The 127,105-nt window shown below is 33.0% G+C and overlaps 9 protein-coding genes, 1 non-coding gene and 1 pseudogene across 13 annotated transcripts in view; 4 read left to right on the forward strand and 7 right to left on the reverse strand.

Moving 5' to 3' along the window:
• The window catches only part of LOC110644175 (protein SEEDLING PLASTID DEVELOPMENT 1), a 15,692-nt gene extending 9,966 nt beyond the window's left edge, over positions 1-5,726 (reverse strand). For 2 of the 4 annotated variants that reach the window (XM_021796840.2, XM_021796839.2), the window contains exons 1-6: positions 5,152-5,721; positions 4,508-4,722; positions 3,221-3,371; positions 2,773-2,964; positions 1,782-1,944; positions 1,410-1,642 (exon numbers count right to left, since the gene is read on the reverse strand). In XM_021796840.2, coding sequence (XP_021652532.2) covers positions 1,410-1,642; positions 1,782-1,944; positions 2,773-2,964; positions 3,221-3,371; positions 4,508-4,722; positions 5,152-5,685 — 1,488 coding nt within the window. In that variant the 5' untranslated portion in view covers positions 5,686-5,721. Of the gene's footprint in view, positions 1-1,409; positions 1,643-1,781; positions 1,945-2,772; positions 2,965-3,220; positions 3,372-4,507; positions 4,723-5,151 lie in introns of all 4 variants that reach the window. The other 2 variants (XM_021796842.2, XM_021796841.2) reach the window with 2 other exon arrangements.
• Positions 5,727-24,657: 18,931 nt separating this feature from the next.
• On the forward strand, positions 24,658-27,825 carry LOC110644181 (transcription factor TCP4). Its single transcript, XM_058135980.1, has 2 exons — positions 24,658-27,340; positions 27,449-27,825. Exon 1 carries the CDS (start codon positions 26,037-26,039, stop codon positions 27,303-27,305), a length of 1,269 nt encoding a protein of 422 aa, XP_057991963.1. The 5' UTR covers positions 24,658-26,036; the 3' UTR covers positions 27,306-27,340; positions 27,449-27,825.
• A 1,877-nt stretch (positions 27,826-29,702) lies between these two features.
• LOC110644168 (protein IQ-DOMAIN 10) lies at positions 29,703-34,398 on the reverse strand. The gene is given in 7 exon segments (XM_058135981.1): positions 29,703-30,244; positions 30,333-30,446; positions 31,543-31,770; positions 32,842-33,015; positions 33,115-33,179; positions 34,128-34,163; positions 34,166-34,398. Coding segments are annotated over 7 exon segments (1,053 nt in total). The 5' UTR covers positions 34,275-34,398; the 3' UTR covers positions 29,703-29,917.
• Positions 34,399-34,449: 51 nt separating this feature from the next.
• Positions 34,450-34,523, reverse strand: TRNAI-UAU (transfer RNA isoleucine (anticodon UAU)). Its single transcript has one exon. It is a non-coding gene; the product is annotated as a tRNA-Ile (tRNA).
• A 1,163-nt stretch (positions 34,524-35,686) lies between these two features.
• LOC131174147 (uncharacterized) lies at positions 35,687-37,522 on the forward strand. The gene is made up of 2 exons (XM_058137247.1): positions 35,687-37,117; positions 37,221-37,522. The coding sequence occupies exons 1-2, from the start codon at positions 36,707-36,709 to the stop codon at positions 37,341-37,343; spliced, it is 534 nt and encodes a 177-aa protein (XP_057993230.1). The 5' UTR covers positions 35,687-36,706; the 3' UTR covers positions 37,344-37,522.
• Positions 37,523-40,258: 2,736 nt separating this feature from the next.
• Positions 40,259-46,918, reverse strand: LOC110644174 (sodium/calcium exchanger NCL). Its single transcript, XM_021796838.2, has 7 exons — positions 46,253-46,918; positions 45,128-45,319; positions 43,808-43,989; positions 42,283-42,428; positions 41,912-42,188; positions 41,510-41,830; positions 40,259-40,749 (listed from the first exon to the last, which is right to left on the reverse strand). The coding sequence occupies exons 1-7, from the start codon at positions 46,644-46,646 to the stop codon at positions 40,501-40,503; spliced, it is 1,761 nt and encodes a 586-aa protein (XP_021652530.1). The 5' UTR covers positions 46,647-46,918; the 3' UTR covers positions 40,259-40,500.
• Positions 46,919-56,231: 9,313 nt separating this feature from the next.
• Positions 56,232-60,874, forward strand: LOC110644178 (glutamate receptor 2.8). The gene is made up of 5 exons (XM_021796844.2): positions 56,232-56,471; positions 57,866-59,124; positions 59,243-59,555; positions 59,679-60,076; positions 60,284-60,874. The coding sequence occupies exons 1-5, from the start codon at positions 56,267-56,269 to the stop codon at positions 60,740-60,742; spliced, it is 2,634 nt and encodes an 877-aa protein (XP_021652536.2). The 5' UTR covers positions 56,232-56,266; the 3' UTR covers positions 60,743-60,874.
• Positions 60,875-62,760: 1,886 nt separating this feature from the next.
• Positions 62,761-65,757, reverse strand: LOC110644179 (basic leucine zipper 34-like). Its single transcript, XM_058136889.1, has 4 exons — positions 64,600-65,757; positions 64,299-64,389; positions 63,980-64,106; positions 62,761-63,546 (listed from the first exon to the last, which is right to left on the reverse strand). Exons 1-4 carry the CDS (start codon positions 65,244-65,246, stop codon positions 63,389-63,391), a joined length of 1,023 nt encoding a protein of 340 aa, XP_057992872.1. The 5' UTR covers positions 65,247-65,757; the 3' UTR covers positions 62,761-63,388.
• Positions 65,758-70,053: 4,296 nt separating this feature from the next.
• On the forward strand, positions 70,054-89,025 carry LOC131173855 (uncharacterized). The gene is made up of 10 exons (XM_058136450.1): positions 70,054-70,170; positions 74,209-74,638; positions 75,484-75,621; positions 75,760-75,842; positions 77,441-77,922; positions 79,575-79,729; positions 84,974-85,059; positions 86,982-87,115; positions 88,009-88,314; positions 88,547-89,025. The coding sequence occupies exons 2-10, from the start codon at positions 74,264-74,266 to the stop codon at positions 88,732-88,734; spliced, it is 1,947 nt and encodes a 648-aa protein (XP_057992433.1). The 5' UTR covers positions 70,054-70,170; positions 74,209-74,263; the 3' UTR covers positions 88,735-89,025.
• A 1,685-nt stretch (positions 89,026-90,710) lies between these two features.
• Positions 90,711-95,941, reverse strand: LOC131173885 (probable E3 ubiquitin-protein ligase ZFP1). Its single transcript, XM_058136533.1, has 7 exons — positions 95,790-95,941; positions 95,564-95,626; positions 92,527-93,387; positions 91,943-92,337; positions 91,670-91,768; positions 91,303-91,470; positions 90,711-91,136 (listed from the first exon to the last, which is right to left on the reverse strand). The coding sequence occupies exons 3-7, from the start codon at positions 93,371-93,373 to the stop codon at positions 90,990-90,992; spliced, it is 1,656 nt and encodes a 551-aa protein (XP_057992516.1). The 5' UTR covers positions 93,374-93,387; positions 95,564-95,626; positions 95,790-95,941; the 3' UTR covers positions 90,711-90,989.
• Positions 95,942-102,873: 6,932 nt separating this feature from the next.
• On the reverse strand, positions 102,874-104,383 carry LOC110644171 (UDP-glycosyltransferase 79B3-like; annotated as a pseudogene).
• Between the last annotated feature and the right edge of the window lie 22,722 nt (positions 104,384-127,105).

The following is a 127,105-nucleotide window of genomic DNA, read 5'->3' on the forward strand; positions in this document are numbered from 1 at the left end:
CATTGTCCAACACTCACTACCATATAACATGGCCGGTCGTATGGCTGTACGGTAAAATTTTCCTTTCAACTTATTAGGAATCTTGTGATCACATAAAACTCCAGTGGCACGTCTCCACTTCAACCATCCGGCTTTAATCCTATGACTAATGTCCTCCTTACATTCCCCATCTACTTGAAGGATTGAGCCGAGATATTTAAAGTGATTCTTTGTTAATAAAAGATTCTCAAATCAACTAAGCTTGAGTTAACACTATGGTTTAATTCAATGAATTAAAAGTGTAGAATTCATTTATAAATGAAATTCTACGTAAAATTCATTGGTAAAAGAATTTTCATGTTTGAAAAGTACAACCTAATATATGGAATTCAATTGAATTCCACATAACATTTATTTGGAACAAATCTAGAATTAAATTTAATATAAAATTATATCCTAAAATACCCTTAACATAATGAGTTTATTTAGAAAAAAGATGCATTTCTAAGACATCAAAAAATAAATGAAGTGCAAGTCACTGTTATTACGTGTCCATCTTCAAAGTATAGCAAACAAAAGAGCCAAAACTTTACAGGAAAAAATTTGACAAAACTAAATAGGGAAGAGAAAGAAGAGGAAGAGAAGGAGGGTGAGAGAGACGCGCACACACACACAGATGAGATGGTGTGGCATTTTGGACTAAAAATTTTGGTTTTAATTTTGTAGAATTCATTTGGAAATTCCACCTATTTTGATAGAAATTGATTTAGTCATGTTGAATTCCACAACTGAAATCGTGGAATTGAAAGAAATAATTTTTCCGATTCCAAACATGAAAAATGAGGAATCCCAAATGAATTTCCCAAAATTTTGTGAAATTTATTTATTCCAAATAGGGTGTTAAACTAATTGGGATGTTAATAAAATCAAACTTAAAAAAAAAAAATCTTTTTGAGATTCAGCTGGCTATGCAGCCTCATTTAATTCTTGTGTTATAAAATTGCCTCAATAATATGGAACAATGAGGTAAATATCATACCTTTACATGCATCACCCAGCATTATTTGAAATCCTTGACCGTATTACATCTCTGATTGAAGGTTAAAGCAAAAAGATGATGACATTTATGTGTATGTCTGTAATGTTTTTCCTTTCACAAGACATCTCAGTTGAATGCTACTTTGTTAAGAGCTTTCTAAATCAAGAAAATATCTTAGATAATGCCAACAAGTACAAGAATTGCACTAAATTACCGTTTTTATTATTGTATGCTGGATATGCTACATTTTTATATGAGGTACTAATGAAATCTCATTCATTATTGAAAATATAACAGAAAAACAAGCAGAGCAGAGTAGCAGTTAGACTTCAGCATCAAATCCATAACTACAATAATAAATCAGTCAAATTCGAAGGTAATCATGTCTTACCCCATAAACATACAAGCGAATTGTTGTTTCATCTTCTAAAGAATTCTCGCCCTCATTTAGAGGAGATGCAGAAATGAACTCATTACTTGCAATCCTTTCATCTTTCATCTGGAGTTCTTCAAACAAAATCTCATCTTTCTTCTCAACAGATGTGTCAATAGAAGGTTCCATTTGTACCATATCCTTCAACCCCTGAGAATTCATCTTGCGAACTTCAACATTTGGTAAACGACCTTCAATAAAAAGGGGGACAGCAAACCAAGCAAAAGGAAAGATTAGAAAAACAAGACACCTCAACTCCTTCAAACAATATCTTGCAGTGAAACATGAAAAACAATGATTTTGTTTTACTAAATGAGAAGGTTAAGATACCTGAGAGAATGGCATCCACTGTTGCCTCTAGGCTACAATGAACTCGCAACTCATTCTTTGAAATTATCTCCACTGCACAACTAAATGTTGAAGGTCCTTTCCTCTCTAGCACTGTCTTCTGGACTCCTCTCCTATTTGCTTCTTCATCCCCCAGTGTCACACTCTAAAAGATGGTTGTAATGTATAAATGAAAAGAAGTGATTGCTTGCATGTCATATGATTCAAAATTTTAGAAATTATAGATGATCCCTGTGTTGGTAATTTTATGTTTGGAACACAAACTAGCTCATTTCTATTCCACAATTTCACTTCTATGGAATTCAGCATAATTAGGCCAATTTTCACTGGAAATGGAATTAGTAAAATTTCCAAATGAACTCCACAAACCTAAGGCAACTGAATTTTTTTTTGGACTAATTTTCCTTTGGCATCTCACATTCTTCCAAAGCAACAATACCTTTTTGGATCACTGAAGTAACTCCAGTGAGTTTATGGAAGTTGACAAGGATCACAACTCTTGTGGCCATAGACTCCAGATTTTATGATAAGGGGGTTCATCTGAGGATTGAGGACAGACTTTGGCTACTTATATCAGAGATTGATTTTGTCAAGATAGCCCATTTTGGATGCCCAAAATAGGTTTACAGGCACCCATACCACCATAGGTTTCTGGACACCATAAGTTGCATTATTGGCCAAAAATTTAGACAGAAAAGCTTATTATGTTAAGGTATCCAAAAACTATGGACTTCATGAATTCAATTCTAAAACTTGTTCCAAACATAAGCTACAAGGAATTAATTCAAATTCTATACTTTAGGTTGTAATGCTATCATTTCAAACATGACTATTTGTAAATGATAGTTTGTAAAGTTTGTTCTAGAAATAGTGTTAAGGTGAAGAAACTATAGGATATATATGTGATAAAATGGGGATGGCTAGGCTATCACAACAGCTATTTTATCAGTTAAAAAAAAAAATGGAACTTCACCTGTATTCCTCCGACAAGCATTTCTAGAGAAGGATTCACTATCAAATTTTCTATCGTAACTCCATGAGCAGTGGCTACTAATTGAATCCCACGTTGTGCAATTGTACTTGCAGCCATTGCTTCAAGTTTTGTCCCAATTTCATCTATGATTATCACTTGAGGCATGTGATTTTCAACTGCTTCTATTAATACCTGAATATAGAAAACTGTAAACATAAGCATTATGGAAAAATGTTTGAATAACAGATAGCATATAAATACAATCTTCAATTCTTCATATGATTAGTGTGTTTTATTGATCAACAACATATTATGAGGAAGAATAGTTTTGCTTCATAAACCATCAACAGTCTCAATTAATCAATTTTAGTTAATCAAACCTCATGTTATGAACATGGTCAAAATGGCTATTAGCAAAGAGAACATCAGAATACCTCCAGATCATTACCTTATGTTGCATATCTGAATTGGGCACTTGCATTCTGCGAGCATTACCTATACCTGAATGAGGTATATCACCATCCCCACCTATCTCATTGGAAGTGTCAACAATCATTACTCGTTTCTTGTAATCATTTGCAAGCATTCGAGCTATTTCCCTGCATCTTAGAATTTTAGGTCACCCTCAAGTTGGAAGGATGAGCCTAGGAGTAGCCAAGAACTACATTTAAAAAAAAAAAAATGGAAAAGAAATCAACAATCATCAAGCCCGAGTTGGACTGACTCTGGGTCTGTGCCATAGTTGGAGCCTTGGAGGGGTCTTATTTTCCCTGGGTTTTTTCATGCTCTTAGAAAGAGAAAACCATAAAACATTTTGCACTCCAGGCTGGGGCTATATAACGGTCACAAATGCAAAGATAGTCTAAGAAATCTTGGTAATATTGAAAAGGATGTAATTGAAAAATTAGTACTTGCTAGAACCATGAACAAGGTAGCAAGTAGAAAGTTCAAATCAAAACAGCAAAAAATCCAGCGAAACAAAAGATCCGGCTACAAAAAGGATTAAAGTCAAATTGCTCCAAAAGTAGTGCAATTTTATTTTAAATACAGTACAATCTTAACAAGATTTTACCCAAATTCATGAGATATGATTTTTTGTAAGACATGTCTATCCATAGTGAAGTTTCCCATTCCACAAATCCCTTTTTTTTTTTTTTTTTTTTTGGGGGGGGGGGGGGAATCGGAGGGTAAGAGAGGGGGAGGGGATAATTGACATTTCCTATGCACTCCCACTTTTCTTGAGACATTAAAAATCAGATGAGCACAAATAGAGTTGAGTTGCCCTCAAATATATCTGACCTGAAATGGCAAAGTTTGGGCGATCTACTGCACTAGGGCAGGCAAGTAGGTTCAAGCCAAATGCCTCTTCTAACAGAAAAAAGGTCTCATAAAGTGATGACTTTTTTTCTCAAGAAGAAAATTTTTTTTCCTTTATTTTACTGAAACTTCTCTTCTATCATTACAATTTCTTCTTTTATTAAAAAAATAATAAAAGGTGTCTAATATAATCCATATAGGATTCGAAATCCACTGGGAAACAATGGGCTGAAAACAGCTCTTTTCAACCAAACAATTAGATGCCCTAACAGGGTTATGAAACACTGACCTGATACCATAGCTAATTCTGTGCTCTTTTATTGTGCACCAATTCAATGCATAAAGAAACATCAAAAACCTTTAAAAGGTATAGTTCATGAAAGCCATATCATCTGTAATAAAACTATGAATGACTTGCCTGATAATTGTGGTCTTCCCCACCCCTGGAGGCCCAATAAGCAAAATAGAAGCCCCATCCTGAACCAAATCCCTCAGCAAACTAGCACTACCTGGTATTGCCCTACCAACACGACAAGTTAAACCAATAATTTGATGCTTCCGATTTCTGATGGCACTGATGCGGTGCAATGTCCGACTGATGCCTGCTCGATTGTCAATGGCAAAGTCACCAACCTGTAATATGACATTCTGGTAAGCATAAAATATAAAAATATAAAAATTCACCATTAACCAAAAATTCTATTTGACATGTTTGCGCATAAAAGAAGATAATGAGCTCAATTAAATCTCAAAATTTACACATATGAATATAAGCTCTATACTCCTACAATCTTTTACCGAAAAAGCATTAGATTGATTAGATGAACAGTATCACACACAATTTCAATGCTGTCCATCCAATATATATTTAAGGTTTTGCAAATTTCAAGTAGTATAGAAAAGGAAAGAGGTAAGCAGGGGGCAAAATCATTTTCTTGATAAACTTTTTAAGTTTTGTTGAATTTATCATTACACTACAGAATAGCCCTTTCTATACGCTAAATGATAAAGTTAAAACGCTTTCTAAAAAAGGCTTGGCAAGCAAGAACCAAAAATAAAAACCTGTGCAGTAGCGTGCTCAAGATCCTGTAGTGTAATCGGACAATCGGATAAAACAAAGTCCCCAGATGGGAACCTCGCGAGTGGCCTCCGACCCAAGTCCATAACCACCTCAACCAAGTCATGGAGCTCCGGGTGCTCGCTTACTCTACTTCTCATCTCTTCGGGCAACAGGGCCAGAAGTCGGCCCAATTCGACATCAAAATCATCATCAGGAGATGTAAAAGCAGAAGAATTAGAAAATGAAAAACACCCACAAAGTTTCTTGGTGACGACTTTTTGAAGAGAGGATTTTTGAGAGAAATGGAGTGCTTTAAACGGAAATTTAGACAGTGGAACTTGAAGTGGGAACTGGGTTAAGAGAGGTATCTGTGGAATTTGAAGCAGAGAAAAGCAGAGCATTTGAGTTTGGCGGGAAAGTAGCGTAGAAGTCGTTCTTTCTGTGACGAGACTCAGTTTCTGTACTTTCTCCCTGGCTGCTACGAGTTGAAAGAGGAGATCCCCACCCCCAAACATAAACAGAAAAATAAATAGCATCAAAGGGAAATTTTTTAGAAAATGGGATTTTTTGATTTTTTTTTTCAGCTTCTTTTATTTTTTTTTTTTAAAGCAATTTTGGTTGTGGCTATATTTTTTATATATATTTTTTATTGATAATTCATAAGATGTAAAGATCCTAATATTTTAATTAATAATCTACAAAATATATAGATTGAATAATGTTTTAATTATTCAGCATATTTGATTTAATTAATTAATATTTAGTGGGCGCTAAACAATTTAGTTAATATATAAATACTTACTCTAAATAGAAATATTCGCTCTTGGAATATTTTATTAGTCTATTATAATTTTAATGTGAACAATTTATTCATAATAAAACTAAAACAAATAATTTTAATATAATATATTAAATTACATAATAATAAGAGTTTATTGCAATATTATATATTTATATATATATATATATATATATATATATATATATATATATATATATATATATATATATAATTTGTGGATTCAACCGAGATGATCTTTAATTGGTTAATATATATATATATATATATATATATATATATATATATATATATATATATATATATATATAATTTGTGGATTCAACCTAGATGATCTTTAATTGGTTAAGGTGAGGAAGTCCATATTGTCAGTATGAAAGCCCAGATAGAAAATGGTCCAAACACGAAATTTAAATTGCGAAGAAGGCCTTTATCTTTAATGGACTTCAGGTTTTTTTTTTTTTTTTAAAAAAAGATTAAAGCTTGTGAGCATGTAAGCCTAAAAGAAAAAAAGCCCAACTCCACATCAAACAAGACAAACAACTGGATTTAATATTCTTTTTAATTTTTTTTATCATTTTTAATTTAATTATTATTAGAAAAAAAAAGCAAAAAACATATTTGCTTATTTATAGTTGACAACTTAAATAAACCAAACTAGGAAGAGGCTTAAACAACAAATATTTTATTTTTGGATGATTTATTAGAGATTTTTGTTTCATGCATTCTTGATGCATATTTTAGATAATAAAAATATTAAATTTTGATATTTTTAGAAATAAAAATTCTATAGAATCCCATGGCGATTGACTATAAAAATCTTAAAATTAATACTTCAAATTTACATTATATATTAATTTAATAGAAGCTCTATCATTTTAATTTTTTTAAGTTTTGGTTTTAAGTGTCATTCTTAATTCAGTTTTTGTTTCCATTCGATTTTAATTCAGTTTCGATTTTAATTAAATAAAATATATTTTTTATTTTTTATTTATAAAAATTTGATTAAATTTAAAATTAAATTATTTGACTTTAATTTAATTTAATATTAATTTTAATTAATTTCAATTCGATTTTATTTTATTGTAATTTGTAAATGATACACGACGAGATTTAAGTGGATGCTTTAAATAAAAAGGAAAAAAAAAATCTTAGACCACAATTATTTCTAGTCGGTGAGATGGACAAGCAGAAAATGAGAGATGTGCAATTGATGTTGCTTAATAAATCTTTTTTTTTTTATTTTTCTCTTGAAAAATATAGAATTTTAAAATTTGAATGTGGGGGGGGGGGGGGGGGGGGGGGGGTGTTAATTAATGGAAAGCAACTCAGAGAGGGTTAGGTAAGCACTGACCTCATTGGTTATAAAGTCTTGTAAAAGGGTTTCTCTTCCCACTATCAATTAATAATATGCCTTTCTTCTTAATTATCATTTATTACTTAAATGGTTTGCAAATTCTGCTATGTGCAATCAACTTTTTTTTTTTATTCATAAATTCATGATAATTACATATGAATAAAATAAGGACCAACAAAAGAATATAGTTAAATGGAAAATTAATAAATTATATAACACATAATAAAGAAGTATTATTATTTTAGATATTTTGTAAATTACACTTCAATCATTTTAAAACTAAAAATTGACATATATTAAAATTAAAGAAAAAATTATTATAAATTTCGCTTGATTGGGAATTCGTCTTCTTAGGCAAAATAAATGAATTAATGTTTATTTTTAACATTAATTATGTTGTCATGGACCCAAGTAAAATCATTGGAATTTAGTATGTCATGATATGACATGAAGGTATACCCTCTGACCTATATATATATAACATTAATGTTGCCCCTTATAATTATTTAAAGTATAGATAAAATGGGATTTCACCTTTTTTCTCACTTGAAAAATTATGTAAACTTGTGGATTCCAGGTTGTTAGGGTTTGGACAGACTCGTTGAGTTACAGAGATAGAAGAAAGGAAAAAATATCATAAGGCTGATGCTAAAAGAGAAGAGGTTATGCACAGGCAGCACATGACAATGACCAAGCACAAGACATTACTTGCATTTGCATATGCGCGTGTTTTGATTAATTTGTCACCCTTTCACTTCGAAAGATAGTTTGTGTAGTCATTTGAACAAGTGGGAACTTAGTGGTCAATTAATATGGACATTTGACAAGAAAATTCTTGAAGCTTTACACTTTCAAAGAAGAAGTTAAAATTACTCAGATTACACGCTACGCTACATAAATGAATTTGAGGAACGCCCCAGTCAACATCATGCAGACAACTTGAGTTTTCTGATTGTCAATTGCAGGATGCCCAGAAAGCTGGATATCATTCTAATTCATAATCACAAGAAAATAAGTCTTTCATGATTATTCACTATTTACTTTTCTAAAGTCCTTGTTTATCATGATAAACCATTATTATCAGAGTCAAATCGAATCACTAGTTCTATTGATGGATTCAACCATATATGACCTGTTACTGATACCAGCAAAAAGTGCAAAATAATAATATTAATAAAATCGTATTATCACATGTTGGACCCAGCAAGTTTCTTTTACTCTCACAAAGGAATTAGGTTACTCTCTCATTTTATATATATATATATACACAGGCAGCACATGACAATGACCAGGCACAAGACATCACTTGCATTTGCATATGTGCGTCTTTTGATTAATTTGCCACTCTTTCACTTGGAAAGATAGTTTGTGTGGTCATTTGAACAAGTGGGAACTTAGTGGTCAATTAATATGGAAAATTGACAAGAAAATTCTTGAAACTTTACACTGAGTTTTGGCAATTCAAAGAAGAAGTTAAAATCACTCAGATTACATGCTACGCTACATAAATGGATTCGAGGAATGCCCCAATCAACATCATGCAGACAACTTAAGTTTTCTGATTGTCAATTGCAAGATGCCCAGAGAGCTATCATTCTAATTTGTAATCACAAGAAAATAAGCCTTCACTGATTAATCAATATTTACTTTTCTAAGTCCTTGTTTATCATAATAAACCATTACTATCACAGTCAAATAGAATCACTAGTTCTACTGATGGATTCAACTATATATGACCTGTTACTGATATCAGCAAAAAGTGCAAAATAATAATAATAATAATAAAATCGTATTTTCACATGTTGGACCCAGCAAGTTTCTTTTACTCTCACAAAGGAATTAGGTTACTCTCTCATCATTTATATATATAGCTAGTTTACATGAACCTTGTAGAACTTGTTCATATCGATAATTTCAATGATTATTATCATCTACAACTATAAGATGGTTATAAATTTGTATACATATAATTTTTGCTTTTTTTGAAGGAATTGATAATATGATAGTAAATTATTAATTATATCCTAAACCCTTAATTTTTAAAATCAATAATTTAGATTATATGAATACAAATGCAAATTTCTTGGCTTTACTGATGCATCACGACCTCTACTGCTAAGATAGGACGATCAACTCCTCAGCTTTATTGTCTTTTTTTTTTATCCTTAATTTCCTTTTGTTTTTTCACGCTAAGAAAGAGGGATGTTATTTAGATAAAGATGCTATGATTTTTTCCTTCTTTCTTTATTGAAAAGGTGCTGATAGAGAGTTTCTGCTACATGTGTTTTCGTATGCTAAAAGGCCTACGTTGTTTTTGATTCAGTTGGGTTTGCTCTACCTTGTTGAGAGGGCGTCATTTGCTCTTGATGTTTTGCGCCACTGAGATCTCCTCTACATTGTGGCTAAAAGGATCATTTTGTTTAGTTTATGAGTGCTAAAGAGCTCTGTAGCAACACCTTCTTGAAGATGTAAAATTGAGCGTTGTCTCTAATAAGAAATTTAGAAGATCAACTTTGTTTTGTTGATTTGTTGCGTAGTGATGGGTGTCTATGTTAGCACCTTATATTTTTAATGATGGCATTGGTTTCGATCTCTGCTCAACATTTTTTATGGTTGGCAACCTTGGATGGTGCACGGCAATGTGGTTACTCTACTTCTCTCTTATCTGTAATCCTATAATTTAGGATTGGGGATGGGTTTATATTGTAGGTCGAATTTTAATTGGATTTTGATTGTTTGGAGTTGGGTTTGTTGCTAACCTCAATACGGGCGCCCCTTTCTCTCAGTTGTTCATCTAAGATGTAATTTAAAACAATATTGCATGTTGACAAAAAAAAAGTAGTAATCAATGTATTTATTAATTATGTATCTGTTATCAACCTTAGAATTGATTTCAAATGATATTATAAATTTTGTTTTGTAATGTAAATCATCTAATTAATCAGCTTTAATTTGCATTTTATGATTAAAATTGAAAAATATTATGGTCTATAAGAGCATGTAGAATCGGATTATTAGAGAAATTTTAATTAGCTTCAATTCATCAAAATATAATTTTTAGGGAATTGCGTATACAGCGTCGTGCTTCTCTTCTCTGTAGTTTTATTCTCCATTAGTTATTAAGCCAACCCCTTTTAATTTATGAAAGATACCCATTTTTATTCTTAAATATATATGTATTATTATAGAGTTGACTCAACATACATACAGTAACCTGAAATGGGTGAGATCCTGGGGAGAATGAAGGGTCTCCAAAAAGGCAAATTAACCAATCAATTGGAGTGGGTCATCGTTCACATGCTCTTCCTTAAAAATCTTACCATTCACCATGTGCCCAATTCATTTCTAATGACCCCACTTAATCAATCTCCACGTGGCATCAACCTATCACGTGTTGTCCATCTCCGTCATATATCCTTTTTGAATATGGCTATATTCAATTATTTTTATTTTTAAAAAATAATTTTTTAATTAAAAAGGTGATAAGAATTTTTAATTTGTTTAATTAATTTAAAAAAAAAAATAAAAAGTAACTATAATTATATAAAATTCAATTAAAATTTTTTATTATAAATTATTTACTCCAAATGAATTAATATAGTTTTATGAAAACTCTTTTAAATTAAATTTAATTCATTATCAATCACATTAAATATTTAAATTAATAATTTTAGTTTAATGATAAATTTTAATTGAATAATTTTAAAATTATAAAGTTTTAAGTTTAAATTCTTATTAAATTCAGTTATATGAAATAAAACATATATTTTAAGTTTTATTAAATTTAAATTTATTTAGGATTTATGAAACTTTTATTTATTATATATTTATATTCATTTAAATTTGTTGTTAAATGAATTTTAAATTTATTAGTATTTTTACTTTATTAAATTTGCCAAATATCGAAAGAAGTGCAGTTATATATATATATATATATATATATATATATATATATATATATATATATATATATATATAACTTGAAATGGGTAAAGAAGACATTACAAAATTAAATTGTATCAAAAGATTTACATTGAACGAATCATCTGACAAGCACCCTCTAGTTAGACAGACAATGTGTAGCAGAATTTCTCATCCTATCGACGTATAAAAACCGAGAAAATTGAAAATCTTGGCACAAATGAATAGAATTTGAGTGACAGGATCTCTCCGGCAATGTTTAACTAAATGTTAGAGAGTCATGTTCAAATAAAACTCTTGGCAATCTCATGCATTACGGGATTGAAAAAGATTGACGCATCCATCAAATATTGGAAAGAGACTCAACCAAACACACTCGCACGATACACCTGCCTTTTTTTTGTCAGATGGGATATCATACAGAAGGTAATTTTCAATTTTATTTAAAAAAAAAATTAATTATTATTATAATTTTAAACTTCAAACATCGGATATTAAAATATTATTTTAATCTTAATAATGACATTGACATATTTAGATATCTCATAGTAATTTTTTATAGAATTAAAATTTTATACTGTTTAAATTATCGGATTAAATTTGACGTCTATTTTCATACTTCAATTCTTTATTTAAACTATTTCAAATTTGAAAAGTTCAATGAATGTAAATAATAAAATAAATTTTAATCAGTAACATAATTTTGTCATTATAGGAATTAACATTAGCATTTTGTCATTATTAATAAGAAATTAATAATAAAAGAAAAAGTGTTTTCTTTAAAAACAACATAATCAACATCATGTCATTAGTATTTAATTAATTAAACTCCAATTATTGATATACAATGTGTATATTATTTGAATGATGTGCAATGTCATTTTCCGATTCAAACCTTCTGCCAGCATGTTGTGCGCATTATTCAGGTGGCAAATTCTACCTTTTCTTACAATTCAACCAAATACACGATCCTACTCCTCCACTTCTTCTTCTTCCCTATCTTTTGTTACAAAACTCTAAACAACAAACCTCATCTTGTTCTTTCTATCAAATTGGTATTTGTTTTGTCCCTGTCTTTGTCTATTTCCTTGAAATTATATATATATATATATATATATATATGTTAATACGAGTCTGATTGGTCAGGTATCCATGTGTTAATTTAATTTTCTTCATGATCCATCGACATGCCATTCGTGTATTAGTAGCTTTTTCAAGTTGGTTTTCAATAAGTGATGATCTTTTATTAATTATTCTGTTAGTTAATTTCTTCTTATTTGGACGTGTAACATCCAACTACTGCTATAAAATAACAAATAAAATAATAGATTATTAATTAAGGAATAATTGAACTCTTTTTTATTTTGTTACTCCTTAGGTTTCAATTTGTTTCTAGTTATCAATTCGTCGTTATTGCTAATTAGTTGACAAAGCACTGAAAGATTGAAATATCGTGAAAACTTATAAATAGAGCAAATACGACAAACATTTATTAATTGAATAAAAAAAATACAATATAAAACTCTAAACACTCATAAACCCTCGCGTTAAACCGTCACTCTAGCAATTTCTCCATCATTTAAAACTATAGCAAGAAATAATTCGATCAAGAATAAACACTCTAAATAAAAGTATGAAAATAAAAAAATTATGAACATAATTATCAAAACTAAAAATTTTTTAATAATCAAAATAAAACACAAGGAGGGAGGGAATATAGTACTTATTTTAATTGCAATAAAGTATATGTCTGTGTTTTTTTTTTTTAATAAAAAATGTAAATATCATTTATGAAATAGGATATCCATATGATATATCCTTTAGAATGATAGTAGCTAATTGATAAGGTGGATTAGCAATCTAACCCGGACACAACATTCGTTGCTTAATTGTCTTAAAAATCCAATTAGCACATTCATCAACACATCATGGAACATGAATTGTAGACCAAAAAGGATAGGACGTCTAGAAACTTTTAATATCATGGATAATAGTCTCAATCTCTCATGGGATTTGAGAACATGAGGAAATCAACATATTGTCAAGAACTAGAGAATCAATTTCAAAATTCACAAGATGGTAGCTTTTGGAGATAGCAAAGGGAAACGCTACTTGAAAGAAAATAACCCTAAGCTGCAAGAGGGGAACCATAGGCAAAAGAAGCTGCACACCTGTAACAACCCAAGCCAAGGAATCATTACTGCCGTTAGGGATCGGGTCAGCTTATATACGTGAAATCACTAAAGTATAATTAGATCATACACACATATTTACATGAGGAGTTAGCTTAAATTCAAAACATACATAATTACATTACCTATGCTTAATAACAACATCTATTAAACTTGAACACCAGCATAGTAATTATTCCTTTATATATTACATGTCCACTAATTATACAATATATACTTAAACACTCCACAGCTATCCTGGCTGCTCAAGCTCCTAAGAACCTTCTATTCCTATACGCCTGCACCTAGAGTTAGGGAAAATGAGTGAGCTTACATAAGCTCAGTGAGTAAACTAACCATATTTAATTATCACAGTCATTTCATACACATGCAATGCATTATCCATATGTGATTCATATCATAAACATTTCACATAAGATGGATATATCACTAGTAATTTCCCAAATTCAATGTGCTCAGCTCATTTAGAGGCTCCTCAGGACTTTCGCTTAACATATATATATATCCAATGTGCCCGGCTCATACAGAGGCTCCTTAAGACTTTCGCTTATAACATGACATGTGTCATACACCAAGAGGCATTGTAAAAGTCTCCTCTTGGATTTCATGGATCTATAACATACATAACATAACCTAATTATAGACATGTGGGGAGTCAGTGGGTTATCCATAATCCATCATGCACTAATAATAACTATGCAATTATGCAACATATTCTTGTTATAGATGTATACATCCTAAATAAATATGACATAATGCATGAGAGTGATCATATATTAAATTTAAACAGTTTTCATTATATTAATGTCAGAGTTACTTACTTTTTGAAGCTTGTCAACCACCTAACATGAACTGTAGCTAACCTTGGATCCTTAGCTTCTTAAATCCCTCAAGTTTGATCTCATAACTTTCGGAACCTAATGAGTTATTTGAAGCTCTAGAACTTTATACACATATGAAACATCTTATTCTAGGCCTTAGGAACCATAAAATCATATTTTGGAATCTTAAAATTAAAGAAGAAATAAAGTTGCCAAAACTATGTTTGGCTACCGGAGTCTTAGACTTCGGCTGTCAAACCTTTGATTATCGGGTCTCATTTTGGGCAATAGCCATTGCGGTTGCTAAACCTTTGATCATTGAGTGCCCATTTTGGGCAGTAGCTACTGCGGCTGCCAAAGACTTAGACTTCGACTACCAAACCTGGAATTTCTCTAGATTTTCTAGAGAAACTACATGTTTCAGCAATTGAAATAATGGTATTCGGCAGTTAAACCTAGGAATTTTCAGAATTCCCAAGTTGAAAAAAGCATAATTCTTCTTCCCAAAACCTCCAAAACATATCCCAAAGCTCCAAATCACAATTCAAACACATAAACACATTCCCAAGGCCTAAAATAACTTGAATCCATGCTTATAGCTCACATACAACAATTAAAAGCTAGGATTCAGGATTCCAACAAACTTTCATCAACATTAAAATAAGAAATCCTTAGGTTTAACTAAGGAAACTAACCATTCTAGGTCCATAAACACTTGGACTAGACATAAACAAGAATAATACTTCATTTAACAATCAAATAGCCAAAACACATCAAAGAAACATACTTTCTTTAAAAAAAACTCAACATGCAACCCTTTTCCCAAGATTAAAACTTAAAACTATGTAACAATCTCATGCAATTCAAAATCCAACAAACTCATATGCTTAAGTGTACTTGAATTCCTCTAAAGGACCAAAAGAAAGAGGAAATACCTCTTTTCTTTGAAATGGAGAAGAAAGTGAATTGACGACTCTAACTTCAATCCATGTTCACCAAGCTTCCTCGAAGAAGAAATCAAGTTTCAACACATGCAATAGCTAAGAAAATGTCATTGGACAACCTTTTTCATGTGCACCAAGTTGAGAGAGAAAGAGGAGTGAGAAAATAAGTCACTTTTGGGTCAAAAAACAAATTGTGGGCCTTTTATACCATCATTTGTCGAGGGATTTTCGGCTGTTGAAAGTCATAGTTCTATCAACATAATATTTCACACCAACCATTTGAGCTGCAATTAGAGAAGGCAGTGGGACTTGAAGAGATGGTATCTCCATTGGAAAAATTTGACAATCTAATAGTGAACACTGAGCTATCACTTTACAAAGAGGAATTAAACGAACAAGGTTGGGAAAATGAAGAAGCTTCATAGGAATTTGAACCTATAGAAGAAGTTAAACTTCAAGAACAAAATTCCTATGAAGATGACTTACGAGTAGAGTTCCCACAAGAGCAGGAGTTACTTGAAGAAGAAATTGAACCTAATGTTGAAGAAAATAAATAACTCCTTTATTGTTGGTGGGTCATTGGAAGAGTACTTACATGAAGACAAATTAGAGATGAAGGTGGTAGATGAAGAAATTAATGAGACTATCAATCTAAGTTCATTAATGATGTTTACACATATACCACTCGAAGACCCTTTTCTATCATGGACACCTCCTACATCAATATATATCCTCCATGAGCTAAAGCAGCCCTCTTCCCAAGCAGATCACTCTAAGCCATGTATTGTTCATTCTACGTTCAATCTTGTTTCAGATCTTGCCAATCTTGAGGGTACCGCAAATCAAGACCCATATGTGGTGTTACATGATAACTACTATGGGTGAAAATCACTTTTTGATTAGCAATTCTAAAATGGGTCAAGCTAATGACCTTAAATTAATGCTTCTTGCAAGGCAATCCAATTTTAAATTTAATCTTTGCATTTATCTATTTCTTTTGTTTTATCATCCTTCCAAACTTGATTTCGATGTTTGTTCACTTTGTAGGTTCAATAAGCACTTAAAATAAGCAATGGGGATCAAACTTACAAATCTTCAAGGGAAGGCACGCTTCAAGGGGGAGTATTCTACATCCATAACTTTTCCTTGTTATTACATTTATGATGTTGCTCTTGACCTGATTATGATATCTTGATGACATTGAGGACAATGTCAAATTTGAGTTCTGGGGCGCATTTCATGCATTGCATTTCATTACCTTATTACATCTACATTATATTTGTGTATCAAAAATCCGCAAAAATTTTATAACTTTTGAAAATTCTGGACTTTTTCAAAGGCTTTTAACTTAGAATTGTAACTAAAACTTTGATAAGCTAATAATTGGACTCTCTGAAAGAGGAATAAATGTAACTGGATAGGCAAAAAAGCTTCAATATGTTGTTTGTGAAAAGCTAAATTACCTAAGTGAAGTTAAACTAGTTAAACCCCTTCATAGCCATTAATCTGTCATATTGAACTTGCAAAGTTATGAGAAAATTTTTGAAATATAAGCAAACTTAAAAATGTCTTAGTAGCTCTAGAATATATCTCTTGGACCTATCAAGGCAAAATCATAGCATATGCTTGATGAAGAGATGATTAAGGCATTCTTTGATATAGCCTCACTAAGCCTTAGCCACCCTTAATTAAAATATATATCCCTTGTAGCCAATTTGAAACCTATATCTATCCCTTAGAATTTATTGCTTACCCATATTATTTACCTAGCCCCTAGCCTAAACACCTATCCTACCCTTTTGAGGAGGCTAAATGCATAAGTAAAAAGAATATTAAGCACAACAAAAAAAAAATGGAGAGAGGATGTAGAACTCAAGAAAGAGTGCATGTGTGCAATTGAAATCAAAGAAAAATCTGCTTTTCCAACCCAGCAAAAGTAATGAGTTTGGGGGAGAGGACAAAAGGGACATAAATAAAAAAAAAGAAGAAAAAAAAAAAAGAAGTCCCAAGATAAGTATCATGAAAGCATGCTTGGCACTATAAAAAACCAAAAGCCCTTCCTCTTCATACAAAATCAGTAGAATAAACTTAGTATACTTAATATTTTATGCAAACATGATATCCTCATATTTGCATTCCCTAAAAAACTTTCATTGGCAACTAAGTCATTATCCCTTTAGCCCCATTAAAACACTTTTAAAGACCTTTTGATCTTTTGAAAAGTGTATGCTACATTAGTGGAGATAGAAAATTAAGATATGCCTATGGAGTTGAAATTGATTCACTTCACCGCAGTTAATCACAATAAAGGCAAATTTGGAGGAGTAAGTATTTCTCAAATCTATCCTGATAAAACAGGTTATTTGTGACTTATTAATGGCCTTGTATAGAGGAATAATTAGTTGAAGTACCATGAAGGGGGTGAGGTTCTAACGGGCAACTATTGAGGTCCCTATGCCTTGAAAGTGGGAATTGGTATGAAGGTTGAAGAGTGTCTAATTATGTACAAGTTAGATTTTTTTGTTATGTTTCTAAGTACCTCAATGAGTTTTTATAAAGTTTTAATTTACTTGAGGACAAGCAAAGGTTTGAGTTTGGGGGTATTTGATTACATCAAATTATATAGACATTTAAGGTTAACATTCATTGCATTTTATTAGCATTTCGTCTCATTTTATGTTTATTTTTATGTGTTTCTATTGTTATTTTAGAAAATATATTAATCCAACTCAATTCATTGATTTTTATATTTTATCATGTGTTTTTATGTGATTCTAGAATCAAAGATGAGTTTGGAAGAGATCTGAAGATCAAAACGTAAATAATACAGGGCCAGAAGCAGTACACGGGTCGTGTAACCCACACCGTGTAACTTTCTGGACCTCGTGCAACCTTCTGGACAAAGAAAACTCAAAAAACAAAAGGGGCAGAAAATTACAAGGGGCGTGTATCACTACACGGCCCGTGTAAAGTCCCCTGACAATAATTCTAATATAACTTTTCTTACTTCCAACTCGACCCGGATGGACTCATAATGCTTCTAGGACTTTGAAATTAGGGTTTTTACACCAGATATAAATATAACAAGTCAGGAATTGAGAGAGAGAAAATTTACTTTGAGCCAATTTTTACACTCAATGAGGCACATCAACTTTAAGGGAGGCAAGGAGAAAACAAGATCTACAAGATTTCTCTAAGGGATTTTCAGCTGAAGTTCCAAAAGTTCAAGGCTGCAACTCTCTTTTTGGGTTATTTCACTCTATTTTCTTTTTATGTATTCTCTTTATCTTTTTATAAACTTGATTGTAAAACTCACAATGGGTGAGTAGGTTATTTATTCCAGGGTTAGGGTATAGCACTCAATTTAATTATAGATCTGATTTGATTTTATTTAATACATTGGGTATTTTATTCTTTAATTCAATCTCTTGTGATCTTAATACATATTATGTATTGGTACTCACTTAGTATTGATTACAGATATTAGTTGAAGGACTGAAAAGTGAAGATTAATATTAGAAAATCGAAATTTTGAATCTAAAAAATCTGACCTAGAGATAAGCTGATGACCTTTGTGAAGTTTCAAAATCAATCAAAGATCTTAAAGGGTTTTAATTAACTTAATCACAACGAAAGTAGGGTTTATGTTAATTAAAATACACCTTGAGTGCCTTGAGAGAGGACTTAAGATAACTTAGGATTAATTTCCATCAAAGTAATAATCTCCCATTTATTAAATGAATTAGATTGATTTTATAATTAATTGAAGTGTGAACCCCTAGTTCTAGAATGCATTTATCCATTAATATTCAAGTTTAGTTACTTATTTAGATTTTATTTCTTTTAATTTAGATATAATTATTATTTTCATACAATTCGATCGTCTAGATAATTAAAATTATTATAATTTGGTACTCAACACGGTCATCATGGGAACGATACTCTACTCATCACTTTATTACTTGTTAGCGATCCGTGTACTTACAGTGGTGGTTGAAAAAATTATTGAATTAATTACTTTGCATTAAGGACGAAGCCTTTCAAATTAATATGTTAAATTCTTCTGATATCACTAATCAAATTTAATTAGCACCTATATTGTAAGACTGTCAACTTATGAGTTGAACATAATCACAACTAGAGTGCAAATTTTGTCGATAAATTACCAGAACTTCATTTAATTTGTCTTATTTTTATTATATTTATGTTACCATAAAAAGCAACCAAGCTCAAACTTCAAGTTGTACGCGTTTGACCACTAACCTCCATATTCTATAGTTGTTCTCTATGCGCACCAATTTCAAAAATTAAAAAAATGGCGATTAATGTCTATTTTAATATTAAATAAAGTGATGTTACGTTTCAATTTTTACAAATTGTATTAATTTTTTTTCTTAAAATTCAATTACATTCATATATTTATTCATATATTTATTGAGTATAATTTCATTTATTTTAATTTGCTTATCTAATTTAACTTAAAAATTATAAATTTAATTTAATTTAGTCAAAAATCAAAATAATTAAGAAATTGAATTTTTAATTTTTGAACTTAAATTAAAAAAAGTAAAAATTTTAATTTCAAAATTAAAAAAATAAACTTTTTAATTTTTAATGTAAATAAAAAATAAGAAATTTAACTTATAAATTTTAATTTTTAGACTAAATTAAATTTAAATTGAAAATTTTAAATTAAGTTAAAAAAATTTAAAATAAACTGAATTGAATATTTTATTTTTTTTCAAATATAATTAAAGGTGTACCATGTGTGCTGAAAATAGAAAATTTATAAAAGAATAAATACTTTAATATTGAGATTAGGGTGTTCCAAAGAAAGAGATAGAAATACATTCTTGTGATATAGTTTCATAGTTCAAACCTTGAAAGGTAAACCTATTCATCAATTAAACTAATCTCTATATATATATTATATAATTTTTAAATAAAACTAAACTTTTCACATGTCTTTTTTTTTCCCCTAATTTAAAGAGAAAAAATAACTAGTAAAAAATATCACCCTTTTTATTTTCCTCTATATCTCCAACAAAAGAAAATGACAATGCTTCTTTAGGTTCCTCTTGTTGTTTTCTTTCCTCTTTATTTTCCACACGTCCAAACACGTATAATAGATTGATAGATTCTTTCGTTACGTTAATGAAGCCACATGGATTTTTTCTTGCCGCATACCATCTAAATCGTTTGCAATTTTGATAAATATCTGGCACACGCGGTATTTTTCTTTTACTTTTATATTATCTTGTTGTTATGGTAAATAATAGGCTGTTCGGCCTACTCTTCTGCTGGGCTATCCTAATAGTTAAAGATTGTAATTTTTCTTTTTTCCTAAATAAGTTTATTAAATTGACATATGGTTTCGGTGACTAAGTTAGTAGTTAATATTCCAAATTTTCAATTGTTAGATGGTGTAATATGGTATTTTAAAATTTATATTTTTACGGGTATTAAATTGGAGAAATTATATATAATCTTTGCTATTGTATATAAAATAATTTAAATGAAATTTTAAATTAATAAAATATAAATACATTTATAAAAGTAGCTCATAAAATAATGATTATTTAGTAGTGAATTTCAACAAAAATTAATTAATTAACAATTTTCTCTTTTTTAATTGAATTTTTTTACTTCTCACTTAATTTTTAACTTATCATTTTATGTCAAGTGCTAACATAAAATGATTGATCTACAATAAAATTACAAGTCAAACTGTTAATATGTGAACTAAAATTATTAAATTTAAGCCTTTTTGGTTGGAGTAACTTTTTCTTTTTTTTTTTTTTGGTTCTGATAATTAGGATAACTTGACTAAAGTACTTTATGTTTAAGAAAATATGAAAATCTAATATATTTTGTTAGTACTTTATTTCAATTAACTAAGAAGTTAAAAAAATTATTTCTCAATAAATAAATTACTTAAATTACTTACTCTCATGAGAGTAAATTATTGTAGAGAAGTAAACGTTGCAGGAAGTAACGAATTTGAATTAAATAAGACTTTAAAATTATATATTGATATTAAGATAAAATTTTAGTGAATTTTAATTATTTATATTTTTTAAAGCTAAATGATATAAATAAATAAAAGATAAAGACATAATAGTTAACAATTATTGTCCTTTTTCTCGCTAATTAGTTGACCAAATTACTCGGGCATAAACAGCTATACATCATTTGGTCTCCATTGCTAAATAAAATGCTCACTGATAAAATCAATTATTGATATTTTAATATATATATATATATATATATATATATATATATATATATATATATATATATATATAATAATTCTTTAATTATTATATTATAAGAAAAATTTAACATTTGAAAAATTTTAATTTTATAGATGGTAATATTAGTCGAAGGTATAATAGATTTATATTTGAATCTTCACCAGTTCAATATTTCTACTTAATATCACGACCCGATTTTATGAGCTGAACCAGCACTAAGACTTTGACTGGTATAAAACTCTCGAGACTTATAGTAAGCCTTATTGTTATCAAATTCATGACCAAGGCCAAAAACTAAGGCCCATCATGTAAATAAAATAAAATAAGATATTACATTTTTATTCTGTTCAACCCAACTCAATAATTATCAAAAACTAAAATTAGAGAAATCCAGTTCAACTCTAATACCACCATTTATAAATATTTTAAATATCATAAAAAAAATACATTTATTAAAACACAAAAACTTAAATTTACATAATACCTGATAAAATTATTACTACTGCTAATACTTGTGGAGTTCCAGACTATAATTTTAGAAAATAATAGTACAAATAAACAACTGCTAATAAACTTGCGAGGAAAGAAGCAGGTTATTCTGAAAAAAAACTCATTCTGTAGCCTGAAAAAATAGGATAAACATGAGTGAGCGTTCGACTCATAGAGTAGGATATTGATTTTAAATACATTTTCTATAACTATCTATAACTAATGCATCCATAAGGATGAAATGCAACACATATCATCATATTCAGTCAAATTCAAACAACACTCATACAAAGAATAATTTGGAGCACTCACACATCCATATATCACATCAGATATATATACATATGGGAGTTGATCCCTTATATAGTTCTCTTAATCTAATGCCTGCCAGCGAGATCAACTAGAGACGGATTTTCGCTTAATAATCCAAATACGGGGGTCAGTGAAATCAATTCAAAGCCGTACTCAGCTTAACTTTCACAAAAAGGATCGGGTCCCAAGCGAGACTTGCTCAAGCTTATTTACCCGTCCTACCCATATCTATTACACCACACCACACACACGCCGTCATATACACACAGCTCCAAATTACCCTAAGACGACATTGACAACCAATTTTGTAAATAAGAAAATGTGACATAAAGCGTGTCTAATATTTATATGTGATACACGAGCATGCCTTGAATATATAATAATATTGAAATTGTAAATAAAAATAATATCTACTCACTGATCACCGGAGACTATTGTGGCAGCTGGGTGAAGAAAGATGGCTGACCTTGATCACTTAAACAATTATATTATAAATTTTATTAGTACTAATTCAAAATAAAACTTTAAAGAGATAAAAGATGCTTTAATTTATGTTGAAAATCTGACAGAGTTTTCCCTGCACTTAGGATCTACCTATACTGCAAAATAGTTTAAATAACACTTCTAAAATCACACATCTCAATTCATATCTCACCAATATCATATGACCATTCCTGGGCCCTCCAAACCAGGCAATAATCACAAAATTGAAAAATTATATATTAGCCCCTAAAACTAATATTCTGCAAAAGTCACTCAAACGAGCTTTAAAAATTCTAAAATTTTGTCCTGCTGTCCTTAACAAGATTATAAGATTATTGCATAAAGAATTATAATTTTCTAATCATCCATGAATATTTTATGAATTTTTATTCTAAAATCGATACTAAGTAATTAAGGAAACTTATGGTTCGGGTTTACTTATGCCGATTTCGATGCTTAGAACATGTCCGGGGTGTTTGAAATGGTAGAGAGGACTAAGATTTCTACCCTATTCCGAAACTACTCTGGTAGCCTATTTGCCAGACCCAAAAATGCAGATCTGGGCACCAGTTAAATTTCTATGAAACGAAAATACCTACGAGAAATCCACAATACTAGGGGTTAGAATAAAATTTTTACAAAACTAAATAAACTCATTTAAGGCTTGAGAAAACACTGCGAAATCCATGAGACCCATCGAAATTTTGGTGTCAGAAAATTTTGAAATTTATATTGCAACGAAACTCTCCCTGAGTGGAGCATGCCGATACTCTCGGAATCTCCATGAGGTTCTTAGTTTGGAAGAAATTTAGCCCAAAAGTCAAAATGTATTAAAACTTCCTGGGCTAAAATTGAACAAACTGCTCGATAAAAATTTGTGATCTAGTCTATGGAAAGCTTTCAAGGCTTAGATAAGGTTTTGGACAAGACCCGATTCAATTGGTAGCCAGATCGACTGAATTTTGGCTGGAAAAATTAAGAGTCGCGCTGTGTAAGGGAGGAGATTTGGGGCAGTTTTTCGGCCAGCTTGGGCGTTGGTCGGCGGCGAGGAAAGCTGCTAGTGGCGCACCAGGGATTAGGGAAGGGAGTGGTAGCGATCGGCTGGCTAGGGGAGAAGAGAGGAGAGAGAAGACGAGAGAGGAAGAAAAAGAATGTGGACCGGTTTGATTCGATCGGTCCTATTTGATCCGATTCTATTCGATCAATTTGATTCAAAATATCTAAAATTGAATTTTTACTCTGTCATTGGACGTAAAACGAGGCCCAAAAATTTTAAAAAAGTTTTAAAAACTGAGAAAAATTTTTAAAGTTCAAATATAATTTTAATTTTACCACGTGTTCTTTAAATTAATTTTTAAAAATCGACAAAATTTATTATTTTTGAAAAATCAAACTTGATTTTAAAAATTCAAAAAATTTTAAATAAATTTTCAAAATATTTAATAAAATAAAATATTAATATTTATATATAAAATAATTATTTAAAAATTTAAAGTGTTATGAATTAATTTAATAATTTTATATTTAAAATTAAAAATAATGCTAAAACTTTATTTTTTAAAACAATTTATTTATAATACAATTCTATATTCGATTAAACGTATGAGGTGAGATTTTTCTTTTTTTTGTCAATAAAGTATGAGGTGAGATTATATACATGAAGAGATGATCCATTCATTTTGGCCATGTGATACTAAAGTAAAATACAGAGGCAAGGGAAGGGAGCTCAATAACAGATATGCAGGAATGCCTGAGTTTTAAAGAACATTGATATCATATACATATATACTGCCTCAGAAAAATAAAAGAAAATGGGAAAAGGGACACCCGTTAAGATGCCAATGCCACGTACAAAAATCCAAGAAACCAGAAAAACGATGGATTGGGAGAAAGAAATAGAGGGAAGGGAAGAAAGTTGGTATTGTTTCTTTTAAGTGAAGCGAGAGAGAGGCAGAGAGCTGTAAGGGAGGGTCGCTTTCATGCGTTGTGGTTGTGGATGGTGGTGGCCTATAAAGGATCTAATCTATCAAGGCAATCCAGAGACAGACTACCTCCCTGGAACCATAACCAAGTATTCTAACTGCTGGCTAAGTAGTAAAAATCTTAAAAGAACCGAATGAGAGAGAGATAGTAAAGATAAAGTGAAAAGACTTGACCATGTGAAAGAAATGGTTAAAGAGAGAGTTGAAACCTAGAGCTGCCTAGCCCTTGATTGAAGGAGGAGGGTATTTTTTTTTTTTTGGGTTTGGGTAGTACGAAGAACAGCAGCAGAAGCAGAAGTAGCAGATGCAGTGATGAGATCACAGAAATCTTTAATCTCTTTTCTGACCAAACACTGTTTCCTTATTACTGGCACCATCATCCATAGCTCTTCTTGTAGGTCAAGGAAAGAATAGAGAATTCACCTCTTTCCCTATAGTACCTTATATATTTACTGTTCTGTTCTATTGCACAATCCCCACCCTCCCCCTCCTTCCGGACCACCTTCTTTTTCCCTCTCCCTCCCTCTAGAAAATATGGAAGAGGTGCAAAAGATTTCCCAAGAAGACCTCCTTTGAGAAATTGGGTGTGTAAAGTGGTTTCTGGGTTTTCTAGGTCTAGGGGGTATTGCCTATAGAACCATTTCTATTAGCGCATAGTACATAAAGAGAGGCCCAATTACCAAAAGCTGGGCACAGAGAGAGAGAGAGAGAGAGAGAGAGAGAGAAGGAAAGAGATGGGTTAGGCTGCAAATAGAGCTGGAGGGTTCTGGGTTAGTTTTCAGTTTTGGGTGGTGGCGTTGAGTGTGATGGAAGTGGAAATATTGAATGGCAGGGCCTTTTGGGAGAGGCAGCAGCAGAAGCAGGTATCAGAGTGGTGGCAGCAGTTGCACAAGCAACAAGAAGAGATTAGTAAGCAGAAGCAAAGACAGAGCAGTAAAGAAACAACCACCACTCACTAAAGAAAAGTGCCCTCCATTAAAAGCTGGAACATAAAAAGCGCAAGGGCCTGAGTCTGGATCCTCAACGGAACGATCGTCACCTTCACCATTATCATCAACATCAAGACATCATAACCCTAAATTCAAGACATGTAGAAGGAGGAGAAGGAGAGAGAGAGCAACAAGAACAAGATCACCACCAAGCACAGAAACACCATTACTACCATCATCAATTACCCTTTCTTCTCCAACAAGATCAAAACCAGCATTTCTATCAAAGATTGGATTTACAACAATTACAAAACCCTCTTAACCCACCAAAGAAACGATCTTACTTATCATCTTCTTCTTCTTATTCAACCTTCCCGGAGCAGAGCATCGAATATGCAAGAAAAATGGGAGAGAGTCACCGCCAAGCAGCTACATCGTCAAGACTGGGGACAAGGAACACGGGAGGCGAGATAGTGGAGGTCCAAGGAGGCCACATTGTTCGCTCCACCGGAAGAAAAGACCGCCACAGCAAGGTTTGCACAGCAAAAGGCCCCAGAGACCGCCGCGTCCGGCTTTCAGCACATACTGCAATCCAGTTCTACGACGTGCAGGACCGCCTTGGCTATGACCGTCCCAGCAAGGCCGTAGATTGGCTAATCAAGAAAGCCAAGGCTGCCATAGACGAGCTCGCCGAGCTACCTGCATGGCATCCTACTACTGCAACCACCACCGCCACCACTCAAACGAGCGCCCAACAGGATCAGTCAAATGATGAGAGAGATTATCACCTTCCCATGGAAAATTTTGCTGTTCTTGGCGGTTCTGGCAGCGACTGTACTAGAACAGTAGCAGCAGCAACTACAACAACAGCAACAATGGGAACTGATATTCAAAATATGGAGGAGCAGCAACGTCTAGCAGAAAATCCTAACCTTAGCTCCAGTTTTCTGCCACCATCACTAGACTCGGATGCCATTGCAGATACAATCAAGTCTTTTTTCCCAATGGCTGCATCGGCGGAGACATCTTCCGCGCCAATACAGTTTCAGAGCTATCCACCAGATTTGCTGTCAAGAACCAGTAGCCAGAGCCAAGATCTGCGGCTGTCGCTGCAATCATTTCAAGAGCCAATTCTTTTGCAGCAGCCACATCATGGTCATGCTCAAAATGAACAGCAAGTCTTGTTGTCTGGAACTGCCCATCATCTTGGCTTTGATGTGTCTTCTGCTGGGTGGTCCGAGCACCACCAGCACCGTCCAGCAGAAATCGGCAGATTGCAGCGAATGGTGGCCTGGAATGCTGGTGGTGCAGCCGATACTGGTAGTGGTGGATTTATCTTCAACCCAACACTGTCACAAACTGTGTTGTCGCCGCCACTGTTGCAGCCGTTTTTCGGCCAAAACCAGTTTTGTTCTCAGAGGGGACCCCTTCAGTCCAGTAACACGCCTTCAGTTCGTGCTTGGATAGATCCAGGAATCACTTCCGATCACCATCACCACAATCAAATCCCACAAATCCATCAGCAACAATCTTTGATGTCAGGCGGAGGATTTGCCGCGTCCGTTGATGGATTCTCTGGGTTCCGCGTTCCAGCACGAATTCAGGGCGAAGAAGAGGAGCACGACGGCATCCACAACAAGCCGTCCTCTGCTTCCTCTGATTCTCGCCATTGATTGAGCGAAAAACCCAAAAATCTTATCTTTAATAGGTCATACCCTTAAACCCACTTCTCAAATTCAATACTTTCTAAAAATCTCATTATCCAATTCGGGATTGTTCTTTCATCCAATCCATTTTGTTCATTTTTATCATGCAGGTCTGCTACAAGACAGCGAGGAACATGGATTCAAGACTAGTTTGGAGGATATATTTTGGCCCATTTGAAATGGTTCAATGGCAAAAACCATGGGAAGAAAAAGATCTGAGTGGATTTTTCAGGTTTTTCGATTCTGGGTTTGTTCTAGCTCTCTATGGTATTATTCAGTTCTAGTGTTTGTTTCACGTTCAATTTTGAGTGGGCTTTCAAAGCTCAACTACGTTTGATCTCTGTGTTGGATTGGGTGTATGTGTTTATGTTGCTAATAGTGTTGTGTATGTGATGGATGCTTTATTGTTTTCCATTCCATTTCTAGAGTGAACTGATAGAAGCAGAACTGCTTTGCTTTAATGAAAGATAGTCCTATTTTTCCCTTATTAGAGGAGACCTGGTAGGCATAATAATGACATTATTTCAAAAAATTTATCACAAAACAAAGCAAACCCAGATCATCAAATATAGAAAGTTTGCAGCAATTTGATTAGAGCTGGTTGTTGCTTTCTTTTTTATCAAACAAAGTTTTGGGTCTTTTCCTCTGTTTAGAAATGGTCTATTTATATTATTTATTTTTATTTGTTTCATGCCGATGAAAGAGGGATTCCTGAAAATGTGATTGTTTTTGTTTGTTGCTTTACTGATTTTTCATGCCTCAAACTACTTCCTAAATTCTGCAAAAAGAATTGAAAGAATAACCGATGTTTAACATCTCTATCATTGCTTACATTTCTGGGAGCATTGAACAAGAAGTCATTGTCTATCTACAGTGGAAGCTGTTGGCAATGGATTAGAATGGGAGCTGGAAAAGAAATTGGAGATTTGAATTTATAATTCCGCGGATATTTATGTTTTTAAGTGTCATTTAGTCCATATTTTGTTCCGTTTTGCTATAGCTTTTATTAGGCTTTTATGTGAAAGAACTAGGGTGAGTTCAACTATAGAAGGGGAAGCAAGACGAAAGATTGATCAATTTTTATAACAAAATTTCAAGCTGCAGTAGTGCCATGTTAGAAAACACATTTTACCGGAAATGGTAAAGTTTGAATTCTTTTATAGAGCCTTCATGAGATGGAGCTTAGATGTAATTTTAGAACCTATACTTGCGATAGGGTGTGTTTGGATGAGTAGCTGGGAGCAAAAGGTTACTGGTTCAATCGGCGGCCGTCAGTAGCTAATGGCAACGAGCAATGCAAAATCTTTTAGAACTGTGGAGGATGCGACTTGAAAAACAAGTGCCCGCAGGTTGCATTTGCATTAAGATCAGGTGGTAAAGGAATCTGAAGGTCATGGTATGTGACTTAGGTAAGTCTAGATAAATTTAGCAGCAGGTAGATCAAGTGGGGCTGAATGGAATACTTCTGCAGGGGGAACCATGAGAGGGGAATGGGATGAACACAACAAAGCTCAATTATGGAAGAATACACAGATGGATACCACCAAATTTGTGCTACTTTGCCACATGTCTTTTGGTCCCCCCTCCCTATACCCTGTTAATCTTAGTCCCTCATAAAAATCCTTCTCCAGCCTAGCTGGAATTTTTCGTCCAGGGAAAACCACACAAATGTGAAAGTGTAATACTTGGCTTCAATTGGGATGCTGACATTTGCCTTTGTACTGATCTGCTACTTCTTTATGCCTGATTGATAAATGCTGCAGTAGGAGTATCATAGTTTATATAATACACAGGTTAATTATTTTATGAAAATTTTAGCATGATCGTTAGGGAACTAGAGGACATTAGTTCAGCAACTCGTCAAATTCTTTGTTTTTTCATTAGCGAGTTTTGACTTGATAATATTGAAATCATTTCCACGAGAAGAATATGCCAATTAATGGATATTTAAAATAGTGATTCTGAAGAAAAATGCAGAGTTCAATGGGTTCAGGGATATGCAAGATTTTGTTGGGATGTAGCTGTTGTTTGCCTAGCTATATGGGCACGAATTAGGATGATAAGTAATTCATGATAGGACAAAAATGGTAAGGTGACAGTTAAAACGTTTCCCTGCTCTAGTTTGGTGCTCCATACCTCGATTTCTGACCCTCTGATCCCATGCGTGTTCAGTTGTTGAGGCTGCAAATTAAGCGATTTGTCGTGATCGAATTTCTTTACTTTTTTTTTTTTTGGCATAATATGAAAGCACTGTAGTAGTTTTGATTCATGGTGCAATATGAAATCTGATAGAATATAATAATTATTTCATATTAAAACCTCTTCTCCTAACCACTTGAAGTAAACCCATATTACAATTCCAAATTTGAAAAGGTAGGAACATTCTGCAAAGTATTTGAGATAATTTACAGTAAATGATAGCCAAATCAAGGTGCATGTTCAACGGTCTGTTGCCTTATTTTACACAGTAGACTAATTTCACACCAACCTCAAACGGCCAAAACCAGAATAACACAGGATAAAAATAAAAATTTTAAAAGAGCCTATGAGTTCATAGAAATTTGCTAAGCTATAATCTGTCAATTTGGAATCAATGAACCAGAGGAGCTAACAGCTGTAGTATAAGCTTCTTGGGCAGCTTGATTATCAACAGATATGTTGGACAGTTTTTTAGCTTTAGTATTGACCTTTCCATTTGACAAAGCAGGCTTGGTTGAGAGTGTTATTTTCATCTCTGATTTGCTCACTTGCATGCTCTGGCCTTTCTTTGGGTTGTTAGGTAGAGAATGAACCCGAATCTCCCATGGGCGAGCTGCGATCCAACGCTCTTTCCAGCTCCAACCCCAATTTTCCTTGCCAATGCTGTAATAAGCCTGGCCTAGATACTGGGTAGGATTGGCTCTCCACTGCAAATCAAAATGACTAACACTTACCTTCAATGGAACTGTTGGTTACAATAATCAAGGATGCAAATATTTCTCACAATTTGTTGACCTGATGAGAGAAGGCATATGCCATTGCTCGCTCACGCTTAACTGCCGCTTCTTCTCTCTGTTGCACCCTAGAAAGGATTTCTTCCATAGTTTCAGAGCCGCTACACCAATCCATCTATGAAACAAGTTAAAACCATAATTATTACAATGGTTCCTAAAATGTACTGATAATAGTTCAGAAGCACTTTCATTGCCTTTCAAAGGATGCATCTGAGAGACCTTCACTTTCCAAAGCAAGAAACAAATATTCTTGTTATTGTAGTTTGGTCCTAAAAGCTTGTGTGCTATTCAAGATCAAGAATCCTTGCTGGACTTAGTGCTCCAATAACATGTTAGTTTGCTATTAATCCCAACAACTTATTAATCGAAATGAGCTTAACAATATATATTGAGAATCCATACTCATACACTCCCTATCAAGTTTAGCCCCACTACCAAGTGTAGCTTAACAATTTATGTGCTTTAATAATCAGTTCAACACCTGCCAAGCTGAGATGATAAAAGTTTAAAATAGCATTGATCTTGCAGCCACCATCCTCCATTTCAATTTTGCAACCCCGCCAATTTGATTTCTGCTGGCGGCAGTGATGGATACCAAGCGAGACAGATTACAACAAAGCAGAATTGAATTTTCTGCCGAAGAGAAATAAAAGCATCTCGAGTTCAGTAGAGGACATGCCCACTTGTATGGGGATTAATCCAGCAACTACTAGTCTACTCAATATGGGCCAGGCTCATTGATTACTCGTATAGACTCCTTCCTTGCCTGCTTTTGATAAACACAGCTTTACCTTGCAGTTCAAAAAAAATGAACAAACTAAAGGAGCCTGCAGAAGCAATTAGATGACAGCTGCAAATTTTCCTACAACTCTGAGGTTCATATGATCTATAGGACTAACTATATCAATGAAATAAGTCAACTTACGAGTTTTGAAGCAACTTAAAACCTGTAGGCAAAATGGTTTCAGCCAAAAAAAAAAGGGAAAGAAAGTATATACACCCACTTTAATGCCCTAGAGAATTTATAAAAAATGTTGTTTTCATATGGCCTACAAAACAGTAACAAGCCATCAACAAAACGATGATGATGTTTAATCAACTAAATGGGCTCCAAAGAGATAATAAAGACTGGCCTAGTTTGGCAGCATGGTACTATTTAATAAATTATGCAATGAAAGCTATAAGACCCGGTAGGTAACAGTCATTAGTACCTCCAGCTCATGGAGCTTGGCCTCAAGCTTTTGCTGATTTTCTATGTTCTTTTGCTTAATCCGGCCTTCTGTGACCATATGGTGCCGGCGAGCTCTAATCTGAGCCTGTATATTGCTCCACGCATGTATATAGCTCAATGTGCTCGAAGCTTGCTTTTGAGTATCATTGGCGTGAATCAATACATTAAATCTCACAGCTCCTTTCAGACGTCGCATTGTTCTTTTTGCCTGAAAATGATCCAACCAGATCATTACAGTTTACAGATGATATAAAATTCCGCCATGACTGAATTATGGAAAAATAAAATGGTCATTTAAATGATAATATGCAAAAATGATTTAAAAGGCTTATAGTGGGGCTTCGGGGACAGCAGACAATCAATGCTGGTGTTACAAGGAGAGTAAATGATTTAAAAAGGACAAGTCAATGAAGTGTTCTTGACATCAACGTTCATACATATATAAAAGAGAACAATATCAATCTACTAATTCTCAAGTGCTTAAGTGTTATTGCCATTTTAGTGAAACATTTTGTCCCAGAACACCTGACATAAAGAGAAAAGTAATATTAGAACAAAATTGTAATATGAAAATAGGGAAATGGATATTGGGTTCTATGGGGAAAATAGACACTAACAAAACCTAGAGACAACAAATAAAAAGAATATACTCATGCATATAAAAACTTAAAATCAGCTTGATGTAAATTGGACTACAAAACATTACAGGGATCATAGACCCTCCTCCTCCTAGATCAACATTATGAATCTTCAACATGAATTGCAGTATTTTAAAATGCATTGAGCCATTCAATATCGACTTGTGCACAAATAGAAGCTAATTGAACTCAGGCATTTGTGTTCTGAAATTTTAAATTCTCGATTCTTTCATCTGGACTGATAACATGTAGAATTTACTGACACTGAATCAGTGTCACGAGTTTCACCCAAATTAGTCTGCAAGCAATTACCATCCTAAAACACCTGACTTACGCAATTGGTACTTTAGTATCACATCTGAAGCAAGAGATAGTATTCATGTTTTTTTAATCCCAATATAGTTTGGATCATGCTAGCCACAATTGAGGGTAAAATGACAAATATTATTCCAAATATTACCTCGCCACTCAAGTGTCAGCATGTCCTATGTATTTCTGGGAACATATATATTCAACACACAATTTAACATTCAATTATTCATGTATGCAACAAAAAGTAATCATTCATTAGGTGCAAATGGCGCAAATATACCATTAGAATACTAGTTTAATGTTCATATGCACACACTGATGAATTATACCATATATGCTCGAAAAGCAGTTTGAATTCGAATAGCAGCTTTGTGTTCTACTGACATTCCAGGAACACCGTTACTTCTCTGTGGGCTGCCATTGGCACAAGCAGGACTACTTGACTCTCTCTGAGTATTGGAATTTTTCTTGGACCCATTTGTTTTTCCATTACCCGAGTGCACCTGTCTCAAATAGGTGCTGCAGCAAAATTAGATTAAAAAAAAAAGCAATAATATTAGACGGCTATGGCTTAATTAGAAATAAAATTCTGAATAGCATACCTTCACATTTTTGGACCTATCTTCCTTCGCTTTCCTCAGGCAAATTATCGACCTAAACCAGTCTCCTGGACCCATTTGTATAGATAAGGGATGCTGATGTTTAGTGTAGTGACCAATGTAAACATGCCACAAGGAAATGTCCACATTGATCAGAATGCTCTTTATGTTTAATACAAAATTATAGAAATGCTTGGATGAACAAACATGCAAGCAACTAATAGCTAAGGCTCAGCCGCTCATTCCCCATTTCTGGAATCGCTGCTCAAGCAACGGTGAGACTTGTCAAGAAAAAAGTTCAACTGAATTCTCATACAATTTCTTTGGAAATGAATTTTTTTAAGTTAAAAAGAATTTTATTTTTTATTCCAAACATGATAATTGACAAAAAGAAAGTCAATTGAATTCTTGTAAAATTCTAGATTTCAAATAGAGGGAAAATGAAGCTTATTCACATGTCCTACTGCAGGTGGCGATTGCCAAAGTGACGCTTCATCAATATGAGAAGACAAAACCAAACTTGCTGCTACAATACTAATCTTGACAATGATGCACATGCTATATATGCACAATAATTGGATAACAACTAAGGCAAGAGATGCATTGCTAAAAATGGATACTTTATTATAGCAGGAAAACTAAAAGCTTTCATTTCTAAACCTTTGGTGCTCTGAACCAAATAATCATCATGTAACAGAGATTAATTAGTTTTCTTCCCTGTGATTTATTATGTTTTAGCATTGCAAAGATTTCCCTTAAAAAAAAAAAGACACTAAATCAATCAAATTGTAGCACCATAATGAGAACAGTTAGCTCCATTGATAACAAAAATTCAACATTACAAACCAACAATATTCTTACATTATTAAATACTGATTCTACAATAACCCAAATCAACAATGCAAATTTGATAATTACTACAAAATTAAGCAATTAACACATAATTAAATTCCCACATAATTACCAAAACGAGAAACGGCACACAAATCTGAGAAAGAGGATGAGAAGAAAAATACCAGAGGAGAAGCAACAGAGACACATGCTGTTGACAGTGGTGGTGGGTTTGAGAAGATGGGTGACCACCAGTAAAAATAACGAGAAGAAGTGCAATATAAGGAATGGCAGGCAGAGAGAGGGCATGTACACGCCCCATAAACTTCCATAACTGACAACTCAACTAAACTGAGGCTGGTGTTTGATCTTATGGAAGGTCAACAATCAACTACAACAAGGCCCGTCATCAGGTGTTTCCCACTCCCCACCCAATCACCTGGTGCTCTGCCATTATGCGGTGGCTGAAATTTTTTTTTTAAAAAAAAAAATTAAAAAGAAAAAAGGTGGTCCCGGCGGGGCTCGAACCCGCGACCTTCGGCTCATAAGACCAACGCTCTAACCAACTGAGCTACGGGACCATATTATTCTTTTGGTAACCATGACTATATTTAATTAACTCGTTAGAGTAAAAAAAAAAATTAACAGTCACAATTTGGAAGGCAAAGGGTGAGAAATACTTCATTACAAAAAATGAATCCATAAAATCCAATGGCATTGCTAGTTAAGATACATACTCATGATGAAATTTAAAAATAATAATAATAATATAAGTTAATTTTTTTTTTTAATTTAATGAAGGTTGAAGGGATTGATGTAGAGAAATAGCTTTCTTCTTTTATTATTATAAAAGTGATTAATTTTAAAATAAATAAATAGAGAAAATTGAACTCCAGACTTATTGACTCTTTACACTTTAATTAAAAAAAAAAAAAATAAACTACACTAATGACATTTTTTTACTAAGCAATAAAAGTTGAATTTGGACGACACTGAAAATTTTGAGCTGTGTAGTGGTAGGAGGGATAACAATTATAACAATGTTTATGTTTTTGTCTCTTTAACCAAATGGCCTGATTTTTGTAAAGACATATTAGTTAATTATATGAAATTTGACTTAAATCTATTTCCACATGAAAACCCAAATTAACCGAAGATTTCAGGTTAATTATGGCACTGTCTTGAGTTGAGATTGAGAGTTTAAAAGTTATTTTTTTAATAATATGTTATTTTAAATATTAAAAAATTAAAAAAAATATATAAATTTAATTATTTTAAAGTTTTAATCAAAATATATCAATTTCAATTTTAAATTAATTTGAATACCCTTTAATATATTTAATTGAAGTAATACTCAATACTAAAAGGGCTAAATGAATAAAGAATTGATTCGACTTTGAGATTTTTGTTCTAATTTAGAGATGCACTATTCAGTAGCCATTAGATTTCATCGAATTTATCTAATGAATTTTTTCTCTTTCATTTGGGTGATTTAATTTTGCAACATTTACATCTGTGCACATATAAAGCACAGTACTGGTGAATAACTTGCATGCAAATATATTTGCATGGGACGATGAAAGGGACCCACAATGAGGCTGAAAGCTGCAAATCCAAAAAATGAAACAAACGAGCAAAGGTGATATCAGCTTGCCACACAACACTGAGTGAAAAGAAAATCTCACTTGGTTTTCTCGTAGAGATATCATGGGGGTGGTTCTAGCATTCAAAACAGGAGAGTGGAGCGAGGATTTGGCCGACAAATGAGACACACAAATATATTCATAGTTTATACTTTAGATTTGTTGCCATGGCTTTGAAATTTTTTTATATCTATCATCATTTTTGTTATTATTGATAACCAAGAAAAAAAAAGGATCAAGAATTGCTTTTTATTTCCACTTAATTTGTATTATCTTCATTCTCTCTCAGGCACACAAACGAGAGTAGTTTGAGAAAAATCCGAAGCATTTTCAGATTCTCTCCCTCTCTTCTATCTTTTTGCTGAAAGGTTGGCTAGGCTTGTGGGTTTGCTCCTCTCCTCTCATAAAGATCATATACCGATCTTGACTCTATCGCCTGAGAGATTTTTGGTATCTTTTTCCCTTTTGCTCTTTTAACTTGGTTCTTGAAATACTTCTCTATATTTTGGTATTGTAATCTGTCAGATTTTGATTTCTATCGCTGCTTTCTTGAAATTCAAGATTTGTGTGTGTATATCACTCTTCTCTCTCTCTCTCTCTCTCTCTCTCTCTCCAAATCTTTGCATTTTTTATGGCTTCCTTTAAGTTTTCTTTTGATGTTGTTCTTCAAAAGAGAAATGCCCCAAATACAATAGAACCAATGGTATATCTTGAATCTAGTCTAAATTTCTTTTGTCTAGTTTAAGTTTGCTTTGAATTTTCTTTGAGTCTTGATGTTCTTAACAAGAAAGGTCCAAGAGGATCCAAGAAATTAGTATAATGCATATTTAGTATGCCAATCAAGATTGGATCGTTGTTTTACCTCTTTTGCATATGAATTTGGATTCTTGAAAAATTCTTGCATTTACATAATTAGATGGAAGATTACAAGAATGTCTCAAGAAGAAGAAACCCAAAAGTGTAGCAATAGTAATAATAGTGGTGGTGGTTGTGTTAATATTGGAAATATAGGTAGATCATCCAAAAAGCAAAAGCAAAAGAATGTCCCACAAAGGGGACTTAGTGTGGCACAACTAGAAAAGGTCAGACTAGGATAGCAACAAAAGAAAGATGGGTCTACAATGTTGACAATGACATCATCACCACCTGCAATGTCATCACCACCCAAACCTTCAAATCAATCTTCATCAGTGCCGATTCCAGAAAATCAGTCTCACTCCACTTCATCAATTCCCTACCCTTCTGATATTTCATCTCCAAATTCAATACTTCGGCCTCAAAATATTGATATTTTTAACGCAAACACTATTCCATTTGTCAATTCTTTGGGTTGGCGATCAGTTTCTGTTCAAGGACATGGAAATATGCCCAAGATTTGGAATTCTTGTGACTTCAATCTTGAAAAGGAGACTAGTTGTGGGGTTGATCCTGGATTGGCCTTCAGGTCCAGGTTAAATTTGCCCTTTGAATCCAATTCCACTTGGCCTCTCCCTAGCTTGATGCAAGGGGCACAGTATCCTCCTCCTCCAATGGTATGTTGGATTAATTCTTCTCCCAGAAAATTACTGTATTTTTCAGTTTCTTTTTTTTTTTTCATGTTAAGTTGTGATCAATTGGTTTATGGAAATCATTTAGGTGAATGTGTCATCAACAAGTTCATCATCATCTCTACAAAATTTGCATATGGAGCTCCCTTCAAACCAAAGCTGTTATGGGAACTATACACCTGTTTGGCCAGAGGAAGAAAAGTTGAGTTAAAGTTGCTTGTAATTAATCTTTCAGCTTATAATCAATTAATTCAATACTAAATTTTAACCTGAAAATTTTCTTCTTTGACTTTAATGGTAATCTTTTTTAATATAATCAATTCATGACCAGAAAATATGAATAATTTTTGTTAATGATGTATAATAGCTGGTTTGAAATTTTTGTTCCAATTATCTGAAAAGAAGGATCTAATCTAACAAATGATTTTTTTTTTTAATTGGTGAATTTGGTTAAAAATGTAGAGTAGATGGTTGGCAAGAAGAGGCCATATCCATTTGCTCTAGATAATCCTCCAGGGCCTTCTTTCCACTGCAAGTTCCCTCCTACTGTTCGCCCCATTGGCATATCAGATGAATCATTTTCATTTGGCAATGGGTGCACATTCAATTTCACTCATGCCAACCCTAATTTCAGGTTACCTTTTTTTGATATTTTTGCCATATTTCGTTCTAAGTTGGCTTAGAAGGTGAAAATGAGGAACGAAGTACTCCCAATGTGTAGCTCAATTCTCTGTATATATAAAAGAATAATCATAATGGGGTCTTGTTTGTCAGTGTTTGCTAATTATTAAAGTTTTTGTGTGTTTTCAGAGAAGACCCTTCATGTTCTGATTCAATTTCAGGGGCCAAGCATAATTCCTAGAAAATCATGAAAGCAAAATGGGGTTTCAGGTGGAGATTTTCTTACATTAGGCCCACCTACAACTATTTTTGACCTGCCCAAATTCCAAGATGAAGCCACCTTCAGCTTATCTTGCCTTCCATAATTATGAAACCTTTGATTTTGATTCACTACCTTATCAAGCGAGGGTGAACAACAAATATATATTTCCCATTTCGCTAATCTTTTTTTCTTAAAAGTAATAAATCTTTTTTTTTTTTTTATGATTTGTTAAAAGGGTAAGATGGAAGATCCAATAGTTGAGCCTGGACCAAGTGTACCAAATCCGCTGCAGCCTAACCCCAACTTCCTGCCACCAGCAATTATGCAAATTGGCCAACCAAAAAAGACCATTAGCAATTATATTGATGGTGATGTAGTAGAAAATGTTGATCTCAATTTGAAGTTGTATTGTCCATTGCCAGGAACTTTTTTTTTTTGTCTCCACAAGATAAACTAACCAAGAAGAAAAATGCAAACAAACCAGCAAATAACTGTAAATGATCAGAATATATAATAATTAAAATAGAGTGAAAATAGAACTGTGACTTCTTAGTTTTCAAATTAAAATCTCAATGTATTTTTGTTTCACTTTATTTTTCAAATAGATTAATAAGTTAATAATTATACAAATTTTAGATTAATAAGTGTTAGTCTTTTAAGGAAAGAACTCTAGATCTATTCTTGGAGAGGGTTGTTGAGAGAGAACTTTATCACCGTCTTTTAAGGAAAAAATTCAGGGTCGATTATTGAAGAAAGTTGTTGGGAGAGGCAATCTTACCACTGCTCTTTCAAGGGGAGAACTCAATTCCTAGAGAAAGTCCTTGAGAGAGACAAGGGGAGAACTACATCCTTGGAGAAAGTCGTTGGGAGAGACAATCACAAATCTCAAAGTGATTAATCTTTTAAAAATTATAAAATGAGCATAAAAGATACCTTAATCTGAAAAAAATGTGAAAGAGATATCAACTAAATGCAGAATTTGGATAAAGTGAGAAAGAGATCGGTTGTAAGGGGAAGAAAGAAAGGGTTTATGTTTCGGGTGTCATTAAAAACATTTCCCCTGGATTTCAAAAGAAAGACAAAATTTTCACTAATAATTATGTGAATTAATTTTTTTTTTTTTTGTGAAAAATTAAAATATTTATATGAGTGAAAAAGTATTACACGGAAAGGATTCTAAAATTTCTTAGCGAACTTGTCCATCTGCGACCTTTGGGATTGGGATTTGATTATGCTTCGTCTTTTTCGGACCTTCATACGAATAAATTGTATAATATATAGGATGTTTAATTTATTTGTATTATTATTAAAATTATTGTTAAGAAAAATATTTTTTAAAATATATTAATTAATTAATTAATATTAGAAATTTATTTAAAATTAAATTAATAAATTTTAATCACAACAAACTAAACTACACTATACCCATTTGCCGATCTAAGTTTTGTACCGCGAGATTCTGCCCATCACATTTTTTACTGATTAAATAAATTAAATTATTTATATTTATTTGTAATTTTATAAATCTCAAAAATTAAAAATTAAGCTACATATTTAAAATAATTTATTGTGCTTAACTTGAGAATAAAGTGGCTAAGTGACTCTACCTTAACATTTCATTCACAGAAGGCAAGATTCTTTTGGGTTGAATTCTTGTACTTTTTTACATTTTGGATTTTGTCTTTTATTATTTATGTTTATTGATTTAATGCTCAATTTTGAGATGATGCTCACGATATTTTGTTTCTTTTTATTTTTTTTTCTTTAATTTTATATAGACTTTAATTTAATTTTATAAAATGATTTTATTTATTCTATGACCCATATGTAAGATATAATGGCTATTCAACGACAGCTTGTAATTTAGATTTAATTGATAAAAATTTTTAATTTAAGAGTTTGATTGAATTAAAAAAAATATACGAGTTCAACTAAATTTAAGTAAAAATAAAGGAATTAAAAAGTACACTTTCAAAAAAAAAATGTAAATACATAATTTTTTTTTTTAATTATGGAGGTATTATAAGTTGAGTGATAAAAGGTGAAGTACACAGCCAAAGATCTAACCTAATCACATTGTGATTTATTTGATTTAACACAAAAAAAAAAAAAAAACTCAACAAATGTGCAGGTTAACAACACCATGGCTCTTCCGTCTAGTCTTTCTGCTTATAAAAAACAAAAATAATCACAAAGGACCCAAACCACCAAAGGTAAGATGAAATGTAGTTTTAGCAATCCAATAGTGTAGAATTTGTTGTGCAAGTTTCATTATCAAATCATCTCCTAATGTGACAGCAATATTGAGCATCAAACTGTTGCTCCAAAAATTCATCTCTTAGTCCAGTTTAGCATTAATTCTACATACAAAATATCATCTCTTAGTCCAGTTTAGCATTAATTCTACATACAAAATATTAAGCATTAATCCTATTAAAAGTGCAACATCAGGAGCACCAACACACAGGTTTAAACTTTCATGAACCTACGACCAACCGAAAATATAATCAAGAACATAGACCAGTGCCAGTGAGAAGGGATACAGGAGGTAAGCAACTGAAGAAGTCCAGAGAGGAAATGTAGAGCGGAAGCTGGCAAAAGCACCCATCACAATGCACACAATAAAAATAACCAGAACTTCAGATGAAAAGTCCCATGTCAACCCCCTGACATAAACAAGAGCCAAGAATACCGATAGGCAAAGGAGATTATTCATGGTTACTGCTCCGTATAGCTGCAGAAAGAAAAACATTAGAAGTCAGAGCTTTGCTATTGATAAATGATTACCCGATTATACTAACACTACATGCAACTCGCTTCTCATCTTGATGCATGATCACACATTCAAATTTATGTTTTAGTTCCCTCCCAAAATAATGAGCAAAGACATTTAACCATGAAATTAAAGAGTGAAAAGTTCTTTTTTTTTTTCAAATGCATTGCTTGCGAAAGTACCATGGTAGTTTCAAAATTAAACTTTCAAAACTCATCCATTAGGTGATATATATATATATATATATATATATATTTAGTTCTTGAGAAAAGGGCCATGGTTGCAAACCCATGACCTGTACCAATGGAGTTCTTACCTATATACCAGCAAGCAAAACCCAGTTAGCAAATATTGGTAATTCATTAATCTCATGCTTACTAGACTATTCCTACTCCATGCAAACAAGCAGTGCTAGAAGTTTGTATACAGCCAACAGCATTAATCAAAATAAAATTTTCCCTGTTTAAGTTGTAAACCCTCCATCTTAATCCCATTTAGCATGCTTATAGAAACAACCAGAAGCTCAAAACAGTACGTTAAGTACTTTCTTTTGAAGCCTCAAATCACACTCATGAAGAGTAGCTTAAAATAACTGTAACTTGTGCCCAAAAAAATTGGATAAGATGACGTCCTTTGAGTTTGCAATTACTTTAGCTGACAGGCAATCCACATTAGAGAATAGGGAAATAGAAACATTAAGAGGGGCAAATGAGAAGCAAACCTCAGAAAATGTTAATGAAGCAGTTCTAACCGTCTTCCGGCTAGCAAAGATGATTGCTGACACAGCCTCACTAGAGTTGGTGGCCAAGGGCAGTGCAATAAAAGAGATAAAGAAAGTAGGAATACTTGTTGCATCAGAAAAATTGTCAACAGCATCCACCAGGGGATCTGCAAATACAGCAGCAATAATGGTTCCTAACAACAACATCAATACTGCTTTGATGGAGATCCATCTGGGGTTTTCAACACCCTCTACGACCTCATCACTTTGATCCTCCACTCGATCCTCAGGCCCCAAAAGAGCATGTTCCCTCTTTGTTTGCTGTACATGAATTAATAAAAAATCATGGCCCTAGAAATGTAACAACTAGAGAGAGTCACCAGAGTGCTAATTAGTATTTACCACATGAAAATCATTTATAAGCTTAAATGTCTTAGAGCCAGAGTTGGCTATGGCTGCCCCTGCTCGCTTTGCCTCTTCAATCCATTTCGAGATACCATTGATGAACTCGTCAAGATCAATAGAATTATCAAGAGATGTATCAAAATCTTTCATTACTTTATCCACGGCATCATCCCTATCAAAGTCAATCTCTTCAAACCGAATTCCTAAGATCAGCGCTCTCATTTCAGAAGCTGAGAGTTTTTCATCATTATTCTCATCAATAGCATGAAACAACCTGTAACAGTAATGGTCAACAGTTACAAAACACAATAGATAAAAACCAGGGCAGTGAGGCAAATAAAAGATATTTTGTGTGTTAAAAAACCGACTTTTCCATTACGTCTCTGTTAAGTTGACCATCATCAGTCAGGAACCTTCCCAAAGTACGCTCTCTTAAATGTTTCAAAATTCCTGATATCACGTGTTTGTGCTTTGCATAAGCAAGTCGTCTCCTCTGGATCCATGGCTGAAAGACCTGCACAATCAAATGCGAATGGAAAATCAAGGATGGATGATGAAAGGAATCCTTATAAATATTAATAAACCATAGGAAGTAGAGTATACAATCTGTTAACACAGGAAGGTGTTTAGTACACATCATCTGCCTTGAATATTACAAGGTCCCAAGCTTTAGCATCGAAATTTTAGGTCTCACTTCTATTAGTACATGGATTTTAGAGTTACATTAAAATATATTACCTCTATCCACTTTTATCTGTCTGTTTAAGGTTTTTTTTACGGTGATTAATAAAGTAATTAAATCACTTATATTATAACAAAATACTTTTTAATTTGATTAAATTACCTTTTATCTAACCTAATTAAGAGAGAAATTGTGTTTCGTAGATATAAGAGTAAAAGTAGAAAAAAAAAAAAAGTTAATGCTCCTATTTTTTCAAAACGACAAATAACAATTATAAACAAAATAACTTCTAAAAAATAACATATAAAAGTAAACGGAGGTAGTAATATTTAGTTTCAAATAATGACAACCATATGATATATTTGTTATGCTAAAAAAGATAGAGGCTTTCTTTTAAATTGTATTACTATTTTATAAAATATGATTTAATTGTTTAAATTGTAAAAAGAAGAATAAGAGGGGGAGACAATGGAAATTTGATAATATAGCATATTTCATGCCTCAGATTCATATTTCCATCTCTAGCCAAATGTTTGTAGCTTTCTAAAGACTCCCCTTTTATTGTGGGTCCAGATCTCACAACCGAAAAAATAAAATAAAATTTTTAAATTCAATGACAGCTGGATTAGTCGGGCCTGGTTTTGCTAGCAAAACTTGTTTATTAATTGATTTACAGTCATATTCGAGTGACCCAATTATCAATGGGGGTTTATACAATTAATTCCTGTAAATCCATATATCAGAATTCCTAAATCTTAAAATGACGCAATGACACGAATTATTAACCCTAATCAATATGCTTCCTCTAACTGAGCTAAAATCAACTCAGATTTGCATTTGACAGTGTCTATCAACTTATTTCAAAAAGAGTTTTAGGCTACTTGTCATAATTAAAAAGTATAATGCTAATGATTTTACTGGAAATAGGAAACTGAAAAGGTTATAAAAAACGTTGTACTAATTATTAATCATAATGGATATAAAATGCATAAAACATGTTTTCGTTTTATGAAGTTGTCTTTTTTTAGGAACAAAAGATGTTTGAAGACTGAACATATTGGTGGTTTAACATAAATGTTTATTTGAATTTACTTGTCCTTTATGAAAGAAAACTGACACTATTGGTAAAAAAGTAATTAATCCAGATGCACATTGTCATTATTGCGTAAAGAAAAAGAATAATAAAAAGGGAAAAAAAAAAACACTGGTACCTGATAAAGGCAATAAGAAATCAACATTAAGAGAGATATAATAAGTGCAATCAAGACTGCCAAGTGCCGTCCTGAAGTCGAATTGAGGAGTTGTGGAAGTTGAACAATAATAAATGGGAGAACAGATATAGCCATTATCCTCGCAGCATAACAAGTCCATATATCAGTGCTAACACCGGTGCCTGCGACCATCAGAATTTCTGGATTGTTAAGGCATACACCATTCTTAAGTAGATATTACATTTTGTAATTAAATGGGTAATATTTCAAAATGATATGAATTTATAGAAAAAAATCTAGATCTTCAGACTCTAGCATTCACAAATATGTAAAATGTAATCAATATATTCTAAAATTAACCTATTCTGTCTGTTGATTATTTCATTATCATATTTGATATTTTAAATTCTACTATTTGATTCAGTGCAATATTTGAATCTCCATCTGCATCCTTGCTCTCTCACTGCCAAACGACCATGTATTTTTATCTACTTATTCTTTCACTCTTCAAGCCCTATGTTATTTTGATTCTATGGAATATTTAAATCTCTACTACCTACAGCCTTGCTCTCTTACTGCCTAGCAACCAGTAGCTCACTCCATATATATTTTGAAATACTTATTCCTTCACTCATCAACTCCTATCTTATCCAATAGGAGAAAATGGCTAAAAGATAGCTCATTGCATTGTCATTCAAGTAATATTAAGAATATATTCACATGATTCAAATTCCTCAAGCATTTAGATTTTAGCGTTGCAAATTGCCATTAAAAAGTGTGTCGGCAAATTTAGAAGCTAATTTTAAGATTTCACAATACCATGTAGATAATAAGGCCATTACATTTCCTACTCCAACCTGACAAGTCTTTGGAGAAATAATCCTCATAGATGCATAACCTTCAAAATTTTTTCATTATATTTTTTGGAGAAATTATCCTAATAGATTCAAAACCTTCAGAATTTTTTCATAATTATTGCTCAAAAGAGTTTTGTCTCTGCACTTGCACTTGGCAGAGGCTTCTAGTTCTACTAGGACCATCAAGGCAAGCTGCCAAAAAAGTCACAAGGTTTTCCAAAAGCAATTGGGTTTGACCTAACACAAATACTTAATTTTGTAAATTTCTCTACAAATAATCAAAATATCAAAGAAATGCTACTATCCTTTTCAATGGCCTTAGCAAATAGGTTAGTTTTAGAATCCTGGTTTTGAGATATCCAAGTGAACCGGATTTTTTTATCCACAATTACTTTCCGTTTAAACCAGTTGGGCTGAATTTTTTTTCATCTTATGTATTTTTGTTCAAATAAGACTAACATACCAGTTAAGCTGAATCCGTTTGTGTCCTTTCCATTGATGGCAACAGAATCTGTCTCCCGAAGGTCACATTTGCCAACAACAACGCAGGATCCCCAAATAATGGTAAGTAGCATGACAGTTGACCCAGCCAACAAGCCCATTCCGACAGAGACCTGGCTTTGAGCTGTTGCTGTACTCCCAGAAAGTCCAGATACTGTAGAGAAAAGGGAGGGGTCATAAGAGTAAAAGAAAAATATACAACTCATATCAGAACCCAAAAGTTGTGAAGTAAAATCTAGCATTGTACAGTCGTTAAAATTAAGCAACAAATACAGGATAAAACAAATAGATTAATTAAAAACTCCACTCATAAGATTCATCATATATTATTGGTATAATCAATCGCTGGAAATAGTGTCATAGACAGTTGTTACTATTACTCTCATCAAAATCATTAGCGCAGAAAATTGGCATAGAAATTAATTCTGCGCATAAAAATGAAATGACGCCGTTCAGCGCCATGGGGTCCATGAAAAGGACGATTAATATTTGATTCTCAGCATAAAAGTAGTAGTTATGACTACGGCTCTGATAAAAAAAAGGACGTTATGACTACGGCTGAATTGAGTTGAATTTTCAAATCACTAGGCAATATTCCAAAGGAGGAAAAAAGGTAAAATGAATTTGAGTTAAAATTGTGTGTGCCTTCCCTCTTCCAAGAATTTGAAGTCTATTCGATAAGGTATTTATCTAGTTGTTGGGTGGCTGAACTAGAATTTTTGACATGATTGTGCATACATAGAATATAAAGTTTTAAGTATTTTTTAACAAAATTATCATAATTTCACCGTTTCATCAAATATTGTGTGATTTCTTCTTAACCAATAAAAAAATTAGTAAAATAAAAAATGAAACGCAAGAAAAAATATATGCCAAAATTGAATAAATATGAAATAAATTATAAAAAAAAATATTGAAAAGGGGATGGCCTTATTCTCCATTAATATTTCCCACACTTTCCAGGCAACCAAACAGAAGGAAAAGGAAAAATAAATAAATTCACATAGAATAGAATAGAATAGAATAGAATAGAATCGGATCGGATCGGATCGGATCAAATCGAATCTCTACACACTAATCACATTACCAAGAATAAGCATTGCATCAGGAAGCGCGCCGAGCACAGGAAGAAACAAGCCACCAACGATTCCAGGGCCCAAAATCTCAAGCAAGAGCTCGCTACCATTAGACAAATAGGTAGCAGCAAAGAACATTAGGTATCCATACACAATTATCAAAAACAAGTTACCAAGCGCAGTGGAGGTACAAGGCATAAAGCCATAGGTCTGCTCACAGGAATACTCATAAGAGAACGGATCGAGGAGGATGTAAGGCCGTGTCCGGAGGGAGTGGACACCATCAGAAATCAGATTAGAGTGCTGAGACGATGAGAGGGGCCGGGAATGGACGGCGGAGACGGGGAAGAGGATCGGAAGGAGGAGGAGGAGGAGTAGGTGGCGGTAAGGTTTGTGAGCAGGCATGGTTAGTGATGAGACGAGTGCAACCGTACAAGAGAAGAAAAAAAGCGAAGCTGGTGGCCTAAGATATACAGACAGTTGCTGCGGGCGCGTCCCAACCGCGTGTGGTCCGGTGAAGGATTGTGTAGGGTCCGATCATTTGATGGACGCTTTCCTGTGCTTTTTAAGTTTTTCACTATATTTTTAACCATTTAAATAGTTAGTACAAAATCTAATATCTCAAATCACATTGCCCATAACTACATCACCAAGCGGCTGCTCAGACTCGGCTCACTCCGTTGCCTTAATTAGACTTTCATAGAGGTAAAAAATAAAAAACGTTTAAAATATTTTTTTTGCTAAAAACCAATAAATTATATTTATTCACGGTGGTTCCATTCCCTACTGTTCTCTCATGAACAATTGGTTTTAGTAAATTATAAATATAATTAAGTGGTCAAAATAATTACACATTTGCTGGAGTTTGGACGGATTCCACTCCATCTTAAATTGTGCTCTTTCTAATTTAGCGAGGATTTTTATAATTACTCTGAAATCTAATATATATATTTTTTTCTTTTATAAATTGTGCTTGTGTCTGATAAAAGTTAATATTTCTATCAGAATAGAGGTTAAACCCTAAAATTAAACGCTACGCTGGTAAAAGTTCGACCGCGTCTGCCAAAGAGAAAGTTCAACCTGGCTCGCCCTTTTTGCTTATGAGAAATTATTTATAATTAATTCATTATTCAGTAGAAAAAAAAAATAAAATATTGAAATTTGAAGATTAACGAGGAATAAAATCTCTTACATTTCAAAAGTCGCTCAAAAAATATATAATAATATTCAATTTTTCATTCTATTTTAGTCTTCTTAAATGTCGTTCTGTGTTCGCCATGAAAGCAAATAAAAAATAAATAAATAAGTTTAAACAATTTTAATGAAGAGTCAAATAAATTCTTATATTTTTTAATTTAGGTTAAATAAGCCTTATTTAATAAAATATTATTTTTTAATAATTAAATATTAAAAATAATAATTTTAACATTAAATAATTTTTATTTATCATGCTTTTCCTTTTCCTTTTTAAAATTTTATTTTAATTAAAAATAATAAGTAAGTTTTAATATTTCAAATTAAAAAAATTATATTTTAGTATGCAATAACTTATTTAATCTTAATTAAAAAATGAGAGTATTTATTTGATTTAAATTTTAATTTTAAATTTATTTAATCCTTAACTAAAATTACATTAACTTATTTTATCTTTTTCCATAAGTGATTTTGGTTGAAGCATCTAAACGGCAGCCTTAATTTATCACGCCGTTTTTATTTACTCTTGTTCTCTTTTATTTTAATCCAGTAAAATGAAGCGAGTCAAGTACAATTGAATTGATATATTTCATAAAACAATAAAAAAGAGTTTTTTTCAAAATTTTTAATAGAAAATAAACAATTCAATTGATGACTAAGGGTTAACAAAAATCATAGATAGCGACACGTGGCTGAGCAATTTAAGGGAATATGGGTGTTGGAGTGTTCTCAGAGGAGAATATGATTATTTTACTATTGTAACCCCTATCGTAATTTCTAGTGAGGATGACATGGGAGTAAATTAGCGGCATGATAAGGGCTTGGGAAATCTGCCCCTTCTGGCATGGCGGATTTTATTTATATAGTGACCGGCCAATGTTTAGTAGATACGAGTAAAGTTTTATTAAGTAGTTTATCTTAATTACTAGAGTATGTTTTAAAGTCTAATTAGATTTTTTTTAAGATAATAATGATTCAGAGATACAAGAATAATGCACAATGTCTAATTAGATTAGCATAATAAGCAACTCATTTAATTGGTTTCTTTCAAAATTAGTGAGTGTGTCGACCTATTTATAAAGGATGCTCTAACTTTAAATAAGTTGAAAAATTACATAAGTTGTACCCATACAGCCTAAGCCTCAAATCTTTATTTTTAAGTGATAATCATATAAAATATTTTATTTTTGATATTTATATATTTATTTATCGTATCAATTATTTTATTTCAATAAGTTCATTACCACTTGCTCGTTTAGTGTGAATAAATGTTATTAATATGATTTCTCTTATAATGAATTGACGATCATTCGCATTTTTTCATTATGTGGAGTGTATGATTATTTTTGATATCGACTTTATAACTTCTTTAGTTTAAGGCTGTTAGTGAAATCGAGATTAGGAAAATAATATTATTAGATAAATTTTTGTCTTATTGAACTGAAGAATATCTAACTTTTTGTAAGAGAACAGCACCTAAGCACCTGACTCAATGATACTTATAGTTACACCATAAGATATCTGACTCATTTTTAAAGTATATATATTTTTATCAAGAATTTATCATTTTTCTTAATAGTATACATCCGATCTTTTTTTTTTTATGCGCATGTACATATTATTTGTTTAAGTATTTATTCACTTATCTAATATCATGGAAAAAACAAATAAATAAGAATTCATTTGCTCTTAAAATGGTAGAAATTCGTTGTCCTTATTTAAAAAAAAATTGTTAAATAAGTTTTATAAATAATTTTATGCCTAAGATTAACACTATGTTTGGATTGGTTGAAAATGGGAGGAAAGAAAATAATTAGAGAAAAATAACTTTGAAAAACACTTTTCCTTATTTGGATAAGAGAGGAAAAATAAGGGAGGGGAGGAAAATAAATTTTATTTTCCTCTACTTATTTTCCCTCTAAATTAGAGAGAAAATAAGAAATTAAAGCAAAAAAAAGTTAGATTTGTATTATCTTTCTTTTATTTTTTGTGTTAACTTTTATTTTTTTTTTTTATTTTCTACACATTTAAATATAAAAAAAAATAAAAAAAATAAAAATTATTTTTCTTCTTTTATTTTTTTTTTCTCTCAAAATTTATCTAAACAGAGTGTAAATAGCTGATAAGTTAGGCAACATTATTTAATTCTCCGACCCCACAGGCACTAGAAATAACGTGTCTTCCGTCATGTGAATTATTTTATCCATTTATGCTTTCACATGTATGTGATTCAGAGCCAGTGCCTCCTTGCCCATAATGTGGTCCAATGGGCGCACATTTTATTTTTTACAAATTTTTAAATCCGGCTCCAGCCAGCAGTCTACATTTATATCCGTCCGTCCCCTATCGGCAACTTGTCCAACGCGTGCGTTGCGATTGCATATTTTAATTATTTATGGTGAGCCGCTTTCAACTCTATTTGCCGGAATTAATTAAAATAATTTTGAAGTTGTCATTTTCACAACCAATCTATTCAATTACTCCGGTAATGACAATTTCATTTACTTGAATAATCCAACCATTATTCTACAATTTGGAGGTCAAAAATCCAAGGTTCTATCATTGATTCTGAAGAAAAGTTCAAATAAAGAATATTAATTCAAGGTGAAATTATTAAAATTTTTTTTATCCCAATAATATTAAATCTTCTCCCTTTAGCTTTGACTTATGTCCGTCTTGTTTCTATTCCAGTTTATATCCTTCTTTTCTTTACACTCTCTTTGAATAAATTATTAAAAAGAAAGAATTTTTTTAATTTTTTATTATTTATTTTATCTCTTTATATTTAGATAAATAAAAAATGAAAGATAAAAAATAAAAAATAACCAAATAAAAATTATTTTTTCTTTTTAAATTTTTATTTTATCTTTAAATTAAAGAGAAAATAATTAAAAAAATTTATTATTTTCTTTTTTCAATTTAAATAATGAAAAATATTTTTTAAAATTTATTTTTTTTATTATTTTCTTTAATAAAGTGTTAATAAATAAGATAAAGTCATTTCAAATAAAAGGACAAAGGTAAATTGCCTAAATTAAAGGCGTGGCAGCGAAGTCAGGCAAGTGGACAGAGGGGGAAAGGTGGCAGGACAAGTGGAAAACGAAAGATTAATTATTCTTTAGTCGGCAAAAGGATTGGAAGCCACGTATCAGATTTGTTTCCCAAATCCCACGCTGTCAAATCCCACTAAATCTAAGCTTAAGCGTTAAGCCATATTGAGATTGTTATTAATAAATAATATCTAAGTATTTCAATAACAGTGACTTTAACGTTACGTTTGGTTCTGAGAAAAGAAAATAGGAAGAGAGAAATAAAAAAATTAATAATAATAATAAAATATATTTTTATTTTTTATATTTAGATGAAAAAAGAAAATTATGAAAGAGAAAATATTTTATAAGTAATAAAATTATAATTTTTTTAATTAAAAAATAAAAATTTATATAATATAGAAGTATATTTATAATTTTTTGATATTTTTTTCTTATTTCCTCCCTGTTTTGGAGAAAAAGTAAAAATAAGTAAAAAAAAATTATTTTTTTTCTTAAATTTTTTTATTTCTATTTATTTTCTATTAATTTAAACATAAAATGATAAAAAATAAAATTATTTTACTCTTAAATTTTCTTTTCTTTTTTATTTTCTCTATATCCAAATATAATATAAATTACCTAAAATTATTACATTTTAATTATAAATATTTTTAAATAAATAAATAATTCGTTATCTTTTTAATAATAATAATTAAAATAATATTTTAAAAAATTATTTTTTTTTAAATTTTGACTTCAACTTTAAAGATATATTTAAATTGGAGAGAAAAAAAAAGAAAATTATGAACAAAAATGAAAATAATTTAATGAGGATAAGAAAGGAAAATAATAGAAAAAATAATAAATAAAAATATTATTTTTTTTTCAAGTGAAAAATAAATAAATTATTTTTTATTTTTATAATTAATTATTTTAATTTTAAATAAAAACATAAAATAGATATTTTATGATTTAAAAGCTACTTTTTCCTTTTTTTTCCTATTATTCAATCAAATTTTTTATTTTTTAAAATAATATCCCAAAAAAATTCCCATCACTTTTTTTTTCTCCTTTATTTTTTCTCCTTTATTTTCTTTCCCCTCTAATAAATTTTCTAATAATAGGCTAAACAAATGAGTTGCCATAATTTGATAGGTTCACGCGGTGAGCAACTCACCAAGCCACCAATTAGATATTTCCAATTAAATGTATCTCCATAACTCCACCAGCTCATCCTTTTTTTTTAATTTAAATAATTTATTCAATCCACAAGGACGATTTTAATTAGGAGTGAGCAATCGATTCAAATCGAATTGAATCAAATCGAATTAAATTATAAAAATCGAATCGTCAATTTTAGAAATCGAACCGAACCAAAATTGATGAAAATCGAATCGAACCGAACCGCTTTATTTCAGTTCGGTTCGGTTTAAACCGATCGGTTTGATTTTTAATTGATTTTTTAATTTAGACTTGATTTTTAAGTTATTTGATCTAATTTTAACTTTGGTTTGAACCTAATAACCATTAATCAATAAAATTAAATAATTAATATATATAATTAAATATAATTCATAAATTTTCCATAAAAAAAAATTAATTCAAAAATAAATTCGGTTCGATTTGACTATATAGATCACTATTCAGTTCGGTTTAACTGATTTTTTTATCTTCAAAACCGAACCGAACCGAAATAATCGAAATTTTTATAAATTAAAACCGAACCAAACCGATTTTATTTTAAAACCGAACCGATTGAATCGAAATGACTCGATTCAATTTGATTTTTCAATTTGAACCAAATTCTGCTCGGCCCTAATTTTAATATCTTCACCATGTTTTGTGATGCAAAAATATTTAAACTACAAATTATTTTTTTATATCGCTAATAATTAATAATTTAATTTAATTTTAAAATTATGATATTATTTCCATTATGATATTTCATTTTTAATTAATTAAAATTTTATAATATTATTTGTCAAGTCTTTTCTTTTAACCACCAAAAGCTTTTTGTTATATTTTAATTTTAATTATTTATTTTTTAAAATATTTACTCTTTTCACACTTCCTTTTTTTTAAATAAAAATAAAAAATAACCTAACAAAATTATATAGAAAAGTACATATAAAAAGATTAAAAAAATAGCTTAATAATTAATTAAATAATAAAACAAAACATGAATTATCATCTGATAATAAACTTTCCATGTGCTCACGCATCCTAAAATCCCCTAGTGCGTTTAAAACAATCACCTTCTGTTCCATTATTGACTCGTTACTTCTTTTCTAAGTAAGCCCTTAATTAAGGAATTGCATTTTGGTAATACACGTATCTATTATTGGAATCAAACACTCTCCCTTTAGCTTTTATATTGTGAATAAATAACCCACATATAATTTTAATAGCCTTTATTTCTATATAATAAGTACATACACTCGCTTTATATTCAATATGAGATTTCAAAAAAATAATTTTTGGACATACTCGATTTATTCATAGATCTTAATTAGAATCACACAAAAACACTTAGGTTTTCTTTATTTTTTACTCAGATATATTCCTTTTTTGTTAATGAATAAAACACAAGCCCATCGGTCAACAAGACGTATGCGTGAAGAAATTTCTGAGATTTTTTTTCACATCTTCTATCATTATTTTCAGCCCCCAGAGGAGGGCAGTTTAATGTCAAAGCTTCCAGATATTCTCTGGTATATACCAAGCAATGGGTCGGGCAAGAAACTCATGGTCTAGTCCCTTATAAAGTCCAAAAAATCCAGAAAGGTTGACAATGACACGACTTAGGAAATGGAGTAATTTTCGATCAATTACCAAGTCACAATTAGTTAGATTGATCAATTCTAAATCTAAAATTTGACTTAGAATCCATGTTATATAAAGGGGAAAAATATTGTATGAGCCTAGAATACCGCTTCATGAAGCTGAGCTGATATTCCCAACAAATAATAACGCGCACATAAAATAATTGTCAATCACATTTTTGCTTTTTATGATTTGAGGTAATATTTTAACTTCCCAAGAGCGCTAGAGGTAGTATTACATTTATTAAAACTCCATTTACGGAAAATATTTTTTTATATTTTTAGATATTTAAGACCATTTAAAAAAATTAATGAATAGAAAAATTTAAATTATTTTTAAGGAAAATGACTTTCATTTTTTAAAAGAGAAAGTTATTTTTTATTTTTTAAATTTTAAAAATTTTATTAAAATGTGAACACATTTTTATATACATAAAATAAATAAATATCATTAATTTAATATTATTATATAAAAAATATTTTTTAATTTAATATTTTTTAAAAAAATATTTTTTTATGTATAAGTCATTTTTCGTGGAACAAACAGAGTTTAAATTTTTATTTTTTAAATAAAAATATTGATGTGTTCTATTATTATTAGTTAGCGCACCAACTTAGTTCTGTAAAATGAAATTTCCGGAGTATGCATTAATTTCCCATATAAAGGGATCATTTTGTTTTGTTTTGCCAATAGTTGTACATCCTAGAACAAAAAGGATATTTCTGGGCGTTGCGATCTTCTCTTTTTTTTTTTTGCCTTAATTTTCTTGCCAATAACACAAAAGGCAATGGCTAAGACAACAGGGAGTATCATGGGTGCATTGGTAGATTGCTGCAAGGTCCCAAGGGCAAAACCAACGAGACAAACAAGGTGGGCTATGGTGTAGATAAAGCTTGACCCAACAATGAAGCCCCTTAGTCCTACCACCGCACACAACGACTTGGCGAGATGAACAACCCACAGCACAAGCACCTCGCCCGCCAACCACCGCATAGCGAAAAGGAAAAATAGAAATGTGTCACGGATTGATTAGGGAAAAAACTACATAGCAATCTGTCACGTACGGATGCCAATGGTGTTGTGGCCGTTTGTGGCGTTAGTCATTTCACAGACTTAACCTGGACACGGCTTGAATCCAAAGTAGCTGATGTCCAGTCACTACAGAGCAGTAATTCGACCATGGTTGCATATTGATGTCTGATAGATGTATTACACTTCCTAGTAGCTTTTGGGTACTCGCCAATCAGACAAGTAAAACATGATCAGAATCATAGCACCCAAGCTAGAAGAGAACAACTCCTTTACAAAACAGAGATACTAAAAACCTGCAAAAAGAACCTACACCTAGAATTTCTTGAACTTAATTTGCCTTCAAAAACACTTTTGATTTCCTCTATTTCAACATTATTAGCACTTCTAATTGGTCTATAAATTATCATCAATAGAAAAATAATACAAGATTTTAAGAGACTAAAGTATTTTATAAAGTATCAAATAGCAATTAAATTAGATAGAATTTAAATTAAAATTTTTGTACTTGATTTAAAAAATAAAAAATAAAAAGGGATCAAATTTATGCATTTGAGAGCCTGAGAGGGCCAGATTTTCTAAGCCCAAGCGATATTTCCATTCCTTATTGACTGGGATTAGTTTACTGGTTCCATATTATATGGAATTGGTTAAATTTTACTTTTATATTTGTTTTTAGCGAGATAAATGGAAAGGGGTGAGAGACACAACAACAGTAAAAAAAAAGGACAGAAAAAATTTTATCTAAATCCGATCCATTATAAATCTAAAATATAAATATATAAGATTTATATATTTAACATATAAATCTAAAAAGAGATATTGATTTTTACAAAAGTCTCAATGTTGACTTTGAATTAAATTGTCATTCTAACTTTTTTTTTTTTTATATATATAAATAAGTTGGTCTATATATTTCTCAATTCTTCATTGCATAATCAATATAGAAAGAGTTTATTTGTCAGTGCATTCACTCTTTTAGATAACAAATCAAAATTATATTTAATTATCATAAAATTCATAAGTTCATATAGGCGATAATATTTAAAAAAAAAAATTAAGATGTGGTAGGTTCAATCATATATATATATATATATATATATATATATATATATATATATATATATATATATATATATATATCCATTTTCCATTCAACAAAATTTTATTAGATCCCAGTGTTGAAGTATTCTACACCTAACTAGGTGCAATGGGTTTGGACGATTGGGCGTGTAAGCTGATGTGGGAAGGAAATTCCTCTAGTAATTTCCCATGGCACAAGTTCAGTATTTGTGGTGCAGTGCAAATGGTCTTAGCCAAAGCATAAGAAAACTGCTTATTATATTCCAATTATTATGTAGAAAAATGATACCTTGGCTTTGACAACAAGCCCCAAGATTAATTTCTTTACAAAACTTGTTCCAAAGGAGGGGCAAAGACCTAGCCATTTTCTTGGGTTTACGTCATAAGAGAACATTAAATTGTATATTCTTTATCGAATCAAGGTGATAGGCATAATTTTATAAATTATCACAAGGCACAAGCGTTACAATCGTCAATCAAAAAGAGAAATATTCCATCATTAGTCCAATAAAAAGTTTCTCCAACTCCAAAGCGAATTTCATATTAGTTAGTTGGTGGAACTTCAAGCTAACTTCATGCTATATAATATAATTATATATCCCAATAAAAAAAAATTGAAGTGGATAGAGAAAAAGAGAAAGAGACCAAAAAATTCAATCCTTAGACCAAGAATGTAAGTTTCTTTGTAGAGTAATATATCTTGACTTAGAAATTAGTAGACATTTTTAAGTTGACCAAACAATATGGAGGAAAAGGCATTACTCTCATGCAGATGCGGATATATATAGGTGCCTTCCATGCATGAAGAGCAATATTTACAAAGAAATGGAGCATTATCTCTTCTGTTTCCTGGCCATAGTCTTAATGTTTACACAGAAGTTAATAGCTGCAGATGGAAATGAAATCAATGTAGGTGCGATTTTGGATGAAACTTGTCGCATTGGTAAAGAAGAGAGAGTAGCTATGCAATTGGCAATTGAAGATTTTAATGGAGATAACACCAATCGAAGCTTGATCCAACTACTTATTCGATACTCTCATAGGGAACCATTTCAAGCAGCTCTTGCAGGTAAAACATAATTACATTTACCATTTTATCTGATTTATACATGTCAATTTATTAATAAGTTCTTTGTTGTTCATGGGCAATGCATGTTTCGTTGAAGTCAAATTTCCATAATTATTATTACTTTTAAGTATATGAATTTTTTTCTAACTGAGATCAGGTCTTTTATAAACTAAAGACACGTGATATTTAAATTTAAAACACTTGAATTTTGATGTATTCTTTGTAAATATGTATAAATTTATGAATAACAAAAATGATATGAGAAATCAATTGAATCTGATTATGATGATAGCCAAATAATTTCAATAAAACATATCTTCAGATTTATCAGATATTATCTAAAAGAAAGTATGCATGATAGAATTTGATAGGTCTATCTTTCAGAATCCTCACCAATTTAGAATAATCATATCATTATTCATCCATAAGGCAAGCAATTCTAACAACTGACAATTTGATTTTATAGATTCTTTTTCCCTTTTAAACACTAAACATTTAAGACATCATAATTATTAATTTAATGGATAAATAAAACATAAACACCTTTTGTTTTCTCAATTTCAATTCTCGACCTATATATTTTTTTTATCAATTAATAGGCTTAATTTTCATTCATAATCACTAAATTTTTATCATTGATTTCAAATTTTCAATATAATCACTTAATTTTAATTTATTATATAAAAATACTCAATTTTAATTTATATTTCAATTAGTCACCACGATTACATTTCCACATAATACCGTTGAATCTCATGATGAAAACTTAGTTTTTAAATAATTTTACAACTAAAGATAAGTCTATTTATTTCTTAGTTAACATGTAAAAAATTTTGACTAAATTTGTTTCTAGGATTGGTTTAAGTTGTAAGAGAGATTCATTTAGTTTTAAAAATCTCATGTTTGAATCTGTCACTAATCTCTTGGCATGGTGGCATCATCTATCAAAGTATTTTAAGTTTCAGCTCCTATAGATATTTGCAAATGTCTTTGGGTGTACAATACGCAATATTCTTGCCAGGTGTATGGTCAATGTCTGATCAATCTGTTTGTATAATTTTTTTTTTTTTATAAAAAAAATACTAAATTTCTATAAGAATCCTGCAATATTGAGCTAATCTGATCAAAGTCGACGGACTTTTTTATATTTTATGAAAAGTTTTAAATAATTGCGATAATAACCCATCTCTTGATAACATAAGACTAGCTAGAATTTTTTTTGGCTATCACAGACGCCTTCCAAAGGAGAGAAATATATATATCATATAAAAATTTTAATAATCTGATATTAGTGTGAGAGGAGAAATGTCTTATATGATCTATAAATTTCTAACTCTTAAATAAGCTCTAGGAATTTGATTAATTAACGTAACCATATTTGTGATGCATTGCAGCTAAGGAGCTTATCAACAGACAAGTAAAAGCCATTCTAGGGCCACAATCTTGGGAAGAGGCATCTTTAGTTGCTGACGTACTGGGTAGCAAAAACCAAATCCCACTTCTTTCTTTTTCCGACTCGGCTCCAGAATGGGCACCGGAGCGATGGCCCTTTATGCTTCAAGCTTCACCCAACAAGTATGCTCAAATAAGAGCCATAGTTGATATTGTGCAGTCATGGGAATGGCATCAAGTTACTTTAATTTACGAAGACAAAGATTCTTCATTCGCTGGATTAATGCCTCATCTCTCTGATGCCCTGCACGAGGTAGGTGCTGAGATAAGTCATGTTTTAGCTCTCCCTCCATTTGCTTCTTCTTCTTCTTCATTGTCCAAAGAGCTTGGAAGGCTTAAAAGAAGGCAATGTAGAGTGTTTGTGGTTCATTTGTCGTTTCCATTGGCGGTACGCTTGTTCACAAAGGCGAAGAAAATGAAAATGATGGAGAAGGGTTATGTATGGATCGCTACTGATGCTTTTACAAGTCTTGTTCATTCCATTAATGCCTCTGTCTTTTACTCAATGCAAGGGGTTCTAGGAGTAAAGGGCTACTTCCCTGACAATGAGCTGCGTTTTCAGGTTTTCTACGAAAGATTTCGCAGAAGATTTAGATCGGAATATCCAGAAGAAAATAACCATGAGCCTGGGATGTTTGCAGTGCAGGCTTATGATGCAATGAAGGCGGTGGTTTTAGCGATAAGGGAAAGCAACAAGGGAGGTCAAGACTTGTTAGAGAAGATTTTAGCTTCGAACTTTGATGGTCTAGCAGGAAAGTTTCATTTTATTAATCAGAAATTAGCTCCAATGCATACATTTCAGATCATTAATGTGATGGGAAGGAGTTATGGGGAACTGGGGTTCTGGTCTGATGGACTTGGTTTTTCAGAGAATATCACTGCTAGTGGTGCAACGTATAAGTCCTCTATGAAAGATCTGGGACAAGTGTTGTGGCCGGGGGGGCCTAGGTCTACCCCAAGGGGATGGAATTTAGCAACAGATGATGATGCTAAGCCACTGAGAATTGGGGTGCCTAGTGAATCCACATTCAAGCAATATGTGGCAGTTGAATTCGATCAACTGCAAAATTCTACTTCCTTCAAAGGATACGCAATTGAACTCTTCAAGGCATCCGTGCAAAAGTTACCATTCTATTTGCCATACGAATTTATTCCCTTCGAGGGCAAATATACTGATCTGGTGAAAAAAATTCATTTAAAGGTGTGGCCTATAATTTGTGAAGGGTTCATGAAATTTTAATTTGCTTCCATCGTTGCAGGAAAATTGATTTCTCTCCTTTTTTTTTTTTTTTCAATTAATTGTGTGCGCATGGGAGCAGAATTTTGATGCAGCAGTTGGAGACATAGCAATAGTGGCAAACCGATTCGAGTATGCAGAATTTACTGTTCCGTACACAGAATCACAACTGGTGATGGTAGTTCCTCTTCGGTCAAAATCAAGTAGTAAAGCATGGTTATTCGCAAGGCCTTTTACTAAAGCCATGTGGATTCTGATATTCACGATAAATGTCTACAATGGTTTTGTAGTATGGCTGATAGAGAGAAATCACTCCTCTGACCTTAGAGGCTCCTTCCTCAATCAAATGGGAACTTTGGTCTCTCTGTCCTTCACCACTCTCTTCTCCTTGCAAGGTATAAACTTCAGTTTTCTATTTGAAATCAGCTTCATTATAATTAGTTTTTTTGTTATTAATTGTGATTCTAAAGCTAATTTAATTCACTTTTTTTTTTGTTTATCTAAATGACCAAATTAAGGGGCAAAGTTGCATAGCAATTTATCACGCATGGCAATGGTGGTTTGGCTGTTTGTGGCACTAATTATCACACAGACTTACACAGCTAATCTCTCCACCATACTCACAGTTTCAGGGCTTGTACCTGCCATAGATAGCATTGAGTCGCTTCAAGCAAGCGATGCACTTGTTGGTCATTTTGGTGTATCATTTGTTGCAAAATATTTGGAGGAGGTGTTGCACTTTAAGCCCAGAAACATGAAAAATTATTCCTCGCCTGAAGATTGTGCTAAGGAACTTCGAAATGGAGGAATTGAAGCTGTTTTTCTTGAAAAACCAATTGCCAAATTATTCCTTGCTAGATTCTGCTGGGGCTTTGCCATAGCTGGACCATCTTTCAAAGTAGGAGGCTTTGCATTTGTAAGTACCTTGTCAATTCTTCAGCATTTATATATATACCTTACATCAGCACAATTCAGATATGAATCATGGATGAACCTGTTTGTACTAAAAATTACATATTCTTACCAAGCTTGGTAGTACTGAAATCGTATCCGGAATTGTGAGGTTTCGAATTTGAGTTATTAAAATTTTTTTTGTGATTAGTCCTCTTGGTTTATATCTCAGGCATTTGCAAAGGGCTCTCCGCTACTTCATGAAGTAACAGAAGCACTAGTGAAAGTAACAGAGAGTGGTGAGCTTCAAGAACTAGAAAAAGCAATGATTGGTTCTCAAAAGTGTGTAGTAAATCAAGAGGAATCATCAGAATTAGAAGATGAGACATTCAGCCTAAGCCCCAGCAGCTTTTGGATGCTTTTCATAATAACTGGAGGCACATCAACACTTGCTCTCCTCATTTATGTTTTTTACTACAAGCATAAAATTCAAGAATTTGGCCTTGTCCATGGAATCGTATGGATGCTAATGTACTTTGACGTAGTGAGGCGTTGGAAGCATCACGAAAATCAACTCTCTCGGGCTCAAAGATTGCATGCCAATGACCATGAAGCTCCAAGTCCAAGAAATTCTTCAACCACTGCTTCAAGAATTGTGAACTCAAGTTTAGCTATCGACTCCATGCCATAGATCAGCTATAAGGAGCTCAAATTTTGTTAATTTTTAAAATATCAAAAAAAAAACTTCACATATACGTGTATTGTTTCTATGTAAACATTTCACATCTTACTTGATATAAATGCAGCAGCAAAATTAACAGTATTATTAGTATTAAATTCTCACCATTTATGAATTATGTTAAATTATATGATGTACAGGGCAAGTCTTTCTATAATTTTTTTTTTTAAATTAAAGGTAATATCTCTCACATATTTGATATAAATTAAATAGAAATGTATAACGGAAAATCACATAAATCCATTTTTATTTTAATATAGAAACTACTTGCTATTGGATTAATAATATTCAATAATCGAGTGTCTATCTTATAGCTAGTATTAAACATCCGCATACACTTGAATTTGTTAAATTTTAATATAAAAAATAATAAAGTTTAAATTAAATTTTAATTCTTATATTTTTAACCGAATCAAATTCAAATAATATATTGTATTGCCTTGAATCGTATTAGATTTATGATCCAAAATTTTAGTTGATTTGAAATACCTTTTCCTAATTTGAGAAATATTCCTTAATAGGATGGAAGTAAAATTTCTATTTTAGTATTATTCCTAAATTAAGTATGATTCATAATTAGATTAGGATTGAGTGAATTAATACTATTAATAGGAGAAGAATGGAAAAGTTATTTTGGTTTTGCTGGAGAGTGACTTTATCCATAGAGAAGGACAGTTAGCTATCATAGAGAGGGGTTTTGCCAATTGCTGAGAATTTGTCTCAATCCATTGATAAGAGGCTTTTACTTATTGTAGTCTGATAAAGGGAAGAGATTTTGATCTAAAGTGAAGATATGACATAATTCAAGAGAAAGTGATTATTGAGTTATGTTTAGAAGAGACCGAGAGAACTATCTAATGTATTTACTATAGACAGTTTATAATGAGTAATTTGTTGAATGTAATTGCATTGATGAGTAGTATAGTTTGATTTTGTAATTGATGATGATACTTATTGATAGTAGAACATGACAATACTTGTGGATATAATCCTATGTGAAAATGATAAACTATGTAAATATTGATATTTTGTGTGTTTATTTTTTTATAATTTATGCACTTATATATTGCACAACAAATCAATTATAGTAATTTTTGGTCATAATTTTACATAATTAATTTTAGCATATTTGAGTATGTAATATTTTTATTTATATCAGAGTTAAATTTTAAAATTTTAAAACTAAATACTCATGAAATAATTAAGCAATAATATAATTTAGATTTAGATTCATCAATCTTAATTACAATAAAACAAAATATAAAAAAAATTAGCTAAAGGAAGTCGCATGTAGTGTGTATATAACTACGAGGAAGGTAATCATAGAATGGGTCGAAATTCGACGATTTCCAAAGGAAGTTTTCAAAGTTGCGGATGGTCCTGGTAGTTTCGGCGGTTCAAGTAAGCTGCAAGCTCCACGCATAAATGCCATGGGGGAATTTCAAAGTTGCTTCTCATCCTTTTAAATTTTTAATGTTGTAAATAGAGACTAACCCATATTTGTCTTAATTGTATGACTTTCTAATAAAACTTGGTTTTACCAATTCAGTTTGTCTTTGGTTCACATTTGCCCTCTGGATGTTTGTGTTTTGTCTATTAACAAAGCTGAACCAAGGGCTTTGATTACCAGCAATGAGTCTCCTTCAATAATAACTGAAGCAAGGGATCAAAAATGGATTTGTAAATTCTGCGGTATCAATCCAGGGATGTGCCAGAACAGCTCCGGGCAATTATGACTGTTCTCCATTAGAATCACGGGTACACTGGTGCTTTCAAAAGAAGCATTTCATTAGAAGAGCAAGCACATCCATGGAAATGCTTATATTTACTAACTGAATTAGTAATGTTAGATATTATCATGATTTTTTAATATAGATAAAATTTAAATTTTAAAAAAGCAAGCAATTATATCATAAACAATAGTTTGAATTATTATTGAAACTTAATCCCCACAATTTTGTGGACAATGCTTATAGTGAAAGTCATTGATGCAATTAACCAATAAAATTTAGAGAGGAAGAATTTAAGCAACAATTCTTGAATTAAAAAAAAAAAAGAAAAATCTTTTTACAATTTTCAAAAAAAAAAATAAAAAAGACAGAAATTATTGAGCCCAGTAAATGAAAAATGATAAAATAAACGAAGCATTAACTCCACCCTACCCCTGACAACTTTATCCTTTCCATGTATTCAAGACACTCCCACTCCCACTCCCACTCCCAAACACCTGCCATCTTCGGCCCGACCAAAAAATATTATTATCAGCAAATCAGTCATTTTCTTCATTAAAATTTAATAAAATAAAGAAAAATATCAAACCAACCCAAGAATGGAAATTAAAAACAATAAAAAATTGTTGTTGTCACCGCCCTATCTTAGCAGTCCACGTGTCCTTGTCAAACCCTCGAAGTCCAGTCTCACAAGCTTGTCAGGGGCCCGTCTCTAAAGAGACACATCACGTGATGGCCCAGGTTACCAGCAGATTCACCGTGGCCTCACATCTCAAGAACTCTACCACCCTCTTCTTCTTTTCTAATTTTAAAAAAAAATTATATATATATATATATATATATATATACACACACAGTATTTCTCAGCTCATGAGAAGCTCCTCTTGTCCGTACACTGAATAGTTTCATGGTTTGCTGCTGCTCCTCCGCCTCCATTGTTGCTGCTGTTTTTCATCTTCTTAAGGTATTGTTGATGATACACTTGCCTTAGTCTCTCTATTTCCTTCTTTAATGCCTCTTGGTGAGCTGCCATTACACATAATAACATATTTATATTTTCAACTTAATTAATTAATAGTTTTAAATCAAGACAACTCTTTGTCAATAATTCAAGAATTCCAGTTCTCTATTGGTTCAAGAAAGATGCTTGTCCAATTAAGGACGGTTGACAATGATATGGGGAAAAGAAGATTTCAAGGAATTCTTATGAAATTCAGCTACCTCAGTGATGATTCTGATAGTGATACATGTACAAGAGCTAAAAAAAAAATGGTAAGATTAATCATAAATAGGTAGTTAGTATGGCAAATCTAATTATGTATGGAATTCCAATGTCTCTAGCTATGGAAAGCAGTTGTCAGACCAAGAAATCATAGTTCATAATCATGTAGTCCTTAACATCAAACATGGTGACAGAAAATAACGATTATTTAAATTTGCAATGATGAATTTCTCTTACCATCTTTGAAAATCTTGTCTTGAGCCAATGCAGCAATCCTTTGTTTTAAAGCACTATTATCAACATTCAGAATCAACCTCTGATGGTCTAGAAATGCTACTCTCGGTGACAATGCTGATACTTCCGTCTTCAATTTTCATGAAGAATTTTATATATCATTAAAAACAATTTAATTTATAACAATTAAATCTTTAGAAATATAAGATAATGCATATTAAATATATTAGCATCAATATACAGAGAATTCAATCCCATAAAATAAATTTTCTTTGAGAAATTTTCAATGTATAAACGATTAAAAAGAAGATAATTAATGTACCTGCAATGTTGTGACACTACGTTCAAGCTCTGAAATGTATTGCAACTTCCTCACTCTTGACCTTTGTGCAGATTGGCGATTTGCCAAGATTCTGATAAATAACGTTGAATTTGCAACCACAAATATTTTCACCGTGGATAACATATCCAATAAACAAAATTCGCTAACACTAGCAACTTTTTACTTTCATATATATTCACTGCATTGGTTATATGTCCACATGCAACCCTACATAACCAGTAATCACCTCCCAATAACAAGAATTATCACATTTAAGACATTTTATTACGTGGTTAATTACCTTTTAACCCTTTTAGGATCGATAATGATAGGGTCATCGTTTGAAGATGTGGGAGGCTGTTGTTTTGGTGGTTCTTGCTTGCATGAGCTCTCCACCTCCTCTGGCTCAGCCTTGGCCGGCTGTTGCTGTTCATTTTGTTTTTGTTGTTGTTGTTGATGATGATATTGTTGATCTAATCCCACCATTGGTTTCTCATCATTATTGCTGTTCTGATCGGACGGCGTTGATGGGTTGGGCGAGGATGGCGGCATCGACAATGACATGTCGTCGGAGAACATGGACATGAGCTGCTCGTCATCTAGCTTGTCGAATCCAAGATTTTCGGAGATGAATGCATTCGAGGAATTATGATTATTATTATTGTTGTTGTTGCCATTGATCTGCTTATTGCAATCTTCCGCCAGTGGCGTTGTACTTGTCTCGAGGAATGCGATGGAATCGCTTATGGACCGGCGATGGACGCCGCGTCTGGCAGAGGTGAAGTCCAAGAATTCTTCAACCCAAGAGGGTTGATGGTTGTCAAGGACGGCTGGGGTGACGGTGGCGGTGGTGGTGTGAGTATTGGAGAGATAATTGGACATTGTTTGCTGGGGAAATGGAGGCCAATTTGGAGTGATAGTAGGTATTTTGGGAGGCAATTGAGCCATGTTATACTCTTAAACCTTAAAACAAGGGTAGACAGAAAAAAAAGGGCGAGTGTATATATATATATATATATATATATATATATATATATATATATATATATATATAATGTAGAGAGAAGGGTATAAAAATATCCAACAACTGAAACTGACCAAAGAAAGGAAAAGGGTATAACAATCTAATAATGATATGGGCAAATCTTGGGCTCCTTAAAACACTGAGTAGGAGAGATTATTAAGAAAAGAACTAATTAATGCTAAGAAAAGAATGTAATGAGAGAAAATCTTGGGAGGTTAGTCCTAAACACACTCTTCAGTATGTAAGAAAAGGAGGAGATATAAGAGAGAAGCTAACAAAGCACTAGCAAGAAAGGAAGCAAGCAAACAGCATCATGATGGATGTTAGTTTCATGTCTTATTTTTCCTTTTTCTGAATATTTTTTAATTGGGTACTTGAGGCCAGAGGTGTAGGAGGTGGTGAGGAGGAAGGGAGGAGAGTGGTGGTGGTGGGGGGTGGGGGTCACATGGGGGAGGATTAGGGACAGCTAGCAACAGCTGGGATATTGGAGAGTCGACGGTTTTTACTGGAAAGTCGCCTGTGGGGAGTGGGGTGAGAGAGAGAGGAGTAGTTCTTCTCATAACTGGAGGAATCAGCCACCACGTGCAGATGTGACCCCTCTCCTTGGCATCAACTCATACTACATAATGCATCGTTTATTCACTAACTTTTTGTTATAATTTTCTATTTTCTCTGCCAATTTCCCTTTTCCGTGCACGCCCTCACAACTTTGTCTTCCTACTCGCATTCAACCTTGGCCCTTGGATTGGATTGAATACGTTCAATTTTAGCTTTAATTTTGATTCCGTACATATGTTGTATTTGAGAGATATTGAATTTTATGAATAATTTGGAAAAAGACTTGATCAAGATGTTAAACTCTAGCTAGATCTTTAATTAATTATTTTTTAATATCTCGAAAGGGATTTATGTACAAGGAGATCATATATATGTAGGAGTATGTAGTTGTGGTAGAGGTAGACACATGGGATAGTATCCTAAGGGCAAGATAAAAATAAACAGGAAAGTGGAAATTGGGAGGATGCAGGATTTAGGGGAGGATGAGCTGTGAAAGAGAGGGAGCATAGCAAGAATCATGTCCTCCTTCCCCCATGTGAACTGCCCACCTTTCTTTACTTTGTCTCCTAATCGGAGTCACATGGAGAGGGTATGTGTCCCTTTCTTTCATGCCTTTCTCTCCGTCAATTCACAGAGAGAGAGAGGTTTCTTGATAGCTTCAATCATCTCTCATGTTGTCATTTCTATGTTTTTATTATATATCAAACAACTTAAGAGAGAGACACATAATGATTAGTGAAAAGTTGGAAGGCAAGTTATTAAGTAACGCACCCTTGTTATGCGAAAGTTTGTCTCTGCATTGACACCCTTAATTTCTCATGTATGTAATAAATAAAATCACCACTTGAATATGGCATGTGTAATATTTATGCTTTGCTTAAATTCATCAGCAAGCAAAACTCTAAACATTAATTTCAACGACCATGATAAATTTTTTTATATAAATTAAAGTACTGGATGATGTTGACATATTGTGGATACATATCTTAACAAATTCATTAGTATACTTTTGAACTTTGGATCATTATTTGCCAAGATTAAGATATGTAATTCAGTAATATTCATAGCGGCACATAGACAATAATTCTAACTGATAAAATATTGATTGATTGCTACTTTTGCATGTGCTTACCATAAGAAAGCTAGAGATCACACAACTAATTAAGAGAAATACCCAACATATTTTACTCTCCATAAATTTTAATTTAATATATGGATCCCAAAAATTCTTAAATGCCGTACAGAAGTGGATACAAAGGCATTATTGCACGTGGAGGAGAGATGAAAAGGTCCTACTGGCTACTTGTGTGTTTTTTAAGATCATAATGACATTGGGTGCCAAAAATAAAGAGTGAACGCGTTAACGCATTACTATAAAAGAAATTCAAGATGGCTCATCTCATCTCATCTCTTTCTACAGTTCCATCCATTTTCATATATATAAAATTAATTTGAGGGGGACAAGGCAAGGCCCCTTGGCCATGACCCCTTGAATTCGTGTCTTTCTGAGTTAAAGCAATGCGCTTGCATTGTAAAAAAATTGAAGGAGATGGTCCATTTCAAAAATTCTTTCTTTATAATATTAGGTATAGAAATATTATAAAATACTCTCAATATATATAAAAGTAATATTTTTTTTTTTCATAAAAAAAGTGAGTATTCTTGTAATATAAAAAATAAATTTTACATAATTATGAAATATGATGCATATATATTGAATACACTTGATAATTTCTCCTAAAATATAAATTGATAAGATTATAATTTTATTAATTTTTAAGCTCCAAAACTTAGATTCCAATAATTTTTTGGATCAGTCCGTAACGGCCCAATGGACTAATATTTTGGTTAGTTCAGTATACTGAGAAGAGAAGCTCACTCCCAGGATTTATGTTTGAAGACCTAGTTAAGCCACAGTACTCCCAAGTTCCTTGATGTCCCCTTTATACACCATTGTTGTTGTTAGTATCTGCTCCGTTTTAAAAATGGGATTTGAGTCCAATCCAACACTGGCAATAATCATGGTCCAGAAACGGGAACTCAACAGCCCACGGACAGATTCTGGGAATTAAACAGGAAAGCCTTTGTATCGTTGACTTTATGTGCAGGTCCTGCATCATTCCCACGTTCAAGGGTAGCCTGCAAAGCAAGTATAATGTATTAGAAGTTGTTTGGTGTCACCACCTAAATGAATTGTTAGTCAGTCACACATTCGGATTATGGCATTGCATGTGAATATTGAAATAATACCAAAGAAACAATTGATTTATTAGCAACAGAACCCAAGAAAATCATTTTGCAATATGAGTTTTGTTCTGAATTCGTCACTAGTATGGAGACAGAAAGAGCCCCCAACAAAAAGTGAGTACAATTGGTGAATGAAACTGTCTACCAGACTTATACGTCTTCCTGTCAGGACCATCTGGAGACATGCAACTGTGAAGACTTGCACGTTGCACCACCTGGGAGGAACCCATCTGCTTTTGCCTGAAGATGAATCTCAGAATAACAAAAATAAATTAAATTCCCTTCTACCATAACCAAATTTTTTTTTTATATTCATTATTTGCAGTTTGATGATATAATCCAGAGATGGATCTACTTCAATAAAAGAAATGAAGGGTCAATTAACTTTTTTTTTTTTAATTGCTATTGTATATTTATTTAAATTTAAATATGAAACTCTTTTTTAATGGAAAATATATTTTTTCTAATAAAAAATTAATTGACCTCTATATACTGATCAAATTATTTGTATATACCTTCACCCACAAAGTTATGAATATTATTTTCTTAAATTTAAGACTTAATTATTTTTAAAACTTTAATTTCTATTTTCATATACAGTAAAAAGAAAATATAAAAATGAATTTATCTATTAAAATAGAAAATATTTTTTAATTCAAAAAATTATTCCTTATTTTTGTTAAAATGTGTTATTTATTTATTTTTAATAATGATTATTCTTTATTATTAGAAGAAAATATTTTTTAATAATGTTCAATTCTAATTATAAAAAGGTATAGTGCAAGGTTAATTATGAAAAAATAATTATTTTTTATTAGAATAAATTTTTTTTAATAATGTTTAATTCTAATTATAAAAAAGTTATAATGAAAGTTTAAATATTAAAAAGTCATTATTTTTTATTTGAAGAACAATTTTTTTTTTATAAAATAAAACATCAAAAATAGTTTAAAACCGTCTTTTAGATTTTAATAAATTTTAAAATTAGAAAAATTAATTTTTTAATTTAAAAAAATTACATATATATATTAATTAATTTTTTAAATTTCCTCAAAAACCAGCTTAATCTTATCGCAACACTTGTGAACAGGCTATTTATTTATTTATTTGTTTTTGTCAAAGGCTATTTAAAGGTATTTGGTTTACCTGTTGAGTGCAGCTAATAATTGATAGACAGGTAAATTAAAGTATTTGATAAGCTTAAAAAAATAGAACTGATAACTGATGGGCAACTGATATGATACTATCAACTACAGTTTGTATTAGCTCTATTTTTAGAGCTGTTTATCATCAACTAGTAGCTGATTTAATTTTATTTTTTATTTTGATTATATTATTCTTTTTTATTTAACTTAAAAATTAATATTATTAATATTTTTATTTTTTTATTTGTAATTTTAACATTTTAATTAAAATATTTTAACCATATTAACATTTTTATTAATAAATTAAATATAAAATATTTATTTATATCTAAAAACTTAAAATTAATTATAAATTTTTCTATTAACATTAATAATTATTTTATTATTTTATTTATATTTTTAAAATTATTTAATTATCTTAAAAAATAATTATTTTTTATTTTAATAATAAAATAAATAATATAATATAAAAAATTAATAATTATATATTTATTTAAATAATATAATATATTAATTTAATAATTATATATTTAATTTAATAATAAAATAAATTATATAATATATATTTTTATTAATAATTTTTTATATTAATAATAATAACTAAATATAATTTTATTAAATATTTAATATAATTTTATCAAACCTTAATAGCTATGATGAGCTATCACAGCTATCAATCAATTATGTTTCACGTTTAAACCATTAAGGCTCTTTATCCCAATTAACCTGAATGTATTTAATTCGTGTTGGTTTAATGCAACTCCCAAACCGACTGAGTGCTCATCATCACCCTATATGTGTTATTGCTATCTGCCGTCAGACGAGCAGTCGTAGCAGAACTCCACCCGCCTACTCGACAACAGTCACTTCTCTCTCTCAAGAATTCTAACTTTGTAAGGTTAGTTTTTCTTACCAAACTTTATTTTTTTTCTCCTGTTCCAAATTTCTTTTCCAAGCAGTTATGAATTTGTTTTAATGAAGTAGAATTACTTGTATTGTTTTAGGAATGGCCTGTTGACATTATCACTTGGGTTTTGATGATTATTGTTTTTTATTTTTGGGGTTAACATTTATAGGAATGATTTACTTACATTTTGAAATAAAAACGACCTCCAACAAGCTTAGAAGTTGGTATTGGTTAATTCATCTCTGTGGCTCTGTCCTGGGTTTGTGGGTTTGTTCTGTTTTTGGGTTCTGTTCTGTTTTTGCGTTACGTTATATGGGCTTTGTTCTGTTTTTGTGTCAAAGGATAGATCTTTAATCGGTTTAGCCTATTTGAATTCGAGTTTGATTCCGAAGGATAGATCTTTGGTTAAGAGTTTGCAAAGGTGAAAGTATGCTAAATGCCATAAATCCGCTCCTGCCTCCACCCCAAAAAGAAGCAGAAAATAATGGGGAAAAAATTGTTCTCATATGTTCAGGGAAGTACCATAAAGAAAATATGCAAACATGTTGGGCAAGTGGCAACGGCGGAGCTAGCTACCAAATTATGAGGGGGCCAAACATAAACATTATAAACACAATATACCTATATATATGTATGTGAATACACCTTCTTATATGAAAATATATTATTTATATAACATATAATTTATATTAAATTAATTAAATTATTAAAATTAAAATTAAAATTAAAAATAATATTTTCAACTCAACTTAACCAAGCCTGTCCCAAAAAATTGGAGTCGCCTATATGAATTCTCTTTCTCCGCTCTAAACGATTTTGGGTTAAAATGCTTATAGATCATGTTGTACTATTCTCATCCAAGTTAGTTTAGGTTTACCCCTTCTTTCTTTCTATCCTCTACCCTAATGTGCTCTACTTGTCTAACTGGAGCCTCCATATGTCTACGCTTCACATGACCAAACCACCTTAATCTCCCTTCTCTCAACTTATCCTCAATTGGTACCACTCCTACCTTTTTTCTAATACTCTCATTACGGACTTTATCTAGTCTAGTATGGCCACTCATCCACCTTAACATTTTCATCTCTGCAACTCTTATTTTAGACACATACGACTCCTTCAGTGCCCAACACTCACTACCATATAACATGGCCGGTCGTATGGCTATATGTTAAAATTTTCTTTTTAACTTATTGGGAATCTTGTGAACACATAAAACTCCTGTGGCATATCTCCGCTTCAACCATCCGGCTTTAATCCTATATCTAACATCCTCCTCACATCCCCCATCTACTTGAAGGACCTAGGCGTGATATTTGAAGTTATTACTTTGGGACAGTATCACTCCATCCAAACTAACTCATTCCCTATCACCAGTTCGGCCTTAACTGAACTTGCAATGCATGTATTTTGTCTTAGTTCTATTTAACTTAAAGTCTTTTGACTCTAGAGTACTTCTTCAAAGCTCTAGCTTTCTATTCAATCCTTATTGCGTCTCATCTATTAGAACTATATCATCCGCAAACATCATGCACCAAGGGATACTCTCTTGTAAATGTTTCGTTAATTCATCTAAAATTAATGTAAAAAGGTAAGGACTTACGGCTGAACCTTAGTGTAATCTAACTGAGATAGGAAAATTTCTGGTGTCCGCTTCCACGGTGCATACAATAGTATTTGCTCCTTCATACATGCCTTTCAACACTTGTATGTACCTAATAGATACTCTCTTTTGTTCTAACACTCTCTATAAGACATCTCTTGAAATATTATCATAAGCCTTTTTCAAATCGGTAAAAACCATGTGTAAATCTTTCCTCACATCTCTGTATTTCTCCATCAAGCTTCTAATGAGAAAGATCGCTTCTATAGTTGAACGACCAGGCATGAAGCCAAATTGATTGGGAGAGATAGAAGTATCATGACGTAGTCGATGTTCCACAACTCTCTCCCACAACTATGGCTAATGAGTTTAATTCCCCTATAGTTTGAGCAACTTTGTATGTCTCCCTTATTTTTAATAGTAGGTACTAAAATACTCCTTCTCCATTCATCAGTCATTTTCTTTAAATTTAGAATCTTATTGAACAATTTAGTTAACCATGCCATTTTTGTATCTCCCAAACACTTCCACACTTCAATTGGTATTCCATCGAATCCACAGGCTTTACCCACTTTCATTCTCTTAAGTGCTTCCTTTACTTCTAAAGATCTAATCCTTCTAGTATAATTCACATTATTTTTTATTGCTTTGTAGTCTATATTCACGCTATTACCATTTTGACTATTATTAAAGAGGTCATCAAAATAATTTCTCCATCTTTCTTTAATGTCCTCATCTTTAACTAACACTTTTCCTTCTTTTTCCTTAATGCACCTAATTTGATTGAGATCTTGACATTTCTTTTCTCTCCTCCCTGCTAATCTATAAATATATTTCTCCCCTTCTTTAGTTCCAAATTTCTCATATAACTTTTCAAAGGCCTGCACTCTTGCTTGACTAACTGCCTTTTTTGCTTCTTTCTTTGCTATCTTGTACTGTTCATATGCCTTATTATTATCACACTTAGGCAATTTCTTATACCATTCTCTCTTTCTCTTCACTGCCTTTTGTACTTCCTCATTCCACCACCATCTCTCTTTTGAGGGTGGTCCATGTCCTCTAGACTCTTCAAGTACTTTTCTAGCTACTTCTCTAATCTTTGATGCCATTTATATCCACATACTATTGGCCTCCATATCCAGCTTCCATGCTTCGGACTCGAGAACCTCATTTTTGAACTTCATTTGCTCTTCTCCTTTCAACTCTCACCACTTTGTTCGAGCTATACTATTTCTTCTAACCTTACTTGAATTGTTCCTAAATTTGACATCCAAGGCCACTAACCGATGTTGACATCAAAATTAAAAATAATATAATTCATTTAATTAAAAATTGTAAATCATATAAAAATAAAAAACAAAAGTCAATTCTAATTCTTTTTTGTTGTAAATATAATTCACTGTGCAATTATCTTATTTATAAAATCTATAAAACTAATGTAGATTGTCTATATTATTTGAGTATAAGAAAGAAGGTGGAGCTGGTGGGATTTTTTTTTTTTTTGGTTGGGGAGGGGAGGGGTGTGGGTGGGGCGTGGGGGGCGGTGTGGGGGAATAGGCTTCAATTATTAGTTCTCTAAATAGCTATAGCTTCTTCTTTTTCTTTCAATTTTCAAAGTTGTAAATTTGCAACTTCTTTTTTCCTCATATATTAATATTATGAATTGGCATAGTGGCTTTTTTGTACTTCCTTAATTAGCATGAGAGAGATATTGGCATTCCCCAAACTTTGTCTGGAAATTCTATGGTTTTGTTATATTTTGCATTTTCTTTCTTAATTTTGCTCGTGTTTGAAGCTAATGAATTTGATGTTTAGAGGTTTGATGTTTTGCTGTTAGCATATATCTTAAATTTCAGTGTATTGTGTTATATCATCTGATCTGTTTGTTTCTTCTCACTAATTATAATTTGCTGAGGTTCCATTTAATATGCATTAGTTTCAACTTTCTACCAGAGTTGAAACATAGAGGGTTTAGCAGTGTACGGCAGCTGCAAGTTGCAGCTATTCTGCATCACTTAAAGTTTAATGTAAATGAGATTAATATAATGTATTTTATATTATTGCATGCTTGACTCTTCAATTTTATGCAATCGTCATGAATCTATGCACCATGTGCATAGGCAGCTAAGATGTATTTTATACGATTGTAGTTATGCATTTTCTTTTTTATTTGTTTTATAGGTTTAAGGTAGGAGGACTTCATTGAAAACTAATATGGAATACCAATTTCTTATTCATGATAGTTGGAGCATAGCTAACTACCTCTCTTTAAAAGAAAAATTAAAACTGTGTTCAATGATTACCCTTAATGGATGTGTTTGTGGTGATTAATTATTATTTATCACTTATTATTTATTGCAATATTTTATGTATAAATTCATATAAATGACTTGTTTCTAATAATAAAAGTAATTTCGTTACTTCAGAAGGGAGAGGAAGGACGATTCAAGAGGTCTAGATTTTGTAGGTGTGCATGTGGAGATGTTGGAAGATCACATGACATTATTAGAAGATAGTGGTAACAAAGCCTTGAAAAGTGACATGGTGGGATTTGAAGATGGTACTGTTGAATCAAAGAAACGCAAAAGGAATTTGAGTACATTGGCGGATGATGAATGCCATATCATGGCACTAGAAAAAATTTATAAAAGAACCATTTTAGCTTTAGCCAAACCATCATACCTTCTTTGTCGAGGCTCTAACAATATACGATCAGAAAATCGTGTTAAGTTATGCCACTTTCTACGGAAGTTAGTGAGACAACATAATTGGACAGAGGCAAGTGGTGTCCTCAGCTTGTTATTGAAAGCAACATGCAAGGACAATCATCCTACTATGAATCGGTTCAAGTACTTGGTATGATCTTTATGCCAAAATCTCATTAGGATTTCATGTCATTGAATTTTGTTTCAGCCATTTTTGAGCATTTTATCAATCGGTTTCTAAGTTTAATGTGGAAAGAGAAGTTTATGTGCGCATGTGTGTACTCACATGTTTGTCAAATTGGAAAAAGATATGATGACTGTATTTCAGGTTTGCCTTAAGTTTTAGCCTTTTCTTTGTTTTTTTGAGAAGAAAGTTTTAGCAATATTGCAATTGATGAATTAGTAATAGCTTATAAATAAGATATGACCTTTGTATTTGCAATTCAAACTCTTATTTGTGTTGTTTCTTATCAACTGTATTTTTTTGGGGCAGGGGGAAGGAAAAAATTTTCAATTGAACTGTTTAGGCATGATCTTCCTTGCTTCATGATGAAACAACATACATTATAGCTTGCTATTGTCAAGATGAGCATTTGATTGTAGGACCTATAGGAGATAGAAAACCACAGAATGAGAGAGAGAGTCAGGTTTAGACAATAGACATACAAATATGGGGTGTGTGTGTATGAGCGTGCATTTTTCTAAGCATGATATTACATGCTCAATTGCATAACTTGATATGTAATACTAGTAGCAGCCAACTAAAGAAATGAAGCTTGATCTATTCAATATGGTTCCTATTAGGTGTAATGCATTTTCTTTGGATAGTGCACTTCTATTTTATTTCTTTATTATTATGATGATGATGATGATGATGATGATGATGGTGATGATGATTGTAAAGCTTCTTCTATTTTATTATATATTCTCATATTTGGTCAAACTTCTATATTGATGTATGGAGCCTGTATGATGCACATTACCTACATTTTTTAGGTTTCAATGGAGTTTCTCAAACATATAGAAAATGATGATGTCAACTTGACTGCTATCAGTGGCATCTATGATACCTGGATGACAAGGATTGGAATAAACTTAGCAAATAAAAGAAAGACGAGTGAATATATGAAAGAGGTACACCATTCACAATTGTGATTATATGTTTAGTGTTCATGATGTTATCTGTGCCATCAGGAAGTCTTGGCTTTCATCAGATGTCAATGTGCACTATTGCCCCAATGTGTTGATAAAAAAACCTTGTTTGCTGAGCAGGACCTTTTTATTGTTCGTTTGGAGTCGATAATTATCCATCTTATGCAGGGGAACATTGAAGGTGAACGTCAGAATGCTAGAAGGTATGATTCTCATTTTTGCCTTACTTAATTATTTGCCCAGATGTTGAAGTTTTATATTAAAATCTCTACTCTCTGTCCTTTTGAAATGTTAATTTATGTCAGAATGATATATTCCATTTGGTGTTATATTAATATGGAAGAAGATATCATGTATATGTTGTTACGAAGAAAGATAAGCTGTCAAAGTTTGTGTTATCTAAGCTCTAGCAAATTTTGGTTCTCTCTTATTTTTATTGTCTGAACTTGGTACGACCAACTCATCTGATACTGATAAATTTTCATATTTCTTTCCAGAGTATGCAGTTTCAAGATTTCACCATCTAAAAGATGGTGAACATCTTGTCTCTTCGTCCCAAGTATTAATAATGCACTTAGGCATACATTAACAATTTGGCGATCTAGTTTTATGTGTGAATGTGATGCCTCAAGAGTTCCAATCAGTGGTCTGCGTCATATGTGATGAATTTTAGATTGATTAAGAAAAATGTTCTTCCAATTTAGATATTTCCAAATCTTCTTAATTTTGATTATTCATTCTCTTTATTGTATATTTCATTTTATATCTGCAGTGGTAGCTAACCTTTTTTAAGGGGGAAAAAGAACCCACAAAAAGGATACATTGTTATAGTTACATTTTTTTTTTTTGAAACTATTTTTATAATTACTATATAAGTTTTGCTACAATATTTATTAGTGTATTCTAATACTAGTTTATGGTAAACATACTGTCTGGGATTTGAATAATAGATCTACTTGGATGCCTAAATAGTCATATGGTAAAGTGATCACCATGACCATATATCAGTTGTTTTCTAACTGGCATTTACTGTTAACCACAGTTGTTATTGTTAAAGGATAGTATCTTTCATTATTATTAACTAGCAAGTTGGTTACATTTTAGGAATTTTTGAGGTAAGGCAGGGGAGAGGAAAAGATAAAGGTAAAGTGAAATTAGATGGAGTAGTTGTGCAGCCTTGCTCGCTCAATGTATTTGCTCCATGATGCAGTGAAGGACAACTAGAATCTGCATTTTAGGTCATTTAGTCATGTGATTTTAAGTTATACTCCTATATGATCTGCATATCACTGATACATACATAATGCATACTTCATTAATTAATATACCTATACATTTACTCTGTTTAGGGATAAAAGGATGCAGATTGCAGAAGTAATCTGCATTTCCCAAGTATTTCTTGTTTTCATGAGTGTGCTATTGCTATGTCTTCCCCTTAATTGATGATCAAATTTTAGTGCTTGGTGGTAGAAAGGATATCAAAATAGTTGGGACATTTGGATGGGGCAGAATGTACTCAATTTTAAATAATCAGGTTTTCACCTTTTGTTCTACTGCGGGAAAAGGTGGTTTTCAGGCTTTGCGGTGGTTTATTCTTCATCCAGGACCTGTTGGATTATCTTTCTCTGTCATTTGGCATTAATCAGAGGGTGTGACCTTTTTAGTTGTTTTTTTTTGCTGCTTGTATAAAAGTATGGATTAGACTAGTGATGGCCCTTATCCTCCAAATTGTACATTGTGGGTCTTGAAAATAGCACGAATTGGTTGATCTGAATGATTATTCTGTTCATGTTTTTCTCAGTCTGATGCGAGAACACGGATTTGAGGGTCACCCAATGTTCCATATGATCATTGGCTTGATATTCTATCAGCTTTGGTACTCTAGCATTCCAGAAGATATGCAGTGCAAGAATTCTGATCAGTTTTATACGCCCACAAATTCAGACGTGTCAGGAGCACCTTCTCATTCATACATGTCATTCACAAGATTCAGATATGAAGTTGGGGGCTCAGAGGGTCATAATGCACTTTTTAGTTGTGAGTCTGAATCTTCCTTTCAATATGATTCGGAAACCTCTGTCATGAATGATAAAAGAATGCCTGTGGAAGCTGATAGTGACGTTCACAAAAGAGTGGTACCTACGGAGGTGGATATTAACCTGCAGAGAAATCTTCAACAGGACTTCCAGCCTCCTGGTTTTTATGTGAATTCTGCTGAAAATAGTCATTCTGTTGATAATGATGGTGGTCATATGCATTCTTTTCCCAATTTGTGTGCCCTTAGTGAGTTCTTAACCTTGACGTTGTTTTGTCATCATACTTATATTTTTTCATGCATCTGAACTGTTTATTTCTTTGCCACTACTTATTCAGGTGCATATCATAAATTTTGCTTCTACTTTGCGTGCACATCACCGGCTATATACCCATATTTGTGAAGGAACAACAGTGCATCATGCTATATTTGGAACTTTCTCCACATATTTATATGTGTGTATGTATGTATATATGTATGTATACAGTGCACCCAGCAAATTCTATAAAGTGGGCCCATCTTTGTGCAAGGAGAGCACTAATAAAAATAAAAAAAGGGGATAGTGACAAGAACTAGAGGCTAAAACTAATTCAAAATATTTGAACAAGGGTAAGAGAAATTGGCCAAAAAAGATCTCCTGTGGATGACTATCTCTAAATACAGATTTGTACTGAAATAATACACTAGGGAGTAGGGATACATTTCGATGCACATAAATTCACCTACATTTAGTGAAACATCAAAAGTAGATACCAAAGCAATCTTTTTAAATGGTAGGCCCACTAATGTTGTCTTGTGTCTTGCTGCTACACCCATATTTTGTTAGACAGTAATAAAAATTTACTAATTCTGGTAAGGATAGTGCAAAGAATATCTATGCAAATTCAATTAAAAAGAGAGTAAAAAAAGCATTCTTGTTTGTTTTGTTGTAATATTAGCAGGATACATAGGATCTAACTTGTGTCTGTAGGGTTGGTGTGGCATGCATTTTGTCACCCATCATTGTATTTAATGAGTTCTTTAGCTTTGTATCTGGCTGAGGTGGGACTGCTTTGGACAAAATGGCATTTTGTGAGGAACCTAAAAGTGCAAGCTTTCTGTCCAATCTACATTTCATTGTTTTGGCTTTTGTACTCCATGTTGCTTAACTGGCCCTTAGCTGCTGCAATTGCTCTTGTTTGGCCAACTCAACCTGAATGCTTAACAAAGCCCTAGTTTACTCACAACTATGCATTTCTTTTTGGTGAATATTGAGCGGAATTACTGCTTTGATCACTAGGTAGTATCAACTCAGTTAGTAGCAGAAAGAGTGATATAAGCGGGGCAAATAGTCTTTGTGCTTGTGCCAGTTGGGGGTTGGGGGAGAGTATAAAATCATATCTTAGTGTGTTTGAGTGAATAAATAAATTTTGAATAAGAAGAATAGAGTGGCTGAATATCTCAATGGTATTGCCTATTTGGGTGGCAGGCCAGTGATAGAAGTTAATGAGGTGGTGATGGAAGTGATAACATGGCCTTGATTATCAGATGCAATTTTAATTGTTGTTCTCTTTTTCTTCTGTTTTCCAAATATTATGCCAGAAATATAAATTAAGTTAATATTGCCCACAATTTCTATTTGCCCACTTTCTTTGTACCCAAACGTTGATTATGCATGATCCCTTGATGAAGTACTTGAAAAAATTCACCAACATGGGGATTGAAAGCCATGATATGGTTGTTTATGCTGACTGCTGAATAATGTGTATCATTACATGGGTTATGAACGTCCTTAGAATTATAAGGATGTCTTGTTTTGTGTGAATTGATAATTTTGGCAAAAAATGAGAATTCCTTTCTACTGAAGTTTGATTAGTTATTTATGATATTTATACTGAAATTCTGTTTTGTCTTGCCAAAGAAAGCTTGGATTCATGGTTGTTGCCTATACAAGCCAAGAATTGGGAGCTAGAAAGAGTGATTCAAGATGATGAATATGAGAATTCAGTAAAGTATTTACGAGAAGCTGTTTACTCAAAGCCTCCAGTAATTGCTGCCTTGCTTCCCTTGATACAGGTAGAGTGAACATGATCTTTGATATATGTCTTGTCAGTGTCATCAGGACATCATCTGCATGTTATACCTGAACTTAAACTTTTCATTGAAGACCTATTTCAGATTTTCCCATGTTTCTACTGTCAGTTAGGCTCCATTGTTTATATATACAAACTTGATTCCTATAATTTTCTTTCTAATGATTTAGAAATCCTAAATAAGAAATCCTAAATAGGAATACGAATACAAAATATACAGAAAAATAATATAGTGATTGACTTTCCATAACATAGTGATTGACTTTCCATAACAATCCCCCTCAAGTTGGAGCATAGATGTTAATCATGCCCAACTTGTTACAAATGTAGTCAATCCTAGCTCCATTCAGAGCTTTTGTGAAAATATCTCCTAGCTCTCTTTGATGTGTCTGTTGAGATGATCTGTTGTTGAATCTTTTCACGAATAAAGTGACAATCAATCTCAATATGTTTGGTTAGCTCATGAAACACCGGATTAGAAGCAATATGAAGAAGCGACTTGATTATCACACCACAATTTCACAGCGAGGAGGTCTTAAAACCTGTCTCATCTAGTAATTGAAGTATCCACATTACCTCACATACTGATTGTGCCATGGCTCTGTATTCGGATTCAGCACTAGATCGAGAAACTACACTCTGCTTCTTGCTTCTCCAAGACACCAAATTTCCTTCAATAAAAACGCAATATCCTGTAGTTGACCTTCTGTCAACCTTAGATCGATCCGATCGGCATCGAAAAACATTCAACATTCAAATGCCCATGATTACCATATAGCAAACCTCTTCTGGGCGCCCTTGGATAACACAAGATTTGTTCCAAGGCTTCCCAATGAGCAACGGTTGGGAAGACATAAGACTTACCACACTAACGGCATAAGCAATGTCGGGACGAGTGGTAAGGTAGTTCAATTTTCTACCAATCTCTGTATCTCTGGATCTTCAAACAACTCACTATCCACGCTACTTGATTGTAAAGTTGGAGTCATTGGTGCGCTACAAGGCTTAGCACCTAATTTTCTGTCTCTGTCAATAGATCGAGGACATATTTTCTTTGAGACAAGAAAATACCCTTCTTACTTCTCATAACTTCGATACCCAAGAAATACTTTAACAATCCCAAGTCTTTGGTGAGTTTGGAGGAAGGTTTTAAGAGATGAAATACTGCGAGTCACTCCCGGTGATGACAATGTCATCCACATAGACTACCAAGAGAATTAGACCACCTCAGTTGCCTATAAAATCTTGAGTGATCACACTTACTCTTTTGCATATCAAATTCTGTCTTGCTTCTTTGAATCTCCCAAACCATGCCCTAGGACTTTGTTTCAAGCCATAAAGAGACTTTGAAGCCTACAAACTTTACAGCTCCCGAGCAACAAACCCAGTGGTTGCTCCATATACACCTCCTCTGAAGATCACCATGAAGGAAAGCATTCTTGATATCCAATTGATGCAGGGCCAATCATATGTAGTTGCTAAAGAGATAAACAAGCGAATAGAAGTAAGTTTAGCTACGGAGAAAAAGTATCGAGTAATCAACCCCATATGTCCGAGCATATCCTTTGCTACAAGGCGTGCTTTTAACCTAGCCACGGAACCATCATGATTTACCTTTCAGTATATACCCATTTACAACCAATAGCTTTCTTACGGTGGGTAAAGGCAATAGTTCCCATGTACCATTAGCATCTAAAGCCTCCATTTCCTCTTTCATAGCATCACACCGGGATGAGGGCCTCATTAATTAGGGATAGTGAGTCTAAAGAAGTAGAAACACCGAGAACAAGAAGACAATTGATTATAAGAAACAAAAGAAGAGATAGGGTAAGTACATGAGCGTTTACCTTTACGAAGAGCAATGGGTAAGTCTAGATCGGAATCATGATCGATGAAGTGCAGGATCTCCCAACGAAGTAGCCGGTGGAGGATCCAGTCGAATCTCAATCTCTGGAATAAACATGAACAACGGGAGGTCGAGTAGGTCTAGAGACGAAGGAGCAGTGTGGGAGAGTACTAGACATTGGTTGAACACTATATATTAAGAGATCATCCTCCTCCCCGACTCTCATACACGGATGATGGAGGAAAAAATGGAGTGGACTCAAAAATGTGACATCTGCGAAACAAGATAACGATTAAGAGTAGGAGAGAAACAACGGTACCCTTTTTGGGCCAGGAGTACCCAAGGAAGACACATTTGAGAGATTTTGGATCCAATTTAGTAACACGTGGGCGAATATCACGCACAAAACAGGTACAACAAAAATACGGGGTTCAATAAGGAACAAAGATTTTGTAGGAAACAAAGTAGTATAAGGAATATCCCCATTAAGAATGAGAAGGCGGCATACGATTGATCAAAAACATGCGCATCCGCCCAAAAGTGTTTAGGTACTTTCATCCGAAAAGAAGAGCACGAGTTACCTCAAGAAGATGACGATTTTTCTTTCGCCACGCCATTTTGGGATGGGGTATACAAAGACTGATGAAGAATGCCATTTTGTGTCATATAAGGCTGAAATTGTCTGAAAAGTATTCTTTGGCATTGTCACTTCTTAATATACATAAATATTAAATTGAGTTTTGATTTCATTACAAAGGCACAAAAGATAGAAAACAACTCGAACGATTTTCATTAAATATAACCAGTAACACGAGAGTAATCATCAACAAAAGTAACAAAATAACGAAATTCAGTTTTAGATGTAGAATAAGGACCCCAAACATCGAATGAACTACCTCAAAAGGAGATGAAGCGTTTATTGACTCTAGACATAGAAGGCAAGCGATGATGTTTTGCAACCGACACGACTCACATTCTAGTCTTGATAAAGTGAAATTGAGGACATAGCTTCTTCATGGTAGACAAAGAAGGATGACCCAATCTACAATGAGCTTCAAGAGGTGTTAAGGTCTGGAGCAAACAAGCGACCGCGGTACATGATTTTCGAATATAGAGACCACGACTCGCGTCCTTTACCAATAATCGTAAGATCCTGAAACAAACGAAAAAGGAAAGCAGAACAATTTAAAGTACGAGCAAGTTTACTAAAGTAGATTAAAAGAGAATTTTGGTAGACACAAAGCAGAAGACAAAGAAATTGATGAAGTCGGGTTTTCTAGAACCCATGACACAAGAAGTAGAACCATCTAAAGTATGAGGAAGTGAGATTGATAGAAGACTAGAATTACTGTCATGTGATAATCAATAACCCATTTGGATGAAGAAGACACAAGGCATGTAGTAGATTTACTGACTCGTGATCAGGTAGGCTTTAGAGATGGGGAAAATTGTGCAAAATCCTCTGCAGATATCAAAATAGTTTTCTCGGAGGAAGATCAGAATTCTCTCGCCATATTTGCCATCTGTGATGATTTTTCTCTGAAGTTGCAGACAATTATATTTTGTATGGCTGGGCTCGTGGCAATAATAACAAATGACTCCTCTTGAGTCTGATTAGAACTAGCCTCTCCATTCTGATTATACATTGCTGTAATTCCTCCTCTACTTCCTCTTTTATTACCCTATTGTCCATTTGGATTACGGCTAATAAGAGCACTGTTGTGAAGATTGAGTACTCTGTCTGAAGGACCCGTGTGAACGTTTCATGCAAAGAGGAAATCGATCGGAGAGAATGAAATTTAGCAGTCTCATACTCGAAGGAAGGCAAGAAAACTCATAGAACTTTCACATCAGGACTAAAAGGCAACAATACATTAAGTTCCTCATATACTGTTTAAAATTCATAAAATAAGCCGTGAGAGACTTATCCTCTTTAAAATGCTTTACAAACATCATAAATACGGAGATATTCCCTTTACAAAATCTAAGTAATCCATCAATTCCTTAACAAATTCACAGTGATTAATTAAACTAATTACCTCACTATGAATTGAGTTTCGAAGCTGCAAAAACAATCGAGCATCCTCCCTTAGCCAAGTTTGTCGTGTATCATCAGTGGGTGGATCTTTAGTAAGGTGATCATCCTTATCAATGCTACGCAAATAGACCCTAACGTCTTACTCCACGTAATTCGAACCATTAAGTTTGTGTTCCGTGATCTTAGTCATCAGGAATCACATCGAAATAATATTCTTATTGTCCGCCATTTGTTGAGACAAAGAAAACTAACCGCTAATCCAAAGTGCTTATAGCAGCAAAATAACCCAAAATCACAAATCAAGCAAATAGAAATAGGATCGAGAGCCAAACCTCATAAGTCCTTTAATGGTTATACTGGATCAGGCAACAGACACGGTGGTGGAATGAGGGTTGAGACGACGCGGCAATGTTGATTGGGGTTGAAACATCGGCGACCAAGGTCTCTCTGGGTAGTGATAAAAAATAGTCACCCTAGATTTATGACCTGCTCTGATACCATGTAGAAAGAGATGATTCTTATTGATTTCAATTAATCTGTACATGGGTATATATATACAATTGATTCCTATAATTGTGTTCTACTAATAAGGAAGAAATCCTAAATAAGAAATCCTAAATAGGAATACAGAATACAAAATATACAGAAAAATAATATAGTGATTGACTTTCCATAACATAGTGATTGACTTTCCATAACAAAGACCTATTTCAGATTTTCCCATGTTTCTACTGTCAGTTAGGCTCCATTGTTTATTAAAGGAAACTTTATTTTATAATTTTCTTTCTAATGATTTAGGAACCTTTACTGATGTCCCCTGTGAGAAATCTACCATTTGTTCTTCATGCTAATCACTTGGTTGTGTTTTGGGGGTAAATGAAACTGGAAAATTAGATTTCTTAAAATGGTTTGTCTAGGGCAGCAGGACACTGGATGCTTTAATTTTTGATCTCCAAGCAAAACCAATACTGGATGCTATGATTAGGTGCTGTTTTGATCTTTGGCTCTTCCTTTATTACGAGATTTCATATATCCTCGATATGTATGCATTTTGCTATTCTGGTAATATGAACAAAGGTTTTTTGCTTGCTGCTGAGTAAAATGCTGAGTCTTTATCCATGGGATGAAAAAGTGAGTCACAGGAAGAGTCCATATGAATTATGCCTTTTCTTCTCTCTTAAAATTTTAAAGGGAGAGCATTTCAACTCGGCATTCTTTTATTTGTTTGCAATAGTTGAAATTATTAGATTTTGTGTGGTAGTCATCATCTACCTGAAGTTGGTGAACTTTATTGCATGTTAGAATTTTAATGTCTTAATTAAATTATTTCCATTTTATTCCAGTTATTGCTGATTGGATGTAAGGATGAAGAGGCCCTCCATGAACTTGAGAGGTTTTGTGGCAATTCAAATGCATCACTTCCTAGTAGGTATTTACTTCTTTGCTAAGTTGTAAACCTCTTCTGGTTGCCAAAAATTGATTGAAAATTGAAAGGAAAAATTACGATGTTGGGGAAGGTAAGTTGAGCTTAAATGAAAATCATAGGGCATACATTTGTTGACAAAAGGTTTGACAGGAATGATGGTTATTGTTGCGGAACTTGTGGGAAAGAGAAACCAATGATCGTAGCATACTAGTGCAGCTCAAGAGAGTAAAAAAAAAATTCCAAACTTATGGTCAAGTTTACAATTATGCCAATCCTTTAATGTTGACAAGTATACACAAAACCTTTCATATTGGTATCAATTATAGCAAAAAAAAAGTGTGCTAAAACTCTCAAATTGATGATGTGTATTTTGTACCTATAAAAATTTCACCCAAGCATATTTAAGGGAAGGGAAGTAAGGATATCTATCTCTATTTTCACAAGAAGTTAGATTGACATGATCTTTTACATTTTTCAAATTATAATATTTCAAGTTTTTTTTTTCCAATAAAAAAAAAACTTATCTATTACCCCTTTTCTTCTTCTTATATACTTATTTCCTTAACTCATGCAAAATGTTGGCAAGTAAATATTCAATAGCAAAACTGGAAATTTCTTTGAATTCTTGACCTCAAACAAAATGTAAATTACATAGAAAGGTAATTGAAAGTTACTTTTGATTGATATTAAAAAAGAAGAGGGGAAGGAGTGGGGTTGGGTGGGGGGGGGGGGGCGGCGGCGGGGGTTTGTTGTTAAAAACTTAAAAGAAGAGAGAGATTAGGTGTTATTGTTGGTTTTTATATAGAAAATTCAAGTGGTCCTTCCTCCCTTGGAACACAACTGGAAGTCTTATGTCAAATATCAACCTGTTGTTCCAAGTGCTAAATTCTCAAGTCGCCACAGTTTTGCTTAGAAGCCATACTGCTGTAGCCTTTGTTCACTAATGCACTCTAAGTTCTTGTTCTTGGTTAAGAAATATCATGACATGTTTGGACTTGGAGCAAAATATCAGTTAGTTATTCCACATCATGAAATGCAAGATGAGAAAGGCTGTTCCTAATGCATAAGACTGCCATCTATGTGAGTGTTGGGACTTGGGAGGTTCAGATTTGGTGAAATAACACTTAGTTATTTCAAGCAGGGTATTAAATATACATGTCAGCTAGCATGTGACAAAATTTTTGGCTTTTTGGCTGTGTGATATGATATTCATATACACTCCCACTGATTTGGAACTCATAGTGAAACAGCTATATATCAGGCGTAATTGCTGTTGCTTCCCATTTTAGTAACATTGAAATGGCTGAAATGGATCTTCATCATCAGAGGAGGAGAAAGAAGAATAAGAAGGGGAGGGAAAGAGAGAGGGATTGGGGGGCGGTACTTGGATAGAGAGCAGGAAGCGCCATCTAGTTTTTAAGAAAACAATTGTCCTGATGTGGCTGGCAACTGCTGGAGACTTTTCTGATTCTTAATTTTTTCTTTTATAACTTAAGTGTTTCGTGGGTTATCATAGTGTCTATTGTGTTTTCTTATAAGACTTGTTTGATTTAATAATATTAGCCCATTTATAAAATAAGATGTTTCTGTTAATTTATATACCTGCCTGATTTTTATTATAAATATTTGAAAATTAATTTCTTAAGTTGTCTCATTATTCAATAAAATATTTCTAAATGTGTTAATTCATTGCATATTTAATTTAATTTGCTTTTTGGTTTTTAATGGATTTGAGTCATTTCGTGAATTGTTTGAAAAAATAAATGGCAACTGTGGCCAATTCAGTCCAATTCTGTTGTTTAAAACTGTGATTCCAACTTCCAAGCTGTGCTTAATTTAATTGCCACTGTTGTTTGAAAGATGTAGTTTAGTTCACTCTTGTTTGTCACTTTGTCATGAACTCTAAAGAAATCCTTTTTCTGCAGGTTGAGGGCACACCTCTTGGAGTGTGTTGATCCTACTAACAATTTTGCTCTTTCAACCTGTTTTGAGGACAGCTTAAAGAGTGATCCTACATGTAGCGAGTCATTGGCAAAGCTTATCAGCCTGCATCAAAATGGTATGTTATGCTTAAATCCTTATGATAAATCCTACTGAGCCCGTCTTCTACTAAACCTACCTCCCTCAATTGTGAACTGATAGTATGTGTTCATCATTTCATCCTTTATTGCATGGTTAGAGTTTTGATGACCTTTCCTTTTGGTTAACAAGGATGCTTCTTGCAATTTGATGAAGCTTATCGGCCTTTGGGCTGCACAATATAGGACTGCAAGTTGAAAAGCTAGATTGGTTGAAATTTGGGTTAGGTTTTCATAGAATTAAGGAAATTAGGGCACAGTGATAAAGCAGATGTGCTTTTTAACTCACAATTGCAAAGAAATTTGCTCGCGAGCTTCACACCGTTATGATGTCAAACTCATTCCCAAGAAGAAATCCATTTACTTCCCATGATTAGGTTTGCATCACACAGCTAAAAGAAGCACGCACGCCAAAATTCTTACTAATTGAATAACTATTATATTCTAATGAAAATAAAACAATAAAAGCATGTATATAAACACATGTTCCTGAATTTGGAAGAATTTGAACTCCTGATCATTATGGTACATGGTTCCCAAGGAAGAAGATTCTAATGATACTAATAAGTTTGTACAGTTCATAAGCATGAAAACTTTAAAAATATCATGAAGTTATTAAAGTTGATTATCATTTGAGACCAAATCGTAAATCTAATCTTCCTTATTTATACTCCTTGATTGGAGAGGATCAACCCTTGCATCATACTGAACAAACTTTATCTTCTCTACCTATCAATGGGCCTTGGATCCTTGGAATTTGGAGTTATGCCGCACTGTTCTATACTTCTGCTTGTCCATCCGGGCATGTGTTTTCTGTGATAGGGGATCTTGTCAGTCTATTAGCTTATGATTTCTCTTTACTGATATGTTGCAGGGAATTATAGCCCTGAATCCCTTTTGGAAATGATTGCTTTACATTTGGATGCTGTCTTTGTGGAATACAATACATGGAGAGAGTTTGCTTTATGCTTTCTTAAAGTCTCTCAGTGCGAAGAGGACCGTGTGTCAGTATGTCTACATGGAAGTGAAGGTGGAAAAAAACAAGGTTACTCGGTTCATTACAATAGAATCCCCAAATTGTTTATACAAGGGAAGTCAAGAAAGGCTTGGAGGATTCGCTGCCGTTGGTGGTTGTCACGTCACTTCAGCAAGAACCTGCTTGCATCAGAAATTGCTGCGGGTAATCTAGCTTCTTTTTCTTTTTCTTCTTTCTTACAAGTTTGTCTTGCTTGTGGCACCAAAGAAATTTGGCAAGCTCATAAATTTTTATCCTTGAACTTCTGAGTTTCATAGTTTGTCTCATTTATTTCTTGCTCAAACATTGAGTTTTAAGGGGCTACCAGCCTTCATCCAATTGCCAAATTTCTGCCACATTGCTTAAAAGTTGTTGTCGTCACTTTTATTTGCAACAGGTGATTTGCAGCTCGTAACTTACAAAGCAGCATGCGCATCCCATATGTATGGGTCACAGTTTGAATATGTTATGAAGGCTTACACTTGTTTAGAGAAGGAAAACAACTGGGATTTGCTCAAGTTCTTGCAATTACACATGCAGAATTCCATTGGACTTCATCTAAACTTTCAACAGAGGACCAACTGATGTAATTTTTTATCCTTTGTTAAAAAAAAAAAAGCTGTGATTCTTTCCTTTTGTGTGCATCTTGCTTTCTGTAAATGGTAGAAGCTATGCATATTGCATTTCCTTTTGGGTAGTGTCCATGATTAGCAAATTGGAGTTAAAGATTGCAAGTGAATTAGTCGATTAATTAGATCACCAACCAGTTTGTCTTTAAACGGTCTAATGTTAAGGAGTGTTATTTATCAGTGACATCTCTTTATTCTTGTCCACGAACAAATGAAAGAGGGGTCATTATGGTGTTTGCGTGCAGCATTTCAAATTTTATCATCTCAATTCTTTATGGTGTTTGCGTGCAGCATTTCAATCGAAGTCTTTAACCAAACAGAGATAAAGCGGACTTATTGGAGTCACTTCTATTAATTTTTACGTTGAAGTTAAATGCTATTAATTGTAGTTAAAATTTGTTATCTTTGAAGACTAAAATCTTTATAACAAAATGAATAATCATTTTGCAACCGCATCAGTAAACAAGAAGTCTGGCTAGGGGTGGCCACGGTCCGGTTCTGAATTGAAATCGAACTGGAATTGGTTCGGTCAAAATCGGATCGAAATCGGTCAAAATCAGAACCGGATTCAACCTGGACCGAAACCGTGAACTGGCAGTTGTGAACCGGATTGAACCGACGATTTCGAACCGGATCAAACCGGCGATTTAAATACAAAAAAATTCAATAATATATATATATATATATCATTAATTCTCTACACAATTATTCTCTAAACACTCTTTAATTCTTCATACTCTTTCAATTTCTCTCAGATTTTCTAAATGATTATTTTCTACACTCCTTTTAATTCTCAGTACTTTCACAATTTCCCTACTTTATTACTTTTATACTCACTGAAATTTTTAATACAATCTCAATTACTCTGTTATTATTTTATATCTTCAATAAAATTTTCAATACCCTCTATTTTAATTTTTTTTTATATATTTTTTTAATTATCGATTATCATATAATTATTTTAAAAAAGGCAAATAATACTCAATTCAACTAAGTTTTTATCCCAAAAATTTATTGGGGTCGGCTATATGGATTCTCTTTCTCCACTCTAAACGATTTTGGGTTAAATCATCGGAAATGTGTAATGCTTCTAGGTCATGTTGTACTATTTTCCTCCAAGTCAGTTTAGGTCTACCTATTATTTTCATTCTATCCTCAAACCAATATGCTCTACTTGTCTAATTGGAGCTTTCCTATGTCTATACTTCACATGACCAAATCACCTCAATCTCCCTTCTAAATCCTAAAGGGATACAAAAGCAAAATTAAGTTCATGCACATTTTTCTTTTTTTTTTAAATTAATTTTATCTCTAATTTTTTAATAAGTTCAAGTATTTGCTTATTAAATTTTTCTTAAAAACAAGTTATTTTTATTCTTATTTTTTTTATTTTATTTTGATTGAAAGATTTCTAAGAAAAATTAAAATATTTTTACAAATATAACTTAAATTCTAAATTAATAAAATTTTCCTCTAATTTTTTCTTTTAAGTTGCTCTTAAACCGCCCCTAAACCGCTTTCAAACCATATTGAATTGTCATTTTTCGAACTGTCCTCTAAATCATTTTAAACCAGGACTCAAACCGAAACCGACGGTTCAAGAACTGTCTTCCAAACCGTCCCATGACGATTTGATTCAGGTTCATAATTTCATTGAACCTGAACCGGCGGTTCAGGAACCGTAACCAACGGTTCCTGAACCATGGCCACCCCTAAGTCTGGCAACAGATTGATTTATTCCCCAGATCTAACAATATCCAGACCTTCAAAACGCTAATACCAAATTTGATGACAAATAGAATGGAGGGAAAATCGACATTTAGGGCCCCTTTCTGTAAAAGTTACATCCCACTTAATACTGTAAAATCAGATACACATAAAATCATGTCAAAGTTACAGAAAAAATGTCAATCTGAACATGAAAATGAAGCATTAACAGAAAGTTAATAATACAAGCACGCAAATGCTTAATGAGTAAGTCTGTACAAGTTTGATAAATACAGGACCACCAAACAAATGATTCACAGTGAGACTGTTAGTTGTATTATCTGCATTTAAATGTACAAAAAACATACCAAAATACCAACTTCGCCCATAGTAAATAATTAGCAGAAAGAACATACAGCAATGTTTAATTGACCATCCACAACCATCACCCCTTTCCTATAAATATTTTTTTATTTCCTGAAGGGAAGGGTGACATCATTGCTCCTATACATCCTTCCTTTCTGCAGTCAATGCTTCAGATTTGCAGATTGGGCAGACATTCTTCACGCGCAGCCACTTCTTCAAGCAATCTGCATGGTACTCGTGTCCACAATCGAGAGTGCCAATCTTCTCTTGATGCTTGTAATCATCCTGCAAAAGTCCCAAAAGATGAAGAAAATGTACACCTAGTAAATCAATGAGAGAAAAAGTTTCCTTTTTTTATTTTTTTTTATAAACAATGCTCCAAGATATCAGAAATTAGTAAATAAAATATATTCCAAAATTTCCACTAATATGAATGCAACTCTCTAAGTACCTGGCATATAATGCAAGCATCAGATTCTTGATCCGCACAAGCTGCCTCTTCCAGATTGATTGACATCGGTGATGATAAACATTTCCGTGTCTTCAATTTACTTCTGATGGTTTCCTCTGATAATCCAGTGTTCACATTGCCAATCCTCTCCCCAAGTGCAAGAAGCTCCTGCAGTAAAATTTGAACGTTAGAAATCACAGAAAAGATGCCTCCCAGATTTTTCAAAATTTTTTGCTTTCACTTTTCTATATCATTCAAATTTATGTTAACGCTCATAGAACCTTGTAACTTCTAATTATTTCAATTGTCAATACTATCAAGCTTTCTATGGCATAGAGTAACAGTGATCAAAGTATTTCAGACTTACCTCATAAGACATATCCTCTATATCCAAGCGCATATCACTGTGATGGTCAACATAATTCTCTACCTCATAATAGTCAGGGAACTCTAGTACAGCTACCCCCTGCACACATCAATTGCCATGTCTTAGCCTCTTCAATGAATAGACAAAACATATTCAATTTAGTATAGCATAGATTTCACCTTAGATAACAATAAAATTTTATCACAATTCAATACACAACTTGCATCGAGGATTTATTGAAAGAAATTTGCTGAGGTAAGGGAGAAACATTACATCAGTTGGTAAGACTCTAAGATGAGGAACATTGCGGTGTCTTATAGCTGTATCTGATAAAACTCCCTCACGGTGAGGTCTGTATATCCTAAGGCTTGTTGGCTGGACAGATCCTGGATGCCTAACTCCTATATCCATACCATCCTGAGACGGATTGACATTGCTCTGTGAAACATAGCTTGTAGGACCTCTAAATGAAGCAGCTGGTACCTGAGGAAGAACATTAAGATTGTGGCCTCTCATTCCTTGAACAGGAGGTGAAAGGTGATGAAAATTGTGGTGCCGGAGGTTGGCAGGAGAGGGATGCAAGAAACTCGAGTTAGTTCTATTGCCAGACAGGTCATGATAATGCTGTGGACCCATGCTTCCGGTCTCAACCCCACTGACATTGTTCCCTAAAAGAAGCAAGAGAAAAAGAAGAAGAAGAAGAAGAACAAAGAGCTAGTAAGTTCATATGTTCATGTTAATAAAATACATTTGGTCTTAATTGTATCCTTACAGTAATTGAACCTAAGTTTCAGATAGAATTCCATCATATATTATGGGACCCAAAGAATATAAATAACTAGATATGCATAAGGTACCATGCATGTAAGTAATAGCTGGGTTCTGGGTCCATGCTGAGGCTCCTGTGTCACTGGAATTATTGCTTAGCTGTTGATCCAACCATAGAGAACCAGATGGCTGAAAGGGCTGACTCATATAGTTTCCTTGAATAAAGTGATTTTGGTTGTGAGCCAGAACAGGATCGAGCCCAGTAGCACCTAATCTGTTCCTCACACTTCTATGAGATCCCAGCTCCCTGATTGATGGAGCACTGTTCCCTCTGTACTGAGGTGGGGCAAAAGATGCAGCATCCATAAGAAGAAACCCATCAGGATGTCTTGTATTTAAGGGGGTAAATGAAGAACTGGAGCTTGCTGAGGCATTGAAATACTGGAAATTCCCAGAGTTGCCTTCAGCATTCTTTCTCTTGTATGAACCTCTGGCACTATCCATGAAGTTATTGTTTGTTCCATACTCATCAGCTGAAACTCCAATGACTCCATAATTGGTGGAAGATGGTAAATGATCACAAGACTGGTGACTTAAAGGAATACCAGCAGATGGGGTCATGTAAGGAACATAGAAGTTGGATGCAGCAGCAGCAGCACCTAAGTCAAGATTTGGCACATGATGCTGATGATGATGTTGAACACCATGGTATTGTGGCATCCCATAAAAAATAGCATTGTCATAACGCTCTGGTAGATGATGGCCATCAACATTAGTTGTACCCCCTGAAGCTGTAACCACTGTCTGAATATCAGGCTGTGGGAAGTTGGTTATGCCCCCCAAGAGAATGCAAGGCTCAGGATGTAGATATCCCTGGCCTTGCCTATCCATTTCTAGATCAATCTGACTAGCGCATAGCATGTTCCTCTGTCCCATAACTCAAATTATCCCTGCTTCCAGAAATTACATTCACAAGATTAAATCCAAATTAGTTGGAATAATAAAGCAAAAAATACTCATGCAAAATTTGCAGTGTAACTATGAGAAATAAGACACTGATTGTCCAGAAATACATAACGGGATGTATGTGTACCCAGTCCATTAAAAATGCAAATAAAATAAGTGAGACAATATCAAAGTTTCTTCACATGTTAAACATAATTCTCAAACAGGAATGCAATAAATGATACCAAAAATCACTTTTCCACATTTTGACATCATCTATAACTGTAACTTTGTGCGTAGCACCCCATTCTAGAAAACAGTTGAAAACTAGACAGACTACAGCATCAAAGAAAAAAAAAAGATACATAATAATTAAAAAGTACTTCAGAAGTCCCCCAAATTTCAGAAAGAATTTTTTTAAAGTCTCTTCAAATGTTCCACTTAAGGGTTAAATATGAAAAATATAATTTCATTTATTTCTACAGTTACCCTTTTTTGAGGGAAAGGGTTGTTGGGGCAAGCAAAAACAGAAAAGAAAGAGAGTGTAAGAATGCAGGGGAAGATCCCAATCTCCCAAAGTACATGATTCAATGCAATAGGAATATCATGTCCAAACGAGAGAGAGAGAGAGAGAGAGAGAGAGAGAGAGAGAGAGGGAGAGTTTTTTGATCGTTCATGCTAAGATAATTTCAAGTCCACTACACCACAGGATCCCCCTGTCATGCTAAGAAATCTACTGCTATATTGGAGCTCCTAGGGTAGTTGGTAGAATTGAAATATATGTTCTAGATAATGACCCATACTCAGTTAGTAGTATGGAATATAACTGCAAACCTCTTGCCCTTTCAAAAATCTGAATGGGACACAAGTTACAGGTCATTTTTTATAAATGAAACAAAATATGCATTAACTTTATGCATGAGCAAGTCACAACAAATCCAGCCAAACTCTGAACAGATAACCAAAAAATCTCCACGGGTCTACATAATGCTCCATCTCCAACCACTTGCAGACCCAAATTTTCCAAGACGAAGCACAACTAGATGAAACAAAAAGCCTACCCTTGAAAGGCAGATTGGATTTCCTCTTTTGAGGTAAAGATCCACCAACAAGATTGATGCAGATAACAAAATGTTTAACAAAAGCAAGTTTAATAACCAAACAATATTTATATTTGTTCTCTTAACTTGATTCTGGACCGGCTAGGGCCTGTAATATGATATCATAAGTACTTAGTAATGATGCCTCAAAACCTTCCATCCTCTTAAAAGTTTCAATCAATTTCAGTTTAAATTTCAACCTCCGCATGATGTCTTTAGAATTGTGCAATGAGGAATAGTTATACAGAATTTTTAAAGCATTATGCTTGCCAATTTGTCATGAACCCCCTTCTGACATCATAGGACCTCAGTCCTAATGTGAAATGCCTAGAAATTTCCTATCTTTTTGTGTCAAAATTTCAAGCAGTTTTATAGATAGTAGCAACTTCCGCCACATGATGCCAAAGAAATTCAGAAAAATCACAAAACACAAAACTAATATCTTACGTGCTTCCAAAACAAATTACTTTACCCACCCCAATCACAATACAATTACTCTTTCTCATTCCGAACAATATCATGGATTTTCACCTGAAACACACTCAAAAGAGTGGCAAGGTCTAACTAATAGGTTTAGATTGTCAATCCTTCATCCTCACCTCCAATAGCAACAACCAAGGAGAAAATATCATAAATAACACCAAATACAACCAACAAAAACAATTAAGGGAAAAACCAAAGAAAATATGTACGATTTTAAGTTAGCTTCAAAAATTGAATCTTAACTTCATAATCCCAATACCATAATCTTAACGATACCCATTTAGCCAGTGAAGGAAGAAAAATAAAACCTAGGAAATTCTCCTACGAAAATATTGAATCTCTAGCCTTAAGCCATTTTCATTAACGTCTAAAAATACAAAAGTAAACCACCGAAATATATATATATATATATATATATATATATATATATATATATATGTACTCATTATAAGTGCCAGCCATTCACCCATAAAAAACTTACCAGAAAAACCAGCAATTGAAATAGGAAAGGCAAAACTTTGACAATAATAAAGCTGCAAAATTTATACATGGGTAATAACAGACAAAGAGAAGGGGGAAGGGGAGGGGGGATCGGTACCTTGTTAACATTAACAAAATCAAGGGCTGGAATTTCACCGATGGATAAATTGCGACAGAATACCTGGAAAAAAATAAAGAACTTTAAAAATTAAAAATTCAAAGGCCTGGATAGTGAAAAACCAAACAAACAAAAAACAGATTAGATAATTGAAATTAACGGCCACAATGCAATCGGTTGACACCCTAGATTTAAACAAAAAAAAAAGGGAGGAAGAAAAGTAAACCTAATTAGAGGAACACTTTGAGATCTCCCGCAGAAATTCTGAGAGAGAGATAGAGAGAGGAAGGAAGGAGGGACTCGCTTGGATTTGCTGTTTCTAATTATTTTATATACAAATACAAGACGCGAACTCAGTATTCCCTTTTTTTTTTTAATTAAATAGGAAATAGAGTCTATTTAATATTAATACCCACTTTTGGATTTTTTTCCCCCTATAATTTCACAAATTGTCAAAAACTTTGTCAGACCAAAGGAGGGAATACTAATAGAGAACTTGCTTACGTAATTAAAGGAATATTATTATTCTGATAAATTTAAATTTTATTTTTAAAATTTTTATTAAAAAAATAGTTAATGTATATTTGGTATTAATAATCGGTTAATGTTTATTTGGTATTAGTAATTCGATAATTTTATCTCTTAAGAGAGATCGAATGTTATGAATAAAAAAAATATTTAATGGGAGTATTTTACTTATTGAGAATACTTTACTTTTTAATAAATCGATTTCACGTGAATAAGATTAATCTTAATTAATTGAATTGAAAATACTTATAAAAATCTAAAAAAAAATAGTAAAAAAAACCTTTTATTATTGTGGCACGTAATTTAAATTTTAACATTTAAGATTTTACACTCCCTTATCATTCTATATCTATTGCTCCTTACTTTTTAATCCTACTTTTAATTTAAAGCTAATAAGCAAGCAATACTCCTATTTTCTCTGTTTTTTTTTTTAATTCTCTTTTTTATTTATTTCTAATATGTTTAAACTTATTTATTTAATAATAAATTTATTTTTATTTCTATTATTATGTTAAATCATTTTATTTTTTTCATCTTATCTTAATTTGAAATTCCTATATAATTTTCTTTTCCTTTATGAATAATATTTTTCTGTTTTCATCAAAAAGATGGCTACCAAATTCAAATTATTCGAGTCATATGTCAAATAAATATATTCTCTTGAAAATTATGATAATTATAAATATTAACTATACTGAAAAATTATTGAGATAACATTATAGAATGGATTATAAATATTATTTTAAGAAATTTATGTTATTTATGAGGTTATTTCATAATTTTTTTTAATATTAATATTATTAATTACTTAGTCTAACTTGGTTCGACAATTAAGTCACCTAAAGATGTGGTTATTACATTGATTAAATAATACTTTCTTTTAGATAAAAATAGTTTATGTGTATTTTCTATGATTATTTATATTTTCCTTCTTTCACCCTTAAATCAGATTTTATCAAATCATTAAATTTTAACACCTATTTAATGATAATTATTAAAAAAATAAAATTTATTTTACAAAAAATAATGTCAGGATTTTTTAATAAAATGAAGTGCATCGCATTAATTTTTAATTTTCTATTCAATTAATTGCAAATTATCAAAATTGAGATATTTAAAAAAAATAATTAATAGAGGAGAATGAGATAATAAATTCATTATTAATATTTAAAAATAAAAGTTAATATCTTAATAATAGGGATAAGAAGTAAATTTAAAGTCAAGTTTACATTTCAAACATTGATAATTTTTTTTAAAATAATGTTGCAACTGTATGTTAGTTTTATAAGTAATAAAATTAATATTGTTGTATAATTTTTATTGTTAATTTTCAATATTTATTGCCGTGATAGAATAATTAATTAATGAGAAATTAATATATATATAAAAATAGAATTCACAGAATTATAATTGCTTTTATATTTTTATTATATATCTACTTTTTATTAGTTGATTATTTCATACAGAAATTCTAAATAAAATAACTAATTTAGCTTTTTGGCAGAGATTTATTTATTAGTTTATTGTTTTCTCCGTGTGAGAAAAAGCATTGTTTTCTTCACCAATAATTTAATAATAAATATATATAATTACAACTAATTTAAAATATGAAAAAATTTAATCCTTCAAACAAAGCATGCTATTATGATGATGATGAAAAGTATATTATTATATTTTTACACAAAAAAAAAAAAAATTAAATTAATTAATTGAATTTTCCTCCAATAGGCGGGCTTTGGAGTTGAAGTTGACGGACATATATATTATTGGGAGGCAGAGTTGATTATTTAATAAAAAAAAATACGTGGTGGTGGGTCCTCTAATTTGTAGCCGCAAACTATAGGATTAATCAGACGCCACCTGCACCACCATCTTCAACTTTCTCTCTCCTCTATATTAATATTTGTTCAAAAGTATGCATGAGGATCAATGAGCACGGCCATGACCATCCATTACCAAATCCCTCCAAACATTCTGCGCAACTCTTTTCATTAACGGATTATGTTCTTTGGCTTTTCGTGATCTGCTTATACTTGCGAGTTTCAGCTTTCTTATGTTCTTAATTTGGCTGACAGAATAAAATGGAACTAATATTAACTTTCTATATATAGAAGAAATTCACAGCACTAGCCCTAATCTTAATCAACAGCAACAACCATATACCAGCCTTTTATTCTTCTTGTTTCCTAGCCGCTTCTGCCCTTTGTTATCTTATCAGGGCCAAGCGTTCTGCAAGAGCAACCTTAGATCAGATAGATGAAAGTGAAACCATGAAAAGATAGAGCATCTAGAAGAAAGATGAGCACAAAAAATTATGCAGAGGAAATCAAAGCATTATGCAAAGAACAGGTGCTGTTGGTTATCATTTTGGTGCCTCTGATCTGTTTGAACCTTATTCGTGAGCTTTGTGATTCTGTTTTAGCTATGTTGTTAGTTACTGCTGCGAGGGTGTTGTTGTTTGAGTTTTGCTGAAAGGTGGAGAATTAAGTACCGCTAGCTTTTTCTATTAATGCAACAGCTACTTCCAAGTGATGCTTACCGGTCATTGTTGATTGTTTGGGGTTGCTTGTGTAGTAACAATTTTTGTGAAAGGATATTTAGAGATTGCTGGGTGTATTCCACCTTTAGACTGCATTTTTAGATCTGTTGTAGTTTTGTTTTAATCCTTTACCTTGGTCTATTGTATTTGGAACCTATTTTGTTTCTTGTTTGTTTATATGTTCTGTCACATTTTATCTTTGTATCCCGTTCTCTCAACAGATTTTTTTCACTTAACATGTCATGCCTAGGTTAGAAATTTGGAAGAAGTCTATTCATTGAGATTTAGTTTGATCATGTGGGGTGATCATATTAAATTTTTCCTGGTTTCTAATATTAATAAAATTTCTTTGTTTTTTTTAAAAAAAGACAAGTTAACAAAAAGAAAGGTTAAGTAGCTGCTTGCCAGGATCAATAATGATGCTGAGGAATCAGAAAGGAAAACATATTAACTTATTATGAATATAGAGAGAAGTAATTAAAATAGTGATGCAACAACAGGTCAAGTCAACAGCAGAAATTGAACTGCAGAAATGGCCTAACAAACTACAATTCCTCGTGAAAACGGTATTGGACAGCAGCAGGCAAATGATAAATTATAATTTCACAAGGAGCACTACAGTTTCCTTAGTGACCATAACAAATGATGATATAAGATAATTAACTACAAAACTAAAGTTCATTTTACTTATTCTTTTGCCCAGTTTTTTAAAAAAGTAAAACCACGACTCAATCTTCGCAGGGCTTATTGATTAATGACAGATCATAAGAGATCCTCTAAATTACTTCATCATCATAAGCCCATCCTAGTGCACTACCAGAACGCATCATGACAATAGCTCTCCTCTACAATTTCAGGGATAGGGTTGCCAAGAGACAAAGCTCATATTCAGTCCACTTGTATCATCCAAGGTTTCTTGTGCTGTCTGACGGTTTCAGAACTTCTTTAGTGGCCAAAGCAATTAACATACCACAGTGACTTCACAAACCCCTAGGAGTTTTGCTTCAATAGGTCATCCTTCACAAATCATTAAACACTTAGCCTTCAAAACTATGTCTCCAATTTTGACATTAGTTGTGTTTTCAACTTCTCAAAATGAAAATAATTTGGAATGACAAATATTCCAAAAGGGAAAGAGTTGGTGGGGGGGGGGGGGGGGGGGGGGGGGGGGGGGGGGGTGGGGTTTTGGTGGAGGGGAGGGGAGAGGAGGGTGGGAAGAATTCTTGGCATAAAAAATGAATTTGTTAAGAATAGGGCAAACTTTTGTCAAGAAAACTTCCAAAAACTTCCAAATTAAAGAGATGCATTCCCCCATCAAATGAATTCAAAATGCATATTATACAACCACGGAAACCATTTGCTTTGTTGCTTAACATCTTCTTCATCTTATATCATTCTGTTTCCAAACCCATCAGTCTCCTTTGTTGTAGTTCATAAAGGGTTATGTCATCATGCTAAGGGCCCCATTTTTCTTAATTGGAATCGAGAAATGGGAATGAAAACCCATTCTTACTCTTTGCATGTTTACTAACCAGGAATAATAAGGACGCTTACTAATCAGAGGGTAAACAAAAAGGCTTTTAATACCACTGTTTGGGTAGTTACAGTTTATAATGGGTTTATTCATCCAAGTTTCTATAGAAAGCATTTTCCTTCAAACAAAAATCTAATTTCATCACCACTCGGCATATTTAGCCTTTTTTTTTTTTTGATATGCTGCATGTCTATCTATTGATTCATTCATATAATTTTCTTTGTTAGTTTTTCTCTACCAATACATTGATGGCTGAATTAGTGAATTATGAGTTCATCTGGTCCCTTCCTCAATTTGACATCTGGAACTACACCAAACAAAGCTTTTTACATGGTTTAAAAGAGTCATCCACAGGCATGACTTTGCACACAATAAGAAATTACGGACTCACTGAGTCCTTTCTCTTCTTCATCACTATGTATAATCCATATCAAAACATGCTTAATTACGATGTGCCAAAGAGTACCCTGACCTCTGATTCTTCTTCAACTTCCTCTTTAGACTCTTCTTCTACTTCCTCTCCAGCTTCTTCCTGTTCCTGATATATTGAAAAAGGTTTCTTTTTTAGTACAAAAGCGCATTCATCACACACACACACGTTGCGTTTTGGTGCTCAGTGCATAATTTCAATGCAAGTATTTACACACACATACACATAGATAACTGCTTTGTGCTTCACACTGCCAATACAAGTGTTCTGGCACCACAGTATCAATTTGCATTGGATTCTTGTCCCTTCATGGATCGAAAATCAAGGAGGGTAGGAGACATGAAATTGATCAAATTCTAATTTTCATATTGATAATTCTACTTAAAGGTAGAAAACAGGACATCATCACAGATGAAATTATCAATAACAGTCAAAATTCATGAGAATGATAGGAGCAGGACAGAGACTGTCATCTCATCCATTTACAAACATGCAAATTCATTTTCCAAATGAGAAGCAATGTTGTCAATAATGCAAAGGAACACTTAAGAAAATATTGAAGATACATAACAGAAACTACCATAAGAAAATAAGTTTTATACCCGAAATCTAAAGTTGAAGTGAATCCATAAAATCCCAATGGCGTCTACTATTCACACTCAGTTTGTTTCACAGAAAAATATTTTTCATTGAAAATGTTTTGTAAAAACGTATTTTTCTTAAAAGTATTTTTTATTATTTGGTTGTAATATTAAATTAATGGTAAATATTTATTAAATATATATATATATATATATATATATAGTATTTTCACATTTTAATAAAATCTAAAAATAAAAAATAATTTTCTCTTTAAAAAAAATGAACTTATTTTCTTTAAAAATGATTTAGTTTTATTTTGATCAAGAAAATATTTTCTAATTTTCCTAAGTGCCCTAAAGGTTAGAAAATGTGAAAAATATTTTATAGAAAAATATTTTTCGTGAAATAAACGGAACCTGAATTTCAAGTATAACAGCTCAAAAGGGTATACCTACGGTCAATTATTTTAATTTATTACTTAAAATTACAATTAAAATTACAAATAAATAGTATTACATTAAATATACTCAAATTCAATAATAAAATATTTAAATTTAAAATTTTTAAAATAAATCTCAAAATATATATTTAAAAAAAATTAAATAATTAAATTAGTTAGATTAACCGAAAAGAAATTGAAATTGGATAATGATACTAAAATTGAGTGATGTTATTAAAAAATTCCTAAAGTTTAGTGACTATGAGTGAAAATTAATTAAATTAACATAAAAACCTGTAATACTTGGTCACAATTGACTTTTAATGATATTAATTGAAGTTGAATAAATTTAAAAAAAAATTAAAATTAAATAATTTTTATAAAAATAACTCATAAAATTGAGAGACCTCAAGTGATAATTACCCTAATTGAAATTAAATAACAAAAAGAAATGTTAAAATATTCTAATGAAAGAAGTGATTCTAAATTAAAATAATTTTAATATTTTCATTTTATATATCTTATTCTAAAATGATAAAATAGCTTTGCAAAAGCACAAACTAACTTAATTACATAATTGGTTAATCCTTAAATTTTAATATTAAGATAGCATATCATAGAAATAGACAATTAAAATCTCTTGTTTAAAGATATTTGAGCAGAGAAAAATAATTTTTCGAGTAGTAACTAATCTTTTTCATTTTAGACAATTAAAGAATTTTACTTTAGAAGAATAAGTTTTTGAGTACTAACTAATTTTTTTCATTTTATACAACCAAATAACTCTATCTTTTCTGAAATTTGCTACCTCTACAGAAAAAAATTAAATCACCAAATAGTAATGAAAAAATAGGCTACAATATACCAAGCTACATTGATAGAAAACCATTGCCTACTCTTAAAGATCTAAAGTTTCTAAAAAAAAAAAAATTTAATGATCCACGCTGTATTTCAAATGGTCAAAGAATCCATTCAAATACGACAGAAAATAAAGAGAAAAAATAAAACTCTAGTAATAAGGAAGAGCAACACCTCAACATTGTAAAGAGAACCTTATGTATATTTCTAATGGACATAAATATGATAAAAGAAACTTAGATTTGTTTTAAATGATCAAATATTTGAGAGTTTATTAAAAATTGATAAATAAATAAAGAAAATCAATTTAAGGGCAACTACCAGAAACTTAACAATGGTCATATAAGGAAGAGAAATTAAGGAGAAAAAGAAGAGAGGAGAGGAGAGGAGAGGAGAGAAGAGGAGGAAAGCCTTTTAAAACAATATATAACAAGTTGACTACAGGAGAAATTAATTATTTGACAAGTTGTTGCATATTTTGTACAAATTTATCAACGTAACTACTCATCGACCCTTTATTTTCCAGCATCTCCCTCCACTTTCTGTGATTCTCCTTCAGAATTGAACCCACTGCACTGCCTTTATTCATCACAGAGTGGATGGCTTTGCTTAGACTCTCCTTAGAAAACCACCCACTTTCATCTCTCTCACCTCCACTGCCACCTTTAACTCTTGGGCCATGAACCTGGCGTTCAAGATTTGGTCACCCAAATGTGGCACCAATACTAGTTGACAATCACTCATCAAAGACTCCCACATTGACCCAAATCCACAATGGTTCACAAAACACCCTACTGATGGGTGATCTAGGATCATTAATTGTTGTACCCATGCACCCCGAACCACTCCTCTTCCTTTAACCCTCTCTTCGAACCCTTCCGGCAGTGCTTCTTCCACTGTTGAGGCACCCTTTGGCGGTTTTAAGGCCACTAAAAATGGCAAACCTGTTAATTCGAACCCTAAAACCAGTTCTTGAAACTGATTCTTTTCCAGTATGATTTGGCTTCCAAATGCACAAAACACCACTGAACCTCGTTGAAACCCACTTAGCCATTTACACCAACGGTCTTCTAACGGTCTCTTAGATGGCTCCGGCAAGACATGTCTGGTTAGAAACACCGACTTTCCATATTGACTCCCAATGTAATCACACAACTGCCCTTCAGTTTCATGGCAAGTTCTGATAGCTAGTGCGTCACTTGTTTTCATTGCTTTGGGGATTCTTTCATAAAAAGTTATTCCTTCGCCGAAAGGCTGCGATACAAATAACAACGATAGTTGACGATGGATAGCCAGAAGGTGGCACTAACAGTTCAGCCTCGGTGATGGCCCTATCTTTAGGCACATTTCGTGCCGGGACTAGTACAATTGCAATGGAGGCAGCCGAAACTACTGAATAGTTTATGGCCTCAATCCCAAGGAGTTTTGTTATCTCCGGCACCCAGTGGGCTACATTAACCAACTTAGGTCTGATATCATATATTACCGTTTCGACTTGGTCACGGGTGCGATCCAGGGCTGTAGCAAGCAAATGGTTTAATTGAATGGGGATGTCGGAGGCGGTTTGGGTGCCAGTAGGGAGGCCATCGACGTGAGGGACGGTGAGAGGTTGGAAGGTGATGAGATGAGGATGAAGATTGAAGTGTTGTAATTGTTGTATGGCTTTGGCGGGCAGCAAGAAGGTGATGAAGCAATCTCTCTCTGCAAGCCTGTTAGAGAGGTGGGGGAACAGGGTCATGTGACCAACAGCAAACCATGGGAACATCACTAGGTGAAAATCTGAGCTCTTGGGTAGACTCTTTTTTTTTTTTTTTTCCAGAAGGCCAGGGAGTGTTTCTTGGTTAGATTTAGATCTAGTTCATGGAGATGGAGGTTTCTTTTCTTGGTTGGATTTATATAAATCACATGTGGTAGTTGTAACTTGCAAGGCCATAAGGAGCTCCATCATATATATTGATGAAACAAATTTAGAAAAAAATATACTCATAGTATCAGTATTAAAAAGAAAATTTGTTAAAGTCGGTAATGGATGGAATAATTATTGATACGCTGAGAAGAGTCGTAGTGTTCACTCTGAAATCAAATCGCTATGTTTCTTTTTATTTTTGCTTATCTGATAAAAATGTTAATCTTTCACCATGTCATTAATTAAATTGATAATCTTAGAATTAGAATTTAATTAAACTTCATTAAATCGAAAATTAAAACATGATTATTTGAAATCTCTTTATCATATTTCTAATATCCCTTGATTTTTTAAATTAAATTAATTAAAATATTTGTTTGTTTTCATCTTCATAAAATAAAACATATTAATATAATAATATAATTAAATTAAACCAACGCACGACTTATTAAGTAATATTTTGGAAAAGCTTTAAAGTTGATGCATGCTCTAGCTACACTCATAAGGTAAATTATAAATTATATAATAAAAGTGATGCAAATTCAAATGTAAATTCAAGCAGAAACCCCCAAACCCCTGAAGAGAGTTGTGAGGCCTATATTTAATAGAGTGCACCAGTGCTTTGGGTTAGATAAACCAGGAGATCTATTGCCCAAAATGTATTGAAGAAGAAGAAAGCCAAAATCAATTTTGGAGAAGAAGCAAAAAACAAAAACTAATTTTGAAGAAAAAGAAGAAAAGGCCAAAACCAATTTTTGAGGAGAAGTAGAATAGGTGGGTGGGAAATTATATTAAAAAAAATTAAAAAAAAAAAAAAAAAAAAAACAGGAAGGAGAAGTCAAAGGAGTTTTCTGTTAACTCAACTAAAGTTAAAAAGATTTATGCTATAAGTTAAAATTTAGGTATCTTTTTTTCATAAGATCACTATGTTCAGTATTATGTGTGTAATTCACTTGGATTATATGTATAATTTCAATAAATATAGGTCCCTCATTTTACTTTTTATAAAAAGTAAATATGATTTCTCATTCTATTACCACATGTCAATTTCTATGAAGAGATAAAGAGTGAGTAGTTTAAATATATTTCTTCTTTCATAAAAAATTAATTATTTTAATTTATTTCATATTAAATAAATAATAAATACATACTTATATCATTGTTATAATTTCAAATGTGCCTTATTTTTGAGAAAATTTTACATCATTATTATAACTTTATCTCTTTTAATATCACCCCTGCACATTAAACCTATTTATATATAATAATTGTACATTATATTATTTAAATAATTTCATATTATTACACTAGAAATATTATTTCATTATTTATTCAAGTCTCAAAATGGTTACAATCAACTCTAGATATTGCAAATTAGAAAAATAATAAGATATATTAATTGTTATTATCATATTTAAAATGAATTGATTTTAATTTTTTAAATGAAAGTATATTTTTTTATTTTATTTTGCTTTTTTTATAATATTTTTTATAATTATTTGATATATTAATGTAAATCTATGCTAATAATTATTTCATTAATATTTTATTATTTTAAATATATTTTATAGATATGCTTTTTAATAATTTGCATAAGATTAAATTTATATTTCTCATATTATAATTAGCTAATATTAATTTTAAATATAAATATAATAATAATTTAAATACTAAAAATAAAAATTAATAAATCCACATGTAAAAAAGCTAGTATAGAAAATAGATGGGCCCACATATACACACTCTCTAAAGTCTTAATTTATCAGGCCCATGTAGAGAAAAGAAAAAAAAAATCCTATAATTTGCATGGCTACGACAATAGAAGCAATAAATGAAATTTATCATAGACGCTGCAGAGTAGGTAAGAAAGAGTAGGTAAGAAAGAGGTGAAGGAGATGGTAAAGGCAATTGCGCCCTTAACAGTGACAATGACCATAGATAATTCCTCTTGCTTGTCCCCAAGGCGCTGTCCCCTTAATTTTAATTCATTCAACACATTAAATACTAGCGTTAAATGCCCTTATCTGTTGGTTGGTCATTCCTCAATTGCTTACACCAAATTTACCGTTTGAATTAATTATTAGATATATTAAAAATATTAAAAAATAATATTTATTTTCTCACAAAAAAATAAGTTATTTTTGTAATATAAAAAATAAATTTTACAGAGAAATAATATATGTGTATCGGATGCATCTAATAATTTCAGTCACGACTCAATTTATGGGTCGAACCGACACTAGGACCTGGGCCAGCCTAAAGCCCTCGAGGCCTGTAGTAAGCCTAACTATTCCTCAATCCAATCCTAAGGCCTATTTGGGCCCAATTTAAAGAATTCAATCAGACAAAGTCCAGCCATAAAATGGACCAGTCAACGGAGAGTTTTTGACTCGCTCGACCTGTAAGCACAATATAAAATAAATTGGGGAGCTCAGCTCACCCTCCACATGCTCATAATATCAAAAATCCAATGGGAGCTCAGCTTTCTCATCCAATTGAGTTTTACATGCAATTAATAATATTACAAATTGAACATCATATTATATTATATACACAAATTAATTAAAATACTCCTAACACATGCGAAGTCTAAAATTTAACTCAATTATACAAAATACATCAAATACTACTAATTAACCTGTAAAGAAGAAGAGCAGATTAGTCACAACAAGTAATCCTCCTGTAGTCTGGAAAAATAGATGAACATAAGTAAGCGTTCGACTCATAGAGTAAAATACTAATTTTAATCATAATTTCTATAGCTAACTAAAGCTAATGCATCCTAAGGCATGGAATGCAACATCATCATAATTTTCATGCAAACCACATCATAGCAGTAAAAAGGCAATTTGGAGCACTCACCCACCCAACACTGCACAAACAGTACATATATAAGAGCTTATCCCCTATACAGCTCTCTTAATCCAACCTCTGCCAGCGAGTGTCTCTCAAGCCGGACTTTCGCTTCATAAACCAAATGCGGGGTCCCTGCGAGTGTCTCTCAAGCCATGTCTACCCCGATTTATCCATAAAGGACTGGGTCCCAGCGAGTGTCTCTCAAGCCGTGTCTACCCGTCCTGTCCATATCCAATATCATACCACACGTATGCTAATGCACGCACACTGCTTTAAATTACTACAAACAATATCTATGACACTTCGTCAATTATGAATGTAATATAAAATGTGCCTAGTATTTAACTACATAGATACATATTTATAAGTGATGCATTGGCATGCTTGAACATATAATAATATTGAAATTATAATTAAAATTAATATTTTACTCACAGACTTAACCGCGGTCACTGCGGCAGCTGGACGGAGGAGGAAGACTGTCCCAGCTCACTTGACAAATTTCATCGCAATTATTTAATATATTTGACTTGATACAAGCTTGAAAAAATACCAAGGACACCCTAAGTCGTGTCGAAAATCTGGCAGAGTCTCCCCTATACCTAAGACTTTCTCAATCTACAAAAAGGTTCAAAATGCACTTCTATATCCACAATCCACACATCCACAACTCAATCACATCACATGGCCCCTCTTGGGCCTATCCAAATAGTCAACAACCACAATTTGAAAAATTACAATTTAGTTCCTATAATTACCCCTTTTGAAAAACTACCCAAATGAGCTCTAAAAATTTTAAAACTTTGCCTCGCGGTCCTTAGCAATATTATAGAGCTAATGCAAAAGGAATTATATTTTCTAACCTACCACAAATATTTTATAGATTTTTAATCGAAATCAAGCACTAGATAATTAAGAAAAATGAGGGTTCGGCTTTACCTATGCCAATTACGACCTTGGAGACACGTCCGAGACATCTAAAAATGGTGGGGTAGCCTATAACCTCGATCCAATTCAGAAACTTTTTCGGTAGCCTGTCTGCCCGGTCCGAAATTACAAACCTGAGCAACTGTTAAATTTTCACGAATTGAAGGTACCTACGCGAAGCCCACAACACGGGGGTTAGTATATAATTTTTATAAAATTTTCTAAGCTCATTTAATGCTCGAAAAAATAGTGTAAAGTCTCACGGGACCCACCGAAAAATGGTGTCAGAAAATTTGAAATGGGGATTGCCACGAAGCTCTTGGCGAGTGGAGCACTCCGGTACTCTCAAATATTTGGTGGGGTTTATGGTTTTCGAGAAATCTAACCCAAAAGTCAAAATGGGTTAAAACTTCTTGGACAAAATTTTGGGTAAACCGCTCGATGGATTTTGGTGTTCTTGGTGTCTATGAAAAGCTCTCGAGGTGTATAAGTATTTTGGGATAAGACCCAATCCGATTGGTGGCCGGATTGGCCGAAATCAGCCCAAGAAAGTGAAGCGGTGCGCGTAAGCTTCTTTGGGAACACTTTTCCAGCGCTTTAAGCGGCGGCCAACAAGGGGGAAAGGCTGAGGTGGTGGGCCGGAATGTGGGGGAGGGCCGTGTGGCGGTGGTCGGCATAGAGGGAGAGGGAGGAGAGAGAAAATGTGAGAGAGAGGGAGGGTGTCGGGGGCGTGCAAAGAAGAAGAAGAAGGAAAAAGAAAATGGGCCAGTCTAATTCGAGATACAAAAATTTGAATTTTTATTTTGCCCTGAGATAAAAAACGAGACACAAAAATTTCGAAAAAATTCTAAAAAACTCAAAAAAATTCATAGAGTCCAAATATATTTTTAGTTTTGCCACGTGATCTTCAAATTAATTTTTAAAAATCATCAAAGTTTTATATTTTCAAAAAATCGAACCTGATTTCTAAAATTTGAAAAATTTTAAATAATTTTTCAAAATTTAAATAAAACAAAATATTGATATTTACCTATAAAATAATAAATTTAAAAATTAGGGGTGTTACATTCTTTTCCCCTTACAGAAAATTCGTCCTCGAATTTTACACAAGGCAGAATAAAAGAACAAAATTACACATTGAATAAATAAGGGTACTTGCTATGCATGTCCCGCTCTGACTCTCAGGTGCATTTTTCCACTGATTGGCTTCTCCACAAAACCTTAACCATAGGGATCTATTTTGATCTTAGTTGTCTCACTTGGTAGTCCACTATGGCTACAGGCTGCTCCTCAAACGTCAAGTCTTCTTTCAGCTTCACTATATTCGGCTGTAATATATGAGAAGGATCAGGTATGTATTTCCTAAGCATGGAGATGTGAAATACAGGATGAATATGAGAAAGGTTGGGTGGTAACTCCAACCAATAGGCAACTGCTCAAACTCTATTAGTAACCTCAAAAGGTCCAATATACCGAAGTGCCAACTTGTCCTTCTTTCCAAATCTCATAACTCCCTTCATCGGAGAAACCTTCAGGAATATGTAATCACCTACTGCAAACTCTACATCCCTCTGTCTAGGATCTGCATAACTCTTCTGCCTACTGAAAGCTGTTTTCAATCGTTCCCTAATTAAAGGAACCATCTCTTAAGTGTACTGCACTAAGTCAACTTCATGCACCTTCGCTTGTCCCATTTTCATCCAACATAGAGGAGACCTACACTTTCTGCCATATAGCGCCTCATAGGGTGTCATTCTGATGCTGGAATGATAACTGTTGTTGTAGGTAAACTCCACTAAGGGCAGCTGATCATCCCATTGACCTCCAAAATCCAAAACACACAAGCGAAGCATGTCTTTTAGTGTTTAAATTGTCCTTTCAGACTGCCCATCTGTCTGAGGGTGGAAGTTAATACTAAAGTTTAATTGCGTGCCAAGTGCCTCTTGCAGCTTTCTCTAAAACCTAGAAGTGAACTGGGGCCCTCTGTCATATATTATGGAAGTAGGAACTCCATGCAATTTAACTATTTCTCAAAAATAGATCCAGGCTTACTGTGGAATAGAATATGTAGTTTTCACAGGCAAGAAATGAGCTGATTTAGTTAGACGATCTACAATTACCCATACAGAATCATATCCCCGCGTGGTATGAGGCAACCCAGTTACAAAATCTATAGTGATCATTTTCCACTTCCATTCTGGGATAAAGAGCTCTTGCAGCTTCTCTGACGGCCTCTGGTGTTCAAACTTCACCTTCTGATAAGTCAAGCACTTGGACACAAAGTCTTCTATGTCTCTCTTCATGCCATTCCACCAGTAGCTATCTTTCACATCATAGTACATCTTGGTAGAGCCTGGGTGGACATTGTACAGTGTATAGTCTGCTTCTCGCATTATTTCATTTCTAAGATTGTCCACGACGGGCACACATATCTTAGAACCATGCATAAGAGCGCCATCATTAGCAAATCCTGTGACACCCCTTACCTGTGTACAGTATACCCGAGTAAGTAATGCCACACAGTGTACCGGCACATTCTAATATACCTTAATTAATTTATACCATGCTTGTGAATATAATTTATGAAATATAATTTATTTTAGCCATTTATCAAAAGTATTATTTATTTGAGGTTCCGAAGATTTTAAAGAAAATCCGGCGGAGTACCGGCTAAAAATGGAGAAAACAGTTCTTCGGAACCTGTTAAAAACACTTCCAATATTTGTATTCTATCATTTCAAACTCCAATATCCAAAATCTCAATATTTTTCAACCATTCGTTTCTCAATCATTCATCTCATTTATTAATCATGTACAAGTCATAAATAGACATTCACTTTTCCATTCACAAATAAAATTTTCATAATTTACATGAACATTAATATAAATTACACAAGTTTAATTACATATGAGAAAATCAAAATTAAGTTACAAAATGTCAAAATGACACCTAGTGTCCTACCAATGCACTGCAGAAGTTGAGGTGACACGACATCGTGCAGAATCGCAGGATGGACTCACCGGTTATGCGGTCCACTGGGCTCACAATCTGTATCTCGGTACCTACGCGTGGCAAAAGCAACGCGCTAAGCAATAATGCTTAGTGGTGCAATAATAAAATAAAAGAAAATAGCAAGAAAACAAATATGTAGGGAATGTGTATGATTCATTTGTTTAGTATGGGTATATACATTAATTCATTAACTTTGTTCACTTTCATCCATTTGGTTGCCCAAGTAACCTACACTAGACAACTGGACTGGATAACGGGTAAATTGGCACTGGGTAACTAGTACCTCTGGCCGTCACACCATCGGTCACATATGCATCTCCCGGCAGTAAATGTAGCGGCTAATAAGTCAGATAACATCAGCACAAGGCCAAGTCTCAATACAAAGTCAATGGCTAAAAGCCATAAAATCACCGAATGGCATATTGCCATGTGCGATCGCTAACTGAACCCTATTGGCATGCCAAACTATCCAAACCAATCATGTTAGGTATACTAGGGCATTTGAAACCTTTAAATTCTTCAATTTGTAAATTTCAAGTTTTTGGTGTCACTATTCATCTCATTGGTCAACAAAAATGTTGACTTTTGGATAGAAAATAGGTGTATTGGTTTTAACACCCCAAACACACCACATTTTGTATTTAAAACTTGTTGGAATTGATTGCCATTTCCATTTCTCAACTTAAATCTAATAGGGCAGAAATTTCAGTTTTTAAGACCCAACTTTACTGTTCCATTGGACACTGTTGCAATGGGAATTTGAAGAAATGGAAAACATGAAAATTGTTCCTTATTTTGTCTAGTTGAATTTCCTTTTTTTAATCACTCCATTTGGAGTTTTGTAGCTCTAGATATGGTCCAAAAGCCACAGCTGGCCGGATTGCCAATATGCAGAATTGACCATATCTACAGTAACATAAACAGTAACTAGAGTCACTTGGTTGGATAGGTTCTGGCCATAATTTGGGGTAGGTTCCTTCATGAAAGTTGTTTTTCTATGTCTTAACTTGTTGCTGTAAAAATTTCAGGTCAATTGACCAAATCTACAGTGAGTTATGGCCAAATGAACAGTTACTGTTCATTTGGTCATTCTGCAGAATCAGTTGCAGGGTATCCGGATTGGGTCCAACTTTTGGTCCTCTTGCTTTGGTCTTTTGGGCATGGTTTCTTCAGAAAAAATGTGCCATTATAAGCCTAGTTTCATGTCCAATTGGCCAAACACCAATTGGACTAACACAGCCAAAGTTATGGCTGTGTAATTGGACTGAAATTTCAGTCCATTGCTGCTGTCCCTAGGCAGCATAGTCATTCCCTTTACCATGCTATTTTTCAGTCCATATTATGGTCAAATCTCCTCAAATGGTCACTAATTGACCATTAGCATATTCTTTAACAATTGCATAAACCAAGTTCACATTTTACTCCCAAAACCCTAGTTCAAAGTCATGATTTATACAATTTACCTTAGTTAGCTACTAATTCACTATCCTTATGTTTATAAACTTCAAACATGGTTTTTAGTTCACTCCAAGCTCATCAAAAACATTCATTCCTATTCCTTCAATAGGGCAGCCGGAATTCATGTACACATACACAAGAGTTTTGTTCATTTAAATTACATTTTCTTACTAAATTCAAGTTCCCATTCATGAAATTAAAGAGTTTTAGGTATATAGTGCACTAACCTTGAATAGGGCAGATTTTTCCCAACTCTAAACTTCACTTTCCTTCACTTTCTAGGCTGCCAAAAGGTTGTTTAAGGTGTGGGGTAAAATTTTAATGAAGAGAGGTTAGGGTTTTGTGGTGAAACAAAGTAGAAATCAAGCTTGAGAAGTGAGGTTTAATGGAGGTTGAGAGAGGGAGAGAGAGGCTGCCGTTTGATGAAGGAAGAAGAACAGAATTTTTGTTTCAATTTTGCCTCATTTTCCCTTTTTAATGAAATTACTTGATTGTCATTGGTGGAGAGAAAGTTTAATGACATCATGTGATGTCAAAAGTCCCATTTTTTCATTTTTCTTTTCTTTTCTTTTCTACTTGATTTCAATTCAATTTTTAGTAATGTTTATTCATATTTTATGTCATATTAATTATTTACTCAACTGGACAAGTCGGCCAAAAATCACCTCTGAAGGCGAAATGACCAAAATGCCCTCCGTTTGGCTTAACGGGTCAAAATTGTCTGTACCGATTGAAAAATTTTTCTAGGTATTTTCTTGGCATTCTAATGCCATAAGAACCTCAGTAACCCTTCTCTGGAGTCCCAAAAATTATTTTATAATTTTTCCCCCGGGTCTAGGGCTCCTCGTTGCGAGAACCGCAACTTTCCTCTGGGTTACCCCTCGCTAGGGCACCGGCTCGTTTGACTTAATTGTATTTTATTTCTAAAATTTTTACAAAGTGTTTCTTATTAATATTTGAGTTAATTATGGTCCCTCACTTAAGTTTAATTATTTTTCCGGACGTTCTAACTGTCCGGACCGACACCGGTCAACGGAACAGTAGAATGTACGGAGTTGTTACCGGGAGGGTGTTACAAATCCAAACTCACCACCTTCACCCTGCTGTACTCTTTCTATAATCTTCATCAATTGCAGATCTCTGTGTTGGAAAACTCTGATTTTGTCTCACAAGTCTGGTCTCACTGAAAAATGGGCCAATAATATCCCCTCATCTGAAATATCTAAGATCAGACCTTCATCCATTAACTCATGTACTTCCTGAATCAACGGTCTCTTCTCCACTGATATGTGTCCCAAGCTGCCAAAAGATTTTTTGCTCAAAGCATCTGCTACTACATTGGCCTTCCCAGGGTGGTACTGGATGGTACAATCATAGTCCTTCAGAAGCTCCATCCATCTCCTCTGTCTCAAATTTAAATCCCTTTGTTTGAAGATGTACTTCAAACTCTTGTGGTCGGTGTATATCTCGGACACTTCACCATACAGGTAGTGTCTCCAGATCTTTAGTGCAAAGACTATAGCCGCCATTTTCAAATCATGAGTGGGGTAGTTCTGCTCATATCTCATTAGCTGCCTTGAAGCATAAGCCACTACTTTTCCATTCTGCATCAAAAGACACCCAAAGCCAATTTTGGAGGCATCACAGTACAAGGTATATCCTTCGCCACTCATCGGTAATGTCAACAAAGGGGTGGTAGTTAGACATTCCTTAAGCTTTTGGAAGCTCTCCTCACAATCGTTTGTCCAAATGAACGGAATATTCTTCCGAGTTAACTTAGTTAGGGGAGCTGCTATCCTGAAGAAATTCTGCACAAAACGTTTATAGTAGCCAGCTAGGTCTAAAAAACTTTGCACCTCAGTGACTGTTGTAGGCCTAAGCCAATCAGTTACCACCTCAATTTTCTTGGGATCCACTTGAATGCCTTCACTGGAAATTACGTGTCCAAAAAATGAGATGCTTTCTAGCCAAAATTCACATTTTGAAAATTTGGCATTAGTTGGTGCTCCCTCAAGGTCTACAACACTATCCTCAAGTGTCACACATGTTCTTCCTCGGTCTGAGAGTATACCAAAATGTCATATATGAATACGATGACCAAACGGTCCAGGAATGGCTTGAACACCTTGTTCATCAAGTCCATGAAGGCCGCTGGTGCATCAGTGAGTCCAAAAGATATCACTAAAAACTCATAATGACCATATCTTATCCTGAATGTTGTCTTGGACACATCCTCATTCCTAATTCTCAACTGATGGTAGCCTGATTGTCGGCAATTTTGGAAAAGAATCTAGCCCCTTGGAGCTGATTAAATAGATTATCGATCCGAGGAAGTGGATACTTGTTCTTCACTGTCACCTTGTTCAGCTGTCTATAATCAATACACAACCTCAAGGACCCATCTTTCTTTCTCACAAATAAAACAGGATTGCCCCAGGGTGAAGTGCTCGGACGTATGAAACCTTTGTCCAAAAGTTCCTGTCGTTGCTCCTTTAACTCTTTCAATTCTGCTGGTGCCATCCTGTAAAGCGACATTGATATGGGATTTGTACCCAATACAACATCAATGCAGAACTCTATTTTCCTTCCTGGTGGCAACCTTGGAAGCTCCTCAGGGAAGACATCCATAAATTCTCTGACAACATTAACATTTTTAATGTTCACAGCTTCTACAGATGTATCTCTCACCAATACCAAATACCCTTGACACCCACGCCTCAATATTTTTTTTAGCACTAATTATTGACACCATGTTATATGGAGCCACACTCCTGCTACCATTAAAGCTAAACTCTTCCACACCAGGTATATGAAAGTACACCCTTTTGTTCCTACAGTCTAAAGTGGCATAATGAGTTACCAATCAATCTATTCCCAAAATTACATCAAAATCCATTACTGGTAGAGGACCAAGTCTGCTAGGAGGACCCTTCCATCCACTACCATTGGGCTACCCGGAAAAATCATATCCACATCTATGTTATTACTAAGTGGAGTAGCTACAGACAAGGGGCATTCTAAAGTTTTAGGATTCCTACCCAATCTCATGGCAAAAACAGGGCAGACAATAGAGTGTGTAGCACCCGAATCTATCAAAATATGAGCCTCATAGGAACAGACTAGAAGAATACCTGCCATGTCATACCTTACCCCTCTATAAGACATAACATTATCCCGTAGTATACCTAATGAATTACCGACTCCGTCTACCGATAACCCATTAAATATACTACAAGGGATTTTTAAACAATTTTTTTACTTTTTGATAGTGGTGAGCACTTCTAGCAAGTATTAAAAACATTTAATTAAAGCTTAAAAGCTATGTAAAATTTTTGACAATTTATATTTTTTCGCAAGTTTTGTCAAAATTTCAGCAAAGTGCTGGCTGTATTTGAGAAAACAAAAAAAATTTTACCTGTAGAAAACACTTCCAAATATTTTACTTCATCAAAATCAACCATCATCATAACTCAAATCAACACAAGTTTTCTCAAACTCCACAATTCAAAGCAATTCTCAATTCAAATATCTTCAAAAATAATACTAAATAATTTCATTCACATTCCATTAAAGAAAAATTAATTTACATTCACCAGTATAAATTTATAGCAGAAAATCAAAAAATAATATTATTACAATTTCTGTACAAATTGCTCAAGACCAATTTACAATGTACATACAGTCATTTACATTAAAATAAATATATATAATAAGGTTATAATGTAATACCCGACAAAAGATCCAAAGGTAGTACTATGATCCTTAGCAGCTCACTCAGTTGCTTTACTAGTTTCTCTACCTGCGATAGCAATAAAAAGCCATCGCTGAGTATAATGACTTAGTGGTGCACAACATACTAAAAATACTCCTTTATGCATAATTAAATCACAAATATCCAATTATAATGATGAAGTCAGTAAATATATACAAAACACAATTTTAAATTTTCATCAAAGCATTTCCGTTTTAGAAGTCACAAAACAAACTTTATAAAAAACACACAGTCATATCATGCCATCAATATAGTGTTCATCTCAATAGCCAGAGGCTTATGAGGCATACCAAGGCTAGCTAGCTCAAACTATAGGTACCCATTCAAATTTCTTCCTCTACTGGCACACACCTCAACACTTCAGCCAGAGAGGGAATTCAAAACTATTTCCTCCCACTAGTCATGCTAGTGAGGCATTTAGATATATGGTCATGACACTGTGGTTTGAAAACTATCTTAACAATTTTCTAAATATTTATTTGCAATTCATCACATACCACAAAATTTTTCAACAATTTAGGTCAAAAGTATATTGTTCCATTAAATCACAATTTCCAATACAAATAAGTCACAATTTATTCATTCAAACAATTTTTCAAAGAAAATTTACAGAAAAATTCTATGTTGTGCACAAATCTCGTACAAGTCGCCTCTAGGCCTTGACTCGATGTTTCCTTTCCTTTCTCCATATTCTTCTTAACTGAAATACACAATTTGTAGTGTTTTAGTATCACAACTTATAATAAATCCAATAAATAAATTCATGTGTATTTAATTCTAATCTTAATATGCTTAAAATAATGTTCTTAAAAATTTGTATTTTGGGATTACTATTCATTGCACATTCAAGTCAAAATATTGATTTTTTTCATGCTTAATAGGTATGTGAATTCCAATTACACCCACATACCACATTTTGGGTGCCCAATTTGTTGGTTTTGGTTGCCCCTTCAAATTTTAGGTCTCCTAATGGCAATTTCAAATTTTCAGTTTTTATACCCTATTTTGTATTGTTCCATTGGCCTAGTTATTGTAAGAATTTAGCTAAGTGTCTTTCATTAAAGTTGTTCCTTATTGTCTTATCTTTAATTCCCTCTTTGAATCACTCCATTTAGAGTTTTGTAGTCCAAGATATGGTTATTTGAATAAGGCTGGCCAGATTAGTTCTTAACCCAGAATTCTGGGCTTATTTAGGTTCTGGCAGTTTTGGACAACTAATTTTGAGTGAAAAAATGACTTAATTATGGGCAGAATTTGGGTTGGTGTTCTCAATGAAAGTTGTAGTCCTAATTCATACTTTTCCAATGCCACAAAAATCAAGTCATTTAGACCTGTCTAGCCCAAGTTATGGCCAAATGAATAGAATACTGTTCATTTGATCATTTTTGTACAGTGGCAGTGTACAATATCTGGGTTTGACCTAATTGTTCACTATCTAAATGTCATTTTCTGGGCATGGTCTCTAAATGAAAATTGTGTCTTTATGCGTCTAATTTCATTCTCAATTGGCCTCACGCCAATTGGGTTGGTAAATTTTCAGTTTTGGTCCCTGAAATGGACTTAGGTCAAGCTACCAGATTAGGAACCCTACCCAACTCGAATTGCATTTTAATTCTACTAATTCCAACACATCACAATTGGTCCCAAGTGACCATTTTAAAGCTCAATTAAGGTCATTTGCATCAATTGACCATTTCCTCAAATTTTTCTCCCAATTTCAACACTCAAGAACCCTAATTCTAATTTTTATTCACTTTAATGAAATCAAATTGTAGATCTTTAATCTACATACTTTATTCAACCTAATTAACACTTCAATTTTATCAAATCATGAAATTTCTACCCCCCCCCCCCCCTTATTGCTAGCTGAATTTCACTATGAGTCCTCCCACTTAATTTATTTCATTTCTTTCATCAATTCTAAGTTACTTTAACTAGAAACACATAAATTAAACTAGAGATTACAAGTTTAGCTTACTAACCTTTGTTTGATTTTCCAATTCCTCAATTCTTCCCTTTTCTCCTTTCTTTTTCTTCTTTAATCTCCTTCTCAAGTGAAGATAGCAAGGATTTATAAAGTAATTTTGGGGAATTTAGGGCTAATTTATGGGATTAAAAGCTTGCATCAAGCTTTAATGGAGGATGGAAAAGGAGGTTTTAAAGTGAGAGGGAGGAGAGGGATGAGGGACGACACAAATGATGAAGGTGACCATAATTTTTTTTTCTTTTGTTTTATGTAATTATTTGGCTATTTGACTAGTCAAAATTTTGGGTAAATTAAAATTTAATTTTGACATCATTCATGATGTCATCAAAGTGAGGTAATAATTCAATTTTCCTTACTTTTTCTTTTTCTTTAATTTTTCAATAGTTCTTTAATTTAATTCTTGATTTCAAATTTTTCGTTTCTCCGATTTTATTGGACAGTTAGGTCAAGAGTCACCTCTAGGGGTGAATTGACCAATTTGCCCATCACCGATTTGATCCGGTTTACAAATAATTCGATATTTCTTCCAGATCCTTAACCTACTTATCAACTCTTTTCTGTGATTTTCTCTTTTCCACTAGGTTCGCAATAGTCCTTAGGACCGCGGCGTCACATTTTCTGGTTCAAAAGTAGGTTAGGACTGACCTCGTAGTCATTTTCTGAGAAGGTCACCCATTGCTGTGACTCCCAGCTCATTTAACTTTTTATGTTCTGTTTTTCTTATTTATGCTTAACTATCTGACAATCACTAATTATTTGCATTTAGGGCTTATCTAGGTGTCTTAGATGTGGTTCTAATCCCTTTAATTGTCCGGACTGACACCGGTCACCGGAATAGTGAAATATACCAGGCTATACATATAGGAGTGTTACATGCCACAACTGCACTGGAAGCCTGAGCATCCTGATGGGTCAAGGTGAAAACCCAAGCTTGACCCCTACCCTGCATTGCAAAACCCTGAAATTGACTTCTACCTCCTGACCTGCCTCCAAATCCACGTCCTCTTTATTCTCGGCCTTGTTGGCCACTGAATTGACTGCCTGCCATGCTGGAAGCACCAAGATACAATTGACGAGGAATATTTGCAACAGAACCCTGTGACTCCATTTGTGGCTCGCTGAACACTAGACATCCTCTAGCAAAGTGACCCTACTGGCCACACTGAAAACATACTCCTAAACCCATCATACAAGGTCCTGAATGTCCTCTTCCACACTGCGTGCAAGGTGTCAAGGAGGATCCTGAACCAGACCCAGAACTGCTGTAACCAGAACTGTGACCCCTACTGGATCCATACCCCAGTCTGAATCCTCGAGATTTGTGTTTAAAATCACCCTTCTTGTTGTTTCTACCCCTACCTCTATAATGACTTTGGCCTCCGCTATCTGTGGTACCCATGTAGGGAACACCTGAAGAACCTTCTGCTCTATTCTTCTTTGCCCTTCCACTGTCATCTCCTGTATAGCTAATCTCAATCTGTCGAGCTCGATCAACTACCATATCAAAAGACTGATCAGACATCATGGCTAGGTTTGCATACCTTCTGTCTAGCCCCTTTAGAAACCTATTTACCTTCATACTTTCTGTAGCCACTGCTGTGGGGGCATATCTACTCAGTTCCAAAAATTCTATAGCATATTCATCTACGGATCTGCCATTCTACCTTAAGGCCTCAAAGGCCTACTGCTTTTGATCTCTGAAGCTTTCTGGCACAAACCTGTTGATAAACAGTTCCACAAACTGGGTCCATGATAATCCCTCACTACGAAGTAGTGCATAGTCTGTCATCCATTGTCTTGGCACTGGCCCCAATACATGCTGCACACACTCTATAAGCCTTCTATCAGTTAACTGCAACTCTATCCTTGCTTGTTTGCAGGAATCCAAAAATCGATAGGCATCATCTGACACATCATAAGTACCAGGCACCAACTTCTTGAAATTAATTATTTGTTTGTAAGGTTCCCCTCTTGTTGCTGTGGGCTGCTGCTGTTGGGGAGGGTAAACCATATATTGTGCCATCATATCGATGGTTCTTTGCAATCCGGCTAGGGTAGCTGCCATTGGGTCCATGGGACCCTAGGCCATAAAAGACTGTGTTGTCCCAAAGAAAGTGACCAAGAGGGGGGTGAATTGGACACTTTAGACAATTTTTCAGCCCTTGCTCTAGACTTAATGAAAAATTGAGGCTTTGCACTTCTATGTATGTGTATAACTCTGTTCCTAGGGTGTAATTTAAGTAATCAATCAAGTTATGCACAAATACTAGTTCATACACAAAATAATTACTTGATATCAAGTGTATTTTCTCACATAAAATTCAGAGTTTGCAATATTAGCTCAATAAACAAATTCTCAACACATTCAATATATATAATCAGAAAATCAAAGTGCTGAAAATTAAAGAGTTAAGGGAAGAAGAGAATCAAACACAATGTTTATAGTGGTTCGGCTCTCTTAGCCTACATCCACTCTTCCCAAAGTCCCACTTTGAGAGTCACTCCACTATTTGATCTTTTCAACAGGCAAGATTCAAAGCCTTTACAATATCAACAAGCTTCCCAGGTGCTTGAGGACCTTTACAACGTCTTTGCTTCCCACAAAAGACCACAAGCTTCACAAGGTGCTTGAAAACCTCCCACAAGCTTCACAAGGTGCTTGAAAACCTTCCACAAGTGTGTCCTCACACTTACACAACCTTAAATAGGTTTTGGTGTAGAAGAAATCACTCTCAATAACTCTCAAATACAGAATTTAATGCTAGAAGATTGAGAGAGAAGATTTGCCACTCAAGCTCAAGAGTAATTGAATGAAAGCTATAAAAACCACAATAAATTCACTATGAATAAGAGCACTTTCATTAGTTAGAATTGTAGTAAATGATGCCTTTTATAGGTGCTTTTCATTGCCAAAAACGTCTGCTGGAGAGTGTGTCCAACGGCTCTTTAATTTTCAAAAAAACTAGCCGTTATTGCTTAGAAAGTCGTGCAGCAGAGTTGAGTCAGGTCAGGTCATAAAAATAGTTAACTAAAATTTTCACCGGTTAACTAGTTTTGTAAGATAGAGAATTTTAGACATCAAAACTAGTTAACTAATTTTTGCAACGGGTTAACTAATTTCACTCATCGCTGGACTTAAAAATTGAAATTTTGAGTTTTTGAAGAAAGGTTGTAAAAATTTTTTTGACCATTCAAAAACCTTAGGAATGATATAAAAACACTTTCTAAACCCTTGAATCTAAAAACAAAATTGATTTTAGGTCTCAAATGGCATAAATTCTCCAATCTTGTACAATGGACCTAAGAGCTTAATTTCTATCATATTTCTTCATGGACTTTGATTCGTCTTGTGTTATACAAGATGATAAACTCCTTTTATATCAGCCATGTCAATAGAATAGTCCTTCCATCAATGTCTTTGCATATCATGACCTATAAAATCACTTCAAATACTTATGCACAAAAGGTTAATGTATATTTCATTAAGTTTTGTTATCATCAAAATCAAGCTCATTTTAGCTTACAGGGCCTACAATCTCCCCCTTTTTGATGATGTCAAAACTTAATGAGTCTATGAAGATCATAAAAATTCAATTGTATAACTATCTACATATGTCATGTATGCAAGAACTTGTTTTTAGACAAGCTCCCCCTATATGTATGCACACAATCATTCAAAGTGCAAGAATGTTGAGAAGCTACAAAATAGCTCCCCCTAAATCTGATATTCAAAGCATTTTGAAGATAATAACATGTTAAGCAATCTCCAAGATTAATTCATCCAAGATCAATTCAATCATCATACATAAGATATATCAACCATAAGTCAATCATAAAGGATCATCATCATATCTTCAATAACTTTCCAAAATAAGTCCAAAATATCTATATCAGAATGTGAACCATATAACCATTGATCAAAATTAGTTAACTAAAAATGTACCCAGTTAACTAAAAACATTCTGTCAGTTAAAAAATTTCCTTATCTTCTCCAGATTTCTCCCCCTTTTTGACATCAACAAAATGATAGGCTTTCTTCTATTTTCTCCCCTGTTTAAAAAACAAAAAGAGACAACTTTGAAAGTCATAAAGCATATTGCAAAAGATCTTAAGATTTTTCTTTGCTGCTAAGAATTCTGCCACTTCTCCTAAGGTGAGTGGGATCAACAAGTTTGGCTTGTGTCTTCTTCTTTGGGGGTTCTTTTTCAGTTATGGGTACTTGGATTTTTGGAGGAATAGGTAGAACTGATTTTCTGGCTTGTGTTTTGGTTCTTCTAGGTCCGTATTGCATGGGTAAAGAGATGGTTGATTCAATGTTTGGTTGTTCAGAGGATGGGTCTTGTGACTGCTCTTCCTTCTCCTCTTCTTGTCTTGAACCATTTCTGCCTTCACTTTTGCCATTGTCACTGCTGCTGTTGCTTGTAGTATGAGATGAGGAGGATTCTCTTGATGTCTCGTTGGCAGGTTCTTGTTCTGTTTCTGATGCCTCTTCTGCAGATTTTTCCTTCTCATGATTTTTCTCTACTTCTTCAACCTCAGCTAGCTTACTTTCTTCTTGTACCTTTTCAGCAGCTTCTACATGCTCCTCTGCTTCTTCTTCCACTTCAGAAATTTTTACTCCACTTGGTCCAGTAGCCTTTGCATTGCTAGGACCAGCAGTACCCTGTGGGTAACTTCCAAAATCTCCAAATTTGCCAAAAGATTCACCAAACAACATTTGAGCCATCTTCTTCATGAACCACTCTTGTCTATCCAATCTATTAATCAACATATCCATCTTTGCATTGTGCTCAGCCATAATTCCCTTCTGCAACTCATGAGATTTTTCTAAAATATTCAAGGTCAGTCCACTCATTTCTTTTATTTCCTTCATCATGTCCAGATTTGCTTTACTGATTTTCACAAAATCTGACATTTTCAGCTTCATTTTCTCTTTCTTCTTAGAGCTTTCCCCTTCATCTATCTTAGAACTCTTTTCTTTCAACTTGCTTAGTGGGATGTCCGATTCTGTTTCAGAATCTGATTCTGATTCAGATTCAATCTCAATCTTAGTCTCTTCTTCTTGCTTTTTGTCTTCTTACTTACTCCTTTTTCTACCATCATCAGCCTTGAATATCTCCTTAATGGGGATTGGATTGCTAAACTTCTTTTCTTTACTCAAATCAACTCCCATAGCTTGAAATATAAGAGTCAAAGGCATAGCATATGGCAACCTTCTATGCTTACTAGACTTAGCAATCACTTTAAAAATCAAAAATGGCAAATTAAATCTGATTTTGTTAACCAAGTGCCACATAATGCATAAGTCAAGGCTATTTGCATATGAGTGACTACCACTCCTAGGATTGAGCAAATATCGAATGAAGGATTGTAGAATCCTAAAATTTTGAGGCACTAAACTGATGTTGGTCATTTCATTTTCAGGTGTACCCTCCGGAAAAATTGATAATTGAAATGCCTTCTCATCATATCCTTCAAGCTTCCTAGAATCTTTGAAGGTTCCAATCCTATTTCCATCATTTGGTAGGTTTAAAACAGAGGCTAAGAATTCAACATCAACAATCTGACTTTTCTTCTTAATTCTCACACTAAAACTTTCTCCTTTAACAACTTCTTTCATACTTCCATAAAATTCTTGAATCAAATAAGGATAATAATATTCATTCAACTCAGAAAATTCCATCCAGCCTTGAAAAGTAAATAAGTCTTCAAATTCATAAGGCAAGTCAGAAAATGAATCCCATTTAATGTACCTTGGCTCAAAAATATTTTGTTGCACAAAAGGTTTCGAAGCAGGGGCCTTTTCCATTTTCTTCTTTTTCGCAGAGGGCTCTGACCCAAAGAATACCCTTTCCTTTCTTTTTCTTGCTGCTCGCCTTTGTCTCTGCTTTCACACATCGTTAACTTAGTCATTCTTCTCTTTCTTTTTCGGAACTAGCAGCAGCTTTCATAGCATCACCCATGAATTTTCGAGGTTTGGTAGACACTTGTTTTACCCTTGCCATCGATCCTTGAAAAATTTCAGTGAGAAGTAGTGGCTTAAGGAAGAACGGGATTTTACCGTTTAGGGATTTTGAGAAAGAAAATTGGGGATTTCTGGTTTTGAGAGTAATTTGGGGTTTCTAAGAGAGTGGAGAATCAACTTGTAGCAGAGAAATGAGGGAGTTTTAGATTGATTGAAGTGTTATGTAGCAGTTACAAAAAAAAATTTTTCAAATTTTGAAATTGTGTACAATTTTTCATGGAGAACCGGGAATCCTTTTTTTTTGCCAAAACCCAATTTTACCCTTTGAAGACATAAAAAGAGCATAACTGTGGTCAGGGGTATATTTGTCAAAATAGATTACAAAGAGAGCGAAAATACCCGTTAGAAATAAAGTAATTTTAAATCAGGAGCGTTTTGTCACATGCACACAGAGGCAAAATTAGTTAACTAATTTTGAAACCCAGTTGGCTAAATATTATACAGGTATAAAACTAGACAACTGGAGTGAGAAAGTAGTTAACTAAAAACACATGTACGCAGAATATAGTACTAACAACATATTTAACCTATTTATGCACCAAATTCATATCAAATGCAATAAATATCATTCAATAGCTTCACTCATGCCAAGTTCTCTTCTAATCCTACAAAAGTTTTCCTCATTTAGTGGTTTTGTAAAAATATCTGCAAGTTATTGTTCTGTAGGAATAAACTCTAACTTAATGTCACCGTTTTGAACATGATCTCTAATAAAGTGATGTCTAATTTCTATGTGCTTTGATCTAGAGTGTTGGACTGGATTTTTAGTTAGGTTGATGGCACTAGTATTATCACACCTTATAGGAACATGATCAACCTTTATACCAAAATCTTCTAATTGTTGCTTCATCCATAGAATTTGAGCAACACAACTTCCTGCAGCAATGTATTCTGCTTCAGCAGTAGAAAGAGCTACAGAAGTTTGTTTCTTACTATGCCAAGACACTAAGGCATGACCTAGGAATTGACAAGTACCCGAAGTACTCTTTCTATCCAATCTACTTCCAGCAAAGTCAGAATCACTATATCCAACTAGATCAAATGTGTCGCATTTAGGATACCATAAACCAATTGAGTGTGTGCCAATGAGGTATTTGAAAATCCTTTTGACAGCAATTAGATGAGATTCCTTAGGACATGATTGAAACCGAGCACACAAACACACACTAAAATGAATGTCAGGTCTAGATGCAGTTAAATATAAAAGTGAGCCAATCATGCCTCTAAATAGCTTTTGATCAACATCTTTACCTTTTTCATCCTTTTCCAACTTGATGGTGGAGCTCATAGGAGTTCCAATACTCTTCAAATCATCCATCTTGAATTTTTTTAGCATATCTTTGATGTACTTGGATTGATTAATGAAGATGCCACCATTGAGTTGCTTAATTTGTAGTCCAAGGAAAAAGGTAAGTTCACCCATCATGCTCATCTCAAATTCATTTTGCATCATCTTAGAAGCTTTTACATAGAGAAGCATTAGTAGCACCAAAAATAATGTCATCAACATAAATTTGAACGATAAGCATATCATGTTTATGTGCTTTTGTGAAGAGTGTGTTGTCTACTTTTCCTCTTTGAAAACCATTATCTAACAGAAACTTACTAAGCCTCTCATACCAAGCTCTAGGGGCTTGCTTCAATCCATATAAAGCCTTAGTGAGTTTATAAACATGATTAGGAAATTCATAGTTTTCAAAGCCTGTGGTTGTTCAACATAAACTTCTTCCTCAATATAACCATTTAAGAATGCACTCTTAACATCCATTTGATAGAGCATAAAATTTTTATAACATGCAAATGCACATAACATTCTAATGGCTTCAATTCTAGCAACTGGAGCAAAAGTCTCATCAAAATCAATACCTTCCTCTTGATTATATCCTTGAGCAACTAATCTAGCCTTATTTCTAATGACATGTCCTTTATCATCCATTGTGTTCCTAAAACCCACCACTTTTCAAGGTGAGGTTTGAAAATTTTCTTTGTCTCCAGTCATGTGTCTTGAACAAGCACTATCAACATACCATTGTTCACACTCTTGCTTGCTTCTAAGACATACCTTAAATTTATTGACTATTTCTTAGGTACCCAAGCAAGTTTGGGTCCTTGAGAGTTAGAGACATTAGGAATTGTTCCTTTAGGCACCCATATCCTTTTTACTTTTGAGGAACCTTTCCTTATGGGACAATGACTAACCATATGACCATTTTGGTTGCAGTAAAAGCAAATGACATTTGATAATGAATGAGATGAAGCTTTTACAAAGAAATTTTTGTATTTTCCATAGTGCATGAATCCATCATAACCAAGACCAGATTTTTGATTTGATAATCTTTGAGAACCAAGTAACGTATCAAGAATTTGTGTGCCATTTGTGAATTTAGCTAAATCATTGGTCAAAGATTCCACCTTAGTTTCTAAAATCCTGTTTTTCTCAATGAGTTTTTCACAAGCAATTTTTGAATCTTCTAACTCCTTATTCAGCTCATCATACAAGAGCATTTGATTTTTATAAAATTTATTTTCTTGTAAACAATGCTCATAGAATCATTTTCAGCTCTTAAGGAAGCAATTTCTTTATTTAAAGCAGAACATTTTTTCTTATAAACTTTGTATTCTTCATATAATTTGGCAAATGCTTCTTCATAATCTTCAATGCTAAGAGAGTCAGAATTATTTACCTCA

This window comes from Hevea brasiliensis, chromosome 15 (assembly GCF_030052815.1).
Source record: "Hevea brasiliensis isolate MT/VB/25A 57/8 chromosome 15, ASM3005281v1, whole genome shotgun sequence".
In the NCBI taxonomy this organism is placed as follows: domain Eukaryota; kingdom Viridiplantae; phylum Streptophyta; class Magnoliopsida; order Malpighiales; family Euphorbiaceae; genus Hevea; species Hevea brasiliensis.

Excerpts from the sequence above, each read along its gene's own strand:
- LOC131173885 (XM_058136533.1), bottom strand. The coding sequence starts at position 93,373 with ATGGGACAGAGGAACATGCTATGCGCTAGTCAGATTGATCTAGAAATG. Across the intron at positions 91,769-91,942 it reads TTAGAGTCTTACCAACTGAT|GGGGTAGCTGTACTAGAGTT; the intron begins GTAATGTTTCTC and ends TGATGTGTGCAG. Across the intron at positions 91,471-91,669 it reads TAGAGGATATGTCTTATGAG|GAGCTTCTTGCACTTGGGGA; the intron begins GTAAGTCTGAAA and ends ATTTTACTGCAG.
- LOC110644174 (XM_021796838.2), bottom strand. The coding sequence starts at position 46,646 with ATGCCTGCTCACAAACCTTACCGCCACCTACTCCTCCTCCTCCTCCTT. Across the intron at positions 43,990-45,127 it reads AAACGGATTCAGCTTAACTG|GCACCGGTGTTAGCACTGAT; the intron begins GTATGTTAGTCT and ends TGATGGTCGCAG. Across the intron at positions 42,429-43,807 it reads TTTCTTATTGCCTTTATCAG|GTCTTTCAGCCATGGATCCA; the intron begins GTACCAGTGTTT and ends TTGATTGTGCAG.
- LOC110644178 (XM_021796844.2), top strand. The coding sequence starts at position 56,267 with ATGTTTACACAGAAGTTAATAGCTGCAGATGGAAATGAAATCAATGTA. Across the intron at positions 56,472-57,865 it reads ATTTCAAGCAGCTCTTGCAG|CTAAGGAGCTTATCAACAGA; the intron begins GTAAAACATAAT and ends GATGCATTGCAG. Across the intron at positions 59,556-59,678 it reads CACTCTCTTCTCCTTGCAAG|GGGCAAAGTTGCATAGCAAT; the intron begins GTATAAACTTCA and ends GACCAAATTAAG.
- LOC131173855 (XM_058136450.1), top strand. The coding sequence starts at position 74,264 with ATGTTGGAAGATCACATGACATTATTAGAAGATAGTGGTAACAAAGCC. Across the intron at positions 75,843-77,440 it reads GAACGTCAGAATGCTAGAAG|TCTGATGCGAGAACACGGAT; the intron begins GTATGATTCTCA and ends TGTTTTTCTCAG. Across the intron at positions 77,923-79,574 it reads TCCCAATTTGTGTGCCCTTA|AAAGCTTGGATTCATGGTTG; the intron begins GTGAGTTCTTAA and ends GTCTTGCCAAAG.
- LOC131174147 (XM_058137247.1), top strand. The coding sequence starts at position 36,707 with ATGTTGACAATGACATCATCACCACCTGCAATGTCATCACCACCCAAA. Across the intron at positions 37,118-37,220 it reads AGTATCCTCCTCCTCCAATG|GTGAATGTGTCATCAACAAG; the intron begins GTATGTTGGATT and ends GAAATCATTTAG.
- LOC110644179 (XM_058136889.1), bottom strand. The coding sequence starts at position 65,246 with ATGGCTCAATTGCCTCCCAAAATACCTACTATCACTCCAAATTGGCCT. Across the intron at positions 64,107-64,298 it reads GTAGTGTCACAACATTGCAG|ACGGAAGTATCAGCATTGTC; the intron begins GTACATTAATTA and ends TGAAAATTGAAG. Across the intron at positions 63,547-63,979 it reads AGACAAGATTTTCAAAGATG|CTCACCAAGAGGCATTAAAG; the intron begins GTAAGAGAAATT and ends GTGTAATGGCAG.
- LOC110644181 (XM_058135980.1), top strand. The coding sequence starts at position 26,037 with ATGGGAGAGAGTCACCGCCAAGCAGCTACATCGTCAAGACTGGGGACA.